The following is a 144,179-nucleotide window of genomic DNA, read 5'->3' on the forward strand; positions in this document are numbered from 1 at the left end:
TATCCAGCCCAGGTAAGGCACTCTTTCACAAGAGCCTGGGAACAAAGGAGACCAACTGGTGAACTCAAGCCTATAGTCCTCCATAGAGAGCTTGCAGTTCCTAAAGTATCAGCATCAGGTTACAGCTGGAGCTGGGGGAGGGGATGAGGAAGAGGCATTCCCCACCCCCCACCCAGCCCAGGGGGTTGGGTAGGTGGGAGGATTCTGCCCTTTAGGGGCTCCTGATGTATTATGGGAAGGAAACAGGTACTGACTCTTATCACTGGCTGGCCATCTGATCTTAAGAGTGTCACTTGTCAAACAAAAGGATACATCTCTGTAGGAATTAAGTGTGACAGCATTTTCCTAAGTATATTCATATAAATGCTGTGCTGAATATTAAGTTGCTTCAGTCATGTCTGACTGTGTGTGACCCTGTGGACTGTAGCCTGCCAGGCTCCTCTGTCCATGGAATTCTCCATGCAAGAATACTGGAATGGGTTGCCATTAACTATGGTTAAGTAAGTTTGGAAAAACTTCCCTTCTCCACCCCTCAGCACCAGATTCATATTGCATTTAATACACTGAAGGCTTCTGAAGTCCTGCTGTAAGTTTTCTAAACCTGGCATTTTCCAAACTTATTTTCTGAACCAACATCTATTAAAGTCTGCATAACATATTTTGGAAAATGATGGTCTCTACACTCCTTCTGGCTTCAGAATTCCACTATGGTCAATGACATTTTTCTGTAGAGAGACCATAACCTCCCTCCTCTACTGCCAAGTATTTAGTCTTTCAATGTCTTTGGGCTGAACCTAACATGCTGTCGCTCACCTCTATTTTTTAAGACCTTTATGCTATTCAAATGCTCACATCAAACTAAAACATGATTGGATGAGATGACCTCTAAAACCTGTATAAACACTGAAATTTTAAGATCCTCTGAAAATTACTGCAAATATCCAATGACGACTAAAACAGGATGCATATAATCAAGGCTGTTATCACGTCAGTACTAACATTTACTAAATGAGAGCTTCGAGATGAAATTTTATATCCTGCATTCCTGTACACTGTTCCAAGCTCAGTACTACAAATATTTCCTTGAAAACTTCCTTTCCCCTTGACTAATGAAAATGGAGACAGCGTGCGTTGCAAGGTTCTTAGACCCATCCTAGAATTAACAGAAGGAAATGGCAACCCACTCCAGTGTTCTTGCCTGGAGAATCCCAGGGACGGGGGAGCCTGGTGGGCTGCCTTCTATGGGGTCGCACAGAGTCGGACACGACTGAAGGGACTTAGCAGACTTAGCAGTAGCAGCAGAATTAACAGAGTTAAGAGTTCAGTGGGGGTGTTTCCTGCCAAATCTGCTGTAGATACAGCAGAAGTTTTTCTATGTAGTAAGTTATTATAAAATGTCAGGAAACAGTATGTATTGCCCATACCTAGCCAACGAAGGTCTGTCTAGTCAAGGCTATGGTTTTTCCAGTGGTCATGTATGGATGTGAGAGTTGGACTGTGAAGAAGGCTGAGCACTGAAGAATTTATGCTTTTGAACTGTGGTGTTGGAGAAGACTCTTGAGAGTCCCTTGGACTGCAAGGAGATCCAAACAGTCCATTCTGAAGGAGATCAGCCCTGGGATTTCTTTGGAGGGAATGATGCTAAAGCTGAAACTCCAGTATTTTGGCCACCTCATGCGAAGAGATGACTCATTGGAAAAGACTCTGATGATGGGAGGGATTGGGGGCAGGAGGAGAAGGGGACGACAGAGGATGAGATGGCTGGATGGCATCACTGACTTGACGGACGTGAGTCTGAGTGAACTCCGGGAGTTGGTGATGGACAGGGAGGCCTGGCGTGCTGCGATTCATGGGGTCGCAAGGAGTCGGACACGACTGAGCGACTGAACTGAACTGAGCCATAAAAATACTTAATGCATTTTTTTTTTGTGGCAATCTTAATCAAACCCACACCCCTGCATTGGAAGCATGGAGCCTTAACCACTGGACTGCCAGGGAAGTCCCTGCATGTGTTTCAAATTCAGAGGACCAGCAGGTTGCTGGCAGAGGCCTGAGGCAGAAGTATTCAAGCAGGATGACAAGCAGAATCCGGATAAAAGAAACCTGAGAATAACCACAGAAGTCAACTATCCAACACTCAGACTTGTCTGGTCAAGTTCTAGTTCTTTCTCCAGTGAAGGACTGCTATATCCTCTTTTTAGCTCTGCCTTGATCCTTCTTTAATATCACATATCTTCCTTAGCCTCATTTCCAAGCTAACAAAAGATTATTCAAACAGTTCTAAGACATGCACTCAAATTAGTTTTCTCAATTGTCCAAATGCCCTACTCACTGTGGCTGAGAAGACAGAAATATTAACCACCTAGTTAATCAGAAAGCAACTCAATTATTTTTTCTCTACTGTAGGCCTTAGAGCAAACTCTCTAGGTTTGGTCTAGTTCTACCTTAAGGGGCTCAAAATGTCATCACTGGAAGGAGTCGTGGAATTGCCTGTGACATTCCACTGATGGTTTCTTTTCCTGTTTAGTCTTTATGGGAAGGCAAAGCCAGAATAAGATCATAATACTTCAGCCCCAATGAGGAAACAGAGAAAATGAGATGAATGTTTACATGTCACCATCTTGAGACCTTCTAAAGAACATGTTCAGTGTGAGAATTCCCAAAGGCTGACAGATGCTACCTAATAGAAGTAAAATAAAAGATTCCTAAGGCTTACTTCCGGAGTATAAATTAGTTACCAGGAAACCGAGAATATTTTGTAATAAGTGCTGATATACTGTAACACTGGATTATAACACAACTATAATTACTGTCAAAAATAAAGTTATGAACTAACAAAATATCCTCCTTATTCTAAGTGTAAATAATTCTTGGGGGCCTAACTGGATTAACATTGTTTGAATGGTCTGACCAGTACTCAGAAGAATCATCATAGCAGGTACACAAAGTAGAGAATAAAATTTTAATGTATCAAAAACAGAACTTTTTGGCCAATTTAGTACTTGCAGGAATAAAGTTGCAAAATGTTACTCAGTAACTGACTTAGCTTCTAAATCAAGCTAGAATTACACATACTCCGTATATTACTTGAGTATATACAAGTACATTCCATGATAACATGCAGAGACATGGAAACAAGAAGAGTACTGTGAAATAAAAATTGCCATGTTTATGAAATAATGAATTGAAAACAAAACACCTGTCCAGTTAATCCAGAATATCTCATTTCAAAAAGGTGGTTTTGAATATTGCTCTTTTCAAGAATTCAAATAATTTCCATGTGGCTAAATTGGATTTTTTTCCCTAACATGAAAAAATGGCAGCTGATATATTCCTATAGCTATGGGAGTATACTTTTCCTTTTACTGAATATCAAATTAAAAGGTTTGATAGGTTTTCACTCCCCGCAGGTGAAAGGGGCTCTTAACATTCTAGTGGTTAAGAATGAATCCCTTAAAGCTCTGAGGCATTTGAATGTCTTAAGACCCAAAGGCTCATGTACCATTAATGAAACAGTATATGAGATGGAAGTTTAATTCTCCTGAAAACTAAATAGAACTATGAAATAAACAGGGTACGAGAATGACCTGAGTTCACAGGAATCTCTAAATTTGAAAGACATTGCTTCAGCTTTGCTAAGAGAGCATCAAAAGCCTTTTATAGCAAGAGTTTCTTGGTGAGTCACATATTTGGCCATGGAGCCTTAGGATCTTTTTAAGCACTAAGAAGTGCTTTATGCTGTGCAAATTCAATGAAAGGCCAACCAAGTAAAGCCTACAAGTAAGCCAAAGATTCTGTATCCTCTAAAGAAAGAAGGTGAGATGTATAACTGACCAACTTTGCTCCTAGTTTGACAATGATTTCTGTGAAGCTAAGATAAGCAAAGACAGCACCTTAAGGAGAACCCAGCAGAAGCCTCTCAGAAGTGAGGGTTGGCTGTGGCAGAAATGGCTACTGATTCCTTCTAAGTAACTCCTCTTTTGTCCGTGAGAACCCAAAAATGTTAACAACCAGTAGGGTGAAGGACTGGTTTCAGTCATTTCTCCACATTATGAATTGCAACTTCTGTTATTATTTGCAAAATAAGAGGTCATGTGTGAATTATTAGTCAATGAACAGCACATAAAAGAATATGGCCTGTCTTCAATCTGAGCTCTCCTGGTTTGCTGTGTCGTCTAATTCAAGGCACTTTATATATTTTGGTGCCTTAGTGTGTTAACATGTAACATGAGAATAACACTCATTCACTTACCTCAAGGAGCTTCTACATAGATTACTGAATCGCAAAGCACTTTGAGCTCCTCAGATGAAAAGCGCTGTGGAAAAAGTGACAGCCAGGGAACTCTTTCAGTGCCTCAGAGTCCTGAACTATCGTGTCTATGCTGCAAATACAACTCCTCAAAACACCTAGAAAATCTGCTAGGGCACTCTATCCCCTTTTTCTATGTTAATTGTTTGGCACACAGATGCTTATATACTTAATTAAAATAGTTATACTCCCTAATCCAAAGAAGTTGACTAATTTTCCAATAAAGTTTACTAAACGTATCTATTCTGGAGTATTCTGTGCCAAGTAGGAAACTTCAGTTTTCTTTGAGGTGCATGTGACATAATAAAAAGTTCACTTTCTTTTTCAAAATAATTGAACTAGTGTTATTTGTGTGAAACTACAAGTTTTTAATGGAAAAAATACTGAAATTATGCCACATGTCTGTATATTCATCTGAAGAGTATAAAGATGGAGTTCTGAGAAAAAAGGGTCTTAACACTATAGAAATAAATGTGTTCAAAGAAATTTTAAAAAAATGTAATGTTTCATACATTGACATAAAGCAATTAGTCAGAGGTAATAAACTATAAATACAGTAGTTCAAATGTTTCTCTCAGCATTAGGTTTTCTAAACAAGTTAAATTCAAAACATTTTAAACTTGTTACACTCATGTTTCAAAGAAATTGTGGAAATGGAAGTTTTCATACAAATCTAAAACAATGATACCACCTTGTGATCTTTACATAGAGTATCCTGGACCTTGATCATTTTAGATTTATAACATACTTTGGTTAATACATTAGATTCAACCCATTAATATGCCTTTATATTTGGGAGAAATTAGATTGTGATTTATAAACTTGCAGGTTACCCTAATCTTCCTCAATTCCAGGTCTTCCTTGATTCTCTGCAGGGGGTTCTGTCAGACTCATAATTAAAATGATGAGAATTATATAAACTTCTTTCGAACTGAACATTTGTTTTGCTTTTTTAAATAAAATAAAGTGCTTTCAAATCAAATATTTCTTGCCCTAAACAAAACTGAAACATACTTAAACCTGAAACTTTCATATCTTGACACACATATTTAACAAGAAAAAATCAGTTTTGGGCCATTAATGTCCTTCAAGGGTTCAGACTGGATCTAAACTTGGTTTCACATTATTATCGTGCTCGTGTTTGTACATGAAGGTTAACAGGAAGAGGGCAACATCCAAGGATGACCAATAGGCAGTATGCGACGTGACAGCTGACCAATAGCGGCTCTCCACAAGGCCTTCTCTGAGTTCAAAGTCAATTCTGTGATCCAGTTCCACTAAAAAGAAGTCAAACAAATCAGTAAGTATCACAGTAAGATTGTTTCTACACAGACTTACTAGATTTGGAGAATAAAAATTTACCCAACAGAAGTGACTCTCCTAATTATTATTACTATTTTTTAAAAAGTGATTTTCCACTCTCATCTTATGGGAAGAAAACACTCAAGAGCCTCAGTAGCTCAGGATTCTGTCTGGTGAACCCTCTCCTTTGTATGCTCAGGTCAGTATGGAATATTAAAGAAAGAAAACAAAAATCTCACTTGGTACCATACAGTATATTTGGAATAAAGAAACTGGCCTCAAATCCTGGCTTTCCTATTTATAATTTGTGCCTAACCTGAAAGATACAGCAAATCGTCTTCTTGCAGAATGACGGGTCAGCCTTACATGTAATAATGTCAGCAGGAGTGCAACAGTGCACTCAAAGGCTCCTTCACAGGGGAGGCTCTTTACATCAACTGGCTCAGAGAACATGTTGGAAGATAACATCTACTACAGTCCTACAGTGTTTTTTTCCCCACTATGCTGAATTCCTCAAAGGGCCACAGCTTACTCTAGTCTCTGTCCTGTCAGCTGGGCCAAACATGCACCTAGGACATACCCGCGCTCAAGAATCCACTGGCTGGGAAAGTGAAATTGGGAGGAACAGTGGTAACCCTTGAGAGGAAGGACTTCATTTACAACAGTGCTGTCCTCAAATAGTTCAGTAAATTCAAGTAAGTTTTTTCTAAAACACACAGAAAGTCCTTGTAACATGTGAGAAAAATCACCTTACCAAATCCAAGGCTATAAGACTGTAATTGGATTATCTAACAAATCCTTAAGAGATAAAACACTTAGACAAATGATAATTTCATCTTCAGGAATTTCTCAAAAGCTGTCAATAAGCCATACAGTATTTTGAAGGGTCTGTCTTAAAAATAAAAATCACTACCATTCAGACTCAAAATCTGCTCTTTTGTTCGGCGTGCTAGCCGGTATAAAAAGTAAAAACTGGCAAAAATCAGGGAGGTTGGAGAAAATGTGGGGTTTTGCTTTACCCAGGAAGTTTGGAAATCACATCATTTTAGAGCATGATTTCATATAAACGTTTAGCTAATGTTGAAACAATACCATTTGGTGATTTAAAAATGCATTTATAGTTATTTTTCTCAATTGTGCTTTTCTGACAAAGAATGTCCATGCATCTTATATAAAAATTTTTAGATAAGGTTTATTTACACTCAAACAGTATAAATACCCAATCAGGTTATAAAGCACTATGAAATATACTGACATAGACCTTTCACAAAACTGCTATTTTTCTCACTTAAATTATAAGCTAGTCCATAAGAAGTCAGAAATAGTTGAAATCCACATGTTGAACTGCGGGATAGGAATGTCAATCTTTTATCTTTCGTATTCCATGGGACATCTGTGTTAAAATTCGTAGGCACATTCTGGCACAACAGACAAGAAGATGAAAAGAAGAAATAAACACAATGAAGAGGAGTCAAGGTGAAGTCAGTTATGAAAAGGAGAAATAAGAGGAAAAATGAAGAGATGGGAAACACACATTAAAATTGGTGAAGCCCATACCATGTTATTTCTAAGAATTCCTTTTAAAGGCCACTGTAGAACGCCTTCCTAGTCCAACAGTCTTAAACAACTGTTATTCTAAAGTTAAAGGGAGGTTTTTCCTGTTACAACGCGTGTTACTCGGCTCCACTTTGATTTCATGTCCCTGAAATGTATTCTTAATGTGCTATCACTGTGCAACACCGCCTTTCATATACTACAAACTCAAATGATGTATTTATTGCCCCATTATGTGTCCCTGTCCTTCTTATCACCTAGGGGATTTTTAATAAGTGTCATTAACTAGATTGGCTTACCCTATCCCCTCCCTTTCTATTTATCTGCAGGTTGTCACCATCAAAATGGAAATTAGGTAACCAGCTTGTACTTGATGAACCTATTTTACAGTCTCATCTTCCTTAAAAGGTTTACCCCAGGCAGTCTGGTTTGCAGCTGACACCATATTTGTGTTGGTTTTACACGTGGGTGGATGGATGGATGTAGGTGGGCCAATGTCTCATCTTTTATCTTTATGTAGATCACAGAATTCCCAACAGTGTGAGGTCACTACATGGTAGTACTATTCTACATGTGCTGTGAGATGTGCTCTTGGCCAAAGTTGGCCCAAATCTACACGGAGTTGCCTTGGACCTGCCTTCTCACTATTATTGTATCAAGAAGGGTGGCACTAGACAGGTTAGTATTTTCCTAGTTTCTTTCACTGAATTAGGTCAAGAAAAAGGAGAACATAAAATCACTTAATCCTTTTCTCTGGAGTGATATTTAATATTCCTGTATCTACAAAAAGAGAATTTAAGATTTCTGCAAGTTGAGGAGAGGTAAAAATGAAAAAAAAAATTTGTTGGCTTTTAACAATCATCAATAATTTGCTTTCACTGTTTTAAAACATGGGTTGAAGGAAATGGCAACCCACTCCAGGATTCTTGACTGGAAAATCCCATGGACAGAGGAACGTGGTAGGCTACAGTCCACGGGGTCACAAAGAGTGGGACACGCCTGAACGACTTCACTTTCACCTTTTACTTTCTTTTTGGGGGAGTCATGCATATGGGCACGCTTCCTTCCTTATTCTCCAAGCAAATGCCTGCCGCCCACCCAGGGTGAAGGCAGAGTTTCCCCAGCACTCTGCTTTCAGTAGAGTGTTCTTTTGTGTGCAGGGCTTGTAACCTGGATATGGTGTTAAAAAGTAAAGTACATGAATAGAAAGTAACCATTTTAGTATTATAATGTGTACCAACCGGACAGGTTTGTTCTATTTAAAGGGACTGTCTTAACATCCTGGAGAGAAATTTTCAAAAACTTGATGAATCTTAAAAAATTATCTTATTTATAAATAGCAATTACGATTATAATTACATGATTTTAGGCTTTAGGTAGATACCAAGAAAACCACTTAAAGTACTAGTAAAGGAAACTGGGTTTCCAAATGACTGATGAAAGAGTCATTTGCAATATATGCTCAGAGTTCTTGATAAATTATATCTTATTTTTCCTCTGCCTCAGAGCAACCATATATTTTATGTAGTTAGATGTTTGATAGCCAAGGGATATTTACATTTTGTGACTTATCATAGCTCCAAATATATTTAAAAACATTATCTAAACATCCTTTATTTTAAAAAAATAGCAAAAACTCCGTAATGAGCTTTATCATTGCCATTTTCTGATCCCCAAATTTCCCAACACTAATCTAAAACTCTGAAAGACATTCAGACACCTAACATTTGACAACAGACGGGCTATTTGGGGAAGCACAGGCTCATAAGAATACAAAGGAGCTTCTGGGGATGGCCAAATCCATTGGATCCTCTACCACCTGGTTGGAGAAACGTTCCTCAGTGTATTCGGAACTACTCCCTTCTACTCATCCTTGGTCTTCTCAGAACTCACTTCTAGATCTCTACATAACCTGTGCTTCCCATCTCTGTTTTCGCTTGTGCTGTGCTGTTTCTTTTCTCTGCAATGTCTCTTCATCTCTGCTTATTTAAGTACTACTTCCACAAAACCTTTTTTTTTTCATTTCTCCAGGTAAAAACATTTTCTCTCTCCTTAAAATCTCTGTCATGAGGTTCATCACATTCTAACATATATTATGTTATCTCTGTAGTTATCCACCTTCCCTACAAGAATATATGCCCTCTAAAATATACTAAAGTTTCCACCTAAGCATTTAACATCTTTATGGGCAGCACTGAAACTGGTTCATCTTGGTGTCTCTTTTCTAGTGACTATCTACTTGCCTCATGGTAAAATTGTTGAATGAATTAAAAACAGGAGAAGAAAGAATAGAAGCCATATACATATTACCATCTGAAGCAATGTGGTGTAGTTATGACGAGTGGTCTAACTGCTTAGGTAGCTGGGATGGCTTTAAGGAAGTGGATAAAAGGACTACTTGAATGTAGGACAAATAGATTAATGGATTAATTTTCCTTTCTCTAAATATTCAAAGTGACTATTACATGAGCAGGGACTAGAGACAGCACTTATAAAAATCATTTCTTGAGAGGAGTTCACTGAATTAGATCATCACAAACTACTGTCACAGAGCCAAAAACCCAAATCAGCTTGTTATGCTGACACCCTGTTTTGGAAGCTATACCTAGTTATTTTTTTTTGAAAGAAGAAAAAATGCATGAAAATTAGCAATTATAAACATGGAAATTGCAAAATTAGATACAGTTTGAAAATACAAGGAGAAACCTGTAACTTACTTTTTTGGTTAAAGACAAAATCCATTATTTTTAAAAAAGGAAAGAGAAAGGAGATACAGAAAAAAAGGAATGAGAAGTTAAGATAAAAATAATTTTAAACTGCTAAGATTAATTTTTACTAATAATTTTGAATCTGCTGAAAATCAGGAGACTGAAAATATCTCTTGTAGCCAATAATTTTTTTCAAAGCAAGCCTATACCTCTAAAGACCATTAAATATTTGTGTTGAAACCAGGTATCATCTGTGGCATACTAACAGCCCTAGGGATAGTGTTATTAATACCTGAAATAACTAGGAATGATTGAACTCTTTGTACTATGAAATCCTTTTATATTTAAATATATTACATGAAAATAACACTGAAGCTCTCTGAAGGCTGGAGGGCAACAGAAAAGAAAGAAAATGGCCTAATGCTTTTCTTCTCTCTAAACAGTTCCTTCTTTGGAGAAGCATATAGGAATATGATATATTTTAGCACACTAAGTAACTAATGAATACTCGAGTTTCAGGACCACTACCATTTAAGATTAGGAAATACAGGAAGAGAATACATTTAAAATAGTCTGTTAATGGTAACATTCAAGCTGCTCTCATAGAAAAATTGATCAAGTTTTCAGTGAGCAAAAGAAATCTAAGTAGACCGTTTTCACAGCATTCTGAATGCTATTCCTGACATATACCATACCGAGGGTATTATCTTTATTCTGTATTACATTTTCCGGAAAAAGAAGTTGTGGGAGATTAAAGAACGATTCTTGAAGTCTGAAATCTGTGGGGAAAAAAAACACACAAGATGCTGTAAAGTGTTGGCTGATGGTTACAAATGGCCTTCAGTGATGCAGTGGCCAAAAGTTAGAACAATACTCCCAAATAAGCTGATTAAACCTAGCAAACAAAAAGAAGTACACAATTAGGTTTCTGTGAAGAGCTCTGTCATGGAAAATGTAAGCATAATTAACTTCGAAATACAATGTCATAATCTGTTAAAACTTAAACATCCCCCAAATTTATAGTTCATTTAAGTTCTAACCTAGAGGCAAAACAGTGCTAAAAGAAACAAATTCTTTTCATGATATGTTACAAACACAAGGGAATACACGAAAAGAAACAGTAAAACCACCAGAAATAAGCCTATACTTTTCAAAAGAAATGAAGAGCAGCTATATAAGATGCTTCAACTCAATGTCAGCAAAGTAGTTTCAATTGACAACACTAACTCTTCAAAGACAGAAACCCTGATTGATCACGAATTCAGTCTGTGTCCATCTTACCCTCAAAAAGCAGGAGAATCAAAGTTGGTAGCCTTAGAATGAAGGTTATCCAGAAGAACTGAGGCAATCAATGTGAGCAAGAAAAAGGAAGCCAGAATCACCTAATCACAGTGATCAAATTCCAGAAAGATTTAAGGAAGAAAGGTTTTATGATTTGCAAGATACAGCCAAAATAGCAATTATGATTTAAGAAATTTATCTAAATCAGGATTACAGAGAAGAGTATATTACTGAAGCAAGTCAAAGGTAAATCTAGAGGATTTGATTTAAAAGGCATAATTCTTCTACAGAAGTTGTCCAATGTTAAAAGTTAGACTTTTAAAATCTATATCTAGAGATGAAAACACGGAACTAAGAAATCACGTTAGCTCAATTAGCTGAGTTTATAGTTGGTAAGTAATTTACCGTTAGAACCAACAAAGAATTTATATGCAAGAATGACAGAAAACGTATTTTGTTAAAATATTATAATGCAATAAAACTAAGCATTTCTACCTTCACATGTCCTGAAGAAGAAATAAGTTTCTTATTTATTATCATTATCACTTTGAAATTTCTATGTTAAATAGCAAAAACACTAAAAGACAGTTTTTTCCCTCAGATCCTATAGAATTCTGTGTCTTCCTTACCCCTTTTCTCTGGGGCTCAAATTCGACCCTGCTCTTCTTGTTCCCTATTCACCCTAATGCTTACTAGCATCACTGCTGTGCATTAACATTACAAGGAATTGTGGCTTTTTACCTGCCATCTTACAAAATTCTTTAAAGTTATTTTTCTTCAGAAGTTTATAGTTTTCTTTTGACCTGCATGTTACGACAAAATTTTATATTTTCACAATCTCACTTCTGTTATTAAGCAATAAATCGTAGAGTAACTCATTAAAAATATGAGTTTTGTACAAACATCAAAATCTAAAATGAATTTTCTAGGTAGTGTTCAAAAGGCTTGAAATTATAAAATTTCTAGTATTCAGAGAAAGGCATACGATTAAGTTTAAAAAATGGAATTGGCCCAAATAGGAATGTCCAACTCAGCAATGGCTAGGATAATTCATCGTGGAGTGGGGCTGACTATGGAGAAAGATCCAGCCTCTAGGACCGTCACATCTCAACTTCCTTTTTAATTTTTTATGAACAGCAATGAATGGTGGTCATTTTAAAATTTAGAGCAGCAGATACGGTAAGAAAACAAAGCTAAGCATCTGAAATGAACTGTTTAAACATTTTTAGAGAAAGAAAATAAAATTTTCTTTTATTTAGAGAAAGAAAATAAAATAGTTACGGAAAGGAAGTAACTAGTTTCAGAATCTACATTTCCTTATGTAAGTCAATGGAAACTAGGACTTTTCACTGGACATTTATAAATAAACTTTAAGTTTAGACCCTCAGAAGTAAATATACACTAAGTGTTTTAGTGTTTCACAACTATTTAAGATTTTAGACCTTATAAATCCACTGGAAAAAATTAAATAAAGCATCATTCTATTGCTAAGTCCAGTATAATTATCCATTCTTTCATTCATTTCTTGAGTATCTATTTTACACAAGGTAGTAGGGACAGGATGGGAAGCCATAGAGTGAATTCAATACAATTAAAGTTTTGAAGGCTTTATAATTAAGTTGATGAAGGGAGCTATGGGATTAGTGCCAGGATGGTTTTGGCAGAGCATTTTAAAAATGGTATCAAGAGTAGATACAGCATAGATCTGCAGCAACTAAATGAATTTTTAAACCTGAGAAGACCATGTTTAAAAACAAAAACCAAAAAACTACTTTATAAAAATCAGGGAGTGCTTACCACAAAGAGATTTGTTTTATGCTTGACATGTAAGATCTCTGTGTGACAAGGCACTTATTAATGTTCTTAAGTTAATTCACCCACGCAGAGAGTAAAACTGCATTTACCTGCAAATTATTCCTGAAAATGTAAGTAGAGGAAAAGCATTTTTTTCTTTAAAAGCCAGGGCATACTTTAGATTAGAGTGGACTGCTAGTGTTAATATCTTAATGCTCTTTGTCTTCCTCCAGTTTTAAAAAGGACACAGTATAAATCTGGAAAGAAGAGTACGAACTAACATGCAGAGTCAAGAAAGCCAGAACTGCTGTGTGGGAGGGTCTGCGTTGCCACGGTGGTCATGGGTGGTGAGGCAACTGGCTTCTTCTCATCTTCTATGGAGTCCCTTGATGTCTCAGATGGCTGTGATACAGATGAACGTCCAAATCTTGAGAACAACATTCCTCCAAGTCCCTTTCCAATGCTTGCAGCCCCTGCATTTCACAAAACAGGCCAGTCATTCTGCTGAATTACACCACATACCAGGCTAAAGAGCACCACCCGTAATTACAGTCAGTTGGCAGAGAGACTAAGCCCTAGTCATGTTTTTCCAGGGTGGGAACACAAAAAAACTGCAATTTATATTGTAGGTTTCTAAATAAAAATGGTGTTGAACAGAAGGAGAGTTGTACAAACTGCAGGAATACAGCTTACAAAGAAAAAAAGATTCTATTTTATTCAAGTAATCTTTGTTTTTTAAAGTATTTTATAACATTAAAAATGTTAATAAAAAGAACCACGCCATTCACATGGGCATATATTTACTACTGGTATGCCTACTCCTGAAGTGAAGTGGATCTGTTATAAAAAGCTGTGAATAAACAATCTCTATGATGAATATCAATGAATCCAGCAGATAGAGCCTGTTTACAGTGCCATCTTGTGGCATTTTATATTAAGGCAACTTGTAACCAAAAGCAAAGGACAAATTAAGTGGCACACGATTGAGCTCCAGCGCCACACCAAACACCGTGGGTGGAACTGGAGACCATGCAAAGAGAAATTGTTGCTCTCAAGAAGAACATGATTTGAGAGACTTTTAGGACACAGATCAGAGAACGGATTGGCAAGGACACCCTTAGTACTCAAGCACCCCCTCATTTCACAAATGAGGGAGATGAAAATTAAAAACTATGTGACTTCTCTAGATTTCACAGCAAGTGATGGGTCCAAGGTTAAAATGAGGGACTTGATGTCTCCACCTTTTTTTGTGTGTGTGCATCAAGCTATCTTATATTCTCTAACTACAGAATCTGATCTAACTAGAGAATTTAGGGCTTTTGCCTTCAAATATAAGAAGTGAGAGTAATTAACTCTAAACATTAACTCTCAGATGTTTTGTAATATATAGAGTATTTCCAGGTACCTAAAATTTAATGACTATATAAAATTGCTTAAGTTCATTGATGAGGAATACCAAAGAGAAATTACCTAATATGCTTGCTTTGCCTATATTTGTTATAGATTCCCCATAGTGTCGGCGAGACAAGACTGGCGAAGTCACAGGGCTTGGTATTGTTGAGATGCCTTCATTCTCTGAAATTGAGGTAGGATCTTTTGCTGGGTGAAGAAAGCTTGGCTTCATATACTCGTAAGGTAGAGGATTGGATGTATTATACCAGTGGATCTGCACAGGTGAAATGTTGCTGTAGTGTTTCAGTATTAACGGTTCTAATCTATAAGCCTTGATGGAAAAAAATTCAAAGAAACAAAACATTAAGGCACAATGCTTAGGTTTTAGTAAACTGTTCATTCTGATTCTACTGTGTGCTCAGAGGACCTTAGGAAATGATTAAAAACCTGACATTCCTAACATGTATTCCAATTTCTTCACTGTTAATAATATGTAGTTTGTCTAATTATATATCCTTAATGATGAGACTATAAAAAAATTCGAGTTAAGTCTAGGCTAATAGTGCCCTTTAATTAGTTTTTCAGTAATATTAGTTGCTCAGTCGTGTCTGACTCTTTGCGACCCCACGGGCTGTAGCCTGCAAGTCTCCTCTCTCCATGGGATTCTCCAAGCAAGAATACTGGGAGTGGGTTGCCACTCCCTTCTCCAGAGGATCTTCCCAGGGATTGAGTCCCAGTCTCCTGCCTGAGGGCAGGAGCTACAAGGGAAGACCTTGTAGCTACAGGGAAGTTTGAACTACAGGGAAGACCTTGTTTTTCAGAGGAATATTCATTTTTATATAACATCTAGCAATTAGATTAATATTAAGTCTCAAAAACAAAACTAAAGCAGTAAACAGCAACTTGGAGCGCAGTAAATAAGCTCAATTTTTAACATCTAAGCTCTCAGTTGACTCTATTTTCAAGCAGATTAATGTAGTACATGAGATGATGATATAAGACCATTTGTCTAAGGTGAAATAGGGACGATATAGCAGAAAAGGCAATGGACTTGGCATACAATTCCCTGCATTCATATTCTGGCCTCTGTCACTTATTAACTATACGACACTCACCAAGTCACAAAGTCTCACAGCCTCAGTTTCCTAAGCTGTAGAAAAGAAATAATACTTCCTAATTTCTACTACCTCAGAAGGATGTTGGGAAGAATAGATAAGTTTAGAAAAACTGCCTAACACAGTTCTGACATAACTATTTTAAAAAAATCACAGAAAAACTATAAAATGAATAATAAAAAATAATTTGTAATAATGAATTTGTAATCCTCCATAATACAGCTGACCCTTAAACAATACAGGAGTGAACTGCATGGGTCCACTTATACATGTGTGTGTTTTTTTCCATAAATAGATATTAAAGCACAACATGGTCTGCAATTGGTTGAATCTATGGATACGAAACTGTAGATATGGAGAGCTGACTATAAGATTACACCCCAATTGTTGACAGAGCACAAGGTTGGTACCCCAACCCCAGAGCTGTTCAAGGGTCAACTGTATAACAAAGTTTAAGATTATACAAAACATAGCTCACAGTTCACCTACAATCTTAAGTTCACTTTCAAGTTATAGGAAAATCAGTAAAATGAATGGATATAACAATACACTTAAGGTCTAACTAGCTGTTTTGCACATGTTTTACTTAATCCTAACAACCTTGAGGTAAATATTATCATCTACATCATATAGATAAAAAATAGATAGTTTCAGAGTGACGTGGCCAAGATTGTACAATCAGTATTTGAATTTAATACTAGATTCCATTTCAGTGAAATTTATTTCTTAAATATAGCAGTTTTGATTTTTTTAACATATGGAAAATTTTCTAAAATTCTAGTGTTTAGTTAATGTTATATTTATTTGGTACTAGCCAAAGATCTTTTAAAAGACTTTACAGAGTCATATAAAGCTGTTTTTCAGAAAATAAATGTTATTTAAAACAGTTTGTCTTAAATTTAGTTATATTTAATACTTGTCCCCAATACGATTTAATGAAGAATTTTTCTCATCCAGAAATCTTACTTCGCATTAAACTGTTCACCTGGATGTAAGGTCCTTATTTACATTAGAAAAATTTATTTTTATTTACAAAAATTTAAATTTTATTTACATTAGAAAAATTTAATTAAAAAATTTAATAGACTTTTAAGTATAGTGGAAACAACTTTTATATGCATTGGGAAACCAAAACAATTGTGTGATTCACTTTATTGCGGTGATCTGGAAGCAAGCGTGCAGTATCTCCGAGGTATGCTTTATCAATTACACTTGATAAGTTCATATTTTAAAAATATTTTTCTTTGGTTAGTTTAGGGATTAGGAAGTAAAATACCTTAAAGATGTTCTGTTTATATTGTATTTGTAGAATGAAGGCATAATGTAAAAATACTATCCAGTTAATGGATCCAGTTAATCCATTTTTGCATTCTCTCTGATATGAGAATGCAAAAATCCAAAATGCTGTAATTCTACCAGTCTAAAATAAATTCTTCCACTTTTCCATGTTTAATACACAGTATTTAAATATTCTCAATTTTAAGAGGATCTACCACACACATTTCAATGTTGCAACATGCTTTAGAGAACAAAGTATTTAAAGTGGGATTTTAAAATTTTATGGCTACTACACTATTGGAATTACAACTGGTTAAGGTTTGAAAGTTCAGAAGACTCCTGTCCTTTGGATTAACTGGATCCATTAGCTGGATAGTATTTTTACATTATGCTTTCATTCTATAAATACAACATAAACAGGTCATCTTTAAGGTATTTTACTTCCTAATCCCTAAACTAACCAAAGAAAAATATTTTTAAAATATGAACTTATCAAGTGTAATAGATAAAGCATACCTTGGAGATACTGCATGCTTGCTTCCCGATCACTGCAATAAAGTGAATCACACAATTTTTTGGTTTCCCAATGCATATAAAAGTTAAGTTTCCACTATACTTAAAAGTCTATTAAATATGCCACACCATTATGTCTAAATAGCAAAATATATACCTTAATTAAAAATTAATGCTGTTGGAAAAATGGTATCAATAGACTTACTCAATGCAGGGTTGCCACAAAACTTATTTATAAAAAATAAACAAACAAAACTGCATTATCTGTGAAGTGCAATAAAATAAGAGATGTCTGTAAATGAATACTTTCTTATCAATTCAGCAGTACCTTGCAAGGTTTCTTACAGATTCTCTTAGGAAAAATTTAATACTGAGACACAGATATCCATATTTACAACTCACCACTGGATCTGTTGGATGAAAAATGTTTAGTAATCGGTTACAAATCTCTCTGGGCAAAATATGGTCTTGACTTCCAGTGTTTCCTGGGCGGATGCCACGTAATGCCAAAAAAACTGCTAGTGGGGATCCCATACAGAAGAAATTTTCAACCTACAATGATAAAGTCACCCTAAATTTAAAAAATGGTGAACTGTTTTTCAAAGAATTTGGACATAATTAATGGTAAAGTACAAATAAAATTATCTCCAAATATATATCATTTTAAATGAGTTGTATCTAGATTATATTTGCATTACTTATTAAATATATAACAACCATTAATTATTTTAAACTATCCAGGAGCAGCTTCAGTACCTTTAAATCTAATAGAAAATGAAGAATGAGAATAAGGAGAAGGAAGACTTATTAAGCTACTATTTTGTGTAAAGTAATAGTAGGTATTCTGAAACATATATAGACCAATAAGGCTGAGCTTCTACACCCAAGAGTTTATAATCCTGCGGAGGAGACAGAGTAAAATAGTGCATAATAGAGGGAAAGTGTGCTACAGGTGAGTAGATAAAGGATGTGCACTGGCCAAAGAGATGAAGAGGATTTCCAAAGTTGGGGTTGGGATACACTGGGGCTGGAAAGATAATCCATACTGATAGAACCACATGAACTAAAGCAGAGGCAGGAAAGAACCTGGCGTAGTTTAGAGAGAAACAATCTGATAAGGTTGAAGACTGGCTATGGGGAAAATGTAACTGGAATGAGAAATGTACAGAACCTTGACTGTTTGACTAAGAAAACAGGGCATAATTTATTTTACATGTAGTGAAAGAGAACAGGATTTGGCTGTTTTAGGTGGTGAGTAAATCTCGTAGTAGCTTCTGAATGAACTGGAAAATTAAGAGGCTAGAAGACTTTGGAGACAAGTTAGGAAACTACTGAAAGAGGTTAGGCAAAAGACAATCTGAACCTAGGAGGACAAGTTGTTCCATTCAAAAATGGAAATTTGAGAGAATCAACATGATTATTTGAATGGAGATAGGGATAAAGAAGGAGTCAGAGGCAATTGGTAAGATTTGGGTCTGATTGACTGGGAAGATATTAGTTAACCTATTAACTGTAACAGGAAACTCTAAGTAAACCATGTTTTTGTTCATAATTAGTTTGAGGTATCTGTAACATACCTAACAGGTAACTGAGAATTTAGGACAGGAGATACAGAATTGAATATGTCATCATCTAAGTCTATGTGTCACCATCATAGAAGTGATGTATAACACTGAGAGAATGGATAAAGCTGCTTAGGAATCATATAGAATAAAATGGCTTTAGACAGAATTACAAGGAACGTCTGCATCTGATGAGTAGGTAAAACTATAGAAGAGAGGGCTAAAGAAGGAACAGAAACAGGATAATGCAGCAGCATGGAAGTCAAGGGAGGAGAGGGCTTCAAGAAAAAGAAGGTAGTCATTAGTACTGGATTACATGGAGAAGGCGATGGCACCCCACTCCAGTACTCTTGCCTGGAAAATCCCATGGATCAAGGAGCCTGGTGGGCCGCAGTCCATGGGGTTGCCAAGAGTCGGACATGACTGAGTGACTTCCCTTTCACTTTTCACTTTCATGCACTGGGGAAGGAAATGGCAACCCACTCCAGTGTTTTTGCCTGGAGAATCCCAGGGATGGGGGAGCCTGGTGGGCTGCCGTCTATGGGGTCACACAGAGTCGGACAGGACTGAACTGACTTAGCAGCAGCAGCACAAACAGACCATGACAGCTTTCCCTCCTAAACCCACTTTACCTCTCTTATATGTTCCATATCTTGATTCAAGATATCACAAATTCATTTCTCCCTCTTATCTCTAACATCTAAGAAGTCATTTCAACAGATTCTAACATTTCACTTCATCACTTCTCCTCTGGACTATACTGTAACAGTGTCCCTGCCTCCAACCTTACACACGTTTAATCTCTTCCCATGCCCTTGGAGATTTTTTTTTCCAAGTAAAAAAAATTTATGAATGAATATATATTTTGAAATGGTAGCTTTAAGCTAAATAAAGTTTAAGAAATTTTTGTTTTTAAAGGATGGAGTAACTTAAAGATGTTTGAAGGCTGAAGAACTGCATTAAGAAAAATTAAAAATATAAGAAAAAGCATCTGGAATAATAGTGACAGGGATGGAGGCACCAATTCTCAAAGGATTACTCTCATTACTTCTTCTATAAAGTGAGAAAAGAATAAAAGATAAAGATACAAAAATAGTTACGATAGAAGAGAAAGCTCTGTAAATCCTTTCTGCTTGATATACACATGCATGTGTGCACACACGTGCACCCCAGCAAGATGGCTTATACATTGGTCAGGCACTTCATAAACGTCTGGTAACTTGCTAAACCCATGGATTAAACAACTTTGCTAAGTTTATGACTGATGCAGTTTGGTTGACAAACACAAAGGAATTACTTATCTCTCCAGTAAGAGTAATGACTGCTTTAGTGTTATCTACAGCTGTCCAAAGAATTTTGTGGGTCAAGAAATGCTTTAGACGTTTAGTCTAAGTACTGTCTAGAGATCAATGAACAGAGGAATTCAGAGATGTTAAGTAATCTTGCTAATATTACATAACTAGTTAGTGGCAAAGCCTCATGATCACAACCGAAGTCTTCTACTCTCCAGACCAATGTTTGTTGATATTTTTTTTGCTCTTTTTAAAGTTCAGTGGTCACATGTGACAAATCTAATATTTTATTCTGAAAGCAAAGCCATCTGCCAGTTAACAGGCATATAAGACTTCTGTTTCTTTTAGAACTCTGGAATTCTAAATAAATTTGCCAATTATTACATATTCCTTTTTGTGCGTACATGCTAAGTCATTTGTGTCTGACTCTTTGCAACCCCATGGACTGTAGCTTGCCAGGCTCTCCTGTCCATGGGATTCTCCAGGCATGAATACTGGAGTGGGTGGCCATTTCGTTCTCCAGGGGGTTTTCCTGACCCAGAGATCAAACCATCATCTCTTACATCTCCTGCACTGGCAGATGGGTTCTTTACCACTAGTGCCACCTGGGAATTTTAAATTTCAGTTATCTATATATTTTTCTCTATAAGTAATTATATAATTAAAAATTCCTATTATTAGACTACATAACCATGTATTAGAAAGATATACCAACTATAGGGTGTCAACTTAAAAAAGCATGGAAAGTTGTGAGTTAAGTTTCATTTGGGGCAATATGAGGACTGCATCCTGGGAGACAGCACCTCAGGTAGCTCTGAGAAACTGTTCCAAAGGTGCAGGGGGGAAGGTCAGTATATATGTGATTTTGGTAAAGGAGGAATACATGCAATCAAGCATATATTTTTCCAGAAGGTTTCTGCTAGTCATGAGGAACAGTCATCACTATGAATGATTTTAGTGTTTTTAAAGACATGAGGAGATACAAGAATTGTGCTCATAAAATTGGCTCTGGAAAATACCTGGCTATCTGAAGACCTGTCCTGCCAGTCTTCCCAACTCCCCTCCCCCGAACTGTCCCCCGCTCTCCACCCCGAACTCCTTTCAGGGGGCTGCTGAAGGTTAGCAGCTGCAGCAGCACATGATTTAATCCTTATGGAGGTAGATGGCAAGCGCCAATTTGTGGTTGACAAGGGCATAAATTCTAGTAAGGTGATAATTAAATTTTGAGATTCTAATATACATAGTGGATCATAGTCAACAAAACCCAGGACATGAAATAGAAGAGTTTATTTTTTCTATCAGAGCAATTCTACATATTTAACACTGATTATATATAATAATGGTGGTAGATATGGAATTCAAATTCCAGGTGGGGGTGACTCCAAAGACCATGCTTTTATGGGTTTTGATGTATCTTATAACTATTATACGGCTTGTAAAAGTTAAAAAAAAAACTTTAGAAGTCAGAGAAATAGATTGAATAAGTATGTCTGCATCACTCTAGCATGTAACACGTATGTTAAGTTCCTATGATAAAAGAAACAGGTATCAGGAAGAGATAACACAGTACACTAGACATGTGCATATATTCAACTGGAAATGAGTATTAGGAGACTTTTGTCATGCTCCATTTAACAGTGCAAATAAGCTGTTATTCAGCTATAAAGCTGTGTCCTTTCCAATAGGCCAATGTCAATGTCTCTGCTACTTTTTATTCTTTAAACCACTGCTAAGACAGATCTATTCTGATGCTCAAAAACCCTGAAAAGCTTTCCACTCTCCCATCAAATCTAAGTTCTCTTCCTCCTTTCCCACAGCCCCCATGCCCCGCATCTTGTATATTCCAGCTGAACTGGTTTGCTCACCTTGCTCCAAACTAACTGCATCACACGCACATCTTGTGCTTCGGTCACGCCCTTCAGCTGACACGCCAGCTTTCCATCCGTGGAATCATCACTGGTATACTTCCAGCTATTTTTCTTACCATATACAACTAGTTGGTCACAAACATTTAATTTTAAATACTAGATATTTCCCAGATCTGTCTCTATTTTTAGATGTTGGGTTATATCCCTTCACAACTTTGTTTATGCTGCTTCTTTTAAGAACAGAGCATTTCTTCTTTCCTCTACTTGGCAATATCCAATTTACAGAGATTAAGTACAAATGTCATTCACTTATAAACCTTTATAGGCAAAATTAAACCTCCTCCTTGTGCCTATATATTATTCTGTGTAATAGCCCCAGTAATGTCGTGTTATGTATTTTGAGTCTTGTCCATTCTTTTCTTAGTAGAATCTAAAAACCAGCAGGGTCCAACACACTGTAAGGGTTCAAAAAAAGACTCACTTCAAAGAATAATTAGGATTTCATTTGATCCCTAACGTCATGCTTCAAATGATGCTTAAAAAAAAATTGAGATAAACAATGAAAATCTGATCTGTCTTTCCTTACCTTAAATTTTAAGGCAGGTGTTTGTGTCATAGATGATGCTTTCAATCCATGTAGCCGTTCTTCAATTTCTCGCAGCCTAGGGAGGAGTACGAGATTACATACACATTCATATTCATAATTTCGTTAAGTATTAGATGCTCACTAGTTCACTAAGCATAAAGAAATCATCCAATTCCTCAAATTAATCCTTGACAGTATTTAATAAATGAACTTGCTGTAGTACAGAAAGTCTATAAAAGTTTACAAAATAATTAGTAAAAGTACCCTGTTCTTCCAATACATACTGTTAATAGGTTTTTTGGGGGGGATCTTTAGTAAAATGTGAGGCACATACAAGCATATACACACTTTAAAAAAACCACACCAAATGTTCATACCACACCCTTTTCTATGGCTTTCCTTTTTCTACAGTTAATAGTGAATCTTAGCAATCTTTTCACGTCACTGCCTCCTAACCTACCTTCAGTCTTTATAACAACTGTTTAATTGCCCAGCATATAGATAAACCCAGTTTAGCCTTTCTCTGTTGATGAACACGGGTTATTTCAACTTTTTCCTAATGCAATGTTCTGTATGTACTTACATTTAATAAACAACGGAACAAACTTAAGAAGGTTCAGTTCATTTTCTAAACCTTTTAAAAACATTTTACTTGAATTTGTCTAAAATACAGCATTACAAAAACAAAAAACAAACAAAAAATACAGTGCTAAAGTTTGCAACATGACATTTTCTTTCAAAACTATTAGCTATTTTGATATTATAAAAGTTATGTATTTTCTCTATGGTACTTGTTAATAAAATTCTAATGAAATCCTTAGACAATTTCTGTATGATGAAAATAAATTCAATGCTTCCTGAGTATAAGTTTAAGTTAACTAAATTGGCTGTTTTATATAATGCTATCAAAATGAGTGACTTTTCACAGATTTATTAGAGTCAGTTGAATGATCATCAAGAGAACAAGAGCATGTAATTAGAGATGAAGATAGGAATGTAGCAAAGAATTAAAAGACAGTATCAGGCATATTCTAGGATTAACAGAATCAGGGGCTTATTAACTTAATGGATACTTAAAATCTCGAGTGCGTCTGATACAATAGTATATATATTTACTATTTTTTTAAGAAAATATTCTAACACATTAACAGTTCTCACGAGATTATGCATGATTTTTATACTCTTCTTTCTACCTGATTTACGTTTTATATTTTGTTCAATTAACCTACCTACCAGTTGTATCAGAAGAAAAAAATAGATAATGCATCCAGCTAAAAAAGATAGTATTAGAAAGGATGTAAATGATTAAATAATTATAAAATCTGTCTAAAATATATTTGCCAAGAAAAAAGGGCTTTAAAATTATTTTCACAATACTAACAAAGGTGGAGGCCCATCAGATTCTACACAGCGACTCAGCATGGAATAAGTTTTAGATTTCATTTCTAATTAACTGTGAAGAAAAAAAGAAGCAAAAAGAGGAAGATGGTAATTTTATGCTATAGGAACACACATGTAATTAGTATCAAAATTTATAGTCTCTTGCTTGATTAGGCATATTATTCAATAATCTTTGAATATTCTATTCTGTACCCTAAACAATGTATTTTTTCTTTATTATGAAAAATCTGAAGTTTTCTACTAAGAAGTCCAGTGATTCCATGTTTAATTTCTTTTTAAGATATTTTTTACCGTCGTTTTGTTATATAGAGTTCATCAAGAAGATGGCGTTCTTCGTAGCTCATCCATCGTTCATCAGGCAACTCTTCTTCCTTCTGCAGCAACTGTTCATAGAGTCGAACTGGATTCCAGCCAGTCATTATGTCATAAGTGATCACACATCCCAAGGAATGTGACACTATTGAGACTTTACCCCCTTTTTCCTCAAAGTTTGGATTCCGGGAACAGAAAAGGGAATATAATCGATTGAGCTCTTGCTGAAGGCCTTTAACTAGCTGTTTGAAATAAGAAAACATCAAATTAGAATAATCACTTCTATAAAGGTTTCTAAACTCAAATAGGCTAAGAAAGAAAAATATATTACTAGCCAAATATATCTAGGTTATTAAAATTAACTCAGCTGCTTCAGAACCACGTCCGACTCTTTGCGATCCCATGGACTATACAGTCATGGAATTCTCCAGGCCAGAATACTGGAGTGGGTAGCATTTCCCTTTTCCAGAGGATCTTCCCAATGTAAAGATATACATAATATTATAATCCATAGCAACACTAAAGAACAAAGACAGATGTTACCCACACAGATTCTTTCAGTCCTTAAACCCACTACTTAAGCCAATAGTTTCAGGTATTAAAAAAAAAAGTTCCATGCAGATTCTAGTAAGATTTCCAAAAAGCCTCTGGATATCTTTTCTTCATTGTAATGGACTTATATGCTATTCTAAAGTCTTATACCTTGTACTTTTTAAGCGCCAGTAAGTTTAGGAAAAGAATATCTGAGTTTATGATAACAGGGTTACTAACATTGTATATGCAACATATTATATACATTATTACTTTCTGCATTTAGATAAGAGTAATGTAATGAAAGGTCACTGTATGACTAAGGAAAATGGTTATGTTGAGGTACTTGATATTCCAAAATTCCCATTATATTGGTAATATAAAGTATTTTAAAATACTTTTAAAAAGTTCCATTTTAAAAAAGTAGGAATTTTTTAAGGTTTAGAAGTTAATAATGTGGGAAGTATCTAAGCCATTTTTCTTTATAAAACTGCTTTCTTTGGAAATTTAGCTTTAATAAATATTACTGAAGTATTCTAAGAAGTGAGAACAACAAGGTTCTTTTGTTACTCAAATTCATTCATGCAGGGCCCTGACCTGATTTTTAAGGTAGTCCTCTTCTCTTCCTATCACTGCTTACTACTATTTGGTTATAAACTTCCTGATACTCAATTTCTCATTTCAGTTCTTTTTAGTAAGTCAGATGTTATTCAGACATACAAACATTAATTATTAATTGCTTCCATATACTGTTATTTTGTTTCAAGAGACAAGTTGCCTCCATTTGGTTCACTGAATATTCTTTAGCAGAATCAAACTGGAAATTATTTGAGCATTCATGCTTGGCTGGGTTGGCAGTCACATGAATGAAGGTGCAATGTTCTTGTTGCTAACCTCACAGACCTCTACTGCATAATACTGAGGTCCTTGTTAAAGCTACTGAAACCATGTACGTGGTCTGGAGGGCTTGTTAATAGATTGCTAGGCTCCATCCTAGAGTTTCAGATTCAGCAGTTCTGGGGACCACACATTAGTGGTAAATGCATATAAAAATATCCCAAGACATGGGCTGTAGGTAATTCTAGTCAACAGAATTTAAAAAAATAGGCAGTATGATGTGAAAGTACATGCTTTGTTCAAAGGGAGCTATAATGTAATGCTTTGGACTTGGCTTTGATAAGAATATGAACCAACTCTTAAAACTTTGTAATTTTCTTAATTTATAATCTACATGAAGGGAGGTACTGAAAAAGCTAATTTTTCAATAAAATACATTTCTTTAAAAGCAACATTTGTTGATAGTGTTTACTTTTGAAGGGCTCGATTTTAAAACTCCTATCATGAAGTCTAGAAACACTAAAAGATAAATACCTAGGTAGTTTGGCAAAAGATAACCCAATCTTTTTGTTTTTTTAAAATACCACCCCCATTAAAATTAAATAGTAAAAAATGGAAAAGATCTACCAGTTCCTCTACCAGTGATTAAGCTATTTCATATTTTAAAAATTTAAAGTATCTACTCGTTATACCAATAACTTCCTTAATCTAGCAATCATAAAAATTAAATATCCAACAAAGAGAAAGTCTTATTCAACACTAAAGTATTTCACCATGGACTGAAACAGAGAATGTATAGTTTCTGAAGAGCTGATGTTTTCATCTGTTTTAATAATCTTCTATGTGACTAGAAATAATCTTTGTGTTTCCTTATTAGACCGTATCTAGATATAGAAGAACTTCAAATCTCTGTCTGCAGCTTACACATATAGGAACATTTGTGGTTAATATATTACGATTTTGAAAGACAACTTTTAGTGCAAAACAGCCATGCACTACCTCTAAAGGTCTTTATAATCATCCACTCAGCCGCAAAAGAAGAAATTCACCTTGATGTTATATCTAAAAAGTCTACTCTAATTAGGGTTTGTTTTTCCCCTTCTCCTTTCTGATTTATTTATATTTCTCCAGCTAGGATTCCTTTGTGACCAACTATATTCATTTGGGATATCTGAACCAAGATTAATGATATACCCTATTATCTTAATTTTATTAACTCTACAATATTATCTAATCAATTTAGCTAACCTCTCACACAGAGAAAGCATTAGATGGCTCTTCAAAAGTTTAAAACAGTTTCTAATTTTCATAACCATTGCTCAAAAATTAAAATTTATCAAGAAAGTCAACCAAAAAGGAAAAAAATCCAGCAGTTTCAAGAGAGATTCTGAACACCTAAAATATGGCTGTAGAACATAGTCATTTGTCCTTCTCTCTCCTTCAGGAAATTTTACTGAGAAAAAGTAATTTAGAGTTTTAGTCATATACATCTATTAAACAATTTTCAAATAGCAATGGCAAGATAGGACCATGACAATTCTCTTTTTAGCTCTTCATTTTTAAAAAGCTGTTGAAAAGAGAGTTCTGTTGTACAAAAGAGGTAACAGTTCTCTCTGGAGTTTCCATGTTACTTTATTTAGGGTTGAAGAATATAGCTAAAAGCTCTCGAATGATGTCTTGATAGACTGGAGTTAGTTCCTTAAAAAAACAAAAAAACAAAAAAACAAAAACTGGTCCTCAGAAAGTATGACCTGAGAAGTACTGTTCAGTATATAAAAACTTTCCCCGAAGCACAACTTTTTAGTGCACAATCACTAATTAGGGTCCTCCCATGAGCACTGAAGAAATCTGAGTGAAAAGTGGCCTCAGAGATGATTTAATTCAAACTCCTGTGAAGATAAAAGTCCCTTCAATAACACCCGTGTAAAGGGATAAAGAGCTCAGCATCCACCTCAGTGAGTACCTTTATCCAGAGCCAGTCACTTCTACTAAAAAAGAAAAATTTTCCCCCCAGTTTTATCAAGATATAATTGAGATATACATTATGTGAGTTTCAGGTGTACAATGTAAATGGTTTGATATATACTGTGAAATGATTACACAGTAAGTTTAGTTAAAATCTATCAGCTTACATTATCTACAATTTTTTTCCTTATAACACTTCTGTATTTTTAAGGCAGCTTTAGTTATTATACAGTTCTTCATTGAATAATCAAACATGTTCCTTTCCGTATTTTCAATTCACAGATCCTTATTTTACTTTCTAGAATTAACAGAGTAAATCTATTCCTTTTTTAAAATGGTAGCCCTTGAAATACATAAAGACAGATATATACTTAATTACAACTTGAAAATCTAAGCGCAAAGAATTGTACTGGAAACTATATCATAATATCTTTGATCCTCATGACAATCTTTGTGTACTAACTGGCTTCAGTTGTGTCTGACTCTTTGTGACCCTATGGACCGTAGCCCACCAGGCTCCCCTGTCCATGGGATGCTCCAGGCAAAAATACTGGAGTGGGTTGTCATGCCCTCCTCCAGGGGATCTTCCTGACCCAGGGATCTAACCCGTTTCTCCTGCACTGCAGATGAATTCTTTACTGCTGAGCCATGGGGGAAGCCCCATGACAATCTTTATCAATTGTGTAGTTTATGTCCATTTTAAGTAAGGAAGCTGAGAAATTGAGAAATTTTATTTAAGCTAGTTAAGTGGCAGATTTTAAAACCGCATCTATTGACTACAAAGGCTGAGAGGAAGAGGAAAAAGGCTCTTATGCCTATCAAATAAACCTAACAAGGCTCATTCACCAGACAGGCCTTAATCCTACAGAATCGCTGCTGGCTGTTATTTGTCATTACTTCCCTTAGGAAACATATACTATTGAAAAATAATTTAGTCTAGATATTACCTAACACCGAGGAGTGAAAGTTGCTCAGTTGTGTCTGACTCTTTGTGACCCCATGGACCAAACAGTTCCTGGAATTCTCCAGGCCAGAATGCTGGAGTGGGTAGCCTTTCCCTTCTCCAGGAGATCTTCCCAAACCAGGGATTGAATCCAGGTCTCCTGCATTGCAGGTGGATTCTTTACCAGCTGAGCTATCAGGGAAGCCCTGCCTAACACCAACCTTGTGCTAAATGAACTCTGATTTGCAGAATCAGCTTTCCTTTTTAAAGAATAAGAACAATCTTTGCCCACTTTTCACTAAGTCTTTTTTATTTTCTTTCATTCTTCACAATGACTTAAGCAATGTTTGTCAAACTTTTCTGATGGTATCACCTGCGGAACTGTCAACAACACAAATTCCCAGGCTCTATCTCAGACCCACTGAGTCAGGATCTCCAGAGAAGGAACCAGCGAAAGTATTTTTTTAGTTTCTTTTTCATAACTTTTCATTTGGGAGTAATTTCAAATTTATAAAATGCTGCAAAATAAAAAAAGTACAAAGATCTTTCACAGGCTTTATCAAAGATTCACCTAACGTGAACACTTTTCTATCTGCCTTATCATTTCTTCTGTTTCTATTAACACACACAGAACTTTTTTGTGACCCATTAAGGACATGTTATTGGAGAAGGAAATGGCAACCCATTCCAGTGTTCTTGCCTGGAGAATCCCAGGGACAGGGGAGCCTGGTGGGCTGCCGTCTATTGGGTCACACAGAGTCGGACGCGACTGAAGCGACTTAGCAGCAGCAGCAAGGACGTGTTATGTATTTCATGGTCTTTTACCCCTAAATATACCAGTGTATATTTCCTAAGACTTCCATAAGCACATTGCTATTATCAACTTTATAATTCACATTCATATATTTCATCAATCTAGTCCCATTCAGATTTTGTCAGTTGATCAAATAATATCCTTTGTAGCGTTTCCTCTGATCCAGTACAGTACATAGTTTAGTATGAGAAGTTAACTATCATGTCTCTCTAATCTTCTCTATCTGAAACATTTTCCACAGCCATTCTTTTCCTTATATTAACATTTTAAAATAATACAGTCTCAATTCCGACTTTTAAATTAAAACTTCCTCATTTTACATTCCTCTGACGTTTCCTCCTAATTGGAATGCTATATAAATTATGCTGTGTCCTCTGGACGTCCCTTAGAAACAACCCATAAAGGTGTTGCTTGATTTTTCCACTGTATAGCTTTATTTTTTTAAGAGCCATTCCATTTTTTAAATTATGGTTTTATTCTAATGAAAGTCAACCAAGATTTTAACCCAGGGAGTGATTTAGTTAGTGCTATTTAAAGATCTTTTTCCCCCTTGGTTGTGCAGCATGTGAGATCTTAAGTTCCCCAACCAGGGATTAAATCCATGTCCCTTACAGAGGAAACATGGAGTCTTAACCACAAAATGCCAGGGAAGTCCTTCATTATTTTTAAACTAAAAGCAGTCGAGAGAATACACTTTAAGACTATGCAAATACTCTGTTTTGCATCAAACAACTACCCTCATTTTAAGCATTCACTGATTGACTCCTGCCCAGTCCTCTCCTGCCTGATCCTACCATGATGGATGCAAAATGAGACCTTTCCAACTGCAGCTTTCCTTCCACACTTATTAGTAAACACTGGGCATTCTACTGTAAGCAAAGACGGCTCTTCTTCCCAATTTGTTTATCTATTTATAAGCGAGATAAGGACTTACAAATTTTTCAATGATTTAAAATTCTTAAGTACATTAACCTTATTATAATTCTATAAAATATACTAATAATTCCTTACAATAAGTAATAGCTGTTTAGTTGCTAAGTTGTGTCTGACTCTTTGTGACCCCATGGACTGTAGAGCCCACCAGGCTCCTCTGTCCATGGGTTTCTCCAGGCAAGAAGACTGGAGGGGTTGCTATTTCCTTCTCCAGGGAATCTTCCCAATCCAGGGATTGAACCCAAGTCACCTGCATTGCAGGTGGATTCTTTGTCACCGAACCACCTGGGAAGCCTACAATAAGTAATAATATTTACTTAATTATTTTGGTGTTCAAACTCTTCCAGATTTGGTCAGTGGGATCTGCTTCTTTAAGTCATTCTGTGTCCACGCATCTTGCCTCATCATTCTTTTGAGCAGTTTTCCACCTTCTGTCAAAACAAGTTCTTCCAGCTTTGACTTGAACCTATCCTGCCCTAGTCCTGGAAGCCATTTTCCCAAGAAACTCTACTTTTTCTTAGTGGGGAGTAACAGTACTAGGCAACGATTTGGGTGCTAGGTGTGTTCATTAAGCTGGGGTGTCTGCTTCTTAGTCTTTTCAGTGGACAGAGGTAGGAAATACATGCACATACATTATGCATAATATATGCATAAACACATATATATGTTTAAACATGTATGCTTAAATATATAGATGTCATCCACATACACCCACTTCTTTTCAAAGTCATAAGTTCACATTAATATCTTTAACTCCAATGCCCTCCATGGGGGTATTTTTAACAGGCACCAGAAGTGACTGTTCTAACTAGATATGTTTCGGAAACACTGCTGAAGATTGCTGATGAATCTCAGACACAAGTTCTCAGTGCTTTTCCATTAAATTCAACTGGATCAAAAAACCAACTAATTTAAAGCCCTGGGTGTTCTCCTTCCATTTCACTTACATTAGCTTACATCAGTTCCCTTCTACCAAATATCTGTTTTACTCAATTCCATTCTGAGGAAAATATATTTGAAGATACAAGAGAAAAATAAAAAGTGATCACTTTCTCAGTTATCATTCACCAATGGCCAGAGGTTTGAATATGACAGTTTTCCCTTTCTAGTTTTTCTGGATATTAATGCCAACTTTTAAAAAAGCACATACTACTTTTGGAGGGCATGACTCAGAATATGTTAGTCTTGAAGACTCAGGATACCTTCTTAGGGATACTACCAACCGTGTGCGTGTGTGTGTGTACAGTAATATGCTTTCAGCCTTTCTCTTTCCCTTTTCCTTCCCTCATTGGTTTACTTGCAATACTATAGTTCAATACCCACTGTACACTATAAAGGCCTCAGTCAGTTCAGTCGCGTCCGACTCTTTGCAACCCCATGAATCGCAGCACGCCAGGCCTCCCTGTCCATCATCAACTCCCGGAGTTCACTCAGACTCATGTCCAATCGAGTCAGTGATGTCATCCAGCCATCTCATCCTCTGTCATCCCCTTCTCCTCCTGAACCCAATCCTCCCAGCATCAGAGTCTTTTCCAATGAGTCAACTCTTCTCATGAGGTGGCCCAAAGTAAAGTACTGGAGTTTCAGCTTTAGCATCATTCCTTCCAATGAAATCCCAGGGATCTCCTTCAGAATGGACTGATTGATATCCTTGCAGTCCAAGGGACTCTCAAGAGTCTTCTCCAACACCACAGTTCAAAAGCATCAATTCTTCGGCGCTCAGCTTTCTTCACAGTCCAACTCTCACATCCATACATGACTACTGGAAAAACCATAGCCTTGACTAGATGGACCTTTGTTGGCAAAGTAACGTCTCTGCTTTTCAATATGCTATCTAGATTGGTCTTAACTTTTCTTCCAAGGAGTAAGCGTCTTTTAATTTCATGGCTGCAGTCACCATCTGCACTGATTTTGGAGCTCAAAAAAATAGTCTGACACTGTTTCTACTGTTTCCCCGTCTATTTCCCATGAAGTGATGGGACCAGATGCCATGATCTTAGTTTTCTGAATGTTGAGTTTTAAGCCAGCTTTTTCACTCTCCTCTTTCACTTTCATCAAGAGGATTTTTAGTTCCTCTTCACTTTCTGCCATAAGGGTGGTGTCATCTGCATATCTGAGGCTTTTGATATTTCTCCCGGCAATCTTGATTCCAGCTTGTGCTTCTTCCAGCCCAGCATTTCTCATGATGTACTCTGCATAGAAGTTAAATAAGCAGGGTGACAATATACAGCCTTGAGGTACTCCTTTTCCTAATATCCATGTCCAGTTCTAACTGTTGCTTCCTGACCTGCATACAGATTTCTCAAGAGGCAGGTCAGATGGTCTGATATTCCCATCTCTTTCGGAATTTTCCACAGTTTATTGTGATCCACACAGTCAAAGGCTTTGGCATAGTCAATAAAGCAGAAATAGATGTTTTTCTGGAACTCTCTTGCTTTTTCGATCATCCAGCAGATGTTGGCAATTTGATCTCTGGTTCCTCTGCCTTTTCTAAAACCAGCTTGAACATCTGGAAGTTCACGGTTCACGTATTGCTAAAGCCTGGCTTGGAGAATTTTGAGCATTACTTTACTAGCATGTGAGATGAGTGCAATTGTGCGGTAGTTTGAGCCTATAAACATGGAAATTATTAGAATTCTACTTCACTGACTAAGCCTACCTTTTTGATCAGAATTACGTCCAGAGGATGAGATGCTTGGATGGCATCATTGACTGAAAGGACATGCGTTTGAGCAAGCTCAGGGAGACAGTGAAGGACAGAGAAGCCTGGAGTGTTGGAGTCTGTGAGGTTGCAAAGAGTCAGACATGACTGAGTGACTGAACAACAAAGTCCAGAAGAGCAGTTCTGCTTACAGCTCTTGTGTGTGTGCGCTCAGTCGCTCAGTAATGTCCAACTCTTTGTAATCCCATGGACTGTAGCCTGCCAGGCTCCTCTGACCATGGAATTTTTCAGACAAGAATACTGGAGCTGGTTGCCATTTCCTATTCCAGGGGATTTTCCTGATCCAGGGATCAAACCTGAATATCTTGCATTGGCAGGTGGATTCTTTATCACTGCACCACCTGAGAAGCCCATATCTGCTTTTACTGTTTTCAAATAGATCAAGGTAAACCTTGCCCAATACTGGCATATGGCAATGGGGGATATAGAAAGAGAAAGAAAAATCCTAAGGGAATGGTAGTTGGAAGAGAAGGAACTATGGCAACTAAGCAAACATGTTTCTATAGCTATATAAAAGACATCTTGGATAAAGTTAGGGAATGAATAAAATCCACAATGGACTGGCTTGAAGCAGCATAGCTGCTCTACTAGTAATTACTCCTTATACTAGTTTCTTCATCCTTCAGATGAAGATACTAATCAGACTGACTTCGTAGGTAAGAATTAAACAAGTTAATAATACATGTTAAGTACTTAATACTGCTATTTCCATAAAACAGAATTCTTTTTCTCTTACCAATGAAGTGACAAATTGCATTCATAGAAATCCTCTCATTCTTCTGATTAAACTTTCACTCCCTCACGCACTTTAGGGTTACTTTTCTGATGTATGAGCACTATTACCATTTGAGATCTATACAAATCCACTATAGAAATGACACAATAAAAGTAAGCCTATTATATACAAAAGTCTTGAGTGTCTAAAACTTTTGTGAGGACAACATTCAAAGATATTAATCAGATTTATGAAAACTGACATATTTTCACAGAGCTATTTTCTAACCAAACTCTCACTTCCAAGATTATCATGTTACAATATTGTTATCATGTTACAACATTAAGGGTCCCAATGGGCAGCTTAAGACTATCAAATGCACTATGAATAGAGGCTATAATTTCTCATTTGCTTATAAAAGAAGAGAGAACATAAAATTCAGGACACATAAGCTATCACTCTAAAAAATACCCAATAGCAACAAGATAATCATGATACTTACTTCATCTCTATACAGTGGGCTAGTATAATACATTATGTCCATTGCACTGCTGTTTAACATATCCCTTAAACCTCGCACTTTGTCTGGAGTAATGGAATCAACAGTGTCTACAAGTTAAAAAAAAATGAACTAAGAGAAGATAATTTTAGGGGAAAAACAGTGAAAAACATACATCCCCGAAGTGTTTTATATTAAAATTTAAATATTCAAGACTACCTTTGAATCTGATGAAACTTACCTTCTTGAAATTTTACTATTTGTTAATTGAAAAATGATGAAGGGTATTTAACTACCACAAACATCAATGTACTTATTGGTGCTGAAAGATTGAAAATATTTCCTTTAAATCAGGAACAAGCTAAGGATCTTTCTTTTTAAATTAAAAAAAATTTATTGATGTTCAGTTGATGTACAATAAGCTTCAGATGAACACAGTAATTCAAAATTTTTAAATGGTTATACTCCATTTAGTTACTGTAAAATACTGGCTATCGTCCTCATTTTATACAATATGCCCTTGCAGCTTATTTATTTTATATGGAGTAGTTTGTACTTCTCAATCCCCTTTCTTGTCCCTCTCTTCCTGGTAACCCACCTGTTTGTTCTGTTTCTTTTTGTTATATTCACAAGTTTGCTTTTTTTTTAAAAAAAAAAAGATTCCATATATAAGTGATAAGGAGAAGGCAATGGCAACCCACTCCAATACTCTTGCCTGTAAAATCCCATGGACAGAGGAGCCTGGTGGGCTGCAGTCCATGGGGTCGCCAAGAGTCGGATACGACTGAGTGACTTCATGTTCACTTTTCACTTTCATGCATTGGAGAAGGAAATGGCAACCCACTCCAGTGTTCTTGCCTGGAGAATCCCAGGGATTGGGGAGCCTGGTGGGCTGCCATCTGTGGGGTTGCACAGAGTCAGACACGACTGAAGCGACTTAGCATATAAGTGATATCATACAGTATTTGTCTTTGTCTTACTTCATTTAGCATAATATCCTGCAAGTCCACTCATGTCAGTGCAAATGGCAAAATTTCATTGTTTTTTATGATGTATATATACATTTTTATCCATTTACCTGTTGATGGACAGTGAGGTTACTTCCATACCTTTGCTATTATAAATAATGCTGCTATCAACATTGGGGTGCATGTAACTTTCTGAATTAGTATTGTCATTTTTTTTTCCCAATGTATACTCAGGAGTGGAACTGCTAGATCATATGGTAGCTCTATTTTTAGTACTTTGAGAAGCCTCCATTGTTGTGTTCTTATTGATGATAGTTATTCTGACAGGTGTGAATTTCTCTAATGATTAACGATGTTAACATCTTTGCAAATGCCTTTTGGCCATTTGTATATATTCTTCGGGTCTTCTGCTCATTTTTTAAATGAGTTGTTTGCCTTTCTTGATGTCAAGTTATATAAGCTGTGGGATATTAATCCCTTACTGGTCATATCATTTGCAAATATCTTCTCTTATTCTGTTGTCAGTTGCTCAGTCATGTCTGACTATTTGCAACCTCCTGGACTGTAGCATGCCAGGCTTCCTTGTCCTTCACTATCTCCCAGAGTTTGCGCAAACTCATGTCTGCCATCCAACCATCTCATCCTCAGTCATCCCCTTCTCCTTGGGCCCTTAATCTTTCCCAGCATTAAGGTCTTTTCCAATGAGTTGGTTCCTTGCATCAGGTGGCCAAAGTATTGGAGCTTCAGCTTTAGCATCAGTCCTTTCAACGAATATTCAGGACTCATTTCCTTTAAGATTGACTGGTTTGATCTCCTTGTTGTCCAAGGGACTCTCAAAAGTCTTCTCCAGCACCACAGTTCAAAAGCATCAACCTAAACATTCTATTTTAATGGTTTTAATATTCAAAGGGAAAAACTTATTGTAAAGAAAGTACATATTTTATGTAATTTCTCTGTGTTAGAGTAAAATTCATCAGCCCAAGGAATGTAGGAATGACAATAAAACAAAAAAACCTAAGATTTCATCTTCCAAATACAAGCGAGGAAAATTATCAGGAAGAAACTGTAAGCTCATATGAAATTGCAGACAACGAATGCTTTAAAAGTATTGACACGTCATTTTTCTGTCAAAAACTTTAGGGCATTCATGAAAACTGTACTATTAGAGAAATCTATATGGTGGTCCAAAATGACGTTAAGTCAATATAATTATTTATTTTTAAAAAATGGATATTTTCCTAAATAATCTAGAACAAAGAGTATACCTCAAGACAAATTAAAAACATTTCATTCCCATTGACTAAATCATTTAATTTTGAAACAAAATGTACCTCCATCCAGAGTAAGTTTTGACCGCCACTCAACAGGCAGAAATTCAACATGTGTTGCATGGTTGGAAAAATGCCTTTCTTCTATTTTTCTTGCAGCCTCTCTCATCCTTAAAAAAAAACCAAACCAAAACAAAAAAAAACTCTATTAGAGCAACTTCACATACACATTTACATGATATAAAATGCCTTCAATCATAACACTTCCAAATTGCTTATAACTCTGTCCAATTATGTTTAAATTACTGCTACATTATGCAACAGTCTGTAATACCAGGACACCTTCATTTCAAAACTGTTTTCTTAAATTTGTCATCTCTGATTGCAAATATTTCAAGATTTGATACTATATTCTACATAATTATAAGTCTTTACTGGAGAGAATAACATATAATAAAATACCCTGTGTGTGTGTGTGTTAAGTAGCTTCAGTCATGTCCAATTCTGTGACCCTATACATTGTAGCTGGCCAGGCTCCTCTGTCCATGGTATTCTCCTGGCAAGAATACTGGAGTGGACTGCTATGTCCTCCTAATAAAATACCCTACCTCTAAATAATTAGCACATTGTGGCTTGTCTTACTTCATCTATTTCTTTACTTGTTCTCCACACAATATAGGTTTTTAAATTCTACTTTGAAAATTAAGGTACAGCAAAATACTTTTTTAAACTTTTGAAGTGAAGTGAAGTCGCGCCGAAGAATTGATGCTTTTGAACTGTGGTGTTGGAGAAGACTCTTGAGAGTCCCTTGGACTGCAAGGAGATCCAACCTGTCCATTCTGAAGGAGATCAGTCCTTGGTGTTCTTTGGAAGGAATGATGCTAAAGCTGAAACTCCAGTACTTTGGCCACCTCATGCAAAGAGTTGACTCATTGGAAAAGACTCTGGGAGGGATTGGGGGCAGGAGGAGAAGGGGACGACAGAGGATGAGATGGCTGGATGGCATCACCAACTCGATGGACGTGAGTTTGAGTGAACTCCGGGAGCTGGTGATGGACAGGGAGGCCTGGTGTGCTGCAATTCATGGGGTCTCAAAGAGTCGGACATGACTGAGCGACTGAACTAAAACTGGTAGATGTCTCTTAAGCATCTTTTAATCTATAGATCCCTCTCTCTGTTTTTTGGCTTTGTAATTCTTTTTATGTCCTGCAGAGTATCTCAGTCTAATTTTTAATGACTGCATCCCATAGAGTTCCTTAATGTGCTTCTTGTTGCCTATTTGGTGGTGAGATACAGGGACCTGATCAGATTCAAGTTCTACTGTTTTGGCTAGGCTACTACTCCATGCTGCTGCTGCTGCTAAGTCGCTTCAGTCGTGTCCGACTCCGTGTGACCCCATAGACGGCAGTCCACCAGGCTCCGCCATCCCAGGGATTCTCCAGGCAAGAACACTGGAGTGGGTTGCCATTTCCTTCTCCAGTGCATGAAAGTGAAAAGTGAAAGGGAAGTCGCTCAGTTGTGTCCGACTCAGCGACCCCATGGACTGCAGCCCACCAGGCTCCTCCGTCCATGGGATTTTCCAGGCAAGAGTACTGGAGTGGGGTGCCATTGCCTTCTCCGACTCCATATACATATATATATATATATATAACTGGTTTTCTCTTTTTCTGGTGATACTAGCAAATGCTGTGATCACTGCTTAGCTCCACTGATTTACTATGGTTGCAAAAAAGTGCTTTTTAAATCTCACCACTCCTTACACTTCAGGAAAGAAATTTCCCCACATCAAATACTTGCTGCCTTGTGATACAATCAAATAGTTCCTGTATGAACTGGGAAAAGGCAGGATAAATGGTTAATTCTTCCCTTTTATTTAACAATTAAATACTGAGTTGTTAAGAGGTTTTATATTTTTTGATATTATTCAGTTCAGTTCAGTTCAGTTCAGTCGCTCAGTTGTGTCCGACTCTTTGCGACCCCATGAATCGCAGCACACCAGGCCTCCCTGTCCATCACCAACTCCCGGAGTTCACTCAGATTCACGTAGATCGAGTCAGTGATGCCATCCAGCCATCTCATCCTCTGTTGTCCCCTTTTCCTCCTGCCCCCAATCCCTCCCTACTAACTCACAGATTTAAAACATATTTGAAGTGTTCTAACCCATTGTAGTTATTATCCTTACTGATCCTTAAATTGTTTCCTTTCTGGTCAGTGAGTCTCTTCAACTTTACTTCTGTGTCTTTTAGACATGACCTTGGTAGCTTTTACTTTTTTTTTTTTAAAAACAATTCAGTGGCTTTTAGTATCATTGAATTGTATAACCAACACCACTCTAAGTTCAGAACACTTTCATTATTCCCATAAGAAACACTCTACCTAGAGTAGTCAAATCGCATAATTCTTCCCACTAGGCCCTGACACCATTAATCTACTTTGTCTCCATGAACTTGCCTATTCTGGATTTTTCAGATAAATAACATCTATAATTTATGGCCTTTTGTGTCTGGCTTCTTTCACTTAGCATAATGTTTCAAGGTTCATCCATGTTGTATCATGAATCAACTTTTCTTTGCTTTTTAAGGCTGAATGACATTCTACTGCATAAATATATCACTTCTGTTTATCCATTTACCAGTAGATGGACATTTAGTTCTTTTTTGGGGGGTGATTATAAATAATGCTACAGTGAATATTAAGAAGCTTTTCTGCAGATACCTGTTTTCAATTCTCTTGGGTATACACCTAGAATTAGCATTGGTGGCTCACATGTTAACTCCACATTTAACTTTTCTGAGGAAAGTGCCAAACTGTTTTTCCAAAGCAGCTGTACTATTTTACAATCCCATCAACAACATATGAGGGTCCTTATTTTTTTAAGAAATCCAGTGACTGGATTTCCCTGGTGGCTCAGATGGTAAAGCGTCTGCCTACAACGCGGGAGACCCGGGTTTGATCCCTGGGCCGGGAAGATCCCCTGGAGAAAGAAATTGCAACCCACTCCGGTACTCTTGCCTGGAGAATCCCACAGATGGAGGAACCTGGCAGGCTACAGTCCATGGGGTCGCAAAGAGTCGGACACAACTGAGCGACTTTACTTTCTATTTTTTTTTTTTTTACATCCTTGCTAATATTTGCTGTTTTCTATCTTTTTGATAAGAGTCATTGTAGTCAACAGAAGTGACATCTCCCTGTGGTTTTGAATTGCAATTCCTTAATGACTAACAATACTGAGAATCTTTTCACGTGTTTAGGGACCATCTGTATATTTTATTTGGACAAATGTTCATTCAAATTATTCACCCACTTAAAAAATTGGGGTATTTATTTTTTAAATTATTGAATTGTAGATATTCTTTATATATGCTAAATGCTAGACCCTTATCAGATATGGTTTGCAAATATTTCTACCATTTGATGGGTTGTCGTTAACTTCCTTGATAGTGTTATTTGAAAATCAAGAGTTTTAAATTTTGACAAAGCCCAACTTATCTTTTTGTTCCTTGCTGCTGCTGCTGCTGCTAAGTCGCTTCCGTTGTTTCCGACTCTGTGTGACCCCACAGACGGCAGCCTACCAGGCTCCCCCGTCCCTGGGATTCTCCAGGCAAGAACACTGGAGTGGGCTGCCATTTCCTTCTCCAATGCATGAAAGTGAAAAGCGAAAGTGAAGTCGCTCAGTTGTGCCCGACTCTTGGCGACCCCATGAACTGCAGCCTACCAGGCTCCTCCGTCCATGAGATTTTCCAGGCAAGAGGACTGGAGTTGGATGCCATTATGGCTTTTTGTTTCCAGTTCAGTTCAGTTCCTCAGTCGTGTCTGACTCTTTACGACCCCATGAGTCGCAGCATGCCAGGCCTCCCTGTCCATCACCAACTCCTGAAGTTTACCCAAACTCATGTCCATCGAGTCGGTGATGCCATCCAGCTATCTTATCCTCTGTCGTCCCCTTCTCTTCCTACCCCCAATCCCTCCCAGCATCAGAGTCTTTTCCAATGAGTCAACTGTTTGCATGAGGTGGCCAAAGTATTGGAGTTTCAGCTTCAGCATCAGTCCTTCCAATGAACACCCAGGAATGATCTCCTTTAGGATGGACTGGTTGGATGTCCTTGCAGTCCAAGGGACTCTCAAGAGTCTTCTCCAACACCACAGTTCAAAAGCATCAATTCTTTGGCGCTCAGCTTTCTTCACAGTCCAACTCTCACATCCATACATGACCACTGGAAAAACCATAGCCTTGACTAGACGGACCTTTGTTGGCAAAGTAATGTCTCTGCTTTTGAATATGCTCTCTAGGTTGGTCATAACTTTCCTTCCAAGGAGTAAGCGTCTTTTAATTTCATGGCTGCAATCACCATCTGCAGTGATTTTGGAGCCCCAAAAAATAAAGTCTGGCACTGTTTACACTGTTTCCCTATCTATTTCCCATGAAGTGATGGGATCGGATGCCATGATCTTCATTTTCTGAAAGTTGAGCTTTAAGCCAACTTTTTCAGTCTCCTCTTTCACCTTCATTAAGAGGCTCTTTAGTCCTTCTTCACTTTCTGCCATTAAGGGTGGTGTCATGAAAGATGACAAGTCCGGCAGATCAGATCATGGCTATGTACAGATTCAGGCAGTTGCAGGTGATACTACCAGTCATTAAAATGCACAGACTAGCAAGGACTTCTGGAAAAAAAGACTAATTTTTTTCTTCCTGAACTCAAATACAAGATGATATAAACCATATCTAGAACCACAGGAGATGTCTGAAAATAGCTAAAAAATAAAGGCGTGTGGAGTGGATAGAAACCAGATTCTGATGACTTTTTGGCAAATCTTAGACTTCTCAGTTTTATGGGTTACTAAATCCTCCTTCTGAGTTAAGTTTTCCCTCACTTGTACCCAAAGAAATCAAGCTGGTACCTTTCCAAATATGAACAGCTCCAGAGAGAACATGTTATTAAACCTATTTCTCAGATTCCTTAGGTAACCAAGGAGAAGACTAGCATCTTGCCACAAGAATGTAAATATTGTGGGAAGTACATATCATCAGAAAAGAAAATCAGAATCAGAGGGAAGAGATCTCTGTCATACAAGTTACAGAGAATGACAAAGATCAGAATGACCTGGCAGTGTCTGACAAAGTTTTGTTTTTTTTTTCAGATTGAACTGTACTTTTATTTTAACCCATCAGCTGGCATTAAAAGGTGTTACAATAAAAAGTAAAATAGAACTCAACATTGTATTATTATAGAGATATTGCTGAGGACATAGTTCCTGGTATCATATAGGATTTGCTTTACCAGGACTCAAGAAACACATTTACTTCAAATTTCAGAACCTGATAAACTGTGTTCTCAACAATTGGTTTGTTCTCATCACATTATAAATCTGATCAGATTTTTCTTTATACTGGCTGCAAGTTGAGAGCCAAGTTTGTGGCAGAATCCATAACTCTAAAATTTCCTTTTCACACTGTCCTAAACGTTTTTGAAACTCATATATGAACATTCCTTCTCCCAACATCATCTTAACAAGCTTTTAGAATAAAGCTGTATATAAATAATTGAGGTAAATAACCTGCCTAGCATGTTGGCAAAACAGCCAGTGTTTGTTCTCTGTAAAAATTAGGGTTCTGTTTCCTCTGGTTATAATTAACTGGACAAGTTAAGCTGCTAGCTGGCAACTTACACAATTCTCAGCTTTTTCAGAATTAGACAGTATTCTCAGTTTCTGCAATTGAGAGATTAACACAGAAACTTAAAACTAGACTTTCTTCTTGCTTTCAACTTCACTTTAACATAAACTAATAATACATTAAGTAAAAAGGCTTTCTTATCCTTTTACTTCTCCATGTTAAGAGGGAAAAAACAAATCAAATAAATATCATCATCACCTAGATATAATCATTCTCAAAATTTGGTCCAAAAGCTTCATCTACAACTGAAACAGAATAGCTGGCACCAGAGAAACATGTGGCATAATGATTATACCCTGGACAAAAGTTTGGACTCTGTCTAGATGGAGAATAGAGTCATCAAAACACTCACATGGCAGTATTTTTGATAATTCTTCCTTGGTCCATTTTCTGTCCAATGCCATGCACAACAAATACGATATGGGTAGTCTGAGATGGCTTGTCTTCTAATGTTGCTTCTTCTACATAACCTCTATGAAGTCTGGTCCCACTACTTGATGCTGTGGGAAAATCATGGTTCTAAGCTTATTACTTATAACAGAAATAGCATTTTTACTACACTGAAAAAAATAGGGGGGATAAAATTTGTAAGATATAGAATGATCAGCTCTAACAAAAAGTATTGAACTAGACATGAGAATGAAGCCAGAAACAATGAGGCAAAAAGAAAAAAAGATGAACTGAACACATAAAAATTAAAAATATTTCTGTAAGAAAAATATTATGAAGCAAAGATAAAAGATGAATGATAAATGGAAAACATCTTGCAAAACATGACACACAGTAAGTTAATTGAAGAACTTATTAATCAAAAAGTGAAGTGAATCATCCAAATAGCAAAATGGGCTAAAGGTGTGATAAATCCACAAAACAAATACAACTAATGAACAAATAAATGTGTAAGCACATCTATTATCAAAGAATTTAAAAAGATAGTAAAAAATTATAGTAAAGTAAAAAGAGAGAATAAAATTTTGAAAAAATATTTTGTGATAATGCACTCACATCTTTTCCAGGTATGAGTCCCTCTTTTCTTCCTTTTAGTCAAGTTTGTTTTGTTTAAAGATTTGTCTATTCTCAATGCCTCCATTTCTTCAAGTTCTACTTAAACTTCAACTCATACCCATCTGCCTGTCCCAGAAGTTCATCTAAGTCACCAATGATCTACATTTCACTAAATCCAAAGAAAAATTTCCAGCCTTCACTTTTCCTGACACTGTTTCAATTGCTTGTCAATTGTCATTTCAACTGACACAATTTCAATTACTATGTTTTATTTCACATCACTGCCTCAGGTCTGACTGCTTTTGTGCTTTGAGAAGTAAAAAAACATATTTAATAATCTTGCCAGATCATTCCTAATATATAATTATTTATTAATGAATACATGTCAACTCAGTCACTTTAATAAAAGTTAGTTTAACAGGGTAAAAACTGTCATTAAACTTAATACATATTTAAAATATACTGAAGATAAAATCTGAATTGTCTATGTTAAATATAAGAGAAAAAGTCAGAGTCCCAACATTTTGACTAACTCTAATAATATTTAACAAATACCTTTAGAAAATCCCAGTTTTTGAGTAACTGTTCTTGCAATTTTAGATGTTGTTGCATCACTATAAAGATATACTTCATCCACACTGTGCCAGTCCACGTGGTTTCGACTCAATTTGAAACTATGAATAGCTGTTGCAAAAAGGAAAAATTTGAAGGTCTCCAAGACAAACTTCATTTAAGTGAAAATTATAATACACAGATTTTTTTGGAATGAATATTTTAACTCAGTTCAACAAAAAACTGTTTTATTGAAACATATATTGATGTGAAACAAGTCACGGACAGGGACTTTATTTTATAAATTATTAAACATGCTATAGGAAAAGGCAACTTGTTAGAACAACATGGAATAAAACTGGCTCAACTACCATAATTTTAACCTCTTTAGGAAATATACTTTGATTATTAAAGAACTGCTTTCCCAGGTTATGTGATCATTCTTTAGGTCTAAGGGATATACACCTTCATGAAAGTCCTCAGTACCTTTGACATAGAAACTTAAGCTCCATTTCTTTTGTTGACTTTACTTTTTGTTCTGTGGAAACTACTCAGCATAAGATAAAACAAGACTCAGGTGAAAAAAAAATTATCTTTAAACTGGGAAGATAATAACCTAATTTATAAGAATATAACGTATTTTGCGAATGGATATTAAAGCCAATTATCACTGGATACTGCTCATCATAACAGAACTCCAAAGTTGAAAGAGTTTTTAAAAAGAAATCAGTTTTTTCCTACTATTATGTTCAAATTAGTATGGTTATTTCATTTCTGTAATGAGGTATGCTTGGTGAAAATGAGCTCTAAAGAAAAAAAATAGCCAAACCTATATTCTCTGGGAATAAAAAAACTCTGTGAGGCAGGGACTATACCTTAATCACTTTGTATCACTACCACCAAACACAGTCCTAGCATACTGTTTGACATGTATCACAAATTTAGTAATGTTTGTGGAAGTAATAGATTAAGGTAATTCTCAAAACATGTCCACCAATTCATCTTTTGATAATTCTTATAGTCTGAAGGACTTAAACTTTTCTCTTTATCTCTTATATAGAGGTAAGAAAAATTCACATACCTTTATAAAACCAGTCACCTTCAAATCATTGTGCCTATTTCCTTAAAATACTCTTAAAGCAAAATATTATGTCCCATTATATATAAACACATAGAGGTATAAAGAAAGGGATTAAGTGACTTGCCACAAAACTAGCTAGTGACAGAGTCTGACTCTTCTGTTGAGGGATAAGGAAGAGCCCTGGTCAAAATCTAAGACCGTAAGATACATTTTATGAAAAGGTATTTCTTACTAGAACACAAAGAAAAGCAAATCCTTGTCAAGAAAATGTACTTCGGAGTTATGGTTAAAAATGCCATTTCAAAATTTATGAAAAATCAATTTATACCTTCCTGACCTACCAGGACACATAACTACTAACACTGAACACAAGACCAAGATGCAATTAACATAACAAACCTGAATAATACCTTCTCTGGCAAACAAAACAAACACAAACCCAGTGTAAAAACTCAGTCTTTTAACTAAAAGAACTTTCCATAAATTAAAAAATCTTTTGCAAGAGTTTACTTTCCTAAATCTATGTCTGATCCTTAAGTCAGTACTTTAAGCCTTTTAATCCAATGTTTCAAAACTGCATTTTTGTTAAAACAGTTCTGAGCAACACATTCTTAAAACATTAAAACTGTTAGACCAAGATATTAACAGTGTTAAGTCAACAAAATTTTGTTTCTCTCTAAACCATTCACATTGTCTTAAAGCATGTTAATATTGGCAAATATCCCATTGCTGAACTATATACATGGTTTGCAAATGTTTATACCACTTATAATTAATACTAACCAAAACAACACACTGGATACATTTCTATAAAACTAATAATTTCTATGTTCTAAGTACAACTGAATGCTATAGACGCAACTGAAAGCTACAAGCCAGGAATATATCTACAAGGAGAAATAAAACTACAATTACTGTACCTTGGGAACGCTTTCGTTTAAGACCTGCTGCCTCTGTACTCTCCTTATATCCTCTCCATTTGAACAGAGAAGGGAGGGAGAAGGGAGGGAGGTGGTAGACAACTAAGAAAGCAAAAACACTGAGCTTCAAAGTAAATTTTAAATGAGGTTTACCATTTTGCCTTTTTGTTGTATTAACTTTAAAAAATTAGTTATATTTGGCAAACATTATTCTAGATGTTTTATATAAATTCCAATTAAAAAATCAATGCAGCAAAATATTAGTTTAATAATGTTTATCAAATATATGCTTCTACTTTTACTGAAAGTAAAAAGGCAAATGATATTTAAATATATCAGTTAAAGACACCTACATGATCACCATTTTTAACATCTTTGTATAGATAGAATAAAAAACAAAACGGCATTTTTGTGTGCATAAGAGATTAATAAAACCCCATCTTTACAATACTAAGGTTATTTACTCTCACCAAATTTGTGATTATGACACAGCCAATATCTGATGTGCAAATTGAAAATGCAATAAACAATATTAAACATCTAATGCAGCTTTCCTGAGAAGATACCATAGTACATTCTACTAGATGCTTTCCTTTGCTGAATAGAGCCTTCCTGTAGAAATATTCTTTTTACAACTCTATTCAGCAAAGTTGTTAAAATATTTTCAAAAATGAAAAATGAAACTTTTCAAAAAAATTAAACTGAAAGCTCTACTTTGAACTGATTTTTAGTGATAAAATAATGAAAGATTTATTAGTGACAGAATTACAAGAAAAAATTATTAAAAAATATGCTGTGACATCTTGTAAGTATAAAACAGATAACCGAGTAAAGCCAGACACAGACTTGATATTTGGCAAATCAGTAAATAACCTTAAAGTCAACATTTTCCCTGTCAAATATTGCTAGTTATATATCAACAAATTTCTTCACATTTTAAAATAAGCAATTATTAAAAAAATCCACTAAGAATTAAATCTTACAATCAGTTTCTCTACAGTCCAGTTAATGAATCACAGAATCTTTATGATTTAGTTCCAATTTGATTCCCTGGGAGCTCAGCTGGTAAAGAATCCACCTGCAATGCAGGTGACTCTGGTTCGATTCCTGGGTTGGGAAGATCTGCTGGAGAAGGGACAGGTTACCCACTCCAGTATTCTTGGGTTTTCCTGGTGGTTCAGCTGGTTAAGAATCCACCTGCAATGCAGGAGACCTGGGTTCGATCCCTGGGTTGGGAAGATCCCCTGGAGGAGGGAATGGCTACTCACTTCAATATTCTGGCCTGGAGAATTCCATGGACTGTGTATAGTCCATGGGGTTGCAAAGAGACACAACTGAGCAATTTACATACTGCACACATTTGATTTTCATCCTCACTCTCTTCTACATTAATGTGACATTCAAAGATTAAATACTGCTCAAATACAAAAATACTTAATTCCAACTGTATAGTACCAGAAATTTAAAAAAATCTTATACATAAATTTAAAGATACATGTGATAAAGGTAATTGAGAAATGCCTACAAGGCATTTCATAACTTTATATGTAATTAGGTGATTATAAAAAAAAGTATAGATAATAATTACAAGCTGAATGAAAACATCAGGATTATAAAAATATTTTGCTGTCACAGAAGGGTGGAAAATGACAACCAAAACAATTTCTTCACTGAACATATTTCTTCTTCCATGTGCTTTCTGGTCACTTACTAAGGGGTAGATATACCACTTGCAGGAAGAAAAATCATTAGGAAAAAGATAACATATCCAAGTAGATCAAATCTGACATACACTTGAGACTTTACTGCTAGAACAAACTCTAGACTTACAAGTCTACTAGCAAAACTAACGATGCCCTCTCTAAGAAATAACTAGAGGGAAACATATGGACCATCCTATCACACTTTAAAATTATGTAAACACTTTCTAAAAGCTAGTCAATATATAAAAATGAGAGCTTTTACCTAAAGGAATACTAATGTAAGGATTAACAACAAGACAAATACCCCAATATACTGAAATCAGAGGAACATATTCAAAACATTTTCACAAAATTAAAAACATGCTTATTAACCTTCTTCTCATATTTAATTCTTATTTTCACTTGAAAAGCATTTGCTTTGTTACAACATCCTATAGCATGGAGAGTTTCATTTTTTCAACCCAATGCAAAGAATTAAGTACCACCGCAAGTAGACACAAAAAGGTGATCCTTTTTGTCCTTTGATCCTTCCAACAAGGATCACTAAAATAAAGTTTTAGTTAAGAATTCTTACATTGTGTTTGTTAGCAAAAGTATGCACAAACTCAAAATACAACTGAAAATTCTAATTAAATGCTAACATTTAATAAAACTTTTCATTTATGTATTAAAGTCTTACACAGCAATGAAAAAGATTTTAAGTACTAAGATACAATGTCTTCAACAAATTTCCTTACTATAATTCATGTCTTACAGAAATGTCCTTCATTATATAATTCTGAAAGCAGAGTATCAAAAAGGAGGTTGCTGAAGATATACTACTCCCTAAAATAGAATAACTTTATATAACTTTTCCCTTTGCAAAAGCTGGCAACCTGGATAATCTCAACTTTAGGGGAAGGAGGTTTGCACATCTCAAATCTGCCAACTAGAATGAGAAAACTCCTGTCAATCTTCTTGGATCTCACAGAACTAAATACATACATTTATAAAAATTGATTAATAATTAAAAGCTAGAAGATAGGAATCCTGTTAGCTCAGTTGGTAAAGAATCTGCCTGCAATGCAGAAGACCCCGGTTCCATTTCCCATTCCTGGGTTGGGAAGATCTGCTGGAAAAAGAATAGGCTACCCACTCCAGTATTCTTGGACTTCCCTTGTGGCTCAGCTGGTAAAGAATCTGCCTGCAAAGAGGACACCTGGGTTTGATCCCTGGGTTGGGAAGATTCCCTGGAGGAGGGAACGGCTACCCACTCCAGTATTCTGGCTTGGAGAATTCCATGGACTCTATAGTTCATGGGGTCCCAAAGAGTAGGACACAACTGAGCGACTTTCACTTTCTTTCACTTCATGACTCTTGTAGACACATATAGTTGGATTGTGCATTCCAAACAAATCTGTCAGTCTCTGCCTTTCAATTGGAGTGTTACTTCACTTATATTTACTATAGTTTTTGATATGGGTGAATTTAGGTCTATCATTTCCCATTCATTTTCTTTGTTTTATCTGTATTTCTTGTTTCTCCTTTAGTTGTTTCTTTTGTTTATATAATACTATTTTAATTTCTCTACTGGTCTGAAGAAAAACAAATAACATCTTTTTATTGTGGAATAATTTTCAACCTACAGAAAAGCTGCAAAAATAGTACAGAGAGTTATCACCATCATATATATCCTTCATCCAGCTTCTCCTAATGTTAGCATAATTATATAGTACAATGATCAAAACTAGGAAATTAAGGTTGGTATAATACTATCAGCTAAAATACTGACTTTATTCAGAATTTTCCAGCTTTTCTACTAAAGTCCTTTTCTGTCTTTGGATCCAATCCAAGGTACCATGTTGCATTTTGATGCTATGTTTCCTTAGTTTCCTCTAAATTATGATGAATTCTTTAGTCTTTCCTTGTCTTCCATGGCTTTTTTTTTTCAGCTTTACTAAGGTACAACTGACAAAATTATAAGAAATTTAAAGTTTACATTATGGTGATTTGATAAACACTATTAAAAGGATCCTGACTCCATCTGGTTAATTATGACCTTGACATTTCCAAAGAATACTGGTGAGTTATTTTGTAAAACGTCCCTCAATTTGGGTTTGTCTGATGTTTTCTTGTAATTGGATTGAGGTTATACAGTTTTTGACCAGAGCAGTTGTAGGACTAATTCATTTAGTTCAACCATTTTTTACTGATTACTGCTTGGATAGATAAATTATAAAATGAGTGAGATACTGCTCTAGGACTTTTAAGTATTTACAAAGTAACTTATTCGAAGCCCTGCCTTTATTTTATGACTCAAGTGCTTCCCTGGTGGCTCAGATGGTAAAGAATCTGCCTGCAAGGCAGGAGACCAGGGTTCAATCCCTGGGTTGGGAAGATCCCCAGAAGGAAACGGTAATCCATTCCAGTATTCTTGCCTGGCAATTCCACAGACAGAGGAGCCTGGTGGGCTACAGTCCATGGGGTTGCAAAGAGATGGACATAACTGAGTGACTAACACTAACTCTACAATAACTTTAATCCCCAGTGAACTTCTAGCTTTCATTTGTTAGGCTGCCAGATAAATGTATCCTAGCCTAGGAAGATGAGGTTGGAAGAGAATCATTTTTTAACTCAGAGAAAATGAAATTTAAATCACAAAATACGATTATACTTTGGGGGGTTTGAAAGATAACTAAGTTATGCTAAACTTCAATTTAATTCAGTGTTTACTCTGAGATTAGGATAATTAATAAAATAATAAATATAGTCAGTGTATTTGTGTCAATAACTACACTAACCAAGATACAGATAAGGTCAGAAGGAAAAGGAATTAGGATTTTATTTGAATGTCCTTCAAGGCAAGAGGGACCTTCCTTGTGGCTCAGCTGTTAAAGAATCTGCTTTATGCAGAGAGACCTGGGTTCGATCCCAGGGTTGGAAAGATCCCCTGGAGAAGGGAAAGGCTACTCACTCCAGTATTCTGGTCTGGAGAATTCCATCGACTGTATAGTCCATGGGGTCGAAAAGAGCTGGACACGACTGAGCGACTTTCACTTCAAGGCAAGAACTCTGTTAAGTTTCTTAGGAATTCCCCAGAGAACTTAAAAAGAGTTCCTGAATAAGTTTCTTTTTAAATTTTAGATTATTAAATATGACAATTTCTCAGAAAGCCTCATTTGAGTAACTCCACTGCACTGTGATTGCCAATTCTATTTTATATCTCTTTTTCAAGAATGTATAATATGCACTGTCTACTTTGTTATCTTGTATTTATTCTCTGTAACTTCTCATCTGCAGGCTTTGTCATCCCCAATGGTTTAAAACTCCTTGAAGGACAAAAACTTGTGTTTCTTTCATGAAAGTAATGAGCACAGTACTATTTGCACAAAGAATACTCAAAATCTTCTAGCAATATGAACGTCAAGGCTTTACCTAGGTACAATAAGAAAATTTAAGTGGAAAAACTATTTTTCCCCTAAAATTAATAAAATAGGAATTTCAGAAGCTTAAAGGTAAGAAGCTAAATAATCAAAAGATAATAGTTTTTTATTTTTGTATTGCAAATTTGAGTTATTTTTCCAACAACCTAGCTTTTTGGACAGCAAATGTTCTTTCTTCAAGACCAGTGATAATTTGCAAATGTACTACAGAATTTCCCATAATCTTCAAAGTCAAAAATCACATTTTAATACATAAATGTATGTTCTGTGTAATACTGAATAACAAAATAGCTGGAAATTCATGACAACAGTACATACAATGAATTGAACTTTGTTGATAATAAAACATCCTGATATTTTATGTCACAATACATTTAAAACATTAATTTTTCTTCTAATGAACCTCAAAAGATCATCAATTTGAAAGATTACAATACAAAAGTGTTCTATACTTTAACAATTTTCTATTATTACTAATTAGAATTTTACCACCCAATCTGTATCTTCAAAGGTATCAAAAAATACAGTAATATCCTAGATTGACAAGCTCAAAGACATGCTGAAAATTTTTCTCATACAAATAAACCATGTTCTTTTATCAGACTTATTTAAATGACTGGCTCATAAAATTAGAGCACTTTGAAGAAAATTTGAGTATGCTGCTCCATTTACCATTTCAGATTCCAAGTAGATGGGATCTAGAGATGAAACAGAGCTAATGACTAACTTCTATAGGGTGAATTAGCAAGTGGAAAAGAAATGCTTTGAATATAGTATGAGAAAGGGGGACAATATACTCATTTTTATTTTTCATACTCATCCTTTTCCCCCTTGAAGCTCTTGGGTTTTTCTCATGCATTAACAGTAAAGAATCTGGGAGTATAAACTGGGTTTGTTAAGGTGAATTGCCATTTTTGAGGGAAGACTTAAGGAGAATTAATAGAAAGGAAAAAATCTAGAATTCAGTCTTTTCCAATAGAGATGAAATTATGAAAAAAGTTCAGCCTTTCAAATACTATGAAGTAGGTTTTTGTGATTATTTAGAATGGTGATGAGAAGTTCTAAAACATGTCAGTCACCAATGAAAGATCAGACATACACAAAATTTGATATTTGTGCTTTAATCAAAGAACTGTTTTTATGGCAGTCTTTAGGAATGTAGACACAGCTCTGCCTTATAGACACTGAGCTGTTCTTATATATTGATATTTAAGAACCTTGAGCTTGAATTTTACAGTGAAATAAGAACATATTTGCCTCTAGGGATTAGGAAAATGAAATACTTAAAATTCCTAGAGTATGGTATCTGGCATATAATAGACATTTCTTAGATTTAATTACCGATTTACTTAGAAGCCTCCATTTTCCTCAGTTATGTAGAGTTTTAAAGATATAAAACACACCCGATTTTAAGCTTATTGTTAATGGACACGAGTTTGAGCAAGCTCTGGGAGATGGTGAAAGACAGGGAAGCTTGGTGTGCTGCAGTCCATGGGGTTGCAAAGAGTTGGACATGACTGAGTGACTGAACTGAACTGATGTAATATAAACAATTACTTCCAACTACATAGTTCATTTCTTCCAAGCTGGACTTTTGAATTTCTTGATCAATAATTGAATTTTTCTGCTTTATAGATGTTTTACAAGGGGAGGGAGAAAAATCACTAATTTATATTCTAATTCACTCGCTTAAGTAGGTCTTGCCAAGACACTTCCCATACAAAGGCAAACATGGATGAAGAAACACTTTTAGGGAAAAAAAGAGAAATCTACAAATTCTAATCTACCTATACTGTTATACTCACCAGAATAGTTGATCCCACTGCCTGCAGTAAATGAACAATAGAAGTATTTTTAACTTGACCACACATTTTGAATTTTACTCAAGATCAGACACATAATGAAACACGAACATCTTGGCTAGTATGTAAACATTTTAAACTATTGCCAAAAAGAAACAAAAAAAAAGAAAAGAAAATCCAAATGCTGAATAAGGAAATATAAGGAGTAGATTGTTTCAAATTAAAAATTGATATGGTTATCAATATCAAGACAGCTAGACAGGACTTACACAAAGGAAATTAAAGCTTTTTTAAACTTCAGGAGAACCAACATTAAAATATTAGCAAAACTACTCTTTCAATAGAATAACAAGGGATTTTTTAATAAGTTCAATTTTCTTTGATAACTAAAAAGCTACTCAAAAGGACTAATCCATAAAGCATATTACAACAATTTGCACATTTATGGTAAATCATGTTAGTGTTATATCAGTGAAAGTACATGTTAAGTAAAATAAAAATGGAAATAGTTCAGAAATTTATAGCAGTTTTTAAGTTCTAAAACAACAATCAAATGTTTGAAATAATCAGAAATCGTATAAATTTTTAACACTTCTAAATTACTATTTCAAACTTAGGAGCCACTCTAAGTTTTATCAATAACTTATTTGTTTATAAAACATATTAAATGTATTAATTGGTCTTACCATCTTTTCCATCTATGGGTTTCGACACTTCAATATCAAAACTTTCCTGTACCTGCTGACCTCTAAAACGGCTAAGATGTTCTTGCTCAATTAAATTACTTTCTTCTTCTTCTAGTGGCTGCCAGGTACCATCAATAAACCACTGTCCACGCATTACCGGTATTTTATCAGACTCTGAAAAGAGAAACCACAGAATTATGTTTTATGATCCAACCTCCCAAGAAGTGACATACTAACTACAAGTTTATATTTTGCTACTGCTATGGCAAAAACAGACTTTTGTGACCCAAAAGAATCATTTAAAGCTTTAAATTTCAGATTTCAAGCCATAGTATATAATTTTTTTACAACATATAATTTTACTTGCATTAAATATTACACATAAAAGTTACCTGAGGTTAGAAAGGGAGAGGAGCAGTTATCTATATAACTGAGGCCCCAAGTAACCAAATCAGTAGGCTAAGTGGTTGATAAACTTCATGCAAGACTCTGTTGATAATTCGAATGTCTTAGAAAATACTGGGATAAATTCCCACAAATAGTTTAGAAATAGTATATTGTAGTAGTGTGGTACATTCTTTAGGGCTGCTTTAGAGATCAAGGGCTCCCAGTGAGCATACAGAAACAAGTGAAACCTTTAATTACAGTAAATTACTCACCCATTTCAGGAAAAAAATTAAGAAAATTTTTTTGAAAAAACTGAATGCTTGTTTGATTAAACACTATCTCCAAAACTTAATACTTTTAGTTGTTATTTATAAACCACAACTGTCATCTAAGTTATCCTGAATTCTTTAAAAAAAAAACAAAACAACCCATAAAGCAAAGCAAAACAACAAAAGCCTAAAAATAAACAGAGTTGGTGGTTTAGCTACACATAGAGAAATTACTTCAAGTTCGGATTCAGAAGACAGTAATTTGTATATATATACTAGGATATACCCTATGGACAGAAGGAACTGCAAATACATCTTAACCTTTTGCAGTAGCTATACTAATCGCTAATGCCTGTAATAATATTGGTATTGTTAATTTCAAAGTACAAGTATTAAGAGGAATAATTAATTTTGTTAATATCATTAGAAACTAAGATTTTACTTTTTAGCACAAGTAAAAAGAGATACAAATATAAAAGTCAAAGAAATAAACCTGTATTTTAAATTTCAACTAAAAATGTCTGCATGAAACAATGATGTATATTTTCTCTTTAAAAAAAAAAATATATCCTAAGCTTTGTGTACTGAAAAGACCTAGAAAGACAGACCAACCCTGTGTAAGTGAACAATCATGATATAAAGATTGTGATCTCTAAATATCATTTCCTATTCCTATTAAAAGAAACCAATGGCCAATTCCTACTTTGAAACAGAAAATTTATTAGATGATCATGAATCACTTATACCAGACTTGTACTGATGTATTTAAAATCAATTATGTGTTTCTACTTTTTCTTGCCTTATCCTTTATTCTCCTGTAGCAATTCTGCGATAGTCAGGTGTTTGCCGTATTTGGTGGAAATTCAAAAATATAAATTCATTGAGAATTACGGGGTTTTAACATAAAGCACACTGCTGTTTGATTTTTTTTTTTACTAGATTCTACTTTGTCTATCAAGGTTACAACAACTGCTTTCTTATTGTTTCCATATTCCTGTGATGTTTTTGCACATCTCTTTATTTTTAACCTTTTTCACTATTTTAGATGTGTTTTTCTTTTGACACGTGAGTTAAACCCACTTATGTTACTGATATAACTGGTATGCTTGAAATATTCTTTTATAATCACCGTTTTTATTATTCCTACTCTTTCTCCAGTTGATGATTTTGCTTTTCAAAAAAGTCTTCCTTTGGTATTTAGGAATATTTGCATTTTTGGTTTTAGTGGTGACTGTTACACATTCATGTGTGTATTTATGTATTTTAAAGCATCCTAAATCTCTTTACTTAAACTTTAACTATGCAGTAAATGGTACCCAAAATTCCCACTTACTATTTACAATAGGGAATGATCTTATTCTATTTTTCCTTTGTCTCCTGACTCACATATAACAATTGTACCCATTATCCCCACCACTGTTTTAGTCTTGGATCTATTAAATTCTCATTGTTTTTCTATAGCCTTGATACTTGAAGGACAGGTTGGCAAGCTTGAACTGTGCTTCCTTGAGTTTTAAAAAATGCTGTTTCACTGCAGCTTTCCTTTGTATATCACGTCTAGAGAAGTCAGATGCAAATCTAATTTTTTAATTAGTAATATGAGATTTTTTTCCCCACCAAGGGTCCAGAAAAAAATTTACCTTCAAAATCTAAAGCAGTTTTTCTAGTCTCTAAACTCTAACAGTCTATGTCTCAGAGTTCATTTTTTTGGATCTATCTGCCAAGGTGGGTCCTTTTAATTTGTAGATTTCAGTTTTCCTCTTATTTCTTAAAAGTTTCCTTGGACTATGGTTTAATATTTAGTTCTGTTTCACTGATTTCTCCTGCAGTCAATCCAGTTATAAATACATTGGGGCTTCCTTTGTCTATATTGTATTTTAAGCACTTTCTCTCTGAAGCTTTTCACTTCTTCCATCTCATTTTCATTCTTTTGGTTGTTTTCCTTTCTTTTATCAGTGCCCCTTACATCAACATTACTTTCATCAATGTCCCTATTAGTATGCCCATAAATTTCAGAATATTTGGTGTTGTGTTACATGTACAGTTTCTCTTGTTTTGTGTTTGCTTTTTTGGGGAAGAACCATAATCAGTGGAAATGTACTGATTCACACTTTGTGCATTCCTCTTGCAGTAGCTTTGTATGGCATTTATTTCTGTTGATGAGTATTTTAGGGACAGACTTCTTAGTTTCAGAGTGTCTACTGCTGCACATTATTAAGAGAAGCTCCTGTAGTGGTGGTAGGGGTGGCAGTGGTTAAGTGAAGACTGAGCTGGTGTTCCTTGTTTTTCTTTCATTTCTCCAGGACCCTTCATTTTCTCCTTACTTCTTTCCTCTTACTGTCACTGCTCCAAAGAGCAGTATCCTTTTCTCCTCTCCCGCCAGCAGTGTTTCTCTGATGCTGCTATTTCTGTCCCTCTCACTTTCACACACCCTCCCTACAGTTCAGTTCACAGTTCAGTTCAGTAGCTCAGTCGTGTCCAACTCTTTGCGACCCCATGAATCGCAGCACGCCAAGCCTCCTTGTCCATCACCAACTCCTGGAGCTCACTCAAACTCATGTTCATCGAGTCCATGATGCCATCCAGCCATCTCATCCTCTGTCGTCCCCTTCTCCTCCTGCCCCCAATCCCTCCCAGCATCAGAGTCTTTTCCAATGAGTCGACTCTTCGCATGAGGTGGCCAAAGTACTGGAGTTTCAGCTTTAGCATCATTCCTTCCAAAGAACACCCAGGGCTGATCTCCTTTAGAATGGACTGGTTGGATCTCCTTGCAGTCCAAGGGACTCTGAAGAGTCTTCTCTAACACCACAGTTCAAAAGCATCAGTTCTTCGGTGCTCAGCTTTCTTCACAGTTAGTGTTATTAATTACCAAGCTTCAAGTCTCTGGCCATAGTCTGCTTGTTGTGTGGGGGACATTTTCTTTCTGTGAGTGGTTTTCTGCTTCATTTTAACCTCTGATCTCTCTTCTTTCACTGTCTCTTAAAGAGCAGAGACTTTGCAACAAAGGTCTGTATAGTCAAAGCTATGGTTTTTCCAGTAGTCATGTATGGAAGTGAGAGTTGGATTGTAAAGAAAGCTGAATGCCAAAGAATTGATGCTTTTGAACTGTGGTGTTGGAGAAGACTCTTGAGAGTCCCTTGGACTGCAAGGAGATCAAACCAGTCCATCTTAAAGGAGATTAGTCCTGGGTGTTCATTGGAAGGACTGATGTTGAAGCTGAAACTCCAATACTTTGGCCACATGATGAGAAGAGCTGACTCATTTGAGAAGACCCTGATGGTGGGAGAGACTGAAGACAGGAGAAGGGGATGACAGAGGATGAGATGGTTGACTCAATGGACACGAGTTTGAGCAAGCTCCAGGAGTTGGTGATGGACAGGGAAGCCTGGCATGCTGCAGTCCATGGGGCCACAAAGAGTTAGACACGACTGAGCGACTGAACTGAACTGATAATGTTTGGCATGTCTATATATACATGGTTTTAATTTTATATTGGGGCTTCCCAGATGGCGCTAATGGTAAAGAATCTACTTGCCAATGCAGCAAACACAAAAGATGGACATGACAGAGAGACTGAACTGAACTAAGCCTCTCCTTGCCACACTCTCCAGATTCAGAGGTTTACAGCAGTAACAAGAGCTGCTGTAACTTGCTGTTTCTTTACTTACAGCTAACTTAAAGTTTATGGTATCGTCCACCCTGTAGTAACGTTGGATGTGTCACCTATGTATGGTTTAAATGTATGTGGCTTTTGGGGAATATGTGTGGAGATTAACATTTGGATAGCTTCCATTATCCTCCAGATCCAAAAGCTCATCTCATTTAATCTTAAAGATAGCAATGATGCCCCCAGTTTTACAAATGCGTAAAATGAGTCTTAGTGAACCTAAATAATTTCTTTAGAGGCACACTGTTAAGTATTATGAGAACCAAGATTCCAACCAAAGTTTGACTCCAAAGTTCATTCAAACTCTCTACCATACAATCAACCTATATTCTTAAACAAGAGAAGTCCCTTTTTAGCTCTCTCCCTAAGAAATACAATCTATTCAGTTGTAATTTTAAAAGAAATAATTTGGGAAATTTTACACTGCTAGGCTATAATGAGACTTACAAACCAGAGCCAAGCATGCTTCTCCATAAAAACCATGGAAGTTAAAAAGCAGAGTCAAAAAGAGTAAAACAAATTTTAGCACACATCTACACTCACAAAACTTTTCTCCTCTTAAGTCTAATAAATCTAAGCATTTATTCTTTTCGATGGATATTCTGGGAGCTTTACACCTAAGCATTAAATTCCACCAATATGTGGTCAAGTACTACATCTTTCTGGTTCAGGCCTCTGTCTCAAACTCTAAACCCAAACATTCAACTGCCAATTAAACAACTCCTAGTAGAGCGACTTAGCAGCAGCAGCAGCCGAACAATTAATAGCTACCAGAATCACAAAAAGCCACAGGACACACGGAGTTCCTGGAAGAAACAGAATACAAATCTGTTATTCCATCTGTATCATGACAAGTGGTGTACTGACAGTATTTAGCAGGTCACTCAAGACAGAAATCTGGAATCATCCAAGATGTCTCCTCTTTATATGTGCCTTACAACTATGACTGGACACACAATGAGTACTATTTATCTTCTAAGTCACCCTCAAATTCACCCCTTACTCATCAGGTTTTGGGATGTGGCACTACTGGTATCTAGGCCAGGGGATGCTGCTAAAGAGAACAGCTACCCCCAACCCAAGCTACAGCAATGAATTATCTGGCCCAAAATTTCAATAATGCTGAGACTGAGAAACTCTGGCCTAGCAGTACTTTTTAAAACCTAAAAACACATGTATCTTTTATAGATCAATTCTAGAAATACACTTTATAGAAACTCTTACAAAAATGCCTACAGATATACTACAAAGGCATTTATCTCATTTTATAATAGAAAACAAATAAAATCAAACAAAATGACCTATAATTTCTACCAACAGATGATTGAATATATAAATGATGCTTGGCCCAATAGGTATTAAAAATATTCATTAAATACATCAAAATATGAGTGGATAGTAATCCATAGTGAAATAATATTCAGAAGACATGGAATAATGTCTAAAATTATAATGAAAAATTAAATCATAATATTACATGCATATATATTTGTGCATGTGCATATACAGTTATAAATAGTATAATCCTATTTTATAAAAGTATACATTGGTACATGTACTGAAAATAAGTGGAGAAAAATACCCTACGCTATTATTAACAGGTATCTTGGGGAGGTGGGACTATAAGGAACTTTCTCCTTCTACATTATAAATGTCTATAATGTTTGGCGTCAGATATGCAGATGACACCACTCTTATGGCAGAACACTTGGAAGAACTAAAGAGCCTCTTGATGAAAGTGAAAGAGGAGAGTGAAAAAGCTGGCTTAGAACTCAACAGTCAAATAACGAAGATCATGGCATCCAGTCTGATCACTTCATGGCAAACAAATGAAACAATGGAAACAGTAACAGACTTTATTTTTGGGGACTCCAAAAAAAAAAAAAATCACTGCAGATGGTGATAGCAGCCATGAAATTAAAAGATGTTTGCTCCTTGGAAGAAAAGCTATGACCGATCTCGACAGCATTTATAAAGCAGAGGCAATACTTTGCCAACAAAGGTCTGTATAGTCAAAGCTATGGTTTTTCCAATAGTCATGTATGGATGTGAGAGTTGGACTATAAAGAGAGCTGAACGCCGAAGAATTGATGCTTTTGAACTGTGGTGTTGGAGAAGACTCTTGAGAGTCCCTTGGACTACAAGGAGATCAAACCAGTCAATCTTGAAGATATCAGTCTTGAATATTCATCGGAAGGACTGATGCTTAAGCTGAAACTCCAACACTTTGGCTACAAAGAACTGACTCACTGGAAAAGACCCTGATGCTGGGAAAGATTGAAGACAGGAGGAGAAGGGGACGACAGAGGATGAGATGGATGGCATTATCGACTTGACAGATATGAGTTTGAGCAAGCTCTGGAAGTTTGTGATGGACAGGGAAGCCTGGTGTGCTGCAGTTCATGGGGTCGCAAAGAGTCGGACACAAGTGAGCGGCTGAAATGAACTGATAATGTTTGGCATTTCTATATATACCTGGTTTTAGTTTTATATCGGGGCTTCCCAGATGGTGCTAGTGGTAATGAATACACTTGCCAATGCAGCAAATGCAAAGATGTGGGTTCAATCCCTGGGTTGGGAAGATCTCCTGGAGTAGGAATCCCACTTCAGTATTCTTGCCTGGGAATTCCATGGCCAGAGGAGCCTGGCGGGCTACAGTCCATGGGGCTGCAGAGCTGGACACAATTGAGCATGCAGTTTTATATTCAGTGTGATTAATCTTTTTAAATTAAAAAAATTATTTATTTATATTTATCTTTGGCTGTGCTGGGTCTTTGTTGCTGTTTATGGGCTTTCTCTAGTTGCAGCAAGCAGTGGCTAGCTACCCTAGTTGTGGTGTTCAGGCTTCTCATTGCAGTGGCTTTTCTTATTGCAGAGGATGGGCTCTAGGGCACTTAGGCTCAGTAGTTGCAACACGCAAGCTCTACAGTTTGAGTTCAGCAGTTGTGACATATGGGCATAGTCGCCCCATATCATGTGGAATCTTCCCGGACCAGGGATTGAACCTATGTCCCCCACATTGACAGAAGGATTCTTAACCACTGGACCACTAGGGAAGTCCTGGTGTGGTTAATCTTATGTATCAACTTGACTGGGCCAAAAGGTACCCAGATATTTGGTCAAATGTTCTGGGTGTTTCTTGACAGTGTTTTAGTTTTATTTATTTATATTTCATATTTGAGTACAGTCTGTTAGCAATGTTGTGATAGTTTCAGGTGTACAACAAAGTGAATCAGTTATATATACACATCTATCTATTCTTTTATAAATTCCTTTCCCATTTAGGTTATTACAGAATATTGAGTAGATTTCCCTGTGCTATACAGTAGGTCCTTGCTGGTTGTCTATCTTAAATATAGCAGTGTGTACATGTCAATGTGAGGATGTTTTGGGGTGAGACTGACATTTAAATCCATAGACTTGGGGAAAGGAGACTGACCTCCATAATGTGGGTAGGCAGCCTCATCCAGTCAGTTGAAGGCCTGACTAGAACAAAAGGCTCACGCTCCCTCAAATAAGAAGGACTTCTATCTGACAGCCACCAAGCTGGAATATTAAGTTCTTCTTTTTGGTGATCTTTGAACAGGGATACTGGCTCTTCCTGGTTTTAACAGTGGCCGGTTGGCCTATGGATTTGAATTGGGACATCTCTGCAGATCTAGACTTGCCAACTTCCCTAATTACATGAACTGATTCCTTATAATCTCTTTTATTCTCAGGAGAATCCTTATATATTCAGCAAAAAAAAAAAAAAAAAAAAAAAGATCACATATTTTGGAAGAAACTGCTAGATGCCTATCCTATATTTATTCTCTCTCTCTTTCTTATAGCAGAACACCAATTTATCCAGGGCAGTAGTATGCTCAATAGAAAGACCATTTCTAGTCTTCTTGGGCAACTAGGTTTGGTCATGTGATTGAATCTGGGTGATAGGATACAGCAGAGTTTACTGGTGGTATAGCTCTTTGACCCTCCCCTCTTACCTTTTCTGCTTCCTATGTCTTGAGCTCTTAGATCAAGTCACAAATGAAAAGCTGAACAGCAGAAGGGACTTCCATTCCCGATTACAGTGGAGCTGCCACATAGCTCCGAACTCGAGATATCTATACTTCTTTTAGCTAAAGCCTCTGTTTTAGAGAAATGGACCCTTTTGTGTTTAAAGTCACTGTTATTCTGGCTTTTAAAAATTATAAGCAGTAGAACCTCATGCTGATAGGGAATTGCATAGATATATACTTAAAATGTCACTTCAGTTTGTAGTTAATGGAATAGAAAGACCTAGATACATAGCCAGGGGCCAGAGACAAATTTTTCAAAGGGTTAATGGATTAACAGGCTATTAACAAAGGTATTATGTTTCATTTATAACAACACTTATCAAGAGTCAATTTAAACTAAATGTAAAGACTAGTACTTATCATGACTACTTGCCTGGAAGAAAACAACCAGGTAATTATAACTCTTAGGTAAATCATGATAAAAGGCAGGTCTTTACTAGACCCAAAAGAAAAAATGTGGGTCTTCCTTGACAAGAAAACAATTGCAAGGTGCATTTTCCACTACGAACACTTCATTAAGCAAGCCTGAGTGGCTCTCTTATGTGTGGGTAGAGGAATTCTGGCAATAAACATTTTATGTATTAAAAAGCTACACTTATACCAGAAGGCAGAGGGAACAATTATAAGATTCCTAAAGGACTATTTTCAAGAACTATTTCAACCCGTATGGTATGATATGCACAGAGAGAAAGTCTTGGCATGTTTCCTCCAGCTTAGCTATGTCCTTACAGGTTCACCCACTTAGGGTCCAAAGCATGCCTATAATTCATGACTCTAGAAACTTCCAGGGAAAATTTGACCACACAGAACTTAAAGAGGAAGGAGGTCACAGAGTAAGGGAAAACAGGAATGGCAGAGTGCTGCTATTCAGTGGAAGAAGAGATAAGCAAGGATGAGAGACATAAGAAAAGCAGAAGACACAAGGAAAAGTGAAGGAGATAATGAGAGACAAGGCTAGAAAACAAAGAGGTGGAAGATTAAGAAAAATACGTTGTCATTTAGTACAGCTTGTTGTAAAGCTACTATCCAGTACTATACACTCTGAATATACTTTGCATAGAATTAATGCTGTAAATGATGGCTAGGGTCCCAGATCAACCCCACAGAGGCCCACTTAAACCATTATGTGGCTAACATATTGATGAACTACTTCTACCAAACTGTCCTTTGTAACAGAAGAAGAAGGGGTTTCTCTCTGGTTCCAGTGTGCTCACCTTTTGAATTCTTGCAGTGTGTGAATTGTATTTTTTAGCAGCGCCCAGGTGCTAACAGCAGTGGCACCTTCCCATGGTCAGCTTCAGCCAGAACCACAACTCTTCAGATAGTTTCACAGTGGAATATCACCTGCCAGGCACCTCCCCTTGAACTACTTCTCCTACACCCCTACAAGCAGCCTGTGGTGAGTTCCAAAGGAAGCTTTCCCCCAGCACTGGTAATTTCCAGCAGTCTCAGAGGGGCAGCACCTGAGACCGCTGCCACACTCTCTGGGTCAGAATCTCAGCACTGAGAGGTAACAGCCTTTTCCTTGGGTGCTCTATCTCAGTCCTAGGGATGGTGGCTGCTGTCTGCATCTGCTATTCCTGATGGTTCATAGAGAATAAACCACAAATTTGGGAGAGGGGTTATTTTTGGACTGAAGAAAAGGGAATGGGAGATGTCACAGAGGAGATTTTGATTACATCTTTAATGTTTAGTAAGCTAAGCAAGGGAGAATACTGATTGTTGGGTATGTAATCTAGACTTTTGTCCATATATGAGATAATTCACATTAAAATCAATATTAAAGTTAACAAACTTTCTCAAAACATGAGTGACAGAGTAAAAACATTATGTATGACACTAATTATGTTTAATTGGTAAATAGAATGAAAGGTAGTAAATTAAGAAGTAGATAACAAAATGCTGCCTTCCATTCTAATACCTGAACACTCGCTCATTTACTAGACAGGAACCATGTTCTAGAGGAATACTGTAGGACAAAGGTACCTAAATAGTCACTGTCCTAATCATCATTTAGCTTGGCTACAAATGTTACAACTCCAAAATTTCATTAGTTGTGAGCAATCATTAAAAATTCTACCTTATGAAAGAAATACCTATACCTCAAAACACATTGGGGAATCCCACCTGAAAGTAATAATTACATTAAAAATACTAACTTGATTTAGGCAAAAGCTACTGTTAATATTTATGACTCACTGAGTTTAAATCCATTTCATAGAGGTAAGAAACTCTGGAGAATATAATTATACCTTAAATACTATTCACTTCTTTCAAGAAACAAGGCCATAGGGGTGTTAAAGAATATATTTCTTTAAATATAAGACATTCCTTATGTCTTAATTAGTATAACTGTAAAGTTGAATAGTTCAGTTCAGTTGCTCAGTTGTGTCTGACTCTTTGCAGCCCCATGGACTGCAGCACGCCAGGCCTCCCGGTCCATCGCCAACTCCGAGTTCAGTTGAATAAATGGTTTGTGTGTGTTAGTTGCTCAGTCGTGTCCGAATCTTTTCAACACTATGGACTGTAGCCCACCAGGCTCCTCTGTCCATGGGATTCTCCAGGCAAGAATACTGGAGTGGGTTGCCATTCTCTCTTCCAGGAGATCTTCCCAACATAGGGATTGAACCAGGGATCTCCCGCATTGTAGGCAGATTCTTTACCATCTGAGCCACCAGGGGGTACTTAACATTAAAATGCGTTAGTTGTTAAAATGCAAACTTTCCTGACAATCTATCCTAGGTGAATCAGGTAGAAATGAGATACACCTGAGGGGCCTGCCTATTAGCAATTCTATAGAATAAGAAAATAATGTACTTGTGTCTAAAATATTAACTGAAAGTTGATCATCTGCAGTAAGTAGTAAAATACAATGCAAGATTGCATTTATCTACGTATATCAAGGCTCAGAAGTAATTTTGACTCTGTTCCTTGTACTTCACCTAAAGTTATTTTTGCAGCTCCTTCTATGACATGTGATTTAGAATTTTATGTTTTAGCACAGTTCATCCAGTTCTTTGTCCTGTATCATGTTTCCCAAGGACTATCTGCATCGATGTTCAGAATGATGGTTCTCTAAGTAGCCGCCAAAGAGGGAAGAGTAATATTAGAGTTTTCCATTCACACAGTTAAAATTATACTTTTGCAAATAAAAGTTTAACTCTCAATAGATGGCTATTTGGAAAAGCCATCTATTCAGATGGAATCTATATTTCTTAAAGAGTCCAGATATCTGAGGTCCTATTTAATGCATTGGAGAAGGAATAGGCAACCCACTCCAGTGTTCTTGCCTGGAGAATCCCAGGGACGCCAGAGCCTGGTGGGCTGACGTCTATGGGGTTGCACAGAGTCAGACACGACTGAAGCGACTTAGCAGCAGCAGCAGCAGCAGCAGCAGCAGCAGCAGCAGCAGCAGCAGCAGCAGCAGCAGCAGCAGCAGGGTACAGAAATACCACTAACATTATAATTTCCAAAGGCTGGCCTTGCCTCCAATAGTCAGTCAAGAGAGTTTATTTGACTATATAAGTGTAACGAATATAAAATTACTTAGATATAGCTAAATGTAACAAGCACTTAGAACAAATATTAATGATTGTACAGTTTATTCTGATGTATGGTAATCTGGCAAAAATTAGAAAGCAATACAGAATACAGAATAAAGCAATACAGAATTTTATATGCCTATATCAATATTTCTACCAATTTCCCTTAGTTCTCTGGCACAAGCAATTTCTACTTTTCACCGCTTTGAATTTCACCTGTCCCCTAAATCAGGGATATAAAAAGTATCTGCATTATGCTTTTCATCCTATTAATCCACTCTTCTGTCAGTGATTCAACATCTTTTTTTAAGCACAATCTCCCTTTACCAAGGCAAACTCAAAAAAGTAGAATTGTAGGTTATATACAGTGGCTATAAAAATGTTTTTCCCTGCTTTACTTTTTAACTGAGCTTTTAGGAATATATTGTGGCAAAAAAAGAAGAAACTGTATCTACACCTTTTGTCAGTGTTGAAGTTCTTCTTGATAACATGCACAGTTTAAATTTCATCAGACTCATGAAAAGATAAAGGTTTGGGTCAGATTCCCCAACAACCAGGGACTCAAGAACTGCCTACCCTCCACATCTCTTCTGCCAGTAATCTTCATCTTAGGCTTCCTGTGAACACATGCTGCATTTCCCTCTCTGCTTTTGATCCCCCTACTCTTCTCACCCAGCGACTGTACTTCTCAGAGGATTTCATGATCACCACAGCATATCCAGCTTTTCCTTGTTCTCTACAGAGACGAATCAGCCCTAGGGTTTCAGACATCAAAGATCTTAGCAAAACAGAAATTAGAGGGTGTGATGTGAGGATAAAAGACCCAGGAAATACAATTTGGAAGAGATTTGTGACCCCACGGATTGTAGCCCACCAGGCTCTTCTGTCCAAGGGATTCTCCAGGCAAGAATACTGGAGAGGGCTGCCATGTCCTTCTCCAGGGGATCTTCCTGACCCAGGGACTGAACTTGCATCTCCTGCATCACAGGCAGAGTCTTTACTGTTTGAGCCACTAGGGAAGATATAATTTGGGAGAACGAACAGTACAAAAAGTCTTTTTAAAGGCAAAATAGTAAAGGAAGAAAGAAGAGAAGATGGTGATGACAGATGGAAGAAAGAAAAACAGACTAATCACTCTGAACATCTATATAAAGTAACTTGCACAACAGGCAATATCACATTTGAGCTGTACACAAACAAGGCAGATCAATAACTGATATCAGTTTTTAAACTAATGGCACAACGCAAAGGGAAAGAAAAGTCCTGAATGCCTCCACTGGGTAGTGCCAACTCCTGCCCTCCCTACAAGTCACCCACTATTCATTCATTATCTTTGTGCTGCTTCAGTAGGTCACTGAAAAATAGTCTAAAGCAGGCTTAATCTGGAATGGAGCTCTCAGAAGACTTTTGCCAGGGTTCTAAAAACCTGAACAAATAGAATTCCAGTGACACCCAAGGCTGCTTTCCAGGCTGAACGAGTGGGAGATAACGCAATTCTCCAACAGTTTTTCAGAGTCAGGCTGCCGGGCGCCAGCGTGAGGAATCCTGCCGGTGGCAAAGGTCATGAGGAAGGAGGCCTGACATTACGCAAAGCAGGATCAAGCATCAGGGGTCCCCCTGGACATTCTTGAGCATCTACCCCCAAAACCAGAGCCTGTATACCTTACTGCATTATGCTTTCACCTACACTGCTGACATTATGGGGGGCTGTCCCCCACCACCTCTCTCTGAAGAGGAGTTAACTTAGAGCTCCAATTAATAAATCTCCTGGGTGTGACAAGAGTGTTTCAGTCCACAAGCTCCTCTGATGGCTCTCTAGCCTACCTGACAGGTTTGTCTGGCCACATGTGATTGTTCACAGCCTCCCAACCTTGAGAGGCACGAGATGCTCTAAACTTTCTAAAACAGATTCTTTTGAGAAGTTAGAAAATTATTAGTATAGTATTAGCGAGTTAGTTAGAAATTATACCGGTGGAGGGTTTTCATTGTTGAGCCAATATTTGCTGCTAAGTCTCCATATCCCTTGCCCCTTATACACACGAATATAACTAGCATATAGGAGAAATAAGTATTAACCTTGATATTAATCACATTAGACCTTAGGCTAAGTAAATTCTTTTCTTGATTATAGCCCACTGCACCTTTACCCTGTAGAAATGCAACTTTATCTGGTGCCTGAGGAGGGTGGTGCCTAACTTAAGAAAAATCACCTTTGGAGAAAATAAGTTTTCTGGTTGACTAATCATCATCAGTTCAGTTCAGTCGCTCAGTCGTGTCCAGCTCTTTGCGACCCCATGAATCGCAGCACTCCAGGCCTCCCTGTCCATCACCAACTCCCGGAGTTCACTCAGACTCATGTTCATCGAGTCAGTGATGCCATCCAGCCATCTCATCCTCTGTCGTCCCCTTCTCCTCCTGCCCCCAATCCCTCCCAGCATCAGAGTCTTTTCCAATGAGTCAACTCTTCGCATGAGGTGGCCAAAGTATTGGAGTTTCAGCTTTAGCATCATTCCTTCCAAAGAAATCCCAGGGTTAATCTCCTTCAGAATAGACTGGTTGGATCTCCTTGCAGTCCAAGGGACTCTTAAGAGTCTTCTCCAACACCACAGTTCAAAAGCATCAATTCTTCGGTGCTCAGCCTTCTTACAGTCCAACTCTCACATCCATACATGACCACAGGAAAAACCATAGCCTTGACTAGACGGACCTTAGCCGGCAAAGTAATGTATCTGCTTTTGAATATGCTATCTAGGTTGGTCATAACTTTTCTTCCAAGGAGTAAGCATCAGAAAGGGTCATAAAATGTTAGCAGGCCTCTTGGCCAGAAGATGATGTAAATCACCTGAGAACTTTGTATATTGGAAGGAATGCAGAAAGAAAGCGTGGTTTCAATAAGGGTCAGGACTGCTGACCCCATGTGACTTTGTATTTTCCATTTATCTCTATGTATAACTAAAAGTATAAAAGCGGCCCTGGAAAATAAAGAAACAGGACCAGTTCCTGGAAAGACTGGTTTCCCCCGTGTGGTCTTTTCTCGTTCTCTTTTCTGGCTGAATTCCCATCTGGAGCGCGGAGGCTCGCCAAACCTACTAATTTTGCCTGGGCTTCTAAGATCTGAAGGGAGGGGCACTTTGTGTCTCCACTCCTTCGGGAGACCGGGAAGATGCCTGTGGCCTACGTAGGTGGTACAAACCCCTTGTCTCAGGGTTTTATTGGTTCTCCACGTAAACAAAGTTATTAAGCCTCTTTTCTCCACTAATTTTCCTACTACACTATTCTTTTCTAATCTCTTTCCCTATCTTTAATTAAACAATTTTCCTCTAGACGCTGACTCCATCCCTGCTTCGAATTCCCTGGATCCACCGGGGCTGGACCCCGGCATCAGGCGTCTCTAGTCTGTATAGTTCTGCTTTACTGGAGGTAGAAACTGATCAAGAAAGATTACCTTCTAACAGCTTGGACTCTATTAATTTCCCATGATACCCTGTGATTCATGAAGGATTATTACTCATCAAGGTTGCTGCTGCTGCTGCTAAGTCACTTCAGTCGTGTCTGTGCGACCCTAGAGACGGCAGCCCACCAGGCTCCCTGTCCCTGGGATTCTCCAGGCAAGAACACTGGAGTGGGTTGCCATTTCCTTCTCCAATGCATGAAAGTGAAAAGTGAAAGGGAAGTCACTCAGTTGTGTCTGACTCAGCGACCCCATGACCTGCAGCCTACCAAGCTCCTCTGTCCATGGGATTTTCCAGGCAAGAGTACTGGAGTGGGGTGCCACTGCCTTCTCTGCTTATCAAGGTTATTAACCATTAAATAAAAAAGACCTAAGAGATGTTACAGCTGTGCCAAATTAATAAACATCATATAATTTGGGTACCTGCAGAAAAAGCCCTAATTTTTCTACCTTTTTATTGGGATATTTTCTCTTCAATGTATCATAAAGGCTGATTAATTTCTGAAGTATTTGAAACTGCAAATGGTTTAGGATAATAAGGCATGTAGGTCTTATAAGTACAGAAAAAGAGGGGAGGGTGGGGTAAGGGAAGCTGTGGCTTATAATTAATAACTGCTTCTGGAAACTACACAGTCATATAAACATTTGGTCAATTAAAATAACTTTATTTAGTGAATAGAAATTAGTAATATATATTCCCTAGTGCATGCTGCACACATCACTGCTACCAGAATTGCTTTAAAACTATTCTTAACTCATCAAAAATCTCTATGATGTTCTAAATGCCTTCCCCAAAATACTACTAAATGCTTTGGCCACTTTCTTGCTATTATTCCTGACAAACATTTATAGGATATACATATATATATAGCTGACTCACCTTGCTGTGTAGTAGAAACTAACACGACATGCTAAAGCAGTTATACTCCAATAAAAATTAAAAAATAATCAGAATTTAATTGGGATGCCAGGTTCATAGCAACTTACATCTTTCTTTTTCCAGATAATCTGAAGATTAGCATTCACATGATTTTTTTCTTTAAACTTTTTATATTGTGGTAGCTGATTAACAATAAATGATTTTTAAATTAGAAAAATTTTTCACCTGTGATGAGGTAAAGACCGGTGAAAACAAACCTAACAATTTGAATACCCAGTCTTACTAACCTTCATGTGAGTTTCTACAAGTAAGGTATATTGCTTTCTGAGATCCACACAGATATAGTTAACACCTAGTGCTTGTGCCACCATTGTTCTAAGCATGTTATAATGCTAATAATTCTCAAAACAAGCCTATAAAGAGGCTACAAAGAGCTTAGTTGAAACATGGGGAGTGAGGGAGTTTACTCAGCCATTACTCAGCAATGATCAATTTTTATCTAAAAGGCCCACATGCAGTCAGAAAAACATCTAAACAGTCAATAAAACAAAAATAAGCTTCCTATAATTAATACTTCTTTTCATATGGAATAATATTGGCTTCTAAGCTATGGTGGACAAAACTTCTGTTCCCCTTCCAATTTATGTACTCCAAATTGGTTCAAATTTTACCTATTAGAAAGAAAGAGTAAAAATAAATTAACAGCTTTCTTTATAGCTAACTTATTGGCTTCAATACCCAGATAAAGTAGACTGAATTAGGTCACAAAAGTCACTGGAATCCTATCACCATGGTATGTAGGAACTTACTGGGCTTTTTCAAAACTTTTATCAGCAGCCAGAAAATTTCCAGAAAGGTTTAAAAAGTAAAATAAGAGAAAGGTCAGAAGCTGCAAAATTTATAAATTTTTCCATTTGAAAAGGCTGAAGAAACCATACTGGGACTGAACTCTCCTTAGACAGTGTGAAAACTTATATAATAATACACTGAGACCTGAAAAACCAATTAGAAGGGAGTTACATGGGATTTTGTGAGAAGTAGTAAATCATGGACAAAAAGCACTATTGCATTTTCATCGTAACTAATATTAAGCCTTGGGATACAATCCACATACTGGATTGTATCTTGCAGAAAGCTATCTAGAAAATGCAAAAATGGAGTCAAAATAGGTGTTGCTGTTATGCCAAACAAAACAAAAATTAGCTATAACTAGTCTACTGGTGGTCTGATTTAGGAAAGATGATTTGAGAGGACTAAGACCACTTTTCCTTTAAGGTTAATTTTTGTAGGTCCTTACTGTTGCTTGATTTATGACACTAGCATTCTAATGATCTTCTCTACCTGTCCAATCCAGCCTTTGTGTTGTCCCTAGTCACTTAAGTAACAGACAGCCTTCAGGCGTTTGGTTCCCTGACGCTCAGCAGGGTAAAGTCCAAATTCCCTAGCACTGCATACCCGCCCTCCTCCTTTTCTAGCTACTCTCCTAAGTGTAGCACTCACAAGGCAGGGGCTTCCTTCACAATCTCTTGTCTCTGATCAAACACCTCTATCTCTGTGGTGGTCAAACTCCAAAGCTTAGCTCTGTGTTTTGACCCCTGCAGGTACACCCCTAGTTTCTTCAAAATGCCATGCAGTTTCATGCTTCTGTATCATTGTATATGCCTTTCTGTTTTATCACTTTCCAGCTGGGTGACCTTGGGCAAGTTCATTAACTTCGCTGAACCCTGCTTCTTCATATAAAGAACATTAGCACTCATTTGCTATCACTATGAAATAATGAATGCGAAAAGTCGCTTTGTAGACAGTTAAGCACTATGCAAGCATTAACAATCTTATCATAAATCAAAAGAGCACACAGTATTCTTGGTAACTATACTTTAGTTGACCTAAAAGGGTAAGATTCATCTCTTGGTTTCCAGCCCCCTCTCCAAGAATGCCCTGCATTTTATCCCACTTTCTGACTCCAATAAGTCCTTGTCCTTCTGTCTTCGAAAGAAAAATCTATCATGATGTCTAGGTCATCTGAAGAAAAAGACTTAGTGGGAAGCTCCTCAAAGGTAAGGACTGTCCTTTCCTCCACCTTTCCTACTGCCTTCACAAGAGTACTCTGTGATGCACAAATACTGGCAAAAAGGAAAAAGATGAATGAATGAGTGAATGCAAGCATATCTTGTCCTTTGTGAGCTTATAATCAAAAGAAGTGAGTGACATGGTGGGGCCTAGATGAATCTGGCTTTATCAAAGTGGTAACAAATGCCTTCAATGTCATCTTAAAGGGAAGTAAGAAACTGAATTTCCTGCTATGCTTGTTTTATTCGGTGATTTGATACGTGTTGTAATTGCTGTCTTAGTGACTCATGCTTAACATGTGAATGTTTTAACATTATTAGAATCACATATACAATTCAATACCTGTTTTTAAAAAATTTTCTGCACTAGGCCCAATGAAAACATGAAGATAAAGATGATGGATTTTCCCGTTAGATGCTAAACATACAGAAAGGAAGCTAAGTCATCAATACATGTAATTAATACAAGGCAGAATGTTATAAGGTGTATGGAAGACCTAAGGCTAGTGACAATAAAGGAAGACATCTGAGCTAGGGCACTGGGCCCATAAAAATCACAGCTATATATTACAAATTACTGGGCGCCAATAGCTTATGTACCATCGAATATTTATTTTACATATAAAACATGTTACATGCAATGGCAGATATTTCTGACAGCCTTCCTCCTTAATCTAATTACAAACCTAACTGCATTGTTATCTACGAATAAGGACTTACATGTGTGCCAAACACAGCTCCCAGGCCCTTAAGCATATTACCTCATTTAATTTCCGTAACAACCCTACACATAGATACAATTATCCCTGTTTTACAGATGAGAAAACCAAGGCCCGGGCCTTGAAACTTTTCAACGTTAAGAGGCAAAAATGAAAATATGTAAGCAAGGACCTGAGAGAGAAATATGAGCATTCCACATAGTGTGAGCGGACCCACTTGTCATAACTGCTTCGAGAAGTGCTTTTCCACCTCTCCTGAACGCACCGGTGAGAACAACCTCTATCCCTTCCCTTCCCGCCAGGGATTAATTTTCTTCCCCCAAATCCATAACGGAACCGTTATTCAGATTCTCTCAAACATTTCCAGTCCAGAAGCCAAACCGGTATTTAAATCATAAGCAGTGCAGGGTAAACGAGACCGAATCAGATCCCTGGATGGACAAAGCTCAGGTAGGAATCACGAAATTAAACCTTTTGGGTTGGCCATCCATTCCTGGATCACCTCCAGGGGGTGGCTGCAGCACCCGGCTTACCCAGGAGGCGCTACCTCGGCAGTATCCTCTCCTCCTGACCCCAGGCGACTGGGCTTTTGCCATCTGCTCGCTTTACCCTTCACCTGCCGGAGCTTGCCTGCACGGTCTCCATCCTGTTCGGACCAATCGCCAGGCCTCACGCGCCTCGCTCTCCCCGCAGTTAAGTTCCAAACCCACCCGGGTGCGTGTCGGCCCCTGCAGAGGCAGCCCGTCCCGCTCCCTCCCCCGGCCGGCTACTCACGGTTCCAGTACACCGGGTAGCATTCTCCTTGGGTCACATCCACCTCGTAGAGGCCGCCCCGCACACACACCCGCTCGATGTTCACCAGCTCCTCCATCTCGCGCCCGTGCCCCGCAATGCGCCGGCAGAAGCCGCAGACGCGGTCCTCGTCTTCGTCCTCCACGGAGCTGGAGGCCGGACCCACGGGGGAGGCCGGGCCGCACACATGGTCGCCGTCCGGGTCTTGGGCCCGAGCTCGGGCCCCCGTGGCCTGCAGCAGTGTTCGGAAGGCGAGCTCGATGCGCAGCGAGTCGTAGCCGATGAAGGGCTTCCAGGTCTTCTTATCCTCCTTGTAGAACCAGCGCACCTCCTCCGGGCCCAGCTCCGTCACCACCTCGTATCTGTGCCGGGCGGCCGCGCCGCCGGGCCGGGTGCGCTTCCTCTCCCCGGGGCCTCCTCCAGCCGCCCCGCCGCCCCCCGAGTTCGACGGGACCAGCGGCGGCTGCTGAGGCGGGTGCAGCGACGAGGAGCTGCCGCCGCCTCCACTCTCGCCCTCGCTGTAGTAGCGCAGCGAGGAGCCCGACTCGGCCGAGCTGAAGTCATAGTTATCGTCACTGAGGCAGGGGTCCAGCGCCAGGTGATGGTTGTGGTCCTCCGCTCCCGGCGCCAAGTGCAGCCCCGGCTCCCCGCGCAGCAGGGCCAGGGGCACCTCGTCATCGCCAGGGTCCCCAGCCGGCAGGTGGTCGAAGCGGCAGACGCTGCCCCCGAACGACGGTTCCGTGTTCGAGCCCAGCTCCCAGGCGGCGCCGTCGCCGCCCCGGCCGCCGTTACGCTCGGAGCTCCGCGAAGACCCGTGGCCCGGGTAATTCATGCTGTGGAGACGCCGCCGGCCGCCCGGCTCGGCGCTGAGCCGTGGTCCCCAGCGCTTCCGCCACACATTCAACGTCGCTGCCCTTTCCACCTGGAGTTTTTAATCTTTCAAATCCCGAAGGGGGCTGCGGCGGTAGCGGCAGCGGCAGCGGCGGCTCCGCCCCCCCTGAGGCCCCCAGCCGCCGCAGCCGCGTGCCGCCGCCCGCCCCATTGTCACGCAGCCCGACGTAGGCGGTGCTTGCCCCTGGGCCCCGCCCCGCCGGCCGCGCGCGCCGTCCCGGAAACCGCTTCTCAACCCCGGTAGCGCGGGCGTGGCCCCCGTTGCTTCTCCCGCCGCGACATCCCGATCAGCTCAGGATTTTTCAATTCTCCTCGCCTCCGCTCCCATTTCCCTGCGGCGCTGCTGCGTCGGCCCCCGCCCTACTGAGGGTCAGAGCCCAGGTGTGGAGAAGCTTTACCGGATTCATCCTTGCAATCTGGGTCACGAGCCAAGGCTTAAGCTACCCTTTGAGAGGGCCCCGGAAAATTGGATTCTCCTGACACTGCTTCTGTGACCTTAGGCCTGCCTGCAGCCCTGGGTGGACCTTATCAGCCACCTGGCTCCAGTCCTTTCAGAATTGGCCCACCCGAGGACACTCCACTCCTTGCCCACTGATTCCTAATGTGGCGTCTCCACTCCCACTCAAACCCAGGTCTAGATCTGCGTTCATATGCCGTCTGGTATTGTTTGTCTTTCAATACTTATTTCCTGTTTTCTCAACGTCGTGAGGCCCCTGTTGGAGACCGAGTCTGTATGTCTCAATCTCTCCCACAGTGGATGCACAGTCAATGTTGATTATAATAACGTCAAGTCCAGCCGGTTATGATAGATTACTAAATCGAAAACCAGAAAATCAGGTTCTAGAATTAGTTTTGATAACTAGCCACGGCTAGTTACTTAACCTCCATCTTTCTGGTTTCCTCATCTGTAAAATTAATTATTGAACTAGGTGATCTCTTGAAAAAAGTCTCATAGCAATGTGATTCTGTAACCTTCAAGTTTTCTTCCTGTTCTCTATGCATCCCTGGTTCTGTGGCTCCTTTTCTGGAACAGGCTGAATGCTGAAGCTCCCCTATGTGATTCTTTGACACTAAAGAAAAAAAAAATGACACTAAAAAAAAAAAAAAAGCTTATAAATCCAATTACCCTATGTTGAGAATCCAGAGAAAAACAATCTCTAACATCAGTATTCTCAAGATCAGACAATATTCAGCTTTTTGTTTTAAGATTTTTTGATGTCCGCCATTGATGGAATTAGTTACTCATTACTCCTATTTTATGTTTTGGTTTTTTGGCATGTGGGATCTTAGTTCCCTGACCAGGAATTGAACCTGCACCCCGTGCATTGGAAGGTGAAGTCCTAACCACTGGATTGCCAGGGAAGTCCCAATATTCAGTTTCTTCCCCCCTCCCCCCACCCCCATCTGTGGTGGAATCAGACTGATAGAGAATTTTTCCTTGCTGTCAAGATCTAACCTGTCATTATTTAAAGGACATTTTAATTATTTAAAAGATAATTTAAATTCTCTTTTAAAATGGCATTGTTTCCCATGGGCAGATACAAAGTACTATTGGGGTTCATGGCTTGGTAAGTAGAACTTAGGTACGGTATCTGCTCCAATTTGTGCCCTTGGCTGGATAATCTTGCACAATGAAAAACCAGCTGGACATTGCAGCCCTGACTCAGAGCATGTAAGATCAGAGCACTTGTTTCTGTTTATGTTGCTTTCTGAGTACCCTTGTGTGTCAGTTTCTTCCCCAGTCCTTTCTATGGACAATTTTCAGAATCTGAAATAAGGTCCTACCTTTGATCTATTTGTTATCCATTATAGCATTAATTCTACAGTGTTTTGATGTCACCCATGCAGCAGAATCTAAATGTGCTAGATTCTAATTCAAAGAGAATGGGAGAGACTCAGTTCCTTCAAGGATCTTTATGCCCAGTGGGGGATACATACAAGTAAACATATATGGTATAGTACAGGGTGCAAAGTACTGTGTGTGTGTGTGTGTGTGTGTGTGTGTGCGCGCGCTAAGTTGCTTCAGTTGTGTCTGACTTTTTGCCACCCAATGGACTGCAGCCCGCAAAACTCCTCTGTCCAAGGGATTCTCCAGGCAAGAGTACTGGAGTGGGTTGCCATGCCCTCCTCCAGGGGATCTTCCTGATCCAGGGATTGAATCCAAGTCTGTTACATCTCCTGCACTGGCAGGTGGGTTCTTTACTGCTAGTGCCACCTGGGAAGCCTGTGCAAAGTACTATAAGTTCAGTTCAGTCACTCAGTTGTGTCCGACTCTTTGTGACCCATTGGACTGAAGCACGCCAGGCCTCCCTGTCCATCACCAACTTCCAGAGCTTACTCAAACTCATGTCGATTGAGTCAGTGATGGCATCCAACCATCTCATCCTCTGTTGTCCCATTCTCCTCCCGCCTTCAGTCTTTCCCAGCATTAGGATCTTTTCCAGTGAGTCACTTCTTCACATCAGGTGGCCAAAGTATTGGAGTTTCAGCTTCAACATCAGTCCTTCCAATGAATATTCAGGACTGATTTCCTTCAGGATGGACTGGTTTGATCTCCTTGTAATCCAAGGGACTCTAAACAGTCTCTTCCAATACCACAGTTCAAAGGATCAATTCTTTGCACAGCTTTCTTTACAGTCCAACCCTCACATCCATACAGGACTACTGGAAAAACCATAGTTTTGACTAGATGGACCTTTGTTGGCAAAGTAATGTCTCTGCTTTTTAATATGCTTCCTAGGTTGGTCGTAACTTTTCTTCCAAGGAGCAAGTGTCTTTTAATTTAATGGCTGCAGTCACCATCTGCAGTGATTTTGGAGCCCAGAAAAATAAAGTCACTCACTGTTTCCATTGTTTTCCCATCTATTTGCCATGAAGTGATGGGACTAGGTGCTTTGATCTTAGTTTTCTGGATGTTGAGTTTTTTAAAAAATGTAAATGTATTTATTTTAATTGGAGGTTAATTACTTTACAATATTGTATTGGTTTTGCCATACATCAACATGAATCCACCGCAGGTATACACATGTTCCCCATCCTGAACCCCCCTCCCTCCTCCCTCCCTGTACCATCCCTCTGGGTTATCTCAGTGCACCAGCCCCAAGCATCCAGTATCATGCATTGAACCTGGACTGGCAATTCATTTCATATATGATATTATACATGTTTCAGTGCCATTCTCCCAAATCATCCCACCCTCTCCCTCTCCCACAGAGTTCAAAAGACTACTCTATACATCTGTGTCTCTTTTGCTGTCTCGCATACAGGGTTATCGTTACCATCTTTCTAAATTCCATATATATGTGTTAGTATACTGTATTGGTGTTTTTCTTTCTGGCTTACTTCACTCTGTATAATAGGCTCCAGTTTCATCCACCTCATTAGAACTGATTTGGATGTTGAGTTTTAAGCCAACTTTTTCACTTTCCTCTTCACTTTCATCAAGAGGCTCTTTAGTTCCTCTTCACTTTCTGCTATAAGAGTGGTATCATCTGCATATCTGAGGTTATTGATATTTCTCCCGGCAATCTTGATTCCAGCTTGTACTTTATCCAGTCCAGCATTTCTCATGATGTACTCTGCATATAAGTTAAATAAGCAAGGTGACAATATACACTCCTTTTCCTATATAGAACCAGTCTGTTGTTCCATGTCTAGGTCTAACTGCTGCTTCCTGACCTGCATACAGATTTCTCAGGAGGCAGGTCAGGTGATCTGGTATATCCATCTCTTTCAGAATTTTCCACAGTTTTTTATGATCCACACAAAGCCTTTGGCATAGTCAATAAAGCAGAAATAGACATTTTTCTGGAACTCTCTTGCTTTTTTGATGATCCAGTGGGTGTTGGCAATTTGATCTGTGGTTCCTCTGCCTTTTCTAAATCCAGCTTGAACATCTGGATGTTCATGGTTCACGTACTATTGAAGCCTGGCTTGGAGAATTTTGAGAATTACTTTGCTAGCGTGTGAGATGAGTGCAATTGTGCAGTAGTTTGAGCATTCTTTGGTATTGCTTTTTTAGGGATTGGATGAAAACTGACTTTTTCCAGTACTGTGGTCATTGCTGAGTTTTCCAAAGTTTCTGGTATATTGAGTGGAGCACTTTCACAATGTCATCTTTTAGGATTTGAAATAGCTCAGCTGGAATTCCATCATCTCCACTACCTTTGCTTGTAGTGATGCTTCCTAAGGCCCACTTGACTTCGAATTCCAGGATATCTGGCTCTAGGTGAGTGATCACATCATTGTGGTTTATCTGGCTCATGAAGGTCTTTTTTGCATAATTCTTCTGTGTATTGTTGCCACCTCATCTTAATATCTTCTGCTTCTGTTAGGTGCATATCATTTCTATCCTTTATTGAGCCCATCTTTGCATGAAATATTCCTTTGATATCTCTAATTTTCTTGAAGAGATCTCTACTCTTTCCCATTCTATTGCTTTTCTCTATTTCTTTGCATTGATTGCAGGGGAAGGCTTTCTTATCTCTCCTTGCTATTCTTTGGAACTCTGCATTCAAATGGGTATATCTTTCCTTTTCTCCTTTGCCTTTCACTTCTCTTCTTTTCTCAGCTATTTGTAAGGCCTCCTCAGACAACCATTTTGCCTTTTTGCGTTTCTTTTTCTTGGGGATGGTCTTGATCCCTGTCTCTTGTACAATGTTATGAACCTCCGTCCATAGTTCTTCAGGCACTCTGTCTATTAGATCTAATTCCTTGAATCTATTTGTCTCTTCTACTAATTGTATTATTATAAGGGATTTGATTTAGGTCATACCTGAATGGTCTAGTGGTTTTCCCTACTTTCTTCAAGTCTGAATTTGACAATAAGGAGTTCATGATCTGAGCCACAGTCAGCTCCCAGTCTTGTTTTTGCTGACTGTATAGAGCTTCTCCATCTTTGGCTGCAAAGAATATAATCAATCTAATTTTGATATTGACCATCTGGTGATGTCCATGTGTAGCGTCTTCTCTTGTGTTATTGAAAGAGGGTTTTTGCTATGACCAGCGCATTCTCTTGGCAAAACTCTATTAGCCTTTGCCCTGCTTCATTTTGTACTCCAAAGCCAAATTTGTCTGTTACTCCAGGTATTTCTTGACTTCCTACTCTTGTATTCCAGTCCCCTGTAATGAAAAGGACATCTTTCTTGTGTGTTAGTTCTAGAAGGTCATAGAACTGTTCAACTTCAGCTTCTTCAGCATTACTGGTTGGGGCATAGACTTGCATTACTGTGATATTGAATGGTTTGCCTTGGAAATGAACAGAGATCATTCTGTGGTTTTTGAGATTGCATCCAAGTACTGCATTTTTGACTCTTGTTGACTATGATGGCTACTCCATTTCTTCAAAGGGATTCTTGCCCACAGTAGTAGCTATAATGGTCATCTGAGTTAAATTCACTCATTCCAGTCCATTTTAGTTCGCTGATTCCTAAAATATTGACGTTCATTCTTGCCATCTCCTGTTTGACCACTTCCAATTTGCCTTGATCATGGACATAACATTCCAGGTTCCTATGCAATATTGCTCTTTACAGCATTGGACTTTCCTTCCACCACTAGTGACATCCACACCTGCATGTTGTTTCTGCTTTGGCTCTGTCTCTTCATTCTTTCTGGCATTATTTCTCCACTGATCTCCAATAGCATATTGGGCACCTACCGACCTGAGGAGTTCATCTTTCAGTGTCATATCCTTTTGCCTTTCATACTGTTATGGGGTTCTCAAGGCAAGAATACTGAAGTGGTTTGCCATTCCCTTCTCCAGTGGACCACATTTTGTTAGAACTTTGACCTGTCCATGACTTGTCTGTCTTGGATGGCCCTACATGGCATGGCTTCATGGCTTTAATGGTTGTATTGAGTTAGACAAGGCTGTGGTCCATGTGATATTGGTTAGTTTTCTGTGATTGTGGTTTTCATTCTGTCTGCCCTCTGATGGAAAAGGATAAGAGGCTTATGGAAGCTTCCTGATCAGAGAGACTGAGGGGGAAACTGGGTCTTATTCTGATGGGCGGGGGCATGCTCAGTAAATCTCTAGTCCAGTTTTCTGTTCTTGGGCAGGGCTGTGTTCTCAGTGCCCCCAACCCTGCAGCAGGCCACCGCCGACCCACGCCTCTGCTAGAGACTCCTGTACACTCACAAGCAAGTCTGGGTTAGTCTCTTGTGGGGTCACTGCTCCTTTCTCCTGGGTCCCGGTGCACACAAGGTTTTGTTTGTGCCCTTCAAGAGTCTGTTTCCCCAGTCCTGTGTAAGTTCTGGTGATTCTGTGGTGGGGTTAATGGCAACCTCCTCCATGAGGGCTTATGCCATCCTCAGGTCTATTGCACCCAGAGCCCCTGCCCCTGCAGCAGTCCACTGCTGACCTGTACCTCTGCAGGAGACATTCAAACACAGTTCTGTCTCAGTCTCTGTGGGGTCTCTGAGTCCTGGTGTGGACAAGGTTTGTTTGAGCAAAGTACTATAAAGGTCATTTATTATAAGGCATATCACAACATTTAAAATATCCCTATCCTCTTAGATTTCCTTTATTTTTTAAAAAACCACTTACTTATGTTTTTATTTATTTAATGTTGGTCGCTCTGGTTCTTTGTTGCTGTGCACGGGCTTTCTCTAGTTGCAGTGAGTGAGAGCTACTGTGCACAGGCTTCTCTTGGATTCTTTTGTGGAGCATGAACTCTAGGCATTTAGGCTTCAGTAGCTGTGGCACACAGGCTTAGTTGACATGCACCATTGGGATCGTCCCACAGCAGGGATCAAATCTATGTTCCCTGCATTGGCAGGTGGATTCTTAACCAATGGACCACCAGAAACCCAGCCCCCATCTTTAGGTTTCTTGATGGACTACCTGTACGGCACTCTGATCAGAGTGTCCAAGTCTAACTCTTGAGGACAGCACAGTTCCCACTAATGTATTATCCTCTGGGAAAAAAAAGAAAGAAAATTGCCAGGAGCCACCATGGGAGATCTCACCCATGACAAGGTCATGTGGAAGAGAACTGTTAAGCAAGGCTTCAGGACTCAAGGTGCTCTCTAGGCTTTCTCGAGCATCTACCCCCAAATCAGAATCTGTCTGTTTTACTATTTCGTGACTTTCACCAACTCCTCTGACATTAACAGGGAGCTATCCCCGACCACCTTTCTCTGGAGAAAATCAACTTAGGGCTATAGTTAATAAGTCTCCTGGACATGAGAGGAATATTTCAAATCAAACCCCCTCTGTTAGCATTCTAGCTTGCTTGGCAGGTCTATCCTGACTCTTGCAGCTATGCATATGATTATTTACAGCCTCCCAACTGTGAGAGGCATGGAAAGCCTAAAACATAGAGCCTTTCAAAGAGTTAAAAGTTATTAGAGTAGTGCTGGTGTAGGATTTCATTACTGGGCCAATGCTTGTTGCTAAGTTCCCATATCTCTTATCCACTGTGCACCTGGGAGTGCATTAGTTAACATAGTTGGAATGTAAGAAAAACAAGTATAGCCTTGAAATTAACCACATCAGACTTTTGAGCTAATTGGTTCTTTCTTGTAACTCACTGCACCTTTGCTCTGTGAAAAATGTAACTCTGTTTAGCATTTTCTGAGGCTGACATAGATTAGAAATATAAAGAAAAAACACTTTGAGGGAATGTAAGTTTTCTGGTTGAGCAGCCTTTATCAAAAGAGGGTCATAAAATGTTCACAGGCCTCCAAGGCCAGAAGATACTGTACACAACATCATTTGTGGGAAAGGTATGCAGAAAAAATCCTGGTTTCGATAAGGGCAAAACTGCTGGAATGTTTGGGCTGACTCTGTATGACCTTGCATCTTTCATTTCCCTCTATGTACAAGTAAAGGTATAAAAGACCCTTTTGAATTAAAGTAAAGGAGCCTCGCTCATCGAAGCAGCTTGGTCTCCCTGTGTCAATCATTCTCTCTCTCTCCCTCTCCCTCTCTTTTTCAGGCTGATCCCTTGGAGCATAGAGGCTCCCTGTGTTCACTTATCTGCCTGGGTTTCTAAGACCTGAACGGGAAGATGTTCTGCGTCTTCACTCCCTTGGGAGTCCGGGAGGGCACCTGTGGCCTCCGTGAACAGGGCAAAGTCCTTGTCTCGGAGATTTATTGGCTTTCTGTGTAAACCAAGGAATATCAGCCTCTTTCTCTCCTCTATTTTCTTATCTTCAACATTCTTTCCTTATCTCTCTCTAAATCAATCGCCGACGCCATTTCTCCTTCAGGTTTCCCTGGATCCTGCGGGGGCTGGACCCCGGCAGAAAAATATTCCCTCCTCTGTATTAAATGAATGTTTCTATTGTTTCAATGTTGTGCTTTTTAAGTTATATTGAGAAGACTATCCTGTTGGGGTTCATTGCATAAGGCCACACTCCTTTAGGCTGCATGATATTTCTTAAAGATGTTGATCCTCAGAGATGATGAAAAAAATCACAATCCAGTTGGCAGGAACAGGGAACCTCAGGTTATTTCCTGACCTCACTATTTTGATTTAGACTTTGGTGAAGGCACTTGTCAACCAGTATTTGTGGGAGTTGAGATTGCCACTGCCCTTTGGAAATGAGCTGGTTCTAGGAAAGAACCATGTAGTCAACTTCAGGCTGACAGTGAGTAAAAGATATTTGAAAGTGTAATATCTAATTTCACATAACTGTATGTATTTATTTCATTGTTATTGCTTAGCCATATTGAGGCCAAAGCCACAAAGATGTTCTATTCAACGTTTTCTGCTTTAAGAAGTCATCTTCTATCTGATTCTACCTGCTACCACTATCCTACCTTTGCTTTCTAGACTATCTTTTCAGATCATATAATCTTGAGGGGGAAGTGTTCCTCTATTCCAGTCCCCACCTGTTGAAACAGGTGTCAAGTGACTCCTTACTATTCTACCTTATTAGTGTATGTGATTCGCACAACAGTATCTGAACTTCCATTGTTGTATGTAAAGCATTCTATTTTATTTTAATAATTACCCACGACCACAGCTTCTTCACATAAGCCAAATAAGTACGATTGATTCAGACTTTTGGCATTGGTGGACCCATGGTGCCACAGTAACCGGGCAGATGTGGAGCCAAGTCTGGAAAGTTCTTTTGGTAAGGGAAAGAAAAAGAGGAAGAGCCAGCTGGTTTGTAGTATAAGAGACTGAAGCATCTCCTCTGCACATCCTGCCATCCTCCCTTCACTGTTGGGCACAGGGCAGGGGCTATCTTGCAATAACAGCCATCTGCCCCTCGCAATTCTCAAAAGTTACATGTGCAATTTCGTGGCCATGTTCCCTTTTCTTCTCTCTTAAAGGTTGTCCCTATTGTCCATTTTAATTCATTTTCATCTGTGTAAAATTATTAGAGTTAGACTTATACCATATAATTTATTGAGTCAACAACCCGCACTTTCACTTGAAATAACTTTGTCCAAAGTATATGACAGAATAGTTAGAGTGAAGAAAGTGATATAACCGCACCCTTCAACTTCTGTATTTCCTATTTGATAAGCCATCTGCTACATTAAAATTTATATTTTATTTTTTATTTTTAGGATTAGAATTCATTTAATTCCTTAAAATGTGAGTGTCTTTGTCCCATCAGGGTGCTATGACAAAATATAATAAACTAGTGGCTTATAAATAACATTTATTTCTTATAGATCAGGAGGCTAGTAAATTCAAGATCATGATGCTGACAGATACTGTGTCTGGTGAGAGTTTCCTGGTTCATAGATGGTTATCTTTTCACCAGGTTTTCACTTTTGGAAGAGGCTGAGGAGCTCTGTGAGGCTTCTTTATAAAGGTTTTCATGACCTAGTCACCTTTCAAAGATCCCACATCCTAACATCATCACCTTGGGGATTAGGATTTCAACACATACATTTTGGAGAGACACAAACATTAAGACCATAGCAGAGAGTGTCTTTGGTCACAGATTAAATGCAACGATAACTAGCCTGAAGCAGGAAATACTCATTGAACCTGTATAAGATGTCTATAGAGTTTCAGGCACTGTGTTAGACCCTACAGTGAAGAAGTCAACATCTATAAAGTGTTAGTCGCTCAGTCATGTCTGACTCTACAACCCCATGGACTTCAGCCCACCAGGTTTCTCTGTCCATGGGATTCTCCAGGCAAGGATACTGGAGTGGATTGCCATTCACTTCTCCAGGGGATCTTCCCAACCCAGGGATTGAACCTGGGTCTCCCACATTGCAGGCAGATTCAGACTGCAGCCACATTGCAACATATAGAGGTATCTTTAGATAAACCCAGAATGCCAACTCTTTAGTTCCTGTGAGGAAAATTACTGTAATTCCAGAATGACCACAAGAGTCACTATTTCCTTAAAGGCAAATCAATATAGGAAGCTGAGTTACAATCAAAAGGCAGCTAGGCAAGCAGAAATAACAAAAATACATAGTGAATAAAGTCATTCACCCTTTTGTTTATTCATTCAACAAATATTTATCTAGAGCTATTTTACTGATGGTTTGTTGTTTTTATGTTTAATTGAAGTCACACTTAAGATGTAGAATTACTAAATCCATTTACTTAAAGATTTGTAAGAGGTCTTCCTGCAAAACTATACTTATCAAAACCTCATACATTTAAAAAATATTTCTTCTGGACATAAAGGTCAATGGTATTGAAGGTATATATTAGGAAGATGGCAATGACGACCCTGTATGCAAGACAGGGAAAGAGACACAGATGTGTATAACGGACTTTTGGACTCAGAGGGAGAGGGAGAGGGTGGGATGATTTGGGAGAATGACATTCTAACATGTATACTATCATGTGAATTGAATCGCCAGTCTATGTCTGACGCAGGATGCAGCATGCTTGGGGCTGGTGCATGGGGATGACCCAGAAAGATGTTATGGAGAGGGAGGTGGGAGGGGGGTTCATGTTTGGGAATGCATGTAAGAATTAAAGATTTTAAAATGTAAAAAATAAAAAACTAAAAAAAAAAAATACACAAATACAGGAATGAAAATACCAATGTTAAACTATAGTGATCTCTGAGATGCATTGAATCTCTTCCTTTAATTAAATTTATATTTTCAAAAAATGTAAAAAAAAAAATAAAATAAAATGAAAAAGTTTATATTGAAGGTATGTATCCAAATGAAAGAAAAGGTAGACCAATACAGTATTGCATACTTAATGGTGGCAGCCACAAAAATCATCATCAACTTATTTATATCAGAAAGAGGAGATTGGCTATCTCCCTGATCTTTTATTATATAAAAGTGAGTTGGACTATAACCATAGGCTGCTGTGAGGTCCACATTATGTATCCATTATAGATGCATTTGATGACTTTGGTGCTTTAGGATTCTTTCCTAGCTCACCCTGAGGCTAAACTGAAAGGACTTAGTTATTTATTCACAAAGTATATAGTATATAACTCATGTGGGTATTCAGTGCAAAATAATTAATAGGCATACTATTAGGCTGAGAAAGAATCAGCCTAATCTTAAAGCAGAATCTTGTATGCGTCCAGTTTATTCTGGTTTTCATAGGACAAGAGAGAAAGGAGAGAAGAAAGAAACTATGTTTCAATAGAGATTTCCATTAGAGTAACACTGGGTGATTTGCTGAGTTTTTAAAGGACTGAATGGCAGAATCAATTCACTGTTTTTGCCACTGCTGCTTAAGAAAGTATATTTATCAGCATTTAACATATAAGGTTTCAGTTTGAACAATATATAATTCTAGACTCAAGCTCTTTCACAGCTTTCCTATTGGCTTTTTGAAACATGCTAAACAGTTGCTAGTGTGAGGTCATTAATAAAATAGGATGGTGAAAAAGCAAATTTCTTCAGAAATATAAACTTCAAGATTAACAACCTCTATTTTAAATACAAGAAATGAGTATAGGACTTCTCTCATGGTGCAGTGGATAAGACTCTGTCTGCCAATGCAGGGGACACAGATTCGATCCCTGGTCCAGGAAGATCCCATATGCTGTGGAGCAACTAAGCTCCTGTACCATAGTGTCTGAGCCCTGTGCTGTAGAGCCTGCAAGCCACAACTACAGAGCCTGTCTGCTGCAATTACCGAAGCCTGTGTGTTCTAGAGCCCAGGAACTTCAGCTACTGAGCCTGTGTGCTGCAACTACAGAAACCTGCACCCTAGATAGAGCCTGTGCTCCGCAGTAAGAGAAGCCCACAAGCCACAAGGAAGAGGAGCCCCCACTTGAGGCAGCTAGAGGAAGCCCATGCACAGCAACAAAGACTTAGTGCAATGAGATAATTAAAAAAAAAAAAAAAGAAATGCATGACAATGGCCTTGTCATTATATTCTTTCTTTCTTCACTTCTTATGTTTGGCACTTCAGATTCAACCTAGTACTTAATTAGCAGTGATGGTGAACAAAAAGTTCTTCATCAGGTTATTTGTATCACCACACTTCTCAAATTGGAAATTGTAAACCTTGGCACTCATATTACTGTATTTCCAGGTTAGAAACTATAATCCACAGGTGCTCTTGAGATAATTTTAATGAAGGTATAGAAGGATTGTGTATTCATTTCCTAAAGTGTTGTGTTAGTCACTCAGTTGTGTCTGACTCTTTGAGACCCCATGGACTGTAGCCTGCCAGGCTCCTCTGTCCATGGAATTCTCCAGGCAAGAGTTCTGGAGTTGGGTGCCATTCCCTTCTCCAATTCATTTCCTAGGGCTGCTGTAATTAATTTCACAAACTGTGTGGCTTGAAACAATAGAAACTTATTCTCCCCTAATTTTGAATTCTAGAAGTTCAAAGCCAGGGTCTCATCAGGGCAGCTTCTTTCTGGAAGCTCTAAGGAAGAAGCTGTTCCATGCCTCTCCTAGCTCCCACCGGTTGCTGGCAGTCTTTGGGTTTATAGCTGCATCAATTCAATCACTCCATCTTCATGTGGGCCTCTCCCTTGTGTGTGTCTGTTGCTGTTTGTCCTCTCCTCTTTTTATAAGGACGCTAGTCTTTGGATTTAGGTCCCACTCTAATCCAGTATGACCTCATCTTAAATCATTGTATCTGCAAAGACTCTATTTCCAAGAAAGGTCACATTCTAATGTTCCAGGTGGACAAGAATTTTAGAGGAGACACTATTCAACCCACTACAGACAGTGAGTATGCAATCAAGTGTTTAAACAACTTTGTTGAACATATATATATAAACAATGTCTAGATTAATTTTTACTTGGACAACTCATATATTTAAATGAAAATGGTAAATGTAAAATCATAAATACAGATTCAGGAGTTCAATATTCCAAATACTGAAAAGCATATGGTACCAAGGAGACTTTGCAAAATGTTTACTACAGTAAGTGCAGTTATTTGTTAGAAAACAAAAATGATATCTGCAGAGGCAGCTCAAAAAAGTGGTTTTTGACTCATTCAACTGTTTCCATTCTCTACCCTTCCAATAATCTGTTCATCCTCTCACCTATTCAAAAAGAATGTAAAGTGATTTCTAAAAGTGCATTCAAAACAATGAGTATAAGTGAAAAAATTAGATAAAGGGGAAAAGTGAGTTTAGAAAAATAAGAAGTCAGGAACTAAAACTAGATTAAATCTGATATATTTGTGAAACAGAGATGAACCACAATTTGGCTCTGAACTTTCCAGTAGATTAGTTACATGGTCCATGGTCTTGGTAAAATGAAACAGTTATTGATGTTTCTTTATATGTAAACAAGGAAATAGAACATTATTTAGCAAAGTGAATTACTTGTTTTCATCGTTAGAATATTAGATGATAAATATATTTTTTAAATACTTTACTTGGATAGTCTTTTCTGAAACTTCTCAGAGAAGTCACAGGTTTTCTACAGAACTTTTGTGGGGGGATGGGAGAGATGGGAGAGAGATTATCTTTTCTAAATGCTTACAAACAGAGACATAGTATATTATCTCTGTTTTGAAAACAACACAGTAAGAACAAACAAAACAAAAAAGCAACCCAGAATAGGAAGTATTTTGGTATTGAAATAAAAGTAGAAGAATGGTTAAATAATCTATTGTGCACCTGTGAAACTATAGAATATTAAGCAAAGAGCAATTAAAAAGAAGGTACTGGCACAGAAAGATCTCTAAGTCATATTACTAAGTGAAAATAATGAGTTACAGAAGAATGACCTATGGTTTGATTGCATTTTTACGTTAAACACACAAATAAACCCACACTCTATATATGTGTATATAGATACATGTTTGTATATATTCACCTTTGTTGTTGTTTTATTGCTAAGTTTTGTCCGACACTTTTGCAACCCCATGCACTGTAGCCCACCAGGCTTCTCTGTCCATAGGATTTCCCAGGCAAGAATATTGGAGTGGGTTGCCATTTCCTCCTCCAGGGGATCTTCCCAACCCAGGGATCAAACTCTTGTCTCCTGAATTGGCAGGCAGATTCTTTACCACTGGGTCACCTGGGAAACCATATATTCACCTACATACTTGTAAATAATTGGAAAAGTTTAAAAGGATAAGCTGTAAATTACCCATATTGTTACTTCTGTGTGGTGGAGAGAAAATGAAGTTGGACCTTAAGTTCTATATTAATTGGACTTTATATAAGCATACATTTGTATGTTACCTGCATAATTTAAAAATACTCTACAGATATTATCATCTTTTTCATAATGTCCCACCAGGGGCTTATCCTCTTTGTTAAATTTTGATGGGAAGGACATTGCAAAGCTCAAACTGATTCAAAATATTTCTTCAATAGCCTGCCATGGTGGGTTCTCCTTCCCTATCTTGTCTGATATATGCCCATAATTTGAAGCACTTTCTTGAGTTATATAATAAAGGTAGGAATATTATTCTTGTATATGTATCCTTAAAATGTATACAACTGGTATGGTCAGGCTTTTGACTAAGCATAAATGAGGTCATATTAAGTTTTTAATGCCCAAATTATAACTTGAGCTCCTACTGACTTAACCTTTAGTCAGTCATTTCTCCTGTGTTTCCTGTTACCCCCAGAAGGATAGCTTACATCTGCTTACAATTTGTTCTGTCCACTGCAATAATCATCCTCGCCCACCACATTCCATTTCTACTGCTCTGGTAACACTGTGTCTACCCACATGCCCTTACTGACCTCCAAGAATCTTGAAGGGACCTTATTGTCACCTTGCTAATGTTCTGTCCCTTCCTGATTATTAGTGGTAGCTTTACCAAGTCATTGTCTTTGGACTCTTCCAGAGCCTCCACCATTCAGGTCTGAGAACAGCGCCAGGCTGAATTAGCGGGAGGAGATATCAGCCCTCTTCTGGGCTCTGAGCTACATCATCCACCTGCAACTTAAAGACTCTGCTTAGAGTCACAAAGCTTCCCCTTCATCCTCTCCCTTCAATTTCCAGTCCCCAACTGTCAGCTCCTCTCTTCTCTGTGTCTTTCCCCTTCCCAACATAAAAGAGGAAGATAAAGCTTGGAATCCACTAGCATAGAACAGTATGTGATCAGAACATCTAGCATCTGTGGTCAAGTTAATATACTAAAAAGGTCAAGTATCTTAATGGTTTCTCCCAAGAACAAAGGAATAGTCTTCTACAAAGGCAAAGAAAGAAGACTCACTTCTGGGTACAAGAGAAACTGCAACTCTTAAATGACAACTTTCTCACCACATAGGAAAGCCTTCAACTTGCCCCTTCCTCTTATGTAGGGAAAAACCCAGTTCTTCCCTACTGCCTTTCTCCCCACTGTGTCCCCTTTATCTTCACACAGAAACTTCACTTCAGGCACTTCTGGCCCCTGAATGTATGGAGGTTTCCCCTACACCAAGAAATTCTCCATGACATCAGTTGGGTGACACTTTAACTCAGTTCTGACACTCTCTACCTGGAGATGGTGTCAGATCCTGTAAGTTAAGAGCTCCATCCCGCAAGCTGTCCCAACCCCCACATTTCAGATGCGGACTGCAAGAAGCAGGTCTCCAAGGCATTCACCACTTCTGACTAATTTGGCTTCAAATCTGAGATTCTTACAATTTTTAAAAAATATTTATGTATTTAATTTTGGCCTTGTTGAGTGTTAGTTGCAGCACATGGGATCTTCCCTGCATTATGCAGGATTTTTCCTTGCGGTGCACAGACTCTCTAGTTGTGGCATGGGATCTGGAGCTTGCAGACTCAGTAGTCACGATGCATGGGCTTAGTTGCTCTGCAGCATGTGAGATCTTAGTTCCCTGACCAAGGAATGATCCTGAGTCTTCTGCACTGCAAGGTGAATTCTTAACTACTGGACCACCAGGGAAGTTCCCCCTAGATTTTGATTGATTTGCTTGAATGGCTCATAGAGCTCAAGGAAATGTTTACCAGTTTATTAAAGGATATGACAAAGGATACAAGTGAACAGTCGGATGAAGAGATACAAAGGGCAAGGGATGTGGCAAGGGGCCTGGAGCTCCCAGGTTCTCTCCCAGCATCTCCATGTGTTCACCGACTGGGAAGCTCTCTTAATCCTGCACATTTGGGATTTTATGGAGACCTCATCACAGAGGCAAGATCAATCACTAACTCCATTTTCATTCCTTCTTCCTTCCCAAGAGAATGAAGGGGTAGGGGCAGGTCTTTGTGACTAAGCTTCTAATTAAGGCTCAGTTTTTAGGGCAGCCAGCCCTCATCCAGAAGACACCCAGAAGCTGAATCAGAATCTCTTTATTAAAGCAAAAGGCACTCCTATCACCCAGGAGATTACCAGTGTTTCAGGAGCTCAGTGCCAGGAACTGAGGCGGGGAGCAAGGGGGAGGGTTGGCAGAGACCATATTTTCTACTATATCACACTAATCCAGGGTTGAAAAATAGTAGGACCCAGGCTCAGCTAGGGCATTGTGGGCACAGAGGAAGCTCTACCATCCAGAAGGAAAAAAAGATAACCTTTCCCCCATTAACTCTATAAATTTACAATAGTTTATCAAATTGGTAAAGGCACAAAGAGTTGAAACTCATAAGACCAATCAATGTCAGTGTATGAAAGGTCTGAAATGCTCCATAATAGTTCCATATGAATCTGGTAGGAAACAGGAAGGACAGAAGGGGAGAGAGGAAGCTTCCCAAAAGAGATTCTAGACATGAGTTGTGTGGAAGACAAACTCTGGCCCTATCAATTAAGCAGTAAATGCTTTGACTCTCTAAATTCACCCATAAGTTAATATCAACAAACTGGAAACGTTGTCATAAAGGTGACTGACATGAATTACAAATCATGTAGATAAAGAGTTCCTATTTGTAGATTGGAAAAGCTAATAAGCTCCCATCAAAAACACTGGGCAAAATCTACAAACAGAAAATTAGCTGAAGGGGGGATGAAAGCTTAAAAATGATTAAAAGAATTGGATAAAAGTTTCATTTGGCACATTAACAAAACCAAATATAAGGTAAAACAATAACTACTTTCCACTTGTGCCAAGCAAAGTTTGTTTGTGCTAGATCATAGAGGCTCTCAAGTACTGTCCTCGTGCAGCTAGAATTTATTCTGTAATACTAGGAACACACTGATAGAACATTTTTTTTAGCAGAAGAGTAACATCATCTCAGCCCTCTCCCTCTTTTTAAAAGGGAGATTAATTAGTCAATGGGGAAAAGGATGGATTAAAGAAGATGAGATTGTCTACAACAATTGTAAAGACAAGGGAACAGTTCCAAAGATGGTCTGTGCAGGCATGTTGTTGGAAATCTAACTTTGGAAAAACCCATGAGGAAGGACTGAATTATGTACCGCCTGCTGCCATCCATTATACCATCTCTCAGTAGACCACGCTGCTTGATAAGTGATGCTAATGTATCATGAGGATCTGTGTAAGTGGATATCACACAAGACCAGCCCTGAACACATTTCTCAAATTGAGCAGAGGTGTCCTTCTACAGAAATGTTGTCTTTCCACAAAAGCTAGGAGGCACCAGCATCAAGAATTAGGGCATTTCCATTTTCAGAAAGTGCTTTGCTTCAATTATTTCTCAATGTTTATGACCCATGAGGAACAATTTTTCTCAGCCTCCTTAAAATGTCGATGCTATCCATTTTTAATGGTCCTGCTTCGTTGCAAAGATAGCCTACCTTAATGAGAGTTCCTGAAGTTTGGCTTTACTCCAAGAACAAAGAGTTTTCAGATACATATTTTTAAAGATATTGCAACCTCTTAAATGACTTTCCCCAAATGAACGTAAATATTGTTCTTTCTTTCACAGAAATAACTGAAAAGCAATTCAATTTGATTGGCAATAATATTGAGCAAAGCCCCATTTTCCTGCTCAGATTTCTTCTCTTTACTTCCTATGCTTTAACCATGTTCTCTACAGTGTACCATGGACATGGTTATGCAATGATGGCTTACCCTTTACCCTGCTGGCGTCTGGCCTGTCAGCTGTACTCAGATGACTAGAGAGCTAATTGGCTGTTTTATTATTGTTGTTTATTACTATTATATGGAAGTATTTTACAGAACTTTTCCAGGCAGAACGCTAGGTGTGCAAAAGTAGTATTTGGGCTACAGCAACTTCCTCTTTCTTTTTGTAGGTGGGTGCAGTCGGCCTTAGGAGAAGGTGGTGGCACCCCACTCCAGTACTCTTGCCTGGAAAATCCCATGGACGGAGGAGCCTGGTGGGCTGCAGTCCATGGGGTCGCTGAGGGTCGGACACAACTGAGCGACTTCACTTTCACTTTTCACTTTCATGCTTTGGAGAAGGAAATGGCAACCCACTCCAGTACTCTTGCCTGGAGAGTCCCAGGGACGGGGGAGCCTGGTGGGCTGCCGTCTATGGGGTCGCGCAGAGTCGCACATGACTGAAGTGACTTAGCTGCAGCAGCAGTCGGCCTTGTGGATCCCAGCAGTCCTTAGCAGGGTCCTTCACAGAAACGGAAGGATAAAAGTTGGTACAACTGCCAGAGATCAGGGAAAGCATGCGTATTCCAAGATGTGGAGTGAATGGTAGCATGTGGGACTGACAGAGTGGAATAAGTATGGGACAAGAAATTAGAAAACTGGGATTTTAGACTCAGATCTGCCACTAACTAGACTTGTGACCTCTGGCAACCCTTTCAGCCTCACAAGGTCTGACTTTTCTCATCTGCAATGGGAGGAAAATGAGCTAAGGTTGTGTCTAGCTATGATCCTCTGTGATTAATTTACCTACTCCCAAATTTGATATCTGTGACTATGTAAGATTTTTGACTCTTGCCAAATGGAGGGCATCTGGCATGCCATTGTTAGCACTAACCACGATGTAAGCAATTAAACTGATTTGTTATGTTAACCCAGAGGGAACTAAAGCTATTGAAACAGTGTCCTGAGGGTTAGGGAGACATTGGATATGGCTTAGTGACTGCTTGCATAATCTTAATTGTTATCTCTATGCTTTTCTCATTTTTTCCTTCTTCTCTTATCTTACTGTGTTTTATATTCCCCTTCCAGCTGCTCTGACTCTTTTCTTTCCTTTCCAGTGTTCAGGCTTTAGTGTTCTTGAAAAGGAATTTTCAGAATTTAAGAGTCTGAAAGAAATGTCATATTGTAGCTCTTGCTAAATGAAATACAATCCTGGCCAACTTCATGCATCAATTCACATTGGCAAAGCCTCTGGAGGATAAGGGTAGGGAGCGCTGCCCCAGCAGGAGTTCCTGGTACTGGGGTCCCAAAAGACGGTTCTTCTACATGGCATCCAAGCCCATGTGACTTATGTGTCGTAAGGCAGAGGCTCTCAATTTTTGCTTCTATCCTTCTGAAACTTGTGCCCTATTTTCTTGTTTCTTTTTTAAAAAAGTAATTAATTAATTTGGCTGTGTCAAGTCTTAGTTGAGACATGAGGGAACTCAGTTGCATCATGTGGGATCTCTCACTGGGGCTCGCAGACTCTCTAGTTGCAGCTCTTGGGCTTGGTTCCTCTGAGGCCTGTGGAGTCTTAGTTCCCTGATCAAGGTTTGAACCTGCATCTTGTGCACTGCATTGGACCACGAGGGAAGTCCCTCTTGGGCCTCTTTTATAAGGGCACTAATCCCACTCACAAGGGCTCTACATTCATGACCTAATCACTCACCACCATCTCCTAATATGATCACGTCAGGGGTCAGGATCTCAACATATGAATTTTAGGGGGACATAAACATTCAGTCCAGAACACAGTCTTACCTCTAAGATATTCCATCATAGTTAGATCCTTCCATTCAAGCTTTGGCCCAGTTTCTTGGGTCAGGGTCAGTACCCAGGGAATATTCTCAGCACACACCTAGAATGTTCTCAGGCTCCCATTGTTTTGCCTGATCTGCCTACACCTGATTAGTGTCTCCTTATGAGACTTAGCTTGTCCCAACACCTCTGCATTGGCTTAGTCAACCCTCAGCCGATTGGCTATTATTCTGAACTTTGGCACCAATCTCTGAGATCAGCTTTCCTGATCTCATGTCTTTACCTTTGGTCAGATTCTGGATGCATATGCTGAGCCCTAGGACCTCCCTTTGATATATTGTTTTCCAGACACAAGGACCTTGATTGAGTTTGTTAAAGTGATGGAGGTCAGCTTTGAGGGTAGAAACCAAATAAAGACATTTAAGCTAATTGAATTTCCTCTACTTGTCTTTATTTATTGAAAAAAATGCTATATTTGGGGTGCTAATTGTAATTCTATAAAAACCTCTTTTCAATAGTTTATTTGTAGTCCTGTCATTACTGATGGTTGGGCTTCCCAGGTGGTGCTGTGGTAAAGAATCTGCCTGCCAATCCAGGAAATGCAGGAGACACACATCAAATCCCTGGGCCAGGAAGATCCCTTGGAGTGGAAAATGGCAACCCACTCCAGGATTCTTGCCTGGGAAGTCTCATGGACAGAGGGGCCTGGCAGGCTCCAGTCCATGGGGTCGCAAAGATTAGGACATGACCGAGCACACACATATCACCGATGGTTAGTTCATTGAAATAAAACAATTTTTTTTCACCTCCATTTTTCTAGGTGACTGTCAGAAGAGCACACATTTAGAATCAGGTGCTTCTTAAGAATTATTAGCAAAAACGATTATTGACTGAAAACTGACAAAACTTGCTTGGAAGGCTCTCCCAAGTAAGTCACTCTATCACCCACTTTTGTGAGAGTTAAGATGAATCAACTTCAAAGAGGAAATGGAAATAAAAACACATCATTGCAAGCTTTAGGTTTTGGAAAAATGACAGGAAGAAACAAGCTGGCCAAATGCTTAAGAAGGTGTCGTCCTTTCTGAGAAACATTTCAGAAAAGAGGTTGATTAGAAAGGTTCACAAACATGGTCCAGGTCCAGTCTTGCAGAGAGCAACCTTACTTTACCCAGATTTGCTAAGAGAGCAAGCAGTCCATTAGCTCAGCGGCCAGAGCCTGAGGCTTGGAGCCAGAAACCCCTGAGTTGAAGCTTTGAGCCCTCTGTTTACCAGCTGTGTGCTCTTATGCAAGATGACCCAATCTTCCTCAGCTGGTTTCCTTCAGACAGAAAACAGGGGTAGCAATACTCATCTGAGAGGTACTTGTAACAGTTAAAGAAAATGCATATAAATCGTTTGGTCAATAAATGATAGCTTTATTTTAGTGAAGTGTTAGTCACTCAGTCATGTTCAGCTCTTTGCGACCCCATGGACTGTAGCCTACCAGGCTCTGTCCATGGGATTCTCCAGTTCAAAATACTGGAGTGAGTAGCCTTTCCCTTCTCCAGGGGATCTTCCCCTCCCAGGGATTGAACCTGGGTCGCCCACATTACAGGCAAATTCTTTACTGACTGAGCCAGCAGGGAAGCCCTTATTTCAGGGAAGGAAGGTTCAAATTCCAGTAGCTCATAAGGCTTGTTATCTGGCTATGAGAGATGAAATGCTTACATTCCTGGATTCAAAGGCACAGCTCAGAATGGTCTATGATTGCCAGCATGTTTCGCAGAAGCCTGCATTTAGACTTCCTTTATTTTGCCAAGTAGCAGTAAATGCTGATAGAAACTGTCACTTGTCACATTCTCAGAAGTCAGGCCTCTCCCTTATCTCTCCATTCCTCTCCAAGAAGGCTGTCTGGGGAGGCAGATCAAGAGTTCCGATAAGAGGCTGCTGCTTTGGCATCATCCTCTGCCCACTGGTGAAGATGTGCCAGATGCCCAGAGTTCGCTGGAGGAAACCAGCTTATTTTCATACAAATGGAAACTTTCACACATTGATTTTGAGGAAAGTCTTTTATGTTTGTAGTAAACATTACCGCTTAAGTGTGGTTATGGCTGGGATCAATCACAGTTTTAATCTGCATTGCTGCAGTGTAAGCAAATAGGGGGTCTTGGGAAAGTGTCCTGAACTTTGCAAATTTATTTCAAGAGAATTTCTAGAACTTCTGGGTGTTATTGCTGACATGGATTTTCACTTCCATACTAAATAGGTTCTCATTCCCTTATTTAATTACCAACTTATTTCAAAATAAGAGTTTAGTCTCTATGAACTTGACTACCTCTATTGTGGAATCATGGGCTTCCAAGTGGCAGCAGTGGTAAAGAACACACCTGCCAATGCAGGAGACGTAAGAGACACGGGTTCGATCCTTAGGTTGGGAAGATCCCCTGGAGGAGGACATGGCAACCCTCTCCAGTATTCTTGCCCAGAGAATCCCATGGACAGATGAGCTTGGCAGGCTACAGTCCATAGGGTCGCAAAGAGTTGGGCACAACTGAAGCAACTTAGCATGCACACATGCACATTGTGGAATCATACAATATTTGTCTTTTTGTGTGATCTAAATTTTTGATGGGGTTTTCCCTAAAGCTATGGTTTTTCTAGTAGTCATGTATGATGTGAGAGTCGGACCATAAAGAAGGCTGAGTCCCAAAGAATTGATGCTTTTGAATTGTGGTGCTGGAGAAGACTCTTGAGAGTCACTTGGACAGCAAGGAGATCAAGCAAGCCAAGCCTAAAGGAAATCAATGCTGAATACTCATTGAATGTACTGATGCTGAAGCTCTAATACTTTGGCCACCTGATGTGAAGAGCCAACTCACTGGAAAAGACCCTGATGCTGGGAAGGACTGAGGGCAGGAGGAGAAGGGGGACAGAGGTTAAGATGGTTGGATGGCATCACCAAGTCAATGGACATGAGTTTGAGTAAACTGCAAGAGATAACGAAGGACAGAGAACCCTGGCATGCTGTAGTCTATGGGGTTGCAAGTAATCAGACACAACTTAGTGACTGAACAACAACAGTCCCTTAGAAGAGAAAAAGAATGCATCAGAGGCAAAATTTCAGAGATAATGGCTAAGATATTTCAGAATTATTGAGAGATACTAATTTATAGATTCAATAATTTCACTCACTCCCAATAAGATAAATTCTGTAATATCCATGATAAATATAAACACAACTGTGTGTGTTACATATGACCATTGTTAAGAGTGTGAACCCTAAGAGTTCTCATCCCAAGAGAAAAAACCTTTTTTTCTATTTCTTTAATTTTATACCTATATGAGATGATAGATGTTCATTAACCTTACAGAGATCAAATTGCCAACATCTGCTGGATCATCGAAAAAGCAAGAGAGTTCCAGAAAAACATTTATTTCTGCTTTATTGACTATGCCAAAGCCTTTGACTGTGTGGATCACAATAAACTGTGGAAAATTCTGAAAGAGATGAGAATACCAGACCACCTGACCTCCCTCTTGAGAAACCTGTATGCAGGTCAGGAAGAAACAGTTAGAACTGGACATGGAACAACAGACTGGTTCTAAATAAGAAAAGGAGGATGTCAAGGCTGTATATTGTCACCCTGCTTATTTAACTTCTATGCAGAGTACATCATGAGAAATGCTGGGCTGGAAGAAGCACAAGCTGGAATCAAGATTGCCAGGAGAAATATCAATAACCTCAGATACGCAGATGACACGACCCTTATGACAGAAAGTGAAGAGGAACTAAAGAGCCTCTTGATGAAAATGAAAAAGGAGAGTGAAAAGTTGGCTTAAAGCTCAACATTCAGAAAACGAAGATCATGGCATCTGGTCCCATCACTTCATGGGAAATAGATGGGGAAACAGTGGAAACAGTGCCAGACTTTGTTTTTTGGGGCTCCAAAATCAGTGCAGATGGTGACTGCAGCCATGAAATTAAAAGACGCTTGCTCCTTGGCAGGAAAGCTATGACCAACCTAGATAGCATATTGAAAAGCAGAGACATTACTTTGCCAACAAAAGTCCGTCTAGTCAAGGCTATGGTTTTTCCAGTGGTCATGTATGGATGTGAGAGTTGGACTGTGAAGAAAGCTGAGTGCCGAAAAATTGATGCTTTTGAACTGTCATGTTGCAGAAGACTCCTGAGAGTCCCTTGGACTGCAAAGACATCCAACCAGTCCATTCTAAAGGAGATCAGGCCTGGGTGTTCCCTGGAAGGAATGATGCTAAAGCTGAAACTCCAATACTTTGGCCACCTCATGCGAAGAGTTGACTCATTGGAAAAGACTCTGATGCTGGGAGGGATTGGGGGCAGGAGGAGAAGGGGACGACAGAGGATGAGATGGCTGGATGGCATCACTGACTCGATGGACATAAGTTTGGGTGAACTCTGGGAGTTGGTGATGGACAGGAAGGCCTGGCGTGCTGCGATTCATGGGGTCGCAAAGAGTCGGACATGACTGAGCGACTAAACTGAACTGAACTGCTGCTGCTGCTGTTGCTGAACTGAATTGAACCTTACTGGGATAATCACTTCTTGATGTATGTAAATCAAATCATTATGCTGTACCTCTTAAAGTTATACAGTGTTGTATGTCAATTATATCTCAATAATACTGGAGGAAAAACAAACAAACAATAAAAGAGTTTACCTCCCACTAGTGAGCATTACGGTGATGGCAATTTCATAAAGTCAGGCCTGGAGAGAAATGAGGTTTGTTTTCACTTGGTATCTTCTGCTGTCTTTCAGTCAATTTGTGTATGAGTAGTTTGTTCATTCAGTGCCTCCACTGCCTCAAATTGGGTGACAGAAAACTTGAGAATCACTGTTTCCACAGACATCATCAACACTGAGTAGTGTTTATCATAAATTCACCTCTGTGTGTTGCCAAGCAAGACAGATAGGCAAAATAATTGTCTATGAGTTAAGCCTGTTAAACACACAGACAATTTCACAGACCTTTGGGTAATACCCAAATGGGTCTTTGGTAATTTGCAACAAAGATAAGTTATGTAGATAAAGGGGCAGGAGAGTTGGTAATATTCTGTTATTTAATTTAAAAATATATTTCTCTGTCCTTTTACCTTAAAGGTCTTCAAAAAAAGAAAGTGGAGTCAGGGTACTATAGTTTAGTGATTTCTAGATTTTTTTTCATGAGTCAGTTAAATTTAAAAACAAGATTGGAAGGACTAATATAAGATTGCCAGCTTTTTTGCATATTTGTCAAGTAAGGAAATTGAAAAAGAGATTGACTACAAACTATTGCTATCATTTCATGAATAAAGACATTTGAATACCAAAATAAAAGAGTAAATATAATTTCAGAATAAAGACTGATCTTTCAAAATGAATAACAGTCAATGAAGCTATTGAACATATTATATGCAAGGTACTGTTTTAAGCCATTTGACTGTACTATTTTGTTCATACAACCTTGTGAGATAGATACGATTATTATTCCCACTTTATGGATGAGGATATTGAGGTACAAAAAGAGGTAATATATCCAAAGTAACACAGTAAGGGTACAGTTTGAATTCATTTCTTCAGAGTCCATGATTTTCAAAACTATGTGATAAGTCTTGATAAGGCCTCACAAGCATTTAATTTTAGTGAAAAACCAGTTATATAACTTATTTTTCTTATTTTGATATTAACAGGTGAATACCTTGTCAGAGACCTGCATTCATCTGAAAATCAGGTTCTCTCTCAAAGGGGCAAGAGTAAGGACTCAGCATCTGCTTGGGCCTGAACTTCATGAAAGTCCTCAACTTTAGACTTTTGATGCTGTCTTCAAATACTGTTATATCTATAGATATAACCAGTTATTCACCAAACTTCTTTTTACATGCCTCCTGTAGTGCACTAGGAACTGACTTTTTTCAAAGTAAAGTTTCCAATTATTTTGTGGAAAATGTCATTCAACTGGCACTCAGGACCTCCCTGGTGGTTCAGTGGTTTAAGACTTTGTGCTGCTAACGCAGGAGGCATAGGTTCGATCCCTGGTCAAGGAACTGTAGCCTCCATGTTGCAACTAAGAGTTTTCACACCGCAAGTGAAAAAAAAATGCCTGGGAGGGGTTTGGGGGAATGGATACATGTGTATGTATGGCTGAGTCCCTTCACTGTTCACCTAAAACTACCACGACATTGTTAATTGGCTATAACCCAATACAAAATAAAACATTTAAAGTTACCAAAGGGAAAAAAAAAAGACTCTGCACACCACAACTAAGACCTAGAACAGCCAAATAAATAAGTAAATAAAAATAAATATTTATTTTAAAAAAGAGCTTTAAAAAATTCTATGTTGTGAAAGAGACAGTATTTATTTCCCATTCCTCATGTTTCCACTCAGGGATGGTTGGTCCATTTCCTTGTCAGGAGGAATAGGCACATCAGGACTCCTTTTATCTTTGTCCCCCATCCTCCCCTCTCCCAGGGAGATTGGATAGCTTAACCTGATTGGTGACTGGGCTTGGCTCTGGCCCTTTGGGGTTTTATCTTTCTGGGCCAGTCTGTCTCTGGGACACCGATATCTTCTGCTCTTCTGTGTGGTCTGCTCACTGAGGCAGCTCTGCACCTAAGATGAGGTCTGCTATTTCAGAGTTGGCATGAATGGATTTTGGGAAGGGTCTTATAAACTCCTTTGGCTTCACAGCTAAAATCACCTTGTCCCATCTGCTTTGCCTGTTATAAAATTAACAGGTGTTTATTTTTCTCTCTCATGTTTTCTTTCTTATTTGGTTGCAGATTTTGGAAAGGAGGAAAAGAGCTGTTGTTTATTTAGTCCCTAAATGCCAACGGGGCTTCCCAGGTGGCGCTAGTGGTAAAGAACCTGCCTGCCAATGTGGGAGACATAAGAGACGTGGGTTCTATCCCTGGGTCAGGAAGATCCCCTGAAGTAGGGAATGGCAACTCACTCCAGTATTCTTATCTGGAGAATCCCATAGAGGAGCCTGGCAGACTACAGTCCAGAGTCCAACAGAGATGGACATGACTGAATCAACTTAGCACAGCACAGCACAAACTCCAAAACTGTGTGATATCACACAATTGTAAGAGGAGATTCGGAAGGAACCCTAAGAGGTCATGTGGAACCATATCTAAGCTAAAAAGTGTGAAAGTCACTCAGTTGTGTCTGACTCTTTGCAACCCCATGGACTGTAGTCTGCCAGACTACTGCCCGCCAGGCTCCTGCCCGCCAGGCTCCTCTCTCCATGGAATTCTCCAGGCAAGAATACTGAAGTGGGTAGCCATTCCCCTTCCAGGGGATCTTCCCAACCTAGGGATCGAACCTGGGTCTCCCTCATTGCACACAGATTCTTTACCATCTGAGCAACCAGGGAAGCCGCACATCTTCCCTACAAAATAAACATACTTAACAATTTTCTTATCATTTATTATGTGATTGGAATCAAATCACTAGCCTCTGCATGAACGACCTCATTTAATTCCTACACAGTCCTATGACATGGGCGCTACTGACATGAACACTTCACTAATTAGAAACTTGAAGCTTGACAAGGTTAAATAATATGCCAAGGGTTACAGAATGATTTGACCACAGAGCCCCTGAAGGGTGAGCCAGCCAGATTCCATCCCACCCCTGCAGAGAGAAGACAGAAATTGAACAATTAACCAAATAAATAATTGATGATAGCCTTAAGAGTGTCATTCTATGTGCTGAGAACATAGCCCCTAGTCTGAAGGTCAAAGAAAACATTCTCCCCTGACCAAGGAACATTTAATTGTGAGCCTCAACACTGCATATGAGTTATTAAGGCAAATGGATGAGCAAATGGCTTGGCTGGGAGTCAGGATGAGGAGTGGGCAGTGTTCAAGGAAGAGGGTACAGCAGCTGGGACGGTCTGAAGTGAGGAGAGGCATGGCAGTTGAGAGCTGAAAGAAGGCTGCTCTAAAGAAGGTGAGGGAGCACCAGTTGAGGTGAGAAAGCCAGGGTGGGGTCCTGGTAGGGATCTGCAAGACAGTATAAGAATTTTGAATCTTACTTCAGGATCAACATGAGCCATTGAGAGGTGTGCATAAAGGGGTGACCGTGATGCCCATTTCTCTTTGTGTTAGTCACTCAGTTGTGTCTGACACTTTGCGACCTCATGGACTATAGCCCGCCATGCTCCTCTGTCCATGGAATTCTCCAGGCAAGAATACTGGAGTGGGTTGCTATCCCTTCTCCAGGGATCTTCCTGACCCAGGGATCAAACCCAGGTCTCCCGCAATCCCGACAGATTCTTTACCATCTGGGCCACAAGAGAAGCCCATTTCTCTCTGTAGCAACCCCTATTTCTACACTTTGAATTCTGACTCCATCAAAGGGAAATATCCTAAAAGGAAGCTAGGAAAAATCCTAGCCACCTCGTGGCTTCTGATGAACAACTCATCTCCCTCTTAATAAGTGTGTGAAGTCTGTCCCATAGGTGCTTGGCTGCACCTTCTGATCAACTGTCAAAATTTTAGACATTCTGATGTGAGGTGGCTCTCAAGACCAGTTAAATTAGAACCTGATTTAATTGGGACCCAAACATGTGTATTTTTTAGATACAGCAGCCTCTGCAATGAACCCTACTGATCCTCAATCCAGGTGCTCTGTGAGATACCAGGTATACAAAGCTGAGTAAGTGTGAACAGCAGTTGGCAGCGGTGAACTGTTTGGAGGCTGTCACCACTGCAGTTGCTATAAAACTAAGCACGTTTACCGCAGAGCACCAGGCTGAGCTCCCTGTGCTATAGAGCAAGTTCCCACTAGCTATCTATTTTACACATGGCAGTATTCTTGCCTGGAGAATCCCAGGGATGGGGGAGCCTGGTGGCTGCCGTCTATGCGGTCTCACAGAGTCGGACACGACTGAAGCGACTTAGCAGCAGCAGCAGCAGCAGCAGCAGTGTGTATATGTCAATCCCAATCTCCCCATTCATTTCCCTTTCCCCACCCATGTGTCCACACCCTGGTCTCTACATCCATGTTTCTATTCCTGCCTTGCAAACAGGTTCATCAACACCATTTTTCTAGATTTCATATATATAGCACATATGCATTAATATATGATTAATTGTTTCTCTGACTTACTTCACTCTATATGATGGATTCTAGGTCCATCCATGTCTCTACAAATGACTCAATTTTCATTCTTTTTTATGGCTGAGTATAGCAGAAACTAACACAACATTGTAAAGTAACCCCTAGAATTATTTTTTTTTAAATTCTCCTAATAATAAATAAACACCAATATTAAAAAAAAATACAAAATAAGCAAGGTTGGGGCAGCCTCAGAAATCAGGAGGCAATTAATTAAAGAATTAAAAGACAAAGTCAATGAAAATAATCAATCATGTGGTTGCGTAGCCACAGCGTCTCTCCGGCTCTTCTCACCGCATCACTCCTAGGAAGGAAACTTCAGAAATGAGAAACTTAGATCCAGGAAAGATGGCTGCTCACTCTCCCAGTGCCCTGTGTGAAGATTCAGAGTAGTTGAGGCAACCTGCCACCTCAGTTGCTTTTTCTACCTTTGCCTTGGAGAATTGGCCAGAGGAAGGAGGTAACACATCCATTTATTCATGTGTCCAGCATTTATTGGGCACCTACTCTGTGCTTGGCAGGGTGCTAGGCATTGAAGCTACAATGATTATCCACATTTCCTGGACTCAAGGTGCTTCAGAAGACAAGGGATCCAGTCTGTTTTTTAGTTTGTTTATTGAATCAGAATAAAAATGCATTCTGAGTATGTGGGAAAAAAGACGCAAGTATTTTAGAAAATAAGAAGTACATGATGGATCAAGAGAATATTCTATACCTCGAGTCATGAAACCGTAAACCTTAACAGTTTGCTTTTAATGCTACTGATTTTGGAATGTATTTTCAGAGAGCAGCAATGATTTCTTTTTAACTTGCTTTATGTATCTTCTAACATTGTATCAGACACAAAAGGTACTTAACACATGTTTTGATTATAATTAAATAACTCTAAGCTAGAAAGGATACTTCTTTTTTCCATTTTTCCTAACAAAGTTAAGAAAAAAAGAGGGAGAGAGGACTTTCCAGTATGAAAATAAGCCAAATGTTGAGGTCAATAAAGTTTGGGCAGTTTTAGAACAATATAGAATCCAGTCTTATTTTTAAAGCTTTGGGGGTAGCTACATTTATAATGGTTTCTGGGAGCTTGAAATTCTAAGGTTTCAATCAAAATAAGTCCAGTCCAGTCATCTTTTAAAAATATTAATAAATATCCAAATTTTTATTGAGGGGCTTTAAGTGTTTCTCTTACTTGGCTTCCCTTAGAGATAAAGTGATTAAAAAATAAAGATATATTTCATAGCCTTGGAGAATCTTTAGAAGAGGGAGGATCCAGAAGACCATCCCGAATGACCTTGAAAGGTTTTTCAGAACATACCTGCTGGGCTTTGGCTGGGGTGGTCTGGAGTATAAGAGCTTAGGTATGGGGGTTGGGCATGGATGCTTTTGAGAAGCTCCCAGGTGATTCTAGTTCAGAGCTACTTATCAAGTCCAGTCACTCTATTTCATAGATGAAGAGACTAAAACCCAGAGATTTGAAGTAAGCTTACTATTCAAAGTCTTACAGCTAATTAATGCCAGAACTTAACTATTGTGTTTTCTATTATATCACGCATATTTCAGTTAATGTTACTATAGCCTCAGATCCATTGACACTGCTCTACAAATAATTTCAAAATATTTTTTCTTAGGTCTTGTATAAGAGGGAAGCTTAGCTCTGAATGGAACAGTATGCCTAATCAACAGCAGCAGTTAGGAGGTAAGATCATAAATGCCTCAAAAAATCATTTAGATAAAAGGTTAGGGGTACGTTGGTGCAGTCTCTCAGGATTTAGAATTAAAAGGAAACTGAAAGATCATGCGCTTGGTTTGAAAAATAAAATAGAGAATTCTCTGACAGTCCAGGCATTAGGACTTGGCACTTCCACTTCTGGGACCTGGGTTCAATCCCTAATCTAGGAAAAAAGATCCCACCAGCTGCAGGCATGGCTGGAAAAAAAAAAAAAAGAACTAACAGTATTTATCACAGTCTCTTTTGCTCCGACTTTTGAAAAGAAATAGAATAGATCTTTTTTAGAAAAAAAATCATAGCATTGTGTATTGAGTGGAGAAGGAAATGGCAACCCACTCCAGCATTCTTGCCTGGAAACTCCCATGGACAGAGGAACCTGGTGGGCTACAGTTCATGGGGTCACAAAGAATTGGACATGACTGAGCATGCATGCACATGTATTGAGAGTACATTTACATTTTTCTTTATTAGTATAATAATTTGGATATAGGTACATTTTTTCCCCCACTTGCTGCTAAAAATTTAAGATACTTTTCATGAAGTAAGTCAGAAAAGGTAAGGCAAATTCCATATGATCTTACTTTTATGTGGAATCTGAAAAAACAAAAAAAAACCCCAACTAACTCTTAGATTATAGAGGACAGATTGGTTGTTTCTGGAGGTAGGAGTTGGGGATGCGCAAAAGAGGTGAAGAGGGTCAAAGGTATAAAATTCCAGTTACAAAATAAGTAAATGCTGGGGATGTAATGTATAGCATGGTGACTATAGTTAATAATGCTGTATTGTATATTTGAAAGTAGCTAAGAAAGTCTTTAAAGTTCTCAACACAAGAAAAAAATGTGCGATGATGTGTATTAACTAGACTTACTGCCATGACCATTTTGCAATATATACCTACATTTAATCATTATTTGGATACCTAAAACTAAGATAATTTTATGTCAGTCATATCTTAATTTTAAAAGATTAAGATATCTTCCAACTCAATTTTAAGTATGAGCAGAAACTTGTATCTAACCTGACTAAATATATATTGAGTAGAAAGTTATGTCACAGTTTGGATTTCACACACATTCTCATTTATATCTGTTTTGAAATACTCTAGAGATTGGTATGCATAAAGTTGTTTCAGTTCAGTTAAGCTCAGTCGCTCAGTTGTGTCCGACTTTTTGCAACCCCATGAACCACAGCACGTCAGGCCTCCCTCTCCATCACCAACTCCCAGAGTCCACCCAAACCCATGTCCATTGAGTTGGTGATGCCATCCAATCATCTCATCCTCTGTCATCCCCTTCTCCTCCCGCCCTCAATCTTTCCCAGCATCAGGGTCTTTTCAAATGAGTCAGCTCTTTGCATCAGGTGGCCAAATATTGGAGTTTCAGCTTCAACATCAGTCCTTCCAATGAACACTCAGGACTGATTTCCTTTAGGATAGACTGGTTGGATCTCCTTGTAGTCCAAGGGACTCTCAAGAGTCTTCTCCAACACCACAGTTCAAAAGCATCAATTCTTTGGTATTCAGCTTTCTTTATAGTCCAACTCTCATATCTATACATGACCACTGGAAAAACCATAGCCTTGACTAGATGGACCTTTGTTGACGAAGTGATGTCTCTGCTATTTAATATGCTGTCTAGGTTGGTCATAACTTTCCTTTCAAGGGGTAAGCATCTTTAAATTTCATGGCTGCAGTCACCATCTGCAGTGATTTTGGAGCCCAGAAAAAGTCAGCCACTGTTTCCACTGTTTCCCCATCTATTTGCCTGAAGCGATGGGACCAGATGCCATGATCTTAGTTTTCTGAATGTTGAGTTTTAAGCCAACTTTTCACTCTCCTCTTTCACCTTCATCAAGAGGCTTTTAGTTCCTCTTCACTTTCTGCCATAAGGGTGGTGTCATCTGCATATCTGAGGTTATCGGTATTTCTCCCGGCAATCTTGATTCCAGCTTGTGCTTTTATCCAGTCCAGCATTTCTCATGATGTACTCTGCACAGAAGTTAAATAAGCAGGGTGACAACATACAGCCTTGACGTACTCCTTTTCCTATTTGGAACCAGTCTGTTGTTCCATGTCCAGTTCTAACTGTTGCTTCCTGACCTGCATACAGGTTTCTCAAGAGGCAGGTCAGGTGGTCTGGTATTCCCATCTCTTTCAGAATTTTCCATAGTTTATTGTGATCCACATATGTCAGCAAATTTGGAAAACTCAGCAGTGGTCACAGGACTGGAAAAAGTCAGTTTTCATTCCAAGCCCAAAGAAAGGCAATGCCAAAGAATGCTCAAACTACTGCACAATTGCACTCATCTCACACACTAGCCAGAGAAGGCAATGGCAGCCCACTCCAGTACTTTTGCCTGGAAAATCCCATGGACAGAGGGGCCTGGTAGGCTGCTGTCTATGGGGTCGAACAGAGTCGGACACCACTGAAGCTACTTAGCAGCAGCAGCAGCAGCAGCACACGCTAACAAAGCAATGCTCAAAATTCTCCAAGCCAGGCTTCAGCAATACGTGAACCGTGAACTTCCAGATGTTCAAGCTGGGTTTAGAAAAGGCAGAGGAACCAGAGATCAAATTGCCAACATCTGCTGGATCATCAAAAAAGCAAGAGAGTTCCAGAAAAACATCTATTTCTGCTTTATTGACTATGCCAAAGCCTTTGACTGTGTGGATCACAATAAACTGTAGAAAATTCTGAAAGAGATTGGAATACCAGACCACCTGATTCTGAGACTAAAAATAAATGCAGATCCCAGTGGAATTGCAAAGATGTTTGTTCCAACAGCTGCAAATGATAAGGTGAGCGAGCTATTTTCATGCTCTTTTTCTCTGTTCTTTCTAAAACTGCAAATTGTCCAGCTTGGTTAGTCCATGGATAGGCTGAAAAGGGACAGTGTGGTTTGAGGTGTGTGAGAGAGAGGTGGAAGAAGAAGAGACAAGGTTAGGGAAGGGAGTTCCACTGAACCGCTAAGGGTGGCCAATCACCTTACTGTCACTTCCTGGTTCTTATTCCATAAGTGGCCCTTTGTTTTCTTTGGTCCTATGCTGCTATCTCTCTTTATATTTTTTAGAGAGACAATGTTATACCACTAAATGTTAGAGTAGTCATTCACAGTACCATGTATGTGTGTGCTCAGTTGCTTCAGTCGGGTCCAACTCTTTGCGACCTTATGACTGTAGACCACCAGGCTCCTCTGTCCATGGGATTCTCCAGGCAAGAATACTGCGTTGCCATACCCTCCTCCAGGGGATCTTTCCAATCCAGGGATTGAATTCATATCTCCTGCATTGCAGATGGATTCATCACCCACTGAGCCACCTGGGAAGCCCTCATAGTAGCATAAAAGCACTAGACATAAAAGCACTGAAGTGACAGAGTGCCAGATTTCCAGAAGTGCACAACCTTAACCCAAAACAAGTTGAGATCACTTCTAGACCTTGACAGAATTTTGCCCAGGCCCTCCTAATGCCACAAGCCATCTTCTACTTTATACCCTGAGTTCTACAGCACCATGATAAGTACATTGTGGCCAGTACATGTAGGCATGCATTCATAGCCCTTAATCTGGTACCTTGTGCATATTAGGCACTCATCAAAGAGTATCAGAAAATTGCATCTCTAAGATAAACCTAAAGGGATGGGAGTCACCCTTGATAAAGGATACAGCATAAAATATTCATGTAAGGCTTGAATGTACCAGTTTCATTAAGCAACTATTCTCACATTACATATCAATCAGGCAGATGCTTCAGGAATGTCATTTCATGGGGCTTTGAAAGGAGATATACCAAATGCTTTAGAAAGCTCTTAAGAGAAGCTCCCTATCTCTCTAGGAAAGCTAAGAATAGGAAAGATGAAGTGAAGTGAAAGTTGCTTAGTTGTGTCTGACTCTTTGCAACTCCATGGACTATAAAGACCATGGAATTCTCTAGGCCAGAATACTGGAGTGGTTAGCCTTTCCCTTCTCCAGGGTATCTTCCCAACCCAGGGATCGAACCCAGGTCTCCCACACTGGGGGCAGATTCTTTACCAGCTGAGCCACAAGGAAAGCTAAAAACAGAAAAGATGAAGGTCAAGTGAAAACCAACATGGAGGCTCTGAGATGTCTGTTACAACAATTCCCCAAATTGACAACCTCTCAGGGGCAAAAACACCTGACTCCAAACATTGACTCTTTGAGAATTTCTTCCTCCATGGTTCTCAAAGTTTGTTTCTGAACTAATAACCTAGAGTCCATGTTGCTTGGGAACCAGCTAGAAATGTAAAAATTCTGACCCTTCTGGGACCTGCTGAATCAGAGATTCTGGGGTGGAGCCTAGCAATCTGTTTTTTAACAAGCTCTCCAGGGTATTCTGCTACAGGCTAAACTCTGAGAGCTGCGAGAAAGGCAATGCCAAAGAATGCTGAAACTACTGCACAATTGCACTCATCTCACACGCTAGCAAAGTAATGCTCAAAATTCTCCAAGCCAGGCTTTAGCAATACGTGAACCGTGAACTTCCAGATATTCAAGCTGTATGTAGAAAAGGCAGAGGACTCAGAGATGAAATTCCCAACATCTGCTGGATCATCAAAAAAGCAAGAGAGTTCCAGAAAAACATCTACTTCTGCTTTATTAACTATGCCAAAGCCTTTGACTGTGTGGATCACAACAAACTGTGGAAAATTCTGAAAGAGATGAGAATACCAGACTATCTGACCTGCTTCTTGAGAAACCTGTAAGCAGGTCAGGAAGCAACAGTTAGAACTGGACATGGAACAACAGACTGGTTCCAAATAGGAAAAGGAGTACGTCAAGGCTGTATGTTGTCACCCTGCTTATTTAACTTCTATGCAGAGTACATCATGAGAAACGCTGGGCTGGAGGAAGCACAAGCTGGAATCAAGATTGCCAGGAGAAATATCAATCACCTCAGATATGCAGATGACACCACCCTAATTGCAGAAAGTAAAGAACTAAAGAGCCTCTTGATGAAAGTGAAAAAGGAGAGTGAAAAAGTTGGCTTAAAGCTCAACATTCAGAAAACTAAGATCATGGCATCCAGTCCCATCACTTCACAGCAAATAGATGGGGAAACAGTGAAAACAGCAACAGACTTAATTTTGGGGGGCTCCAAAATCACTGCAGATGGTGACTGCAGCCATGAAATTAAAAGATGCTTGCTCCTTGGCAGGAAAGCTATGACTAACCTAGACAGCATATTAAAAAGCAGAGACATTACTTTGTCAACAAAGGTTCATCTAGTCAAGGCTATGGTTTTTCCAGTGATCATGTATGGATGTGAGAGTTGGACTATAAAGAAAGCTGAGTGCAAAAGAGTTGATGCTTTGAACTGTGGTGTTGGAGAAGACTCTTGAGAGTCCTTTAGACTACAAGGAGATCCAACCAGTTCATCCTAAAGGAAATCAGTCCTGGGTGTTCATTGGAAGGATTGATGTTGAAGCTGAAACTCCAATACTTTGGCCACCTGATGCCAAGAGCTGACTCATTTGAAAAGATCCTGATGATGGGAAAGATTGAGGTTGGGGGAAAAAGGGAACAACAGAGGATGAGATGGTTGGATGGCATCAGTGACTCAATGGACATGGGTTTGGGTAGACTCCGGGAGTTGGTGATGGACAGGGAGGCCTGGTGTGCTGCAGTCCATGGGGTTACACAGAGTTGGACATGACTGAGTGACTGAACTGAACTGAAAGTCTGAGAACCACTGTTCCACCCAGACCCTCCCAGGTTGCTGTATACCAATGGCTCAAATCACTCGGGAAATGTCATTTGGGCTCTTGGACAGTGAAGAGTTTGAATATTTGTGAGGAGAGAGGGGAAAAGAGGCTTACAATCCCTTTCTTGTATTATCAAGATTAAAATGCCCCAAGGTCTCTCTGCAAAAATAGCACTTAAATTATCAATTATAATCTTTTATAGGGATTTGCTAACTCAGCTGAGAGCTGGAATAGAGCTTGTTTGGACACTGTAACTTGATCTGGAGACACTGGGCTGAGTCAGCCTGAGTTGACCTTTATCTTCTATGATGGCCATAAAGGAGGGTTTAGTAAGATAATCTATAGTGTATGAACTATTTTAAGAAGTATGTTTAATTTATATACCCAAAAATATCAGAGCTGCAAGAGGCCTTAAGGACTGATTGTTTTTCTGATCTCCTCCTTTTACAGATGTCTCACTGTGATAGAGTCAGGACCACAAATCAAGTTGTTACTTCTCCTGAAGAGAGCTTTTTCTAGGGATCCTAATACACTGCGGTGCCAGGAATACCTTACAGCACTCAACATTTCTCATACAGGGAATGGATGGTAGGACTAGACTGAATAGACCAGACCAAGATGCCAGCTTGCTCTCAAGAAATTCAATCTTATGGTTCACAGCCATCTCAATATTCATTCAAGTTCTAGTTGACCTAATTAAACTCACTCATCATTTGATCAAAAGATTCCAGAAAATGTATTATTTATAAATAATATTATATCATGTATATATATAAACTCTAATACTATATATAAACTCTAAAAAACTTTATATATATAGTATATAGACTTTTGAGAGTCCCTTAACAGAAAGGAGATCAAACCAGTCAGTCCTAAAGGAAATCAACCCTGAATATTCATTGGTAGGACTGATGCTGAAGCTGAAGCTCCAATAATTTGGCCACCTAATGTGAAGAGTCTGGAAAAGACCCTGTTGCTGGGAAAGATTGAGGGCAGGAGGAGAAGCGGGCAACAGAGGATGAGATGGTTGGATGGCATCACCAACTCAAAGGACATGAGCTTGAGCAAACTCCGGGAGATAGTGAAGGATGGAAGCCTGGCATGCTGCAGTTCATGGGGTTACAGAGTTGGACACAACTTAGTGACTGAGCAAGAACAATAAAATATATATATAAACTCTAAAAGAAGTTATTATATTAATTTGAATTATTTTGGTTGCAAGAAATAGAATCTACCTGAGCCAGCTTAAGGAAGAAGGGAGCATTGGTTACAGTGGGATCAAAGAAAGAACTGGGCAAGCAGGCCTCCAAAGGATGGAAATCAGGGTCTGGAGCACTGTAAAGTTCCCAGAAAGTCCTCTTGCTGGGTTTCTTTTTTGTCTATTTCTCTCTGCTAGTCAATCTCATTCTTTTTTTTCATGGAATAGAATGGTATTTTTCTGTTCCACAGGATACATGGAAGAAAAAAAAGCTATATATCATGAGAGCTATGTGTTATGTGTAGAATTGCCCACTGACATACTTGATATTTTTTTAAGTAAAAAAATCAAGACAAAACAGCTTCAATGAGACATAATTTTAAAATTCACATATAATTGAAGCTGAGTAGGACCCTATTGGGCCCTCCCAAGTACAGTAAGTCCCCTACACATGAAACTTCAAGTTGCAAACTTTCGAAGATGTGAACGTGCATTCCATCAGCATCAGGTATGAGTGAAATTGCAGTCTGTCTTTCATCTTCTATTGCTGACAGTCCTTCCACTCTACCATCTCCCAACTCCTCTCCCTCAGTCAGTCAGTAACTCTTCTTTCCTGTTCACTAGGTGCTAGCTCCTGTATACCAGCTGTTGTACTGTACTACTGTACTTTTCAAGGTATTGTACTGTGAGGTTAAAAATGTTTTCTTAATTTTTTGTATTTATTTGTTTTTTATGTATTATATGTGTGAAAATATTATAAACCTATTACAGTACAGTACTATATAGCCAATTGTGTTAGTTGAGTACCTAGACTAACTTCGAAGGATTTACAAACAAATTGAACCTTTGAATTCACTCTCGGAATGGAACTTATTTGTATGTAGGGGACTTACTGTACAAAAGCCTTTTCATATTCCCTGTTATTTGTTTGTAGGGAAAGGCTTCAACCTTCCTGAGTTCCAAAGGCAGATTCAAGAAGTTAGTAATTAGGGGAGTGAGGAAATGCAAAAACAAAGGAAAGGTAGTCAAGAAACAATTTCTTGTCGTTGTTCAGTGACTAAGTCATGTCTGACTCTTTGCAACCCCATGGACTGCAGCATGCCAGGCTTCCCTGTCCTTCCCTATCTCTTGGAGTCCACCCAAACCCATGTCCATTGAGTCAGTGATGCCATCCAACCATTTCATCTTCTGTCATCCCCTTCTCCTCTCACCTTCAATCTTTCCCAGCATCAGGGTCTTTTCAAATGAGTCAGCTCTTCGCATCAGGTGGTTAAAGTATTGGCATTTCGGCTTCAGCATCAGTCCTTCCAATGAACACTCAGGACTGATATAGGACGGATTGTTTGGATCTCCTTGCAGTCCAAGGGACTCTCAAGAGTCTTCTCCAGCACTGCAGTTTGAAAGCATCAGTTCTTTGGGGCTCAGTCTTCTTCATGGTCCAACTCTCACATCCATACACGACACAATAGTACAGTGATGAGGCAGGGTCCTGATTCTTCCTTAAGAAATGCACATAATAATCCGATATGTATCTTTGAGTTCTTCTATAGGAACTAAGGCCCTCACCCAGATTGAGGATTGTAACCTCAGGCTGAACAGAAGCAAGCTTTGGACCTCAGACTGCTAGGAACCAGAAGGCTGATGATAGAGATTCCTGGAATATGGCCCTGTTACCTCCTCATCAGCCAACCAATCAGAGAAAGATAACACATCCTGCAGACCTCCCCACAAGTTTTCCCTATAAAAACTCCCCTGAAAACCACTGGGGAGTTTGGGCTTTTTGAGCCTGACCTAGCCAGTCTTCTTGTTTGGCCCTGCAATAAAACTTTCTCTGCTCCAAACTCGGATGCTTTCATTTATTTGGGTTTACCATGCTTCAGGCATGTAAACTTGGGTTCAACAATATTATAAAGTTCACTTTTAAAGTGTAAAACTCAGTGGTTTTTGATCTAGTTGCTCATTCATGGGCCTGAGCAGAATGGTGAAAAATCTGAATTGCTGAACACACACTGTGATACTAGAAGCCAAGTACCTTTCCTGTAGTCTATTGAGGGCACATTTTTAACACTTTTGTGCTTTTTGTTAGTGATAATTGCTATTTAGAATGGCCAACTATGGAGTGCTCAAAGTGCTGAAGTGCTGTCTAGTGTTTCTAAACACAGGAAGGCTGGGAGGGATATGACAGAGAAAACACATGTTAGATAATTGTTTTTCAGGCATGAGTTATAGTGCTCTTGGTTATGAGGTCAATGTTAATTAAACAACAATGTTGTACCTCCAGACAAAGAAAGAAGAAATCTGCCAAGTACTGATGGTACACTTATAGTGTGTGATGAGGTGATGGAAAAGCGGCTAAATTGGTAGATTCATGAGATGATAACCAACTTTAAAAAAAGCACAAACTATATTAGGTAGCATAGTTGTGACATGGAAAGCCAAAGAAATGGTCTGTCACATTATCCAGGGTGAAGAAAATGTTAAACTCTTCCTGGCCAGTGTTTTAGTATAAAGTAATATTAAATAAAATTAATTATAAGAAATCTATATTAAGTAAGGTATCTTTAAACGGGAACACACACAAAACAAGCTTTTGTAAGACTGATAGATGCAAATGTTATATGATCAGAAACTTTGGGAACTCAATCGTAGTAGTCACTAATTCAGAGTTTGTGGCAACTTTACAGAATAGAACTACTACAAAAAAGGAGAATCTATTGTGTATTCACAAAATTATACCTCAATCACCAATATCTAATTGCAGAACATTCTCATAATTCCAAAAAGAAACCCTATACCCATTAGTAGTCATTCCTCTTTACGCCCAGCTCCTTGCAACCACTAATATGTTTCTGTCTCTAAAATCTGCCTGTTCTGGATGTTTCATATAAACAGAATCATATATGACCTTTTATGTCTTGGTTCTTCCAGTTAGTATCATGTTTTTGAGGTTCATCCATGTTTTCCTGAGTGGCTGCACCATTTCTCAATCCCACCAGCAATTTACAAGGGTTCCAATTTCTCCACATCCCTGCCAACTCTTATTATTTGTTGTCTTTTTTATTACAGTCATACTAGTGGATGTGAAACAGCATTTCTTTGTGGTTTTGACTTGCATTTCCCTGATGGCTAATGATGTTTGATAGTTTTTCACGTGCTTATTGGCTATTTGAATAACTTCTTTGAAGAAATTTCTATTCAGATCTATTTCCCATGGGACATTTGTTGAGAATATAAGAGCTCCTTATATATTTTGGATACAAGCCCCTTATGTCAGATATATGATTTGCAAATATTTTCTCCCATTCTGGGATTGTCTTTTTGTTTCTTGACACCTGAATAGACTTTGATCTGGATGCCAGATCACTGGGTCACTGGGTCAGTTTACACAGGTGTCAATTTTTCAGATGATGGAGCAACATTGGCAGTTGCTCCCTATGTAACCATATGAAGTGGGGAAAAGGGCAATTCCCAGAGAGGGGACTGGATAGGGCAGACAGATCAAATAGAGATTTACTACCATTGTATAGTTATTATGTTATTTCCTTCTATCATTGGGAGGTATACACAATTATTCTAGAGATCACAGACCTCTAATGGTTAGAGAGCTAAATATATGTTACTTACTAATACTGACTTTAAAAAGACAACCACACTTCTTGAATCAAAAAATTGTCTGATTTCTATGAAAGTGTATAAATTCTGGAAACAAAAATATTTTAAAATCATCTATTTTCTTTATTTTTTTTAATAGAGAAAAAACTTTATGGCATTTACAAAAAGCATTCTCTTCCTCAAATAACAGTCTTTTCTTTAAAATTTCAGAAGCTGCTCAAATAATGCTCCTAAAAATTAGCATTGCCTAGGTATAGTGTACAGTTATAGGCAAAAAACATTGAAGAAATTTTCAGTTTGTTCCAAATATGTACTTTGAAGTTGACTACCTTGAACAGATTTCAAAAGAGACCTGCATGATACCTTATATTCTTTGTCCAATTAAGCTTAGCTAAGGAAAGATCTTGCTTAATTTTATCCTTTGTCAATACAAATATTTTTCTTTTTAAATTTTACTAGTGTTAGGAGCTATGGCTTTCCCAAATTTATATGTTGAATCCCTAACCTGCAGTACCTCAGAATAGAATGTACCTGGAGATAGTCTTTTAAGTGGATAATTAAGTTAAAATGAGAGTGGCCCCTAATCCAGTATGACTGGTATCCTTATAAGAGGAAATCTGAAACCAGACATACATGAAGAAAGATCATGTGAAGACAGGGAGAAGACAGCCACCTACAAGCCAAGAAGAAAAGCCTCAAAAGAAACTAACCTGGATGACACCTTGATCTCAGACTTTTGGCTTCCAGAATTGTGAGAAAAGTCATTCCTGTTTAAGCCACTCAATCTGTGGTGCATTGTTATGGCAGCCCTAGCAAACTAACACAATTTGTGTTGCTATAGAGATGATGTTTTTAAGGTATCAGCTTTCTCTCTATATCTGAAAAGGAATGTGATGAAGGGCTTTGACTCTGTTCTTGTTTCTATGCCAGTATCTACTAATTAAAATATGTTATTAAGGCAGATCCAGAGGAACTGCTGTCTAGACATTCTGTTAAATGAATTGCTGTTTACGGTTGTAAGAAACAAAACTCTTTTCGATTGTGTGAAAATGTAACTTTACCAACTGGCTTCTCCTAAATTAAAGTGAATTAAGGAAGGGTTAGGTTTGCTAATTTAACAACAAGAATTTTATATTTGTGTTCAAATTTTCTTTTTTCTTCTTTCTTTTCCTCTAGAACTTTCTTCTTTCTTTTCATCTAGAACTTTCTTTCCCTTGAGAACCAACACTCATATAGCACTGACAACCCTGATGCCAGGGAAGATGGAAGGCAAAAGGAGAATGGGGTGGCAGAGGAGGAGATGGTTAGATAGCATTACCAACTCAGTGAACATGAACATGAGCAAAGGGAGAGAGCAGCGGACAGAGGAGCCTGGCATGCTGCAGTCCACAGGGTCACAAAGTTGGACACGACTAGCATTGAACAACAAACAGCATGAACGTTTTTGTTCCCTGCCCCCACCCCCCTTCATATGTTGAAATGCCAAACCCCCAAAGTGATAGTATTAGGAGTTGGGGCATTTGGGAGGTGAGTACATCCTGAAGGCAGAGCCCTTGTGAATGAAATTAACACCCAAATGAAAAGGGCCTGAGAGAGCGCCCTTGTCCCTAAGGCCATGCAGGACACAACTACAATTCTGTCATCAGAAGAAGGCCCTTACCAAAACATACTGGCACTCTGGCCTCGGGCTTCTAGCCCCCGGAACTGTGAACAATAAATTTCTGTTGTTTATAACCAACTTAGTCTGGGATGTACTTGGACAAGTCAAGTATTTTTTTTTTAAGTTCTTTACTTGTTCAACTGATATTTTTAAAGCACCTATGAAGATCATGGCATCTGGTCCCATCACTTCATGGGAAATAGATGGGGAGACAGTGGAAACAGTAGCTGACTTTATTTTTGGGGGCTCCAAAATCACTGCAGATGGTGATTGCAGCCATGAAATTAAAAGACACTTACGGAAAGTGATGACTAACCTAGATAGCATATTCAAAAGCAGAGATGTTACTTTGCCAAAAATGGTCCATCTAGTCAAGGTTATGGTTTTTCCAGTAGTCATGTATGGATGTGAGAGATGGACTGTGAAGAAAGCTGAGCGCCAAAGAATTGATGCTTTTGAACTGTGGTGTTGGAGATGACTCTTGAGAGTCCCTTGGACTGCAAGGAGATCCAACCAGTCCATCCTAAGGGAGATCAGTCCTGGGTGTTCATTGGAAGGACTGATGCTGAGGCTGAAACTCCATTACTTTGGCCACCTCATGTGAAGAGTTGACTCACTGGAAAAGACCCTGATGCTGGGAGGGATTGGGGGCAGGAGGAGAAGGGGACGACAGAGGATGAGATGGCTGGATGGCATTACCAACTCGATGGACGTGAGTTTGAGTGAACCCTGGGAGTTGGTGATGGACAGGGAGGCCTAGCATGCTACAATTCATGGGGTTGCAAAGAGTTGGACACAACTGAGTGGCTGAACTGAACTGAACTGAACCGAACTGATGATGTACCAGGTGTTTTGGATACATCAGGAAAAAAATAGTTTCCTGCTCTAGGGGAGTAAGCAGATGGACTGTTAATCATATTCCCCATAAAGAAGTAGATGACATAGTATGTTAGAAGGTGAAAACTGCCAGAGAAAAGCTAGAGCAGGCTGAAGCATGTCAAGGGTTCAGGGGATGGGAGGACCTTGGTTTTAAACAGGATGATCAGGGTGGCCAAGAAAGGCTTCCCCATTGGCTAAGAAGAAAAGAATTGCCTGCAGTGCAGGAGACAAAAGTGACGTGGGTTCAATCCCTGGGTGGGCAAGATCCCCTGGAGGAGGGTATGGCAACCCACTCCAGTATTATTGCCTGGAAAGCCCATGGACTGAGGAGGTTGGTGGGCTATATTCCATAGGATCGCAAAGAGTCAGACACAACTGAAGTGACTGCTTGTATACTTGTCTGTGTCTTCAACCTTGACAATGCAGCAAGACTATTTAAGGGGAGGCTGTCAGTTTTCCTCAGCCAACTAGGCAGCCCCGGCCCTTCTCATACTTCAGCCTGGTCCTGGGTTTGGGCCTGCCCTTTGCAGCCTTAGCTATAGGGTCTCCTCACCATAACCCATGGCAGGCTCACCTGCTCTCATTTCCAGCTCCCTGCTTGGAAATAATAACGTTCAGAAGTTTTTTTCATAGCACTCTTGGGTGTAGGATGGGGGCTTCCAGGAAGTATTCTGTCAGATTTTATTTTCTGCCTACTAATTCCTACTGTGATGACTTCCTTGGTGATGAGAACTTTCTGAGGTGACCTTCCAACAGATTTCCAGAGAGAAGAAGAAAACAAGTATAATCTGTTCACTTTGCCCAGGCCAGGGCCACAGTGCCAACCTGGTCTTGGTTTAATAGCATCCAAATGGCCACATCTATTGCTTCAGTTCAGTTCAGTTCAGTCACTCAGTCGTGTCCACCTCTTTGCAACCCCATGAATCATAGCACGCCAGGCCTCCCTGTCCATCACCAAATCCTGGAGTTCACTCAGACTCACGTCCATCGAGTTGGTGATGCCATCCAGCCATCTCATCCTCTGTCGTCCCCTTTTCCTCCTGCCTCCAATCCCTCCCAGCATCAGAGTCTTTTCCAGTGAGTCAACTCTTCACATCAGGTGGCCAAAGTATTGGAGTTTCAGCTTTAGCATCATTCCTTCCAAAGAAATCCTAGGGCTGATCTCCTTTAGAATGGACTGGTTGGATCTCCTTGCAGTCCAAGGGACTTTCTATTGCTTAAGATCCCTATAACTTCTCGATAACACAGATGGATCTTATTAAAGATCTTCCAACTCACTGGTTTCCCCAAGTCCATCATCTCAGACCAGGATCTCTAATTTGTAGCCATGTTTTGGAGATCAGTTTCAAGTTTTCCCAAATACATGTCTACTGTTTTACCATAACTCCTCCTGTCCAGTTGCTGTAGAAAAATGGATTTAACCACATACTAGAGGAATGCCTGTGTACTCCTCCTTACTTCCTGGCCAATTGAATTCACCCACTATCTAACTGTGATTCTCTCTATACCTTAGAACAAATCCCTTTACTAAAACTGTAGATCGCATTCCTATGCTTCTAGTCTCTTTTCTCAAGTGTCCAGCCACCGACCAGTACTGTGATGAGTTGCATATCTGCAAATACCTAAAGGCAGACTCAGAGAGCTATTCACGTTAGCATGTAAACACAGTCTGCAGGAGGACAGCCAGGTCAGGGGGCAAGGTTTCAACATATTCATTGCTCTTGGCCTTGCTACAAGGCAAAATAGAGTCCTAGGCTCAATTACTAGTTGTTTCTTTTTTTAAAAAATTATTTATTTGGCTGAATCAGGTCTTATTTGCAGCATATGGGCTTTCTTAATTGCTCAGAGGCATGTGGGATCTTGCATCCCTGACCAGGGATTGGACCCGCATCCCCTGCATAGCAAGGTGGATTCTTAACCACTGGATCCTCAAGGAAGTGCCCTGGATCATTACTAGTTGGCCAACTTTGTGAACCTGTACCTCCAGCTCTCTCTATGCACACCTGGACTTCCTACATTAACCTGTTGTGATGTTATCCCAGACCTGCCATAATAAGGTCAGACTGCCTAGCATACAACCTCATGCCAGCAAGGTCAGCAGCAGCATTCTACATAGAAAGAGCACAGGCCATAGAGGTCCACCTGAAACTACAGCTCAGTTTCAACCCCAGCATGTCATTGATCATGTGGCTAAATTCTAGGACAAATTTTACACAGCCTTTTCTAATTCAATGATATCCCTTATAGGGATAACACCTGCAAGGATGCACATAAATAATGAGTCTGTTGACTCCCTGGGAGACCCCTCCCAGTAATCCAGGGCAGCCTCTTTTTGGACTGATCTTCATAATCATCTGAAGGCTACATGATTAAGTGGTGACGTTTCCTTAAAAACCTGAAGGTGTCTTATGACCACCCCTCAGGAGCAAAGTCATCCTGATTTTGAGAGGCAAGTTAATGCCTGGATCCTGCACAAGAATTACAGTCCTGGAGGAAGGAAAATATTGTTTATCATTGTTAGGTTTCTTCAAGTGAGACTTACATCAATCCAGGGCACAGGGTGACAGCACCTCCATGTAGAGTCCCTGTCACCTGACAAGCCTTCAGTTCAGTTCAGTCCCTCAGTCATGTCTGACTCTTTGCAACCCCATGAATCACAGCACGCCAGGCCTCCCTGTCCATCACCAACTCCCGGAGTCCATCCAAACCCATGTCCATTGAGTCGGTGATGCCATCCAGCCATCTTATCCTCTGTCGTCCCCTTCTTCTCCTGCACTCAATTTTTCCCAGCATCAGGGTCTCTTCAAATGAGTCAGCTCTTTGCATCAGGTGGCCAAAGTATTGGAGTTTCAGCTTCAACATCAGTCCCTCCAATGAACACCCAGGACTGATCTCCTTTAGGATGAACTGGTTGGATCTCCTTGCAGTCCAAGGGACTCTCAAGAGTCTTCTCCAACACCACAGTTCAAAAGCATCAATTCTTCTGCACTTAGCTGTCTTTATAGTCCAACTCTCACATCCATACATGACCACTGGAAAAACCATAGCCTTGACTAGACAGACCTTTGTTGGCAAAGTAATGTCTCTGCTTTTTAATATGCTGTCTAGGTTGGTCATAACTTTCCTTCCAAGGGGTAAGCGTCTTTTAATTGCATGGCTGCAATTACCATCTGCAGTGATTTGGGAGCCCAGAAAAATAAAGTCATCCACTGTTTCCACTGTTTCCCCATCCATTTGCCATGAAGTGATAGGACCAGATACCATGATCTTAGTTTTCTGAATGTTGAGCTTTAAGCCAACTTTTTCACTCTCCTCCCTCACTTTCATCAAGAGGCTTGTTAGTTTTTCTTCACTTTCTGCCATAAGGTTGGTGTCTTCTGCATATCTGCGGTTATTGGTATTTATCCCAGCAATCTTGATTCCAGCTTGTGCTTCCTCCAGCCCAGCATTTCTCATGATGTACTCTGCATAGAAGTTAAATAAGCAGGGTGACAATATACAGCCTTGACGTACTCCTTTTCCTATTTGGAACCAGTCTGTTAACCCATGTTCAGTTCTAACTGTTGCTTCTTAAACTGCGTACAGGTTTCTGAGGAGGCCTTACAAATAGCTGTGAAAAGAAGGGAAGCAAAAAGCAAAGGAGAAAAGGAAAGATACCCATTTGAACGCAGAGTTCCAAAGAATAGCAAGGAGAGATAAGAAAGCCTTCCTCAGCGATCAATGCAAAGAAATAGAGGAGAACAACAGAATGGAAAAGACTAGAGATCTCTTCAAGAAAGTTAGAGATACCAAGGGAACATTTCATGCAAAGATGGGCTCAATAAATGCAGAAATGGTAGGGGCCTAACAGAAGCAGAAGATATTAAGAAGAGGTGGCAAGAATACACAGAAGAACTGTACCAAAAAGATCTTCATGACCCAGATAATCACCTAGAGCCAGACATCCTGGAATGTGAAGTCGAGTGGGCCTTAGGAAGCATCACTACAAACAAAGCTAGTGGAGGTGATGGAATTCCAGTTGAGCTGTTTCAAATCCTGAAAGATGATGCTGTGAAAGTGCTGTACTCAATAAGCCAGCAAATTTGGAAAACTCAGCAGTGGCCACAGGACTGGAAAATGCCAGTTTTCATTCAAATCCCAAAGAAAGGCAATGCCAAAGAATGCTCACACTACTGCACTATTGCCCTCATCTCACACGCTAGTAAAGTCATGCTTAAAATTCTCCAAGCCAGGCTTCAGCAATATGTGAACCGTGAACTTCCAGATGCTCAAGTTGGTTTTAAAAAAGGCAGAGGAACCAGAGATCAAATTCCCAACATCCACTGGATCATGAAAAAAGCAAGAGAGTTCCAGAAAAACATCTATTTCTGTTTTATTGACTATGCCAAAGCCTTTGACTGTGTGGATCACAATAAACTGTGGAAAATTCCGAAAGAGATGGGAATACCAGACCACCTGACCAGCCCTAATTTCTCAGTTTAGTTTCAGTGATGGAATCTAATCCTTATCTTTTGAGGAACTATTTGAAGGTAATTAGTGCAACCTGTTCTGCTTGTCCAGCCATCAGGTAGGAGACATCTGTCTACCACACAAAATAACAGAATGGAAATGGGGAAGACACCAGAGGAAGTACTTTGTAATTTGAATGGGAGATGCAGGATCTGGGGTCATCCTCTGCTTTTTCTCACAAAGTTTTTGATAAGGTTAAGGGGAATGGCAATCAAATCATGGTCAGAGCCATCAGTAAAGGGAGGACAAAGCCTCCAGCAAGTTAAATTGAAGGTGCTTGTAACTGTTTCTAACATGGTATTTTTTCCCGCTTATAAATGGGGCATTTTTCGTTTTGAAGAAGACCCCCTAGGGTGATTCTATTAATAAAACACAAAGATCATTAATGCTCCTCCTCCTCCTCCATAACTCTGGAGTCTGAGGTGGTCCCTCCTAAGGGCAAAGGTGCTATTCTCCCTCCACCAGCACAAAACCAGTGTGACCTATTCTAGTATCTATAACATCACTCCCATCTTCCCCAGTCGGCCTCCAGTGCACACAAACATTTTGTCTGAAAGCCTCAGTCACAAGACAAAGGATTTTTATAAAAATCACAGAAGGGCTTCCCTGGTAGTCCAGTGGTTAAGAATCTGCCTGCCAAAGCAGGTGACAAAGGTTAGTTCCCTGGTCTGGGAAGATCCCACGTGCTGCGGAGCAGCTAATCCCCAGTGCCACAACTACTGACCCTGGACTCTACAGCCCATTCTCCACAAGAGAAGTCACTGCAAAGAGTAGCCCCCATTCTCCGCAACTAGAGAAAGCCTGAACATAGCAACGAAGCCCAAGCAGAGCTAAAAGTTAAAAAAAAAAAAAAATCACAGATACATGTTATATCCCCTACTTTGACCCGTCTGTGCTGCTATGGAAGAATTCAGTGAGCAGCATATTCAACAAAATGATTATTATCCTAATGATGTACGACGATATTGATCCAAGAGAATCCAGGGGACTGAACCAGAAGTAGCTTGGATGCCCCAGGCTCTTTTCTGGCTGGGCATTTTTCCTGGAAGATGTATACATCAGGCCAACCTGAGGTTGTCATGAGTGAAAGAAAGAAGCATGCCCAGGGATTAGTGTTGAATCCTGGATTATCAAAATGGGTTTGTATAAACTCACACCCCTTTTATCCTGGCCATTACCCTGGAAGCCGCTGAGAAATGAAGATCTCTTTCTGGAGACAGCTGAATTCAGAGACTAGGAGGACGTGAGGAAGATACAGTCTCTCTGAGCTGACTTTTAGGAAGGTTGTTTCAAGTTCAACAATACCAGATTCTTGTGCATGGTACAACGCGTGGCAAGTCCAGCAAACACCTTTGTCGAGTGGCTTTGGTGGTAAAAGGCACACTGTGGCCCCAAAAGCCAAAAACATTCTATAGTTACTTGTTCTAAGGGTCACAGTGGTGTGGCCAGAGTCAGCTGATCTAATTGCAACAACAGCTGACCATTTCCAGGCTCTTCTGGGTTTGTCTTAGTCTAAACTGAGGACCTGCTAACTTTTCCTGTAAAAGGTCAAGTTTCAGATATTACAGACTTGTGGGCCATGCACCCTCTCATCTAACTACTCAACTCTGCCATTGTCCTCATTTGTACAGCCATAAATGGACAAGTTCCAATAAAACTTTATTTCTATAAATAACCAATGAGCTGCCCACTCTGGTCTAAATTAGAGTTCACACATTCTTTGAGCCAGATTCCTACTTTTTACATATGTTTGTGCTGTAACATAATCTTGTATACTTATTTTTCTAAATGCACAATTTCACCAGTGATAATTTAGCATTATAGTAGCTACTTTGGGAACACTTTGATGTGGACAAAATTGTTCATTTGAGAGATACTTTAGAATAAAAGACTTCCCTGATGGCTCAGATGGTAAAGCATCTGCCTACAATGCAGGAGACCCAGGTTTGATCCCTGGGTTGGGAAGATCCTCTGGAGAAGGAAATGGCAGCCCACTCCAGTACTCTTGCCTGGAAAATCCCATGGACGGAGGAGCGTTGTAGGCTACAATTCATGGGGTCGCGAAGAGTCAGACATGACTGAGCGACTTCACTTTCACTTTCACTTAGAATAAAAGAGAACAAAGTCTGAAACATCCAATGTTCTATTTATCCGATGTTCAGTTTTTGGCTTGGTATAAAGAAGTACCCAAAGAAATTCAGACCCCAAAATTACTTCCTGAAGGGTTTGCTTGACCACAGCATAAAACAAAATTGTGAAAAGCAGAAATGGACACAGGAGCCTAGCAGGCTACAGTCCATGGTGTTGCAAAGAGCCAGATACGACTTTGCGACTAACCATACATAATTTCCACAAATCCCAATAGAACCTAATGGCCTTCATCCTACTCTTGCTGCTCCTCCATTTCCCTCTGTCCTGTGTCTCTTGTTGGCTCCCCTTCTCTCTTGGGAAACCCCACAAACACCATTTATCTCTTAACTGAAAATAGGAAAAATCATTTGTGGTTGATTTTATTCCCTAATCTCATTTTGACCTCAGATCTATTTTAAGACTTTTGGAAGTTTAGGTGAAACTCTCAGACATCTGCAAAGAAATTTACATTATTGTTAAAATGCATCATAGGGCAATTTTGGAGGAAACCTCAGATACAAAATAACTGGATAGAAAAGGCAGACTAAGATGACACTGAGGTGGCTTAAAAGATGATTGTGCAAGAAATTAGAGGAATTTCTAAAAGCTATATAGAAGATGTGCCTGTTCTTTTGGAGACTATTCTGAAGTGTTCCCTGTGAAAATAGGCTGGACTGTTTCAGTCCTGTAAGCAGAGAAAGAATGAGTACAATTTGAGATGTCAAGGATCAGCTTTTTAATATCTTGTGTGTTAGTCGCTCAGTTGTCTCTGATTCTTTGTGACCCCATAGACCGTAACCTGCTAGGCTCCTCTGTCCATGGAATTCTCCAGGCAAGAATACTGGAGTGGATAGCCATTCCCCTTTCCAGGGGATCTTTTTTACCTAGGGATTGAACCCAGGTCTCCAGCATTGCAGGTGGATTCTTTACCATCTGAGCCACAGGGGAAGCCCATCTTAGTAGATGCTTAAGTGGATGTGATCCAGTTCTCTCCTACCTTTTTGGGCATGGCCTTAAGCCAATGACATGGGCTTTAATTTAAAACATTTTGCTGAGCATATTGAAAAGAGTCTTAGAATAAAAACAGAGTAAGAATCAGAACAAATTGATAGGCTTAAAGATTAAAAAAAAAAAAAAACAAACCTAGGTGCACTCACCCATCATTAACCACTGGAAGAGGGAGAATCTTGTTAAAGACACTTGTAGTTTCTATAAAGGAAAAACAATTGTCTGTGTTAACTAAGGAAGTAGAGAGGAAAACAACGAAGTGAATAATCAGTGAAGGTGCTCCAAGGCAGAATCAATTGTCCAATTTTTTATTTTATACTGAAGCCCACAGGGAGAAATTTCCCCAATATGGGCAGTACAGTATCAACCATAAATCCTGCTGTTGTCGCACAACTGCTTCCCCAGGGTCAACAAACTATGTAGTTAGTACTGTGCTGGGCTCAGTCACTTCAGTCATGTCAGACTCTTTGTGACCTATAGACTGTAGCCCGCCAGGCTCCTCTGTCCATGGGATTTTCCAGGTAAGAGTACTGTAGTGGGTTGCCATACCCTCCTCCAGGGGGATCTTCCCAACCTAGGAATGAACCCATGTCTCTGGTATCTCCTGCATTGCAGGCAGGTTCTTTATACTGAGCCACCTGGGAAGCCCATTAGCACACTAAGACCCCTTAAACATTGTTCCCTTTAGCTTGTGGTATCAGAATGTGGAGAAACAAACCTACAGATCTGTCTCCTGACTGCCCTCATAAGGCATGTAACTGGTCTGTTATCCACAGCACACAGGCCTCCTGAATGAATGCTTTCTCCAGCCCTGCACAAACCCTGAAACTGCTGCTATAAACAACATATACATTAAGCAAGGGCACCAGTGTAAAGACAAATGCTAGTTGAATAGTGTTGGAGCAGCATGTCACATACTCCCATCAAGCACAGGATATAAAGTAAGTGAAGAACAGAACCAGGAGAAATCATGTCCTAGAGCAGGACTGGGAGGCACTGCAAGTGGGCTGTGCAGCAGTATCCTGTACATTAGCAGGAAGCCAAGAGATGCACTCTATACCATGTTTCTACCAAGAAATAGGAAGAAAGGGGTCTGACAGGAAAACATTCTACCCCTAAATAAAAGCAGAGCATGGTTCATGGGCTCTGAAGGCACATTGATGGCATAAAAGAATTTCAGTTCTCTGTTTTCATAAAGCAAAAATCTCAAGTCTTTGTGATTGAGTTTCACACTAACTGGCATTTTATTTGCTTAAAACACAAACGTTGTAAGTTTGAGAAGAAATCCACTGTGATGCATAGAAAGCATCACTACGAACAAAGCTAGTGGAGGTGATGGAATTCCAGTTGAGCTATTTCAAATCCTGAAAGATGATGCTGTGAAAGTGCTGCACTCAATATGCCAGCAAGTTTGGAAAACTCAGCAGTGGCCACAGGACTGGAAAATGCCAGTTTTCATTCCAATCCCAAAGGAAGGCAATGCCAAAGATTGCTCAAACTACTGCACAATTGCCCTCATCTCACACGCTAGTAAAGTAATGCTCAAAATTCTCCAAGCCAGGCTTCAGCAATACGTGAACTGTGAACTTTCTGATGTTCAAGCTGGTTTTAGAAAAGGCAGAGGAACCAGAGATCAAATTCCCAACATCTGCTGGATGATGGAAAAAGCAAGAGAGTTCCAGAAAAACTTCTATTTCTGTTTTATTGACTATGCCAAAGCCTTTGACTGTGTGGATCACAATAAACTGTGGAAAATTCTGAAAGAGATGGGAATACCAGACCACCTGACCTGCCTCTTGAGAAATCTGTATGCAGGTCAGGAAGCAACAGTTAGAACTGGACATGGAACAACAGACTGGTTCCAAATAGGAAAAGGAGTACGTCAAGGCTGTATATTGTCACCCTGCTTATTAACTTCTATGCAGAGTACATCATGAGAAACGCTGGGCTGGAAGAAGCACAAGCTGGAATCAAGATTGCTGGGAGAAATATCAATAACCTCAGTTATGCAGATGACACCACCCTTATGGCAGAAAGTGAAGAGGAACTAAAAAGCCTCTTGATGAAAGTGAAAGAGGAGAGTGAAAAAGTTGGCTTAAAGCTCAACATTCAGAAAATGAAGATCATGGCATCTGGTCCCATCACTTCATGGCAAATGGATGGGGAAACAGTGGAAACAGTGGATGACTTTATTTTCCTGGGCTCCCAAATCACTGCAGATGGTGATTGCAGCCATGAAATTAAAAGATGCTTACCCCTTGGAAGGTAAGTTATGACCAACCTAGACAGCATATTGAAAAGCAGAGACATTACTTTGCCAACAAAGGTCCGTCTAGTCAAGGCTATGTTTTTTCCAGTAGTCATGTATGGATGTGAGAGTTGAACTGTGAAGAAAGCTGAGTGCCGAAGAATTGATGCTTTTGAACTGTGGTGTTGGAGAAGACTCTTGAGAGTCCCTTGGACTGCAAGGAGATCCAACCAGTCCATTCTGAAGATCAACCCTGGGATTTCTTTGGAAGGAATGATGCTAAAGCTGAAACTCCAGCACTTTGGCCACCTCATGTGAAGAGTTGACTCACTGGAAAAGACTCTGATGCTGGGAGGGATTGGGGGCAGGAGGAGAAGGGGATGACAGAGTATGAGATGGCTAGATGGCATGATCTGGGTGAACTCCGGGAGTTGGTGATAGACAGGGAGGCCTGGCGTGCTGCAATTCATGGGGTCACAACGAGTCGGACACGACTGAGTGACTGAACTGAACTGATATATATATATACATATATATACATATATACATATATATACACACACACACATACATACATATATATATATATATATCCAGATCTCCCCATTTAAATTCTAGGGTTTCTTCTTTTGATCCTTGGTAAAATTTTATATCCAGGAAACAGAATAGATACATATATATATATATTTAGAAACATGAACCATTAAAGAATGAGATAGGAAATCAAGAAAGACGTAAGTTTTGGAGGGTATCCCTAATAATTTTCAGATATTCTCCATGACCCAGAGCTTAATTGTCACTCTGAGACCTTTTACTGAGGAACAATCTTTCCTTCTTTGTGACAGTTTACCCACCAACTTAAAGAGAGGGATTCATTATACAAATGAAATTGCCAGCTTAAATGCTTTCCCAGTGGGCTCGTCCTTGGAATCTCAAGAGACTTTTCTTGATTATAAGGCAGTTGTAACTAATTTGAGCATTGACTTACAGGTATCTTTGAGCCTAAATCAAGCTGAAATTGAATGTATTAAAGAGTACCAGCAAAAAATTTTATTGCTATAAGCAGGATTATTGGGATTAAACCTATCAAAATTCAGGTTTATCTAAACCTCCATCCAAACTTGCACAATATCCTTGTAAGGGAAGAAATCTTTTCCTTTTTTCACTTCTCAGTTCATTGGCTGGTCTAATTAAATTGACACCACAGAGATTTACAAGAAGAAACAAATTTAATTACATATGTATGGGGGCCCCATAAGAATAAGAGACCCCCAGGCAGTCAGGAAATTGAAGCTTATATGCCATTTGGAGCTAAGAAGAAGGCGGTAGGAGTAGGGGACTTCAAAAGGGAAGATGATTTATAGGAAGATGGGAAGAGTAAACGTTCGGTAAATAAACGTTTTCCATGCCACACAGAGGCAAAGGACACAGAGAGGAATTTGATCTCTAGCCCTGCCGAGCTTCCTTCGCAGCTTACTACATCTTGCCCATACCCTTTGTAGTTATCTTTGATGATAGTTCTTGGACTAGCTCCTCTATCTAAATTTTTTAGGCAGTCAAGGAGGAGGAAAAAGCTCTTGCCAAGTCTGCATGCATGCTCAATCGCTCAGTTGTGTCCGACTTTTTGCGACCCCAGACAGTAGTCCACCAGTCTCTTCTGCCCATGGAACTTTCCAGGCAAGAATACTGGAGTGGGTTACCATTTCCAACTGCAGGAGCTCCTGACCCAGGGATCGAATTCATACCTCTTGCATCTCCTGATTGGTAGGTGGATTCTTTGCTACTGGCATCACCTGGGAAGCCCTCCTTTCTGAGTCGGTTGGGTCTTAATTGTCTTTAGCTTGAAATAATCCACATGCCAAAGTGGTGCATTCTGGAGTGGCCAACCCTGAACCTCTGAACCTAGAGTTCTCAGGGGTCGCAACCTAAAGTTGAGAGCCTAACAAAGAAAGGATTCATTATGCTTTGTTCTTGTCTTCGTACCACTTCTATCTTCTCAGAAGTTAAAAACCCAGTTTGGGGACTTTCTTGGTGGTTCAATGGCTAAGATTCTGTGCTCTCTGTGCAGGGGACATAGGTTGGATCACTGGTCAGGGAATTAGATCCTGAGTGCTGCAATTAAAGATCCTGCATGCAACAATTAAGATCCTGGTGCAACCTAAATAAAGAAAGGAGAGAAAGCCCAGTGGGCAGGGTTGTAAATTCATTCCGGTGGTCATGGGGACCACAAACAAAATAGTCATTCCACACTCACCTGTTATTCTGACATCAAGTGAAAGTGAAAATGAAGTCGCTCAGTCGTGTCCAACTGTTTGCGACCTGTGGACTGTAGCCCACCAAGCCTCTCTGTCTATGGGATACTCTAGGCAAGAATACTGGAGTGGGTTGCCATTTCCTTCAGAGATCAAGTGAGGTGCCGCAAAACTATTCAATTCTAACTACTCAGAATAAGCAGCAGGCTCTCTGGTTAAAGGGAAGAATCCATAACAATTGTTCATTTCCTACTTCAACTGCAAGTGAGGGCCCCAGGCCACCTGCAGTTTTGATCAACCAGCTACAAATCCAAGGTGTTCCCAAGACCCCTTTCAGGTTTGATAATTCGCTGGCATGACTCACAGATCTCAGAAAAGTATGTCGACTGAAAAAATACCTGCAACCTAAAAGTTGAGTTATATTTTATTTGGCAGAAATTTTTAGGACTTAAGCCTGGAAGGCAGCATCTTAAGTAACCCTGAGAGAACTGGGGGGATGGGGTGGGAGGAGCCAGGTTATATAGAAGCTTGCAACAATGGGGCAGGTAGTCTGAATGTCAAAAGTATTTTTTTTTCATTATTTATTCTTGATCTTTATTTTTTTATTTATTATTATTATTATTTTTTTACTTTATTTTACTTTACAATACTGTATTGGTTTTGCCATACATTGACTTGAATCCACCATGGGTGTACATGCGTTCCCAAACATGAACCCCCCTCCCACCTCCCTCCCAAAAGTATTTTTGTGAATTAAAGAAAACCAGATATCCCAAGTTAAGGAATTTAGCTCTTTTCTATGTATGGGAAGATGCAAATCTGTGGCTGGTATGTTGTTTTCACATCCTGAGTTCCTCAGGGCTCACTATCAGGAGTGGTGTGGTCTGATAGCTGCTAGATAGAAGGTATTCTTCTCCTTTCTGAGTTCCCACAGGCTCATGGGCTAACGTTGGAGGGCTGCAATTGCTGATGACTGATATGGCCAGAAATATTCCATTTCTCAAATGTTATACTTACAAATGGGGCTTCCCAGGTGGGGCAGTGGTAAAGACCTGCCTGCCAATGCAAGAGGAGATGCAGGTTCTATTCCTGGATTGGGAAGATTTCTGGAGTAGGAAATGGCAACTCACTCCATTATTCTTGCCTGGAAAATTCCATGGACAGAGGAACCTAGGAGGCTACAGTCCATGGGGTCGCAAAGAGCGGGATGTGACTGAACCTGCACATCGTGCCCCATGCTTACTATAGTTTTACTATAAAAGATACACGTCAGGACCAGCGAAGTAAAGAGACTTACTGGGTGAGGTCTGGGAGGTTCTGCAGAGCTTCCGAGCCCTCTCCCTATGGAGTCAGGGTGCCGTATCCTTCCAGGCATTGATGAGGTCACCAACCAGGAATCTAGAGTTTTTATTGGGGTTTCATTGCAGAGGCATGATTGACTGAATCATTGGGCACATGACTGAACTCAATCTCCAATCCTCCTCTCCTTCCCTGAGGTCAGGCTGGCTCAAGTTGCCAATCACTGAATCACATGGCTGGTCTTTCTGGTGACCAACCCACATCCTGAAACATCGTATCTCTTAGCATAAACACAGGTGTGATCCATGGGGTTTATAAATAACAAAAACCCCCTATCATTCAGAAAATTGCAAGGATTTACCATCTCTTTTCCAGGATCTAGTGGCAAAGGCCAAAGAAATTCTTTATTATACTGTAGGTTACTGCTTTGGCTATCATTCTATTTATATGCTGAACATTTGGAGCAGCCAGTGAGGAGTGGGGATGGTTACTGTTGTTTGTTGTTGTTCAGTTGTGTCCGACTCATTACGACCCAAAGACTGCAGCATGCCAGGCTTACCTGTCCTTCACCATCTTCCAGAGTTTGCTCAAGCTCATGCCCATTGAGTCAGTGATACCATCCAACGATCTCATCCTCTGTTGCCCCCTTCTTCTCCGGCCCTCGATCTTTCCCAGCATCAGTGTCTTTTCCAATGAGTCAACTCTTCACATAAGGTGGCCAAAGTACTGGAGCTTCAGCTTCAGTATCATTCCCTCCAAAGAAATCCCAGGGTTGATCTCCTTCAGAATGGACTGGATGGATCTCCTTGCAGTCCAAGGGACCCTCAAGAGTCTTCTCCAACACCACAGTTCAAAAGCATCAATTCTTCAGCGCTCAGTTTACTTCACAGTACAAGTCTCACATCTATACATGACTACTGGAAAAAAAATAGCCTTGACTAGACGGACCTTTATTGGCAAAGTAATGTCTCTACTTTTGAATATACTATCTAGGTTGGTCATAACTTTCCTTCCAAGGAGTAAGCGTCTTTTAATTTCATGGCTGCAATCACCATCTGCAGTGATTTTGGAGCCCAAAAAATAAAGTCATCCACTGTTTCCACTGTTTCCCCATCTTTTTCCCATGAAGTGTTGGGACCAGATGCCATGATCTTAGTTTTCTGAATGTTGAGATTTAAGCCAACTTTTTCACTCTCCTCTTTCACTTTCATCAAGAGGCTTTTTGGTTCCTCTTCACTTTCTGCCATAAGGGTGGTGTCATCTGCATATCTGAGGTTATTGATATTTCTCCCGGCAATCTTGATTCCAGCTTGTGCTTCTTCCAGCCCAGCGTTTCTCATGATGTACTCTGCATAGAAGTTAAATAAGCAGGGTGACAATATACAGCCTGGATGTACTCCTTTTCCTATTTGGAACCAGTCTGTTGTTCCATGTCCAGTTCTAACTGTTGCTTCCTGACCTGCATACAGATTTCTCAAGAGGCAGGTCAGGTGGTCTGGTATTCCCATCTCTTTCAGAATTTTCCACAGTTTATTGTGATCCACACAGTCAAAGGCTTTGGCATAGTCAATAAAACAGAAATAGAAGTTTTTCTGGAACTCTCTTGCTTTTTCCATCATCCAGCAGATGTTGGGAATTTGATCTCTGGTTCCTCTGCCTTTTCTAAAACCAGCTTGAACATCTGGAAGTTCGTGGTTCACATATTGCTGAAGCCTGGCTTGGAGAGTTTTGAGCATGACTTTACTAGCATGTGAGATGAGGGCAATTGTGCAGTAGTTTGAGCATTCCTTGGCATTGCCTTTCTTTGGAATTGGAATGAAAACTGACTTTTCCAGTCCTGTGGCCACTGCTGAGTTTTCCAAATTTGCTGGCATATTGAGTGCAGCACTTTCACAGCATCATCTTTCAGGATTTGAAACAGCTCAACTGGAATTCCATCACCTCCGCTAGCTTTGTTTGTGGTGATGCTTCCTAAGGCCCACTTGACTTCACATTCCAGGATGTCTGGCTCTAGGTGAGTGATCACACCATCATAATTATCTGGGTCGTGAAGATCTTTTTTGTACAGTTCTTCTGTGTATTCTTGCCACCTCTTCTTAATATCTTCTGCTCCTGTTAGATCCCTACCATTTCTGCCCTTTATTGAGCCCATCTTTGCATGAAATGTTCCTTTGGTATCTCTAATTTTCTTGAAGAGGTCTCTAGTCTTTCCCATTCTGTTGTTTTCCTCTATTTCTTTGCATTGATCGCTGAGGAAGGCTTTCTTATCTCTCCTTGCTATTGTCTGGAACTCTGCATTCAGATGCTTATATCTTTCCTTTTCTCCTTTGCTTTTCGCTTCTCTTCTTTTCACAGTTATTTGTAAGCCCTCCTCAGGCAGCCATTTTACTTTTTTGCATTTCTTTTCCATGGGGATGGTCTTGATCCCTGTCTCCTGCACAATGTCACAAACCTCCATACATAGTTCATTAGACACTCTTATCTATCTGATCTAGTCCCTTAAATCTATTTCTCACTTCCACTGTATAATCATACGGGATTTGATTTAGGTTATACCTGAATGGTCTAGTAGTTTTCCCTCCTTTCTTCAATTTAAGTCTGAATTTGGTAATAAGGAGTTCATGATCTGAGCCACAGTCAGCTCCCAGGGTTGTTTTTGCTGACTGTATAGCAACCATCCTTGGCTGCAAAGAATATAATCAATCTGATTTCAGTGTTGACCATCTGGTGATGTCCATGTGTAGAGTCTCCTCTTGTGTTGTTGGAAGAGGGTGTGTTTTATGACCAGTGCATTCTCTTGGCAAAACGCTATTAGCCTTTACCCTGCTTCATTCTGTATTCCAAGGCCAAATTTGCCTGTTACTCCAGGTGTTTCTGGACTTCCTACTTTTGCACTTTAGTCCTCTATAATGAAAAGGACATCTTTTTTGGGTGTTAGTTCTAAAAGGTCTTGTAGGTCTTCATAGAACTGTTCAACTTCAGCTTCTTCAGCATTACTGGTTGGGGCATAGGCTTGGATTACTGTGATATTGAATGATTTGCCTTGGAAATGAACAGAGATCATTCTGTCATTTTTGACGTTGCATCCAAGTACTGCATTTCGGACTCTTTTGTTGACCATGATGGCTACTCCATTTCTTCTAAGGGATTCCTGCCCACAGTAGTAGATATAATGGTCATCTGAGTTAAATTCACCCATTCCAGTCCATTTTAGTTTGCTGATTCCTAGAACATTGACGTTCAGTCTTGCCATCTCCTGTTTGACCACTTCCAATTTGCCTTGATTCATGGACCTAACATTCTTAGTTTAATTTAGGTATTATTGGATCCTGGCTGAAAAGTGGACTACAAACTCTGATCAGAAATCCTCTTAGTATTTGTTTGCACTGTGGTGTTCAAATGAGAGGTATTCTAAATCCTGCTGTATAGTCACTGAACCATCAAACGATCCAAGAAACAACCATCCAAAGAACGAAAAGAAAAACTTTACACTTAAGGAGGTTGGAAAAAACCACGTTAGAAACTTGATACTCAGTCATGACAACTCCAAGAGTAGTATGATCTGGGTTGATCATACTCCCAGATGTTAAGGGCCTAATCTTCAGGTCTTGCTTAAGAATGACCACAATGAGAAATGAAACCATCTATGAACAAATAGTATGTCTTCTATGTTAATATCATTTAACTATTTTGTTATCTTCATCAATATTTATTATTTCAGGAAACTCTTAACCAGGAAGATAAAAATTGCAAATACCTGTATTTCTATTTCAAGAGCTTCCCTAAACACCCATTTAAATAAACATCAAAGTGTTAAATTCATAACATCAAGTGATGATTTATTCTCCAAGACACTTTAAAACCCTTGCCTCAGAAGACTTACCTTGCTGTATATACTAATCCTAAACTTTTACATCACGATCCTTCTTCAATAGTAGTTAAGCCATCATCCCCTTATTTGAAGAAAAGCCTTAAATTAAAACCTCATAAATATTCCAACTTTGCCTTTCTACTTCAAAATATAACTAAGACTCTATCAATGTAGTTCTTTTCTTTTACTACAGTAAAAAAAAACCCCACAAAACTACAGTAAGCAATAAACTCAACTTTGCCTTATGAACAGATGCTTTTGGCAGTGTTTTGAGGGAGTCACCATTTGACATTATTTAGCAGCAGAAATAGCATACTTGCCAATCTGAAGACATACTGACTGTGTCACTAGAGCAGGCTTCTAGAAGCTCTGGCGGTACCTGGCAATAACCCTTTAGTTGTTGGACTGTGGAGGAGGTAAAGAATGTTCCTAGGATAGAGGAAAGTCAGGAAAGTCAGGTCTAGTCAGTGGAGGAATGTGCTTAAAGCAGTGTCTGTTTACCAAGTTGAAGTTTTCCAATATTTTAAACATTGGCTAAAACATTGCACTGCCTTTATTGGTGGGTACCAGTTAAATTGGCGCATCTTCCTTGTAGTTCAGTTGGTCAAAAACTCTGGCTGTAATGCAGGAGACCTGGGTTCGATACCTGGGTCGGGAAGATCCCCTGGAGAAGGGAGTGGCAACCCGCTCCAATATTCTTGCCTGGATAATACCATGAGCAAAGGAGCCTGGCGGGCTACAGTCCATGGGGTCAGAAGAGTCAGGCTTAGTGACTAAACCACCAGCTCCCATTAAATAGAAGTGCTTGGTGAGCTGATCATGGTAGATCAGACAGAAAAAAAATAACTCATGGAAGCCAATGTGGATAGATGACCATTTGAGGGAATAGATGTCTTTGTCTGTTGAAGGTCTTGCTAAGCTATCAGTTCAGTTTAATTGTTCAGTTGTGTCTGACTCTTTGCGACCCCACGGACTGTAGCACACCAGGCTTCCCTGTTCATCACCAACTCCCGGAGCTTACCCAAACTATTGTCCATTGAGTCAGGATTGCCATCCAACCATCTCATCCTCTGTCGTCCCCTTCTCCTCCTGCCTTCAATCTTTCCCAGCATCAGCGTATTTTCTAAGGAGTCAGTTCTTCACATCAGGTGGCCAAAGTATTGGAGCTTCAGCTTCAGTATCAGTCCTTCCAATGAATATTCAAGACTGATTTCCTTTAGGATTGACTGGTTTGATCTCCCTGCAGTCCAAGGGACTCTCAAGAGTTTTCTCCAACATCACAGTTCAAAAATATCAATTCTTCGCTGCTCAGCTTTCTTTATGATCCAACTCTCACATCCATACATGACTACTGGAAAAACCAAAGCTTTGACTAGATGGACATTTGTTGGCAAAGTAATGTCTCTGCTTTTTAATATGCTGTCTAGGTTGGTCATAGCTTTTCTTCCAAGGAGCAAGTGTCTTTTAATTTCATGGCTGCAGTCACCATCTGCAGTGATTTTGGAGCACAAGAAAATAAAGTGATTTTGGAGCCAGGGAAAATGATTGATATAACCACTCCTGCTGGGGTCCAGCCCAGGTGGATCCAGGGTAATTCGAAGCGGGGACAGCGTGGCGAGGAAAAACTTATTTATTTAGAAATATAAAAAGAGATTAAGAAGAAATAGTATAGTAGGAAAATTAGTGGAGAAAAGAGGCTGAATAACTTGGTTTATGTGGAGAAGTAATAAAATTCCAAGACAAGGAACTTGCGCTGTCTACGTTAGGCCACCGGTGCCCACTTGAATAGCTGAGGGTGCCCCGCCATAGGCTCCCTCTTGCGTGGGTCTTAGAAGCCAGGACAAGTAAGTAGACTCGGAGAGCTTCCATGCCCCAGATGGGAATTCAGCCTGAAAAGGAGAGGGAGAGAGAGGGAGAGAGAGAAAGATTTGACACGGGGGAAACCAGTCTTTCCAGTGACTGGCCCATCCTCTATTGTCCGGAAAGGCCTTTTGATTGTACATAGCGATCAATGGATAATATAAAATTATGCAGCATCAGCAGCCCTGACTCTTATCGAGACCAGGCTTTCTCTCTGCATACCTAGTTGTATATACAAGTCTTAGGTGATTTACATCATCTTCTGGCCAGAAGGCCAATTAGCATTTTATGGCCATTTTCTGATAAGGGTCTGTCAACCAGAGAACTTATTTGTGTTGTTCTTCCCAAAGTCTGGTGCCACTCTCAGAAAGCACTAAATAAAGTTACATTCTTACATAGCAAGGACACAACAATTTATAGCAAAGAAAAGGAGTACCGTGATTTATAACGGAGAGAAAATTCATTAACTCAAAAGTCTAGTGTTGCTAACATCAAAACTACTACATTCCTATTTCTGCATCCCAATTACATTGATTAATATCCTCCCAGGTGCCTAAAAGATAAAAGATATGGAGGCCTGGTGGCAAACATTAACTCAACAAATGAATCCCTTCACCAAACTAATTCTTAGCTCTAAAAAGGCTCTATATCTTTAAGATGTTTTAAGCTTCGTGTCTCTTCGTTGGGGGGCTGTAAACAATTACAAGTTGTAAAAGTCTCCAGCTGTCAGGCAAGTTAGAGAGCCATCAGAGGGATTTAAGCTGAGACATTCCTTTCATATGCAGGAGATCAGTTGGAGCTCTAAGTTAACTTTTTCCAGAGAAAGGTGGTCAGGGAAAGCCTCCCGTAATGTCAGAAGAGTATAGTATAGCAGACAGTAAACAGACAGATTTTGGTTTCAGGGTAGATGCTCAGGCAGAGGACCCCTTGAGACCTGACTCGCCTTGCCTGTTAGGGCTCTCCGCATGACCTTGTCATGGGTGGGATCTCCTGTGCTGGCTTCTGGCACACTCCTATATGGGTGGGCTTCCCAGGTGGCTCAGTGGGTAAAGAATCCTCCTGCAATGCAAGAGATGCGAGAGACACAGATTCAATCCCTGGCTGATGTTTTTGAACTGTGGTACTGGAGAAGACTCTTGAGAGTCCTTTGACTGCAAGGAGATAAAACCAGTCCATCCTAAAGGAAAACAACCCTGAATATTCATTGGAAGGACTGATGCTGAGGCTGAAACTCCAATACTTTGGCCACCTGATGCAAAAAGCTGAATCACTGGAAAAGACCATGATCCTGGGAAAGATTGGGGGCAAGAGGAGATTGGCGTGGCAGAGGATGAGATGGTTGGATGGCATCATTGACTCAATGGACATGAGTTTGAGCAAACTCCAAGAGATAGTAAAGGACAAGGAAGCCTGGCATGCTGCAATCCATGGGGTCGCAAAGAGTAGGACATAACTTAGAGACTGAACAACACCAACAACAAATTGTTTCTTGACTGCCTTTCCTTTGTTTCTGCATTTCCTCACTCCCCTAATTACTAATTGCTTGAATCTGCCTTTTGGAACTCAGGAAGATTGAAGCCTTTTCCCTAAGAAGAGTCAGAAACGACCAAAAGACTAAACAACAATAATCTATCAAAAAGTTTGCACCAATTCATATTCTATACCAATATAAATGAAAAAGAATAATTCCTCTTACAACCATCACTTGGTATTGTAAATTGTGATATATTTTCCAATCTGCTAGGTGGAAAACAATATCAACAATATCCTTTTCTTTTTTTTTTTTAATTTTATTTATTTTTATTATTTTTTTTAATTTTAAAATCTTTAATTCTTACATGAACAATATCCTTTTCAAAATGAATTGAATATATTTTCATGGTTTTAGTGACCATTTGTGTGTGTGTATGTATGTTGCTTGATCATATCCTTTGCCTATCTTTAAAATTTCTGTTCAAAATAATTTCACAATTTGTATGGAAATACAAAAAACCTTGAATAGCCAAAGCAATCTTGAGAAAGAAGACTGAAACTGGAGGAATCAACCTGCCTGACTTTAGACTGTGCTACAAATCTTCATTCAACAGGATAGTATGGTACTGGCACAAAGACAGAAATATAGATCAATAGAACAAAATAGAAAGCCCAGAGATAAATCCATACACCTATGGACACCTTATCTTTGACAAAGGAGGCAAGAATATACAGTGAAGAAAAGACAATCTCTTTAACAAGTGGTGCTGGGAAAACTGGTCAACCACTTGTAAAAGAATGAAACTAGAACACTTTCTAACACCATACACAAAAATAAAATGGATTAAAGATCTAAATGTAAGACCAGAAACTATAAAACTTCTAGAGGAAAACATAGGCAAATCACTCTCTGACATAAATCACAGCAGGATCCTCTATGGCCCATCCCTCAAAAAATAAAGAAATGGGACCTAAGTAAACTTAAAAGCTTTTGCACAACAAAGGAAACTATAAGCAAGGTGAAAAGACAGCCTTCAGAATGGGAGAAAATAATAGCAAATGAAGCAACTGACTAAGAATTAATCTCAAAAATATACAAGCAGCTCATGTAGCTCAATTCCAGAAAAATATATACCCAAACACAAATGGGCCAAAGAGCTAAACGGACATTTCTCCCAAAGAAGATATACAGATGGCTAACAAACACATGAAAAGTTGCTCAACATCACTCATGAGAGAAATGCAAATCAAACCACAATGAGGTGGTCAGAATGGCTGCTATCAAAAAGTCTACAGACAATAAATGCTGGAGAGGGTGCGGAGAAAAGGGAACCCTCTTACACCTTTGGTGGGAATGCAAACTAGTACAGCCCCTATGGAGAACAGTGTGAAGATTTCTTAAAAAACTGGAAATAGAACGGCCATACGACCTAGCAAACCCACTGCTGCACATGCACATCGAAGAAACCAGAATTGAAAGAGACGTGTACCCCAATGTTCATTGCAGCACTGTTTACAATAGCTAGGACATGGAAGCAACCTAGATGTCCATTGGCAGACGAATGGATATGGAATATAATTCAGCTATTAAAAGAGAAAGCATTTGAATCAGTTCTAATGAGGTGGATGAAACTGGAGCCTATTATACAGAGTGAAGTAAGTCAGAAAGAAAAATACCAATATAGTATATTAATGCATATATATGGAATTTAGAAAGATGGTAATGATGACCCTATATGCTAGACAGCAAAGGAGACACAGATATAAAGAACACGCTTTTGGACTCTGTGGGAGAAGGTGAGGGTAGGATGACTTGAGAGAATAGCTCTGAAACATGTATATTATCATCTGTGAAATAGACTGCCAGTCCAGGTTGGATGCATGAGACAGGGCGCTCAGGGCTGGTGCACTGGGATGACCCTGAGATTTGGGATGGGGAGGGAGATGGGAAGGGGTTCAGGATGGGGAACACATGTACACCCATGGCTGATTCAAATCAATGGATTCCCTGGTGGCTCAGATGGTAAAGGGTCTGCCCGCAATGAGGGAGACCAGGGTTCAATCCCCAGGTTGGAAAGATCCCCTGGAGAAGGAAATGGCAACCCACTCCAGTATTCTTGCCTAGAAAATCCTGTGGATGGAGGAGCCTAGTGGGCTACAGTCCATGGGGTCTGACTTCACTTTAATTTCACGGCAAAACCGCTACAATATTGTAGAATAATTAGCCTCCAATTATCTCACACGCTAGTAAAAAAAATTCTCCAAGCCAGGCTTCAGCAATATGTGAACCATGAACTTCCAGATGTTCAAGCTGGTTTTAGAAAAGGCAGAGGAACCAGAGATCAAATTGCCAAATTGCCAACATCTTCTGGATCATTGAAAAAGCAAGAGAGTCCCAGAAAAACATCTGTTTCTGCTTTATTGACTATGCCAAAGCCTTTGACTGTGCGGATCACAATAAACTGTGGAAAATTCTGAAAGAGATGGGAATACCAGACCACCTAACCTGCCTCTTGAGAAACCTGTATGCAGGTCAGGAAGCAACAGTTAGAACTGGAAATGGAACAACAGACTGGTTCCAAATAGGAAAAGGAGTATGTCAAGGTTGTATATTGTCACCCTGCTTATTTAATTTATATGCAGAGTATATCATGAGAAAAGCTGGGCTGGAGGAAGCACAAGCTGGAATCAAGATTGCTAGGAGAAATATAAATAACTTCAGATATGCAGATGACACCATCCTTATGGCAGAAAGTGAAGAAGAACTAGAGAGCCTTTTGACGAAACTGAAAGAGGAGAGTGAAAAAGTTGGCTTAAAGCTCAACGTTCAGAAAACTAAGATCATGGCATGCGGCCCCATCACTTCATGGGAAATAGATGGGGAAACAGTGAAAACAGTGTCAGACTTTATTTTGGGGGGCTCCAAAATCACTGCAGATGGTGATTGCAGCCATGAAATTAAAACATGCTTACTCCTTGGAAGGAAAGTTCTGACCAATCTAGACAGCATATTAAAAAGCAGAGACACTACTTTGCCAAGAAATGTCTGTCTAGTCAAGGCTATGGTTTTTCCAGTGGTCATGTATGGATGTGAGAGTTGGACTATAAAGAAAGCTGAGCGCCAAAGAATTGATACTTTTGAACTGTGGTGTTGGAGAAGACTCTTGAGAGTCCCTTGGACTGCAAGGAGATTCAAACAGTCCATCCTAAAGGAGATCATTCCTGGGTGTTCATTGGAAGGACTGATGTTGAAGCTGAAACTCCAGTACATTGGCCACCTGATTGGAAGAGTTGACTCATTTGAAAAGACCCTGATGCTGGGAAAGATTGAGGGCAGGAGGAGAAGCGGATGACAAAGGATGAGATGGTTGGATGGCATCACCGACTCAATGGACATGAGTTGGGGTGGACTCTGGGACAAGGGAGGCCTGGCGTGCTGTGGTTAATGGGATTGCAAAAGTCGGACACGACTGAGAGACTGAACTGAACTGCTGCTGCTGCTAAGTCGCTTCAGTTGTGTCTGACTCTATGTGACCCCATAGATGGCAGCCCACCAGGCTCCCCTGCCCCTGGAATTCTCCAGGCAAGAACACTGGAGTGGCTTGCCATTTCCTTCTCCAATGCATAAAAGTGAAAAGTGAAAGTGAAGTCGCTCAGTCATGTCAGACTCTTAGCGACCCCTTGGACTGCAGCCCACCATGCTCCTCCGTTCGTGGGATTTTCCAGGCAAGAGTACTGGAGTGGGGTGCCACTGCCTTCTCCAGAACTGAACTAAAAATAAACAAATGTAAAAAAAAGGAAAAGCAAAAAAAAAAATTTCTGTTCATTTTGATGATATTGTCTTCTGAAGAATTTATTCTTAAATTTGTGTGTTACAACATTTTCTCACTTTTTTTGGGGGGAGGTGTGATTTTTGGTAGTTTTGCTATGCGGAAGTTTAACATTTATATTTAGTCAGATTGCTAACTTTTTCTCTTTACTTTTCAATATCATACTTAGAAGGTTTTTTCTACTTCAAGAATATTACTTTTTAAAACCTCAATCATGTTCTATTATTTTTGTGGTCGTTTTCTTTTAAAGTCATCTATTGATTTCAACTTTTTTTTTTTTTCTGTCCACGGATCAAACCCCGTGCCCTTTGCAGTGGAAGCATAGGAGTTTAACTACTGGACCATTGGGGAGATCCCTGTATTCCCCCTTTCATGTTTGAATCTCTGATATATTTGAAAGTCATTTTGATATTCTACTTGAGGTAGTGATCCAACTTGATTTCTTGAAAGGCTCTCAGTTTCTACTTGTTCAATATTGAGTATACAAGGATTGATTGCTCATTTGTTTGGAATCTTTAATGACAGTTTCCCAAAGCTTTGTTAATGTGAGTGCTTAAAATTCCACATTTGGGCTAGTCTTTAGCAATTCACTCTGCGTACTGTTTTCCCACAACTGCTGGCTGATGGCAGTGAGTAAAAAAAAATTCTGTTGAAACTAGAACAGACTGCAGCTCACATGGTACGGCAGTGGTAAAATTCACAACAGAAAGACGGCTCTTTGTTATAAAAAAATTATCTTGGCTGACTTTTTGGATGGGAAAGGTGAAGCCCCCTTTCTCCATCAACCTCAGCCAGGGCATAGTCCTGAAGCCTTGGGTGAACTGCTTTGCATGAGAAAAGTAAAAGGAAAGTGAAGGTCAGAGGCTGGCAGCTAGGAGAATCAGGGGCTGGCAAAAAAGATCTGGAAAGAGAGATGGGAGAAGATGGCAACAAGCCAGAGCCTGAGGGAGAATACGGTCAGCAAGAAACAGCCCACCAGGGAGAATAGGTAGTAGCTTTTTAGATCAGCAATATTTAATATTACATTTTAAGTTGTTGCTTGTATTTCATTATGCTATGATATGCTCCTTCTGCTACCCTTCACCTATAAAAACCTATTATGCACCAACTTGTATTAGTGGCTCTCTGTGGGGAGTGAATAAAGTAAGGGTGGTTATTTGCACTAGGGCAGAGAGAGACGGCAGCAGCTACCAGGATACAGGGGACTACAGGCTTCAGAATGGACTCATTCTGAAGAAAACAGCCCCTCCCCACTCCAACTTCTCTGGTCTCAGCACACACAAACAACATAAGCTCCATGAGGGCAGGAGTTTTCTTTCTTTCTTTTTTAACATATAGTTTGGATTTTTTGTTGTTGTCATTGTTGTTGAACATGCAGCTCTCTCTTTTTAAATTTGGCTGCTGGGTCTTAGTTGCTGCACATGAGACCTAGTTCCCTGACCGGGGGTCAAACTCAGGGCCCCTGCATTGGGAGGGTAGAGTCTTAACCACTGGACCACCAGGAAAGTCCCAGGAACTTTTTTTAAACCTGGATATTTCTTGCTTTATTTCTACTGCCTAGAATAGAGCTTGACACACAGTAGTCGCTCAGGAAGAGATTGTTGGAATGAATGAATGAAAATCCCACCAGAGATCTGGTTTGATTTTAGTATTTAGA

At 39.3% G+C, this 144,179-nt stretch overlaps 1 protein-coding gene across 7 annotated transcripts; it reads right to left on the bottom strand.

The window, feature by feature from the left end:
- Positions 1-4,653: 4,653 nt before the first annotated feature.
- DDHD1 (DDHD domain containing 1) lies at positions 4,654-74,239 on the bottom strand. Of its 7 annotated transcripts, none has more exons than XR_011258252.1 (14): positions 73,124-74,228; positions 53,308-53,481; positions 45,695-45,796; positions 43,697-43,825; positions 42,489-42,636; positions 36,526-36,632; positions 34,230-34,336; positions 24,247-24,509; positions 22,555-22,630; positions 17,649-17,798; positions 14,419-14,671; positions 13,059-13,421; positions 10,569-10,652; positions 4,654-5,586 (listed from the first exon to the last, which is right to left on the bottom strand). XR_011258252.1 is itself a non-coding variant. In XM_069596660.1 (14 exons), exons 1-14 carry the CDS (start codon positions 73,971-73,973, stop codon positions 5,405-5,407), a joined length of 2,817 nt encoding a protein of 938 aa, XP_069452761.1. In that variant the 5' UTR covers positions 73,974-74,228; the 3' UTR covers positions 4,654-5,404. The 7 variants fall into 7 exon arrangements, 4 of the variants coding, with proteins under 4 accessions (XP_069452761.1, XP_069452763.1, XP_069452762.1 ...); XM_069596660.1 differs by having other exon boundaries at positions 13,230-13,421; XR_011258253.1 differs by lacking the exon at positions 45,695-45,796 and having other exon boundaries at positions 73,124-74,239.
- Positions 74,240-144,179: the final 69,940 nt, after the last annotated feature.

Source organism: Ovis canadensis, chromosome 7, assembly GCF_042477335.2.
Source record: "Ovis canadensis isolate MfBH-ARS-UI-01 breed Bighorn chromosome 7, ARS-UI_OviCan_v2, whole genome shotgun sequence".
Taxonomy (NCBI): Eukaryota; Metazoa; Chordata; class Mammalia; order Artiodactyla; family Bovidae; genus Ovis; species Ovis canadensis.

Bases quoted from the DNA above. Each gene is read 5' to 3' on its own strand.
- DDHD1 (XM_069596660.1), bottom strand. From the start codon at position 73,973: ATGAATTACCCGGGCCACGGGTCTTCGCGGAGCTCCGAGCGTAACGGC. The intron at 14,672-17,648 runs GTGAGTTGTAAA...TTTTCCATCAAG, and splicing joins TTCATCCAACAGATCCAGTG to GCTTATAGATTAGAACCGTT. The intron at 13,422-14,418 runs GTAATTTCTCTT...TGTGAAATGCAG, and splicing joins AGGCAAAGCAAGCATATTAG to GGGCTGCAAGCATTGGAAAG.